We start from the raw sequence: 109148 nt of genomic DNA, 5'->3' as shown, positions 1-109148 counted from the left end.
CAGTTCCTCTTACATTTGACCTCATTAGCGTTTTAATGTCTTTTGTCTTTAGTGTATTTCTGTTCTTTAAATGTCTTGCTTCCAAACCGATCGCAAATAAAGTTGAGGTTAAATTTTCTCCCCCCTCTAATGAACATAACAGGGTTGGAAATTGGCACCCATCACCTGTTGTTTGATGGGTGAATTTGCTCAATTTACCCGTCACAGTGGCTGGAAAATAAAAGTAACGTCACAGAGTGATTTTAAAAACAACAAAATAGATTTTCCTGCCTCTCAGTCGAGGTTCACTTGAAGCTACATCAGCTTGAGTTAGCCTTTGAGGACATGGCTGTGATGGAAACTCTAGCCTCAAAATAATGAACTAAATGAAACTTTTATTCTGTTTTTGAGTGAGACAAATAGCATAAAAAGCATGTAAGGTGAATACTGTAAGCCTTGATTTGATAATATACATGTACATCATTAAATTGGTAAGGTCAGAAAAAGGAGTGACTGGTATATTTTTGAATCCACCTGTCACAGTGGCAGGTATGTGAACAAGTTATCTTCCAACCCTGGAACATAACCTTTATAACTGCATAGACTCAGCACAGAAGAATTCATGTTTGCATAATCGTGTTATCATCTAGATTGGAGTACTTCTCGTTTAATCAAAGATATCAAGATCTATTGAAACCCATCGTCACACATTTAAAACCTCACCTTAAAATGCACCTGATTGTCTTGGTTTCTGCTGGAAAAGTCTTACACTGGTGTTTTCTACAAGCAAACAGAAATAAATCATAATTAATACAAAAGTAAAGGAAGAATTTAGCGACTGTTTGCACACCAACGACCCTCACAGTCAGGTAAAGAAACCAGACACAGGTCAAGTAATCCAAAGCAAACAGAACGCTCTTTATTAAAAAACCTCAACATTAAGATCAGCAGTTAGTCAGACGGTATGTTCTGGCGCTCGGCCATCTACACTTCGTGCGTTTGGTATGCATGTGACATACGCGTGCTGGTGATGTCACAGGGTGGAATGAGACGCTTTACGTTTTCTCCTCTCGCAGACACTGCTGCACACTAACGCAGACACTCCCAGGCACTTTAGAGATGCACTCTCAGATGAGGTTAGTGCTTTTGTGACACCAAACAGTTTGTTTACAACCTTTTATCATTTGAGAACAATGAGCTAAGTGTGCAAAATATCACGTGTACGAAGCTCTGATTTAATGAATCAACTGGTTGTAAAACAAGGTACAACTAAAGGCTTAGTCTAAAGAAGTAAGTTTGGATTGAAGAGAAGAAACTGACCCACTTTGGACTCAACAGAAAGTGAAACTAAATGTACCGAGGGACCAGAGAGGAAGGAAAGTTTGGCCTGTTTGTCCCACTGCACTATTAAAACTGTGACAGATTCCTTTCCGTCAGTAATGAGGACAGAGCACTTTTTTGCTTGGAGGGCATCTGGCCATTCTACCCCCCAAGGACAGAGCAGGAGGGAAAATATAACATGTAAGAATAGCCCCGCTCATCCCCGCTCACTTTGTAATTATCAGACGTCCTCTGCAAAAAAAAAAAAAAAAAAAAAAGGTGATGAGACACATTACATCACATTTAAAGGTCAGATCGTTAATGTCAGCGGCGCTTCCTGTTACCTTGACTTATAATCTTTCCACTAAAAATGTCATTATCTGCCAATTCCACGGCGTCAGCTTATTGTGTAAGTGCCTGAGAGGGGCTGTGCGTGCACGAGCGTGTGTGTGTGTGTGTGTGTGTGTGTGTGTGTGTGTAGGTGTAGTCATGCATGTAAAACGCATGAACGTGTGCAGACCAGTGAGCAGAATGAGTTATAACAAAACGCTTTGTGCCGAGTTACACAACCCCTCTCGTATACTTACCTAACTGCTGAGCTAAACTTGGGAGGATTACATGGATGTGGTCCCATACTGGGAATGATGTGAATGAGGAGTGAGAGCGTAAGGAGGAGCTTAAGGGCGCATATATATGTCTGTGGCATACTTAACGTTAGTAATCAGTGAATGAAGGCTTTTCCCAGAAAGCGCAGCATTACTTAACTTCCTCTACTTACAGGCGCAGCTTAAGCTAAGTGCAATTAAAGGCTGCTACAGTTTATGTTCATATGAATTATGAATACCACTTTTTAGAGTCTGCAGCCATGCTAAGAGCGCTCAGAGGCTAAGCACGGTGGAGCTCATATCGGTGAATAATCAAGAGTTCAAAGAATACCGATCGTATGAAATCATTGCCGACCTCGTCATTGTTTAGTTTGTGTGTGCGTGTGTCGAGGTGTGAATGTCTGGTATGCAGCAGGAATGTAACAGTGAGAGTTTTGAGTGTTTGTATTTACGTAAATGGGTGTGTTGTGTTCCCCATGTTATACAGATGAATCACACCTCCTCCTGTTTGCCTGTAGCTGTACAGCCTCTTCTTGTGGTGTTTGACTCCTCAGTGTGTTGTTTATATTTTGTATCTCCATTAACTCTCTGTTGTGCCATCTTCTTTGGAGGCCGGTCTGCTTTGTATAAACTGCGGCCTTGAGCTCTGAAAGTTGAGCAGAGAGAGAGAGAGAGAGAGAGAGAGAGAGAGAGAGAGAGAGAGAGAGTGTAAGACTGAAACTGTAAATGTTTTAAAAGGCTTGAGCTTCACATTGACCAGAGCTCCTCTGTGTGTGTTGATTCAGCAGCCTGTCTTGGTTTTAGAACTTTTAGGACAGTTTTGATATTCCTCTTCGAACACCTTAGGCCTGGTTATCTTATATCACATTCCCATCATAAGGGGAACCAAGATCTATTATAAAAGAGTCACCTCTGCAACATTCAGATTGAAGGGGCGTAAATATCGCGGTTTGAAACGACAGTCTGAATTGGGCTTTTTACTTTTTGCAGCTCTAAATGATGAAAAAACTACAAAAAAACGTGAATACTAAACAAAGGAGTGATTATATTTGACAGACCTTTTTCAGTATTTTCTGTTTTCCCAGTAAAAGCTGTGCTGCAGGCTTTCAATATCTGTTACAGAACAATCCTGAATGATCGTACCACTTCTTCAGACTTTAGTTTCGGGGGGTTCATGTCACATCCCCGACCGACAGGAAGTAGAAATGATTGGGCGACTTTGCTCTCAGGTTTGTTGTTTCATCGCTTCATATCAAGCACATGAAGTTCTGCGTCACCATACGGAGCGTTTTTTTTTATCCAAATGTGCAGTTTCATGTCCGCTGGGCGTCAGATGACATCACTGCGGCTGGACGTGAGGGAGTTTATCAGAGGACGATTACATCATCCTGGAGCTGTGTGATTAACATCAATGAGCTTCTCTGCCATGACTGAGTTTGTAGGAAAAGCTGGAGGGATGAGGAACAGGGAGCAGGTGCAGGGCCTGGAGTAAAGATGAATCACTGAGCATATCTGCAAGAACATGACTCGAACATTTATATAATATCTGAGAGCGCGTGTGTGTGTGAGTACAAGGCCACTTATTATACATACATGTCCCATTACAGGAAGTGATGAAGGGACACAGTTCCTTCAGTTTGCTCCTCTGATTTTAAACTGGCTTTACTTTCACTTTCACTATTCAGCGGGCATGTTTCAGGAAAGTCCTGTGAGTTATTATTAGTCTTGGTGTGGTTTTCATTTGGTGTCATGATCACAGGAATACGTTAGTAAAAGCAAAACCACATTAGTGACAACCTCCTCAGAGGAATATTAATAAATCACCTTTCTTTTCTTTGAAATCTTTAATTTATTGTGATTTTGAGATAAATAAATCAAGGATGAGTGATTGGTTAAGCATACATTGTATCATCATTAATGAAGCCTTCACTAACAGCCATGCCGTGTGCGCTAATTCGCCCCTATTAACATCACAGATGCTTTTGAACTGAGCGCTGACAACGGTCTAAAGCCAAACAACATAAAGTAAATATTGATGTTTGCGAGGCTGGTACAAGTGATTTTTTTGCTAAAAAACTGCTTCAGATTCACTCACTTTGGACTTACTTTGTTGGCTCATTTGAGCAGAAAAGACCGAGAGCTGATTTAAGTTGAAGTTACATAACATGTATAATTTAAACCATGTTCAGTTTCACAGTGAATGTTGTCTCTTTGGCAATAAAAAAGGAATTTGTTCTTCAGTTTTCCACTTGATTCAAAATTGAGAACAGCTCTTCATTTCTTCTCAGGCCTGTGAGAGGATGTGGTGTATGTTTAATGTCTTTTTTATTAGTTTATTTCCCCCTGGGAAAGGACTTGAGTCTCATGTATTTGGACTGCGCTGCTCTCTGTGGTCCGGTGGAGGAGTTGGTTATGTAACGCTCCGAGAGGAGAGGCTGCAGTGAAAGGAGCCGGGCGGGGGGAGACGGGCTCTGACCTGCAGGTGCAGCCGCAGTGGGAGGAACGCCTGTTTTTGGCTGCCGGACGCTGAATACAAGTTTAGAAACGTAACCCAAACAAACATTAAATAAGCCATACATCACATGCAGAGAAGAGTGGAGAAAACAAGGATTAGTGAAAATAACACGGCCCATTGCTCAGAGAGATTTTGGGTCCGTTTGAGGAGATTTTAGCTAAACCCAGGAGGGTGGAGCAACTATTTTTGGATATGAAGTGTTGTGAAGACTGATTAGTTGAACAGAAATAACTTTTTAGGCCGTGTGTGGATTAATTACGATGTGAACCATTTTACCTGCTTGTAAAATAATATAAATCCTTAGCTCGTACTTGTGTCTTGTGACCCCCTTGAAAATAAATAATGTTGTGACGCATCGTCAAAGGTCTTATTGTGGACTGAGCTGTGAGCACTTTAACTGAAGAGGGATTATTTCTTCCTCTGTTGTTTCATTTGATGGACATTTGGTGGCCTGAGCAGCCAGGATTTATTAAAGAAATGTAGGAATGAGAGAAAGGCGAGACACAAACCATACATGCTGCATTAAGAGTGATTTTACTCTTCCAGATTGATTGATAAAGATTGATCTTTTTAATGTCTTTAATCATCAATCAATCCTTCAGATTAATTTTAGGACGAACTCCCAGGTTATGACTCTTCGCTTTGAGGCTCATTGGTGCAAAAATAAACATCTGAGTTGTTTCAGTTTCCAACTATAAAGTCAAAATTTGATAAATATTGATATTTGTAAGGTTATGTAATGAGAGGACTGAGTGTTCGTTGTGACTACAGCGGTTTGAGGTCATCGTTTGGATATGATCCAATCACAGTGAGGTCAACGAAAAATTTAGACACAAAGAAAACACAGTTCAAGCCAGAACACTGGGCGGATTGAAGATCTGTCATTTGTTCACTTTTGTGTAATGTTGACCGCACGTAATGGTTAAATCCGTGGTTAGTTTGTGAATCACTCCGTTACTAAAGTCAAACCAAACTTACATCATTTGATTTTTTTAAACTAATGGACCAAAACGGCTCCACTCCATACAAGACAAAATCTACATTCTGGTTTTGGCATGTAACTTCTTAAAAAAAAAACTGCAGTTCCTCGAGTGTCCACTTGAGGCTGGCTGCAGAACCAAGGAATCCCCATTAGAGTCCATGTTAAAATGCTCATTTTTAAAGCAGAAATAAACATGTTTAGCGCCTGCTTCAAAATCAGGTTTGGTCTTATTAGCTCATTTCTTTATTGGTAAACTGTACATCGGGTTGAATTTTTCTATAGTGTATCCACTCTGATTATACAAATGCTAAGAGTTATGCATAATTAGGGGCGTGGGTGGGTTGACTGACAGTTAGGTGTATCGTAGCTGTTTGTTTAAGCCTCCCTTAGCTCCGCATCTTTGACTGTTTCTAGATTGACAGGAAGTTAGATCCAATATGGTGAACGGCATCTTTGGGCTTCAAAATGCAGAAACCGATGATTGATGCCGATTTATCCATCCATCCATCCATTTTCTTCCACTTATCCGAGGTCGGGTCACGGTGGCAGCAGGCACAGTAAGTCAACCCAGACTTCCCTCTCTCCTCCCAGCAACGTTTTCCAGCTCCTCCTGGAGGACGCCATGGCGTTCGCAGTCTAGACAGGATATATAATCCCTCAAGCGAACTCTGTGTCTAACCCGGGGTCTCCTCCCAATTTATACATTCTGGTAAAAACACCAGTTATTACAGGGCTTTAAATGTGTCTGTTAACTTTTGATAGAGCGAGGCAACCATCTCTGCTTTTTAAAGGGTTTTTATGCTATGCTATGCTAAGCTAACATGTATTTGCAATCCTCTCATCTCACTTTTAGCAAGAAAGCTAATTAGGAATTTCCAAAGAAGAGAACATTTTCTTACGTTGGGCTCAACCAGTAAATAATGTCTAAAATCTGGACACCTTAAAAGCACGACTAAAACACAATGTACTTTATCTGTGCTCTGATGAGAGCAGTGGAGCCGGCATGAAACTGATCAAAGATTTGAGAGCAACACTTGACATTTAGAAAAGCTTACATAAACAAGCACTCAGCTTTGATGTTCCAGAGCAGGACCAATGAAAAGATCCAGGCTTATAAATTAGTCACCTCTGTCATCGTTCTTTTAAAGTGAGTGCTGGAGAAATGGAGCTTTTGTGTTTTAAATCAAAGTCGGTTATATAACACCCTGAGGGATGGATTTATTTCACAGTGACAAAAATATTTGTCCTGCACCACCAAAATGTGGGTTTGTTGCCTTGAATATCATCGAGTATGAAGGTAAGAGAACACAAAGGTTTTCTATCCTGCATATGATGAACTGAACTACCAAAGAATTTGACACAAATTCTACAAACTGATCCCAATCAGAGGCTTAAAAGTTAAAACATCAACATAATAACCCCCCCTCACTGTCATAAATATCTTCAGACTCTTTTCTAAATGTTGTTCCTCCTGCACATACAACTTTCCTGTGTCCATTTCCTGCAACAATCAGTCGATGGTAAACTAAAAACTTGTGTTGTAGTACTTGAAATCGCTCTTGGTCTCGAGGCGAATTTTTGAAGGTCTTGATCCCATCTTGGAATCAAAAGCATTTTGATTTGATTTAGATTTAATCAAGACCAGTCAAGGCCACCACTGAAAGGCTGTTTTTCCACATCATTACTCTGATCAGAAGGATAACGGCCCTTTCTGAAAGAAGGAATAACTTGTATTCATTTATATTATCCCACTGTTATGGCTGCAACCTTCCTGGTGTCAAAGTCTAACATGCCTGCTGCACACAAGATGAAGATTTTTCAGTGATATTTATGGTCTTGGTCTTGACTCGGTCTTGGAGCACTCTGGTTTCGAGTATGTCGTCATGACTACAACACTACTCAAAACATTGACTGATGATATTAATATGTATTAGAGAACAAATCCTTCCTTCAGCCGGATATTAAACTAACATGGTCTAGGAGCACATCTTCACCCTGAGGCAGCAAACTACACAAACACATGTTCTTTTGGTTTATAGAGAAAACAGAACAGCCTCCAAATAATACATTTTGACATACGTCTGTGTAAAGTTTCTCGTATAAAGTTAATTAAATTGGGGCGCTGGTGGCGCAGTGGTTGGTGCGCACGCCCCATGTGCAGCCCACTGTGGTCCTCCAGGCGGGCGGCCCGGGTTCAAGTCCAGCCTGTGGCTCCTTTCCCGCATGTCATTCCCCTCTCTCTCTCCTTGATTTCCGACTCTATCCACTCTCCTTTCTCTCTATTAAAGGCCCAAAAAGAAATCTTTGAATGAATATAGCTGCTGTCTCAGGGGGCGGCAGTATTGGGTCGGGAACCGGAGGGTCATGGTTTGAGTCCTGATACAGCCAAAGTATGGAATTAGGGTTGGTTGATGGAGAAATTGGATGCCTTGAGCAAGGCATTGAAATCCCAAATGCTTGCGGTGTCACTCCCATAGTCCCTCACATCTGTCCCTTCATGCATGTCTAAAGGTCCTGCTTGTGCTTTCAGGTCGACACAGATGAAGCTCTCCTTCATAATTCATGAGGGGAAAACTGGGGTCGGCAGCCCGGATCTGACCCTGACAGTATCGGTGTCTCTGACCTCGTCTTTTCTTCCGGTCGTGAAAACACATAAAACGCTCTCAGTTTTTGTCCCGAGCGCACGTGAAACCACACGACTCGTCTCATGTGGTGCTACAAAGAAAAGCATGTGCACTCACATTACTTACATCAGAGTTGCACATTCCTGCTGCAAACACGGTCCACAACGCTTGCAGAATAAGCCTTTTGTTTTCCATCTGTCATAATTTAAATCCCATGACGGGATGCAAAGGTCTCGGGGGGGGGGGGGGGGGGGGGGGGGGGGGGTCATCTCATTTCAAACGCACACGCCTCGTTTCAAATGATGATCACAGGGTCCGATGAGGCTCCGAATCCGAAGGGAAAACTTCTTCCAGGCCTCTGTGTGTTTTTGTTAGGCAAATGAGGTAGGAAAATCAGCCGTTATGTAATGGCAAAAAACTTTGGCCTAGTTTGCTGGATGTAGTATCAACAAAAAGAACCAGGTTAACCAGCCACGGTATTCAAAGCCGAAACCCAGAAACAAATGGAGCGGCGTGACTCACTCTGAAAACTCAACATCAGGATACGATTCATTTGAACACATATGAACAGGAAGAGTCTTTCTCTCCAGGCCTGTACAACTTCTCATCGTTATTGTCCTTTACGGTATGCATGAAAAACACCAATAATATGAAACCCTAATAAAATGCTTACATTTTCTATGAGCAGGTACGTATACCTTCCAACATGACTGAACTATAACACTGAATGTGGAGCAGTGATGCATTTTGTTTCCCTGTGTTAGTGATTTGCATAGTTGGGTTTGTTTATTTGAATAGCAAATCTTCATTGGCCGTCCATAACTATTATATAACTCCTCAAATAAATCTGACTGACACAAATTAGGCTACGCAAATGGTGAGCAGCTACACCGCCTGTCAGTCAGGTCAGCCATACCTCTTCTTCACCTCCTGTGCTGTGTGTGCTGATGACATGGTATTCAGAGTTATTTTGCATTTTTGAACCAGGCTGTTAACATGTTTATTTCTGCTGTCGCAACAGGTCATTTTAGGATGGGTGTGTATGTGACTTCCGGTGCTTCTGCAGCCAGCCTCAAGTGGACACTTGATGGACTGCAGATTCTTGCACTTCCGCCTATTCTTCAATTTTCTACACTGGAGGTTGCTGCTCGGTCACTTTGCACAATTCTGTTTGATCTTCGAGCCAATTTCCTTAAAACCAGGAGAGAAAGTCGATCATCTCTTCAATATTTTGAATTATTGATCGTGTTCTAAACTAAGGCCGCAGACATATTCTCTGGAGAAGCTTTATTGGACTCCTGATAACACTTGATAAAACAGGCGCTCACAATAGTTTTTCCAGCAGGGTACCTGCAGTTTGGACACAGGTGGCTTGAGCTTTTTGAAATGCTTTAGTTGATGTCATGTTTTTTTATGTAATCCTGAAAATCAAAGTCCCGGCTGCTCGTCTTTTTATTTGAAGGGGACAAAAGCCAATGATCAGCTTTCAACCCAGGATTACCCGAGCTCGGCAGCAGGGGTTGCCTGAGGTTTGAAATCCTTGCAGACAAAGTACAATACCTCTAGTTTGTATTTACATGGAGGAGGTAACTAGCGATCAGTTAGTAGCTTGTTGAACTATTTTCCTAAATGAGAGATTTTCTGTTTAGAAGAAGGAAAGGAAATGAGCTACAGCTGCCAAATAGCTATTTCAGTAGTAAATATACAGTATCTGTCTTTGAATGTAGTAGAGCAGACGTATGAAGTAAAATCAAGTGGATTCAAACGAGTTGTGTCACTCTGCCAGCACGTCTGGATGTGCCAGCTGTGGTAGATATGTAACACAGAGATTAATAATGCTGTAATGTGGAGCGTCTGTCCAAAACACAAAGCATGGGAGACGGTTTTAAAAAGTCACCAGCAGGTCATAGAGGACTGTGAGGCCGGGTCATTTATCAGGAAAATCTGCATTAGCACTATTTCCTCTCTGTGTGAGGTGAGACGACCTCCTTTGAGTCATGTTCACATACTAGATAAATGACTTGTTTCCGGACCATTAATCAGTTAAGTGTAACGACTCTGCGTTTGTGATTAGGTGCTGACTGGAGTGAGAATCTGCGGTCTCAGTGGAGAAATGTTGTTGCTTCTGCTGACCTCAGGAGAAGTTTGAGCTTCAGTCATTAGTTAGTTACATAACGCATTGCAAACTTATTAGGTTATGTTCAACAATGTACTGTATGTACAGAAAACACAAAAACCAGGTCTTTAATGATTAGAACAGCTGGATGTTGAGACGGACAAACCTGGCAATATTTGACTCACTGTATTATGTAAGTTTACCATGCACGCCGGTAGCATAGTGGATAGTGTGTGTGCCCCATGTACAGAGGCTGTCGTTCATCAAGTGAGCGGTCTGTGTTCGAATCCGACCTGTGGCTCCATCCCCACTCTCTCTCTCTCCCCCCAATTTCTGACTCTATCCACGGTCCTATCTCAAAATAAAGGCAAAAAAACAAAAAAAAATAAACCTTTAAGGAAGTCATACCTGCTACCTCAACAATAAAGAATTTACATATATAATAATATTGAATATATGACACACTGCCAGGTATGACCACAGTCAGACAGTTTCTACCACATACTGTCAGAGTAGATGAACACAGGTCGTTCTGCCGGATACTGTTTCATAGTGGTGCACTGGATCACAGAGCTGGTCTGTGACCTGCGGATTGATGGAAAATGTATCAACATGGTGTAAAATAAAGAGTGAACAGTCTCATTAAAAAGGAAGCAGTGTTTAAGTAGTAATCCAGACTTTCAAAATATATTTTTACCAAAGTTTTTTGCAGACTTTGACTGCGGCTTTTCTTTGTAGCTGTCGTTTCTTCTTAACAGTGGAGGGACAGCAGACCACTAGGGATGCATCGGTTCAACATCGGTATCGGCCATGTTGACAGACATCGGCACATCGGCTAATAATGTAGCAAAAACTGATGTCAGTAGCATGTGTTTATTTGTTGAGCCAATGCTGCCATCTAAAGTACACCTGACTACTGATTCAGAGAAAAGGTTTCATATCAGGCAAATTAAGTCCCCTGTTGAACAAACTCTGTCTTGCTTTTATTGTCAAACAAGAGAGAAAATGTTGGCATTGTCGGAGTCTTACACCTAAAGAAGTTGTAAAACAAACATCGGTATCGGTAATCAGCTAAATTGTTCGGTATCAGTATTGGCCCTGATTTTCCCAATTGGTGCAACTCTGCTATGAGTTATTGGCCAATCAGAATCAAGTAATTTAAATAGCTGTGTAATAATCAAATGAAATACCTTCAGATATTATGAATGGAAATGTACACATGATTTAAACCATCTTCTACCACTGTTAATACTTGATGTACTACATATTACTGTTGTTTTACAGTTATATGACCAAACAGGTTGTGAGCCGTGATGTTGCAGTTCTTGATCTATTAAGCCCGACTTTTCCTCATCTCCTGATTGCTTTTTGTTCTTTAATTTGCTGTTTAAGATCCTCATCTGCCTCTGACGTCATCCTGCTCGGCTGCCAGTCTTTCTCTTACATAAACCAACAGAGGAACTCAAATCCTTGTGAAAGACCAAAGCTCTTTAACTTCTTTCAATCCAGTTGCTGCATGACTGCCCTCCCCGCTCTTGACCTCGGGCGCTTTTCGTCACTTTCGGCCTCGAGGAGCCGCAGACAATGACTGTGAAGGCTTTCACTTCTACCCGACCTCCGGTGCTTTTGTTTTCTTTACATCTCTGCGATGTTCTCGTCCTTTCCATTGCTTTCTGACACCGCGTGCAAAGGCAGGATGAGACCGCGAGTGATGCTGCCCTCTCTCATGCAGGGGTTGCATAAGAGGCAAGTTTTTCCTCTTTCTCCAAACTCCGCCGGTCTGAATCTGGGTTAATGCTGCAGCAGCCTGAGAGGAGGAACAGAACATGTCTGATAAGAAGAGACGACATGTCCTTGGACACACACAGGGAACAAGTTACATGTCCCAATGTCATAACAGCAAGTGTTGTTATCCAGTTCTCAAAGTGACCTTGAAGGCATCACTTTTCACATCGACTAGAACGTTAAATGCAATTTTATCAGAGTTCTCCATCAATTGATTAAACCAAAAATAACAAAGACTTATCAAATGATGATAGGACAGCAAAGATAAACATCAAATAATGTAGAGAGAGAGTTGGGATAACATGCATGAAAAGGCCAGGGGACTAAGGCGGTAAGTTCAACTTTATTCATATATCATTTTTAAAAGACTTTGTCACAAAGTGTTTCACAAACTCAGAAATGAGAACGTACAAAAGCAAAAATACAGAAATAAGTCACAACATCAAGCCAACAAGGCATAGTAAGAATTAAATAAAAAGTCTTTCTGCACCTGCCTGTTCAGTTCAGTTACAGAATGTTTAATTGATAACCTAAAAAATCAGTAAATCAATAATGAATCCAATAATTATCTGCAGCCCTGAACAACTATTTCTATTTTCATCGTTTAATCTAACCTTGAAGCTCATAAAGCTCACAGCGTTACCCGCCTACATATTGTGTATGGTTGTCTTAAAGGTCAGCGTCCCTGAGCGCCTGCTGCTTCTCTAATTGAAACATATGCTCAGAGCACTTGTTGTGTGGGCTCCTGCTCATATTTACAGTATGTGATTTGCCGACTGCGAGACTGGAGAAGGCAGTGTTGGTTTCTTTCTATGTTTGATGGTTACGTCAGGCAAACAGAAATAAAAGAAAACAGCTTCATGAGAAACAACAGAATACAGTGAATAAACAGAGACATTCTGTTTTTGGAATCTTGTTAAAAACTGTTATGAAATCTTCCAACTGTGAATTTCTCTGTATGAAATTATCTCCTCAGTGCATCGTTCCTCTGGTCTAAAGCCAACAGGGGGTCTTTTAATGGAGGTTTTACATCAGGGGATTCCAGACTTAAACCTTCTTCACACTTAACTGGTGAGCAGCTTGTGTGAGCTCTAACAGCCTCATTTTTCACTCAGACTTTATACAGGATTTCTCCTGAGTATTTTTTCTTCATGAAGTCTGAGTGAGCTGAATATAATAAGCAGAATTCACCTTGAGCGTGTACAGCTCCAATATGTTTTCCTTTTTTTGCAAGTATGTTCCTCGCCACTCTTTTGTTGATTCTGTCAAACTACACATAGCATTGAATGATATTTTGTAGCTGTAGTTGTACCATTTGGTGCATCATGACAAGGACTTCGTCATAACCCAGAGAGAAGAAACTCCCCACTCGTTACTGTACATTTTAACCCCTTTTCCAACAATTGATCTGGTTCAGTTTGGTTCCCATTTATTGGCGTTTTCACTGTCAAAAGTTGGGAATGGAACCAAAATATCCAATCTGTACCATCCTACTTTATTCGCTACCCTTCTGTTGGGTTGCCAAGTGTACCGATCCGGCCCTAAAGGGGTGGAGCTAGCTACACTGAAGTCCATTTATTGGTCAAAAGAATGGTTCCTTCCAATGCTACAGTGACTGTGTTTTTTCTTGCCGCCTGCAGCCTTCTCTTAAACAAAGCTTGTCTTCTTGTGATAAGAAGCAAAGTGCCAAGAAGAAAGAACACCAAATGCTGGACGTCCTCCATTGTTGCCCTTTGTTTAGTGTGTTGGGTTCTTCTCCTTCGTCTAATTGATTAGCGGGCCTTACTGTGCAAAGCTGCTATGATGTCGCGTACGTAGTTTTTTGTTTTTGTTTTTTATCAGTTTGGCTTGGGAATCAAACTGCATTTGATGTTTTTACTGGAATAAAATTTGACTAAAACTGAGCCTCACATTGTTCAATTTTCAGCGGAACCCCCAAAACTGTCTCTTATTATGGAAATGTGCAGTAAATTGTGTTTGTGATGACGAGCTGCCACAGTCAGTGACATGTGGGAAGTGTCAGCTTCTCGGTCTGACTGAACTCTAACATTTTATGAGATGTGATTCACTTCCTCCAGACACATGATAGGATCTTGTGTCTAAGATCTTAACATCTCTTTCTCACTTCCTCTGTAATTGTGACATGACAGCAATATACCAAGTCAAACAATATCACTGCACTTTGGTGTGAGGGCAAAATGTACGTAGATTTTTTAAGGAAAGCCCCGAATTCAACCATGAAGAGGAAGTAACCAGCCAGCCAAGGTTATAGCCAATGTTTTCATTCAGCTGTAGAACCTTTTGAAGATTCTTTACAGTAATCCTACACATGCATACTGTGAACTGCTTTGTCAGAATCTGACCTGGTGTCGTAGGAGACAACCATTCAAGATATAAATCTAGATAAGGTACATTTTTAGCTAAGGGTCTGGTTTGCTCTTGTAAGTCAGACAGAGGCAAAGTAGGTTGAAATAAAGCAGAAATGTAATCTACTTTTTCAGAGTTTGGGAGTTGCATGCAAGAAAATGCAAATTCAAAGGGCAGACTGTTCCTTCTGCAGCACGGCAATGCATCAAGAGAGCCATAAAAGAGGAAATAAAACCACTTTGACTTTTTTATTGCTTCTCTTCCAAAGTTCTTCAGCCTGCAGTGTCATGGTCAGACCTAGATGCGGAGTGAAAGGGTCAACTGGAGCAAGAAAGGGCAGGTGCAAAGGAGGTAAAAGTTGGAGCCAGTTGGGGAGGGTTTATTCTGACAGAGGATTAGCAGCCTATAAAGTCTCCGAAGGGGGAACATCATCCAAAGGCAACTATAATACCGCTGTGTGCCAGATACCTCCATGTTACACAACAAGACCTCTTTCAGTGCCAGGAGGATCCCACTTTGAAAACAGCATGCCCTGACTGACAAGCTTGATCTCCAGTGTGCTACATAATGGAAACATGCCTCTCTAAAATATGTCTTTAAAAAGTAAAAATGTGTATATCATATAAAAGTCAAAAGTGTCATAAAGCATCCACAAAAATCTTACTGAAAACAAACCTTCATCAGAAAAACAAATTAAATACAGCTTTGAGTCAATTTCCAAAGACTGCGTGGGTATGGCCTATCCCTCTGATTGATATCTGCTTGACATCGTCCAAAACAAAGGCACATTTTACAAACAGCAAAGTGCTGCCTTAAACAGTCAACACGTACATGCAAACTTAAAGGCTTTATATGTGATTTTTCACACTTAAATGTAATAGAAATCAAGTATATCCTCTGAAAATAACTCTGTGAGTCATGACTGTCTACAATGGGTGTAACACCCGAGTCCCACTGTCTGTGATGTTTTCAGAGTTTTCTGAGTCCTATCTTCAGTTTGTTTACATCGCCGGGACGGCCGGCTGACTTCTCCCCTCGCGAATAAAAGTTGTTTAATTGAGGGACTAGAGAAAAGAAGAATAACATACTGTACTCACTGCTTAACTGTGTTTCTAGATCACGCTCATTTCAGGTAAATTTACATGCAGTGTGAAGATACGAGCATAATAAAGATCGCTAGCATTAGCATGCTAACACAACAATGCACCGCAAGTTGTTTTGGTTTCATGCTGGTGCTCAATCTGCTGGATCAAAAAATTGCATATAAAGCCTTTAAACAGTCAATACGTACATGCACAGTTAAGTCAAGATATGGTTACAGCTAGATTCGGCCATTTAATTGGACTACTGGCTTTGTCACAGTATAAAGGCACCTAGGGAGAATCGATTTATTGACTTAAGTATGTCAGACTCCTCTACGGTAGGCAGGATATTCCCTCTTTCGGCTAGTCACTATTGAACCCTCTTCAGGTCTACCTTGCCAACAAGTTGGCAAACTAGTTGTATGTCGAACGGTGAAAACAGAAAACTTACAAAAGGTTTTGTACATTAATACATAATCTAAGCTTTGATTTTGGTATGAATGTGATGCACGCTATCCCTCTAGCTTATGGTGATATCCAAAAGCAGACGACAACACAACTTCTGATACGATATGAGTTTATTCTTCTCCATCTCTGGGTTAAAGCCTGGTGCAGGGACTGTAGAGCACATGCAGAACACCTAGTCCGGTTGGGGCCCGACTTTTAGTTGGACCAACATGTGTATATGTATTGTAAAAGTCCTGCTTTAGGGTGCAGACGGGCTATCGGTTAAGTTGCACCCTGTATGGACGCTCTAGTCCTCAAGGCCCTGGTTCATATCTGAATCTATGGCTCCTTTTGCTGCATGTCATTTCCAACTCTCTCTGCCAGATTTCCAACTCTACCCACTTTCCTATCAAATAAAGGCATAAAAAGCTGCTAACTAAACCTCTAGCTTTAGCAGGATTAACAAAATGAATGGTCTTTTTCTTACTGCATGAGTGTGTGTGTTTAAGTCACTTCAATCACTCGCTGAATATTGACTGACAAAATGCCTCTCTGTCCATATCATAGTTAGCAGCAGCTAGCATAAACATGCAACATTAGCCAAGGTACTTCTTCTGTTACCAGAGCTATGAATGCAATGCTTAGTGATTGCTCTCTAGTTCTGGCTAGTGGTACAGCTACAATTTCCCCCTCTAATGCAAAACATCCACTGCTGAAAATAGATCCTCGAAAGGTCCAAATTTAACTCCAGCGCCCGAGAATAGAAACCTCCAGGACATGTAGTCAAATGACAATGTTTAGGCTGGATTTAAAGACATCAATAGCAGCGATGTGACCTATACCAATGATTATTTGGGGAAATAAATGCTGACTTTTTGTTGTAAATATCTTATTGTAAACAACCCTCAATATGAACCAATAGTTGGAAAGTTTAGAGAAACTTTATTGGAAATATTTCTCAATTGGGTTGAAAATAATTTCTAATACTTTTTAGATCTGCAAAGATATGATTAGAGGGCTCTTTAAAGGCTTTATATGTGATTTTTTGATCCAGCAGATGTCGCCCTTGAGCACCAGCATGAAACCAAAACAACTCGCGCTGCATTGTTGTGTTAGCATGCTAATGCTAGCGATCTTTATTGTGCTCGTATCTTCACACTGCATGTAAATTTACCTGAAATGAGCGTGATCTAGAAACACAGTTAAGCAGTGAGTACAGTATGTTATTCTTCTTTTCTCTAGTCCCTCAATTAAACAACTTTTGTTCGTGAGGGGAGGAATCAGCCGGCCGTCCGGGCGATGTAAACAAACTGAAGATAGGACTCTGAAAACATCACAGACAGTGGGACTCGGGTGTTACACCTATTGTAGACAGTCATGACTCACAGAGTTATTTTCAGAGGATATACTTGATATCTATTATATTTAAGTGTGAAAAATCACATATAAAGACTTTAAAGTCAAGAAAAATGAAAAAATTACCTAATCACTGTCTTTATCAGGGTTATCTTGTCTTGACCAGATAGAAGTTTTTTAATGCTGCTTTGTCTCTGTAGATCAACTATAAGGTGTTGATCAGACTGCCTACTCTAGATCATTGCAGATATGAAAGATTTTTTATAATTTATTTGTTGTGTAGCTTGTGTCACCTTTGCCTAGGTTTATATTTCCTTGTCATACTTCATGCCATCCTCTTCTGTCTGCTATTGGTGGACCTGCTGGTGCCACTCTGACGCACTCCAGATGCAGAAACTCAAGAGACTCAAAGATCACACGTGCTGCAGAATAACTTGATTGAATCCCTTTGTGCCAATCAGATCCCAATTTGTCCCGAAGTGAACACTGGCCAGAGCCACTCTGAAGGAGCCGGTTGGCATCTCAGCCCTGTCTCCTGCGCCACTCATGTTCCTTCTTATGTAACTGTCCCAGCCGAGTAATTGAATCATCTGTGTGCTGTGCGATATCGCGGGCCAACAGCTCTGACATGATTTCCAGCACTAAGTGCCGGCTAAGTGTTGGGTCATCTTTTCTGTAACCACTGTGAGTGAGTGATTATTCAATGTGTGGTGCTTCATCACCCACAATTAGTTTACAGACTGTGAAATGTCATCAGTAAGTCAAGGGTGTTTTTTTCCCTTACAAGGTCAGTGAAGGCTCAGTGTGGGTAAGCACATAAGAACAGCGTAAACAAAGCCTGTGGAAGATACAGCCTCTCTCATCGCTGCTTACAAAGTGATGGTTTCAGAGAACACGATTGGTCTTGGTTGGTAAATTTAACACAAAGACAATATGAAGGCTTCACCAGAAGTTTTGTAAAAGTATTCATGTTCTTTCCAGCAGAGGTTTAAGAAACACCCAGAGGCTTTACTGAAGTATAAGAAACAAAATCGCAATGTAGAAATTAGGGATGGGAATTGAAGGTGTTCACGATACGATATGATATGATCTGATATGCATTACATGGCCCAGGATAACAAAAATATCACGATCCAGTGATTCTGGAATTTATATTTTGCAATAAATTATATAACGGTGTATATCTCGTTAACTGACGAATACATAATGCCCCTAAAAAGGTTAAGGTCTGGGGCGCTGGTGGCGCAGTGGTTGGTATGGAGGCAGTGGTCCGCAAAACGGGCGGCCCAGGTTCGAATCTGGCCTGTGGCTCCTTTCCCGCACGTCGTTCCCTACTCTCTCTCTCCCAGATTTCTAGCTCTGTCCACTTTCCTATCTCTCCATTAAAGGTTCAAAAAACCCAAAATTAAATCTTAAAAATGAATACACATTTTAGTAAGTGAGAAGTCTGTGGAACTTCACATAGGCTTAATTTTTCTGTAGCAGAGATTTCCTCTAAATAACTAATAAGAGTTCCATAATTTAAGTTATCTCCAGAAAACATTTTCATGATGTAAAAAGTATTCAGCAGGTTAAAGAACCCCAAAAAGATTGTTGAAATGTGATGCCTTAAAGTATATTAACATATATGTGTGTTAATCTTGCTGTTAGTTTTTTTGATTTTCATGTTGACCCCATCTTACTCCCATCATAACTTTGCGTAGCTCCAGATTACCAGGGAAGTTAAACCAGCCCTTAAACACCTGTTTATTGGGTGTAATTTATGCCCACAAACCACTTTCAAGATGGCCAAAGTGAGAAGCTAAAGAGACATTTTTTAGCACAGAAAAGCTATGTTCTTCTGTTTTCATCATAATGCAATAATGATCACTAATAACAAAATTCTACTTAGATGGGCGCCGGTAGCCAAGTGGTTGGTGCGGAGGCTGTGGTCTTCCAAGCAGACGGAATAAAAACCTTAAAAAAAGAATAAATTCTTCTTAGAGAATCTTCGCCACAAACAAACCGGCATGTGCATCTTGGAGGATGAAGGACAGTTCAAATATTTTAATTAAAAGGCTTGTGGTTTATTATGCATGTGTGGCAGTTAAAATCGCTTCACTGGTCTGGTCTGAAAAATGTAGGTTTACAGGCTTGGGACTGACCTTTACATGGTGAACAAAGACTGGGTGGATCATTTCGTTTGCCTCTCTTTGAGATGCATTCACAAAGTCGAGGAGGAAGTGGAAGGAAAATGGGAACAGCTCTATGTGAATGCAAGTGGTATAGAGGTTAATCATGCACACAGTATTATGCAACGGCCTCACAATTGTCCGTCAGTGCTTGTTAAACATTCACAGAGGGCACTGGGTCATATGAGCCTGCAGGTGAGACGACTGGGGGAAAAATACAGACGTTCTTTATTATTCATGATTCATATACTTTACTGCACGTTTTCTCTCTCTCTGATCTTGTCGTTCTTTCTCTCGGAGGAATGTGATTGTTTTTGTGCCGAGAAGTGTTTAAGAAACGTCCTCCTCCTCACGTAATGTCCAGGGATTCCTCAGATAAGGCGGTTAGTTATTATTCTGAACAAATGCCAAGTCTGTGCAGGCGTCTTGAGGGCCCCCCCCCCCCCCCCCCCCCACGCCGTTTGTTTGGCCACTGAAGGAGGAATTTTCCACTTCGTCCATTCCCTGGAGAGAGCAGCTTTCTCCTTTTCTTGTTTTATAGACACAGGTGGAAGTGGTTCACAGCGGTGCGGTGTGACAGTGTGTCCAATGAGAAAATATTGATGCATCTGTGAGAGGGTGATAATCTGAGTTTGGATGGTTTGCTGTCTCATAAACTGTAAACTGCAGGCATCTAATCTGTGTCATCAGTGGCTCCCTGCTCTAACATGAAAGCATACTTTTGCATATTAACATGAAGACAATGCCGCTGTCAAGAGCCCCAGGGCAAAGTTTTTCATCACTGACGTCAAATCATTGTATTCCAATACCGCGCTGGGATTAACGACTGTGCTTAATTTAGCTGTGCATTCCTCCGCCCTGGCATTTACACCAATGGAAGCCTGTCAATGCCGTTCAAAAATAGATCACTGTCATCACTTTGTTTGAGTGACACCAAGCAACCACCAACCGGATCCTCCACCTCGTCCAACCGGCTTTGATGCCGCTGTGCAGACAAAAGTGAAGCATGTGGGAGAAAGTTCTGAGCGTGTTTCCACCCCTGAGAAAGAAGTAAATCCCAGCGTCCTGTACAGAGGAAGTGCGTAGATGAGACGCTGTTCACTTATTAAACTAAGTGGAGTGTGTGTTTGAGTGACACCAAACCATGACACAGGGCCCTAATCCTCTTAACCCTCGCACGGCCAATCTAAGTTTATCTGAACCTGAACTGAGTTAAACGAATCACTCCTCGAGAGTCAGAGTCCAGCTGGAACAGAAACAAACATTAGCTGTCCCTTAACAGACGAGGACAATGGTTGGAATATTGAATGTCATGTTTGTGAACATGTAGGACAAAGTGTTCCTACACGAACATTACATCATGCTATGGGGACGACTGCTGAAACCTCTGTGTCTGCTGCAAAGGGAACTGAACTGTATTCATTAAACGTTTATGACTTTAAATTCAGGCTTTTACTGTCACAAAGAGGAAATGATTCCTACAGCCAGGTGTAATGTTGAACAAACAGACAGAAAGGAACAAAAATCAGGATAAAATGCATATACTGCAGGGTGCATGTTTCGATCAGTTAGTAAAGCAGTCCTGATACATCGGCCTCTCTTCAGCTGACCTAATGAAGGCAAAAAGCTAGAAAAATTCTCTTTAAAAAGGTGCATACTGCACAAGGGGGCAACCTCTGGTGTTGACATTAAAGCCAAAGTTGATTTGAATAAACTGCAGTTCCACAAATGTCCAGTTGAGGCTTGCTGCAAAAGTGAGTTGACCCCCATTAGGTCTCATGTTAAAATCCTCATTTTCAGGGCACTGGCAGCCGAGCGGTTAGCGTTCAACGCCCCATGTAATGAGGCTTCAGTCCTCGAGAGCGGGTGGGCCCGGGTTCGAGTCTGACCTGTGGCAACTTTCCCGCATGTTGTTCCCACTCTCTGTCTCTCCCCTGTTTCTGACTCTATCCACTGACCTACAGTATCTCTAAAATAAAATGAAAACCAAAATCTGCAGAAAAAAAAGCAGAATTAAGTAGGTTTACAGCCTGATTCCTAAAATAGAGTTTCTTAGAGACACCACCACGTGTGTATGATTGCATTTTTTGTGTGTTTACTTGTTGATTAGTTAGCTTATTGTTAATATTCTCAAAATGTTCACGCGTCTGTCACTCATTATGTCGCTGAACAAACCGTCTATAATGACCACAAATCTACAAAAGCCATATGATGTCTCTAATTCTCTTATACAGAAACATCAACGTTATGAGGACTCCACCTTCCCCATGTTGGATTCTAATGACCAGACGACGCAGCAGAGCATGAGGAGGGATCCACAGGACGTGGTGCATGTAAACAACAGTAAGAGTTTGTCATCTCATTGATAACAACGTCACTGGTTACTTGAATGACAATCGTACCAGAGCTGTTAAAGTTACCGCTAATCCAATTCTGCATTTTACTACTGCTGTTAATTCAAATGAAATCCATTTATCTGTCAGACGGCGGGTGACCTTTAGTGTGAGGCAGCACAGGAAACACAGCGAGCTTTTAACAGTGTGACCGAAAGACTTTGGGATAAAGGAAGAAGGAAATCATTGAAAACATCTCTTTAGAATACAGTAGAATTAAATGAACTCAGCTGTTAAGACACTTGACCACTGAGGCCACATTTGTGCGACAACAATTTCAGCTTTAAACCTTTTTTGCCTTTCGTCGTTGGGTTTTGAGTCCCTGAAAACAGAAAGTCTTAAAATCAGGTTCCAGAGTGCAAACTTTTGAAAATAGCATCGTCTCCGTTGTCGTGTAAACTGGCAATATGCAGTTCCTCTGAAAACAGAGACATCTCGCACATGAGCATTAAGGTTCCAGTCAGTGGCCATGGGCGAGTAGCTGGACTACAACAACAATGGCGGACTCCCAGATTGTGTTTGTGCTGCTCCCTCCCAGTCGAGATTTTCTTGAAACTTACCAGCTTTTCAAGTAAGTTTTTATCCTTCCACACCGCTCTGTGGACGAGTGTGTGAGCATGTGTGTGTTGTTTCATTAGAAAGTCACACCGCCAACTAGAGGTCTGGCATGCACACTACAGCCTTTAACGTCATTTTAGTGGATGCGTGTGCACAGCGCTCGTTATCAAAACATTGTCGTCCGAACACGTTTGAAACTAAATACAATTCTCGTTCTCGTGTCAGCGTGGCCTTAGATACTTTTCAACGTGAGAGTCTTCCTCCCCTCCCCTCCCTGACCTTTATGATTTCAGCTCTTAGAAAAAGACAAAAGAAATAAAGTGCGGCTGCTGGTTCCTCCTGCTTCATTTATCCAGACCAGAGATCAAAGCATGCAGAGCAGGTCTGTGTTTTCACAGCCTGCTGATCCTCCGCTCTTTGAAGATAAAAGAGCACACTGAATCTTTTACAGGTACTTTGAAAGTCTCTCCTAACACAATGTAGCTACTTGATTTAACATCAGCGCCGTGTGTCCTGGTTTCAGTCTGGTTTAAGAGCACGCTGCAGTGTGTCTGTGTAAAAGACGAGTATCTACTGATGGGCTCATGTAACACGTCCTACATCCAAGGAGACTCCAAACATAGCCCGACTTCTGCAGGCTGCACGTTATCCAGCGATGTGAGCGGTGTGAAATACCACCGAGCGGTCACAGAGCGCTGCAGGCACCAAAGTGAACTTCAACGTGTGAAGATGTGAAATGTTTACCGGGACGCTCAGCAGCAGCTCTACGTCTGAAAAAGCTGATGTGTAAGTCCCGGCTTGATTTTTATTGGTCGGTTTCGGGAGAAGTGAGCACACTGCTTTTCCAAAAGTTATTTTGTTTTCATTACTAAAGCTTTGACTAAAACATAAAGTCATTTAACTCTTTTATTGGACGGATGAAATGATCTCCACCTGTGGAAAACGAAAGAGGGAGTAAAGACAAAGTCATCTTCTGAGGGATTTCATGTATCACAAAGGACGCATTGCAGACGCCAAACATCCGGTAAAAGCGTCTGCTCCTCATCGTCTTTTAGTTATCCTACCTTTCAAAATGATGCACAATGACAACTGCATTTTACGAAGGACTTCAAGCCAGGTGTAAGATTGATCTTGTAACTAACGCTGACGTTATCAGTGCATAAACTCAGAATAACAAACTCAGCAACGTCTGAACTAACATGATAAACGTCATAACCCCCGCACACTCACTTGTGTTGTTACAATTCACACAGCAGACGCTTTTATCCATCAGAGAGTAAGTACAACACTAATCCATTCATACACCGCCACCGAAGCAGCAGGAGCAACGCGGGGTTAAGTGTCTTGGCCAAGGACACGTCGGACATGTTGGGGATCGAACCCTCGACCTTCCAGGTTGACTGGCGGTGACTCTACCAGCTGAGCCCCGTGTTGTATTTTCTGATTACCTGCTGAATACAGACATGGACCCACACTCACTTCTTGCGAACGTGGATAAAGTCAGCGGGGGGGGAAATAGTCGTTTGTGTTCACATGAAGCTTACCCGGACAATTTCTGGGAATTACCAAGAGTGCAGTGTATTTGTGAAAGGGGTTAAACAGCTTACATACCGAAGAATTCTGCAAAGTCTTCAGGCTTCCTGTGTCCAAAGACTCGATTATCAACCCAGAGAATAAAGGCCTTTAAGAGACATTTATTGAACTGAAAATCTTCAAATATTTCACCGTCATGTCTACGAGAAACATCAAACTCTCCTGTGGTCAAACAAAGAGCCTGAATGTTTGAGCTCTGACTTTTAAATGAAACCTTGTGACATTTTAAGACAAACATTTCCTGAAATATTCCGTATTAAACACGAGCGGACGATTACTGCGCCCACGTGCCTGATAAAGACTTTTATAACCGTTTGATCACGAGAGCGGAGGCTCCATGAGCTGAATCATGGGAACCAGAGGCTCGATCACCAGTGCGGACTTGAACGCACTTCTTTGTGAATCATATGACGAGGAGGCGAGACACAGGAGAGGTTTACACTTCTACAACTCACATTCCTGGCCTCGTCTTTGCTTTCCCTCTCCGTCTACTGTATGCACACTTTTCCCACTCGTGTCTCTGCTCATGGGAAACGATCACAGACTGCATTCCAGCACAGAAAACACATGAGAGGAATTAAGCTAATATCCGTAGAGAGAGTTATGTAATGCTGCATGTACTCGGCACGCGCCGGCCCTCAAACCTTTATTTGGATATATTTGACTCTCAGTTAGCCCCATGAAGCCGATAAGACGACCGGCAGGAATGCTTAGTATCATTCAAGAGAATCAAATATAAACTGAATCTCCTTCCTTTTATTAATGTTGGTGTTTTTGAAGAGGGGAGTCTTTTAGTAACAGACTTGTTTAAAACACATTACATGATGTTATTTGAAGAGTTGGGTCCACAGCCTGCATTTCATGTTTCTGTATTGTTGGGGTTACCTTTAAAAAACGACGATAATATCACTTCAGTTTTGTATTAAGTCGTAAAAGACAGGTTAAATAAGAAGATCTGTAAACTCAAATCACCCCTTCCAGCTCATGAAATGATATCAATCCCTTGTAGTCTGATTTGGGATCGATCCATGTTAAAGAAGGGGCCTGAAACCTTGAAGTGTTTTTTTTTTTTGACTTGAGTCCCTCATTTATACTTATTAACCGATCATACGTGTAGACAGCCGGCTGCATCGTGAATCTAAATATTCACATACTTGCCTGTGTACAACGTGTGTTACTGGAGAATTCCTCTAGAGGGAGCACCACATAAATCAGACCTCATAAAACAACGTAGTAGAGATTGCGGTTCAAAACTTTCCACCATTGTTTGTTGCAGTGTAGCAAGCCGTTAAAATACAAAACTTTAATTTTAGTTTCGGAACAAGTGATCTGTGTTTCAAAGAAATGATTCCCGACATAAATCAAATAGAAGAAAAGATTTCACTTTTGATTTTCTCTTTCCATGAAGGAGGGAACAAGCGACGTCTCCAAAGTCGATGATGGTCCGATTTTCTGCCTGACCCAACAGCTGGGTTGTGGGTGTCAGCTGGATTATTCATCTTCTCTGTGCATAATTGGGATGAGCGGAGCCTCTGTGCTTCTGTGTTCTGGGCAGCAAGAATCCCGATACAAACCCATCATTCAGAAGAATAAAGAAACTCTGATTCCGGCTCCGGCCACAAGGCTCAGATGTCAGCTGTAGCGGGTACATGACGGGGGTCTGTGAGAAGAATGCAGCGGGGGATTAACAGGCTCATTTAATCTGACTCCATGAATGGATGAAGAGGAGGGAAGGGAGAGGGGTAAACAGGTCTATGCTCAGGGTGTGTGTGTGTGTGTGTGTGTGTGTGTTGTCACTGTAATAGAATCTGATCTTCCCGACAGCTTCAGGAAAATGGAAAATAGTTTGAGTTACAAACGTTCCCTACACGTTTTAAATGACAGGAAGCATTATTCAGTAGACAAAGGTGCATCAGTGACACAAACATAGCGTCTCTTCTCCTCTGAGACAGCAGAGAGCGAACGCAAACTGACTCATGCTTTACGTTTCTTACACACGGGCGCTACAGAGAGATTTTCTTTCAATGCAGAAAGACGCTGAAGACAAAATATAGAGCAAGACATTAAAAATGAACAGGAATTAAGTTCTGCATCCATTAAAACAAACAATAGAAAAGAAAGGACGGTCGGTATATTTAAAGCTGCCATGAAAAACTATATCTTCAAATATGTGCCTGATAAAAAAAAAAAAAGTAAATGTATGTATCACCCTGAAAATACTGTAATATGCTGTAAAAACAGTCTCCGTATGTAAAGTCCCATTTAAAATTATCTCTCAATAAAAGTCGAAGAAGTCACTTTAAAGGAGTGTTGTGTTTACTTAAGAAGCATGTCGACCTCTTGGGATCGTCGAGAAGTGCTTTCACACTTGCACAAAACTCCTCAAACTCCTGAAGTTTTCAGAGATAAGCTGCATGTGTGAACGCAAACAGAGACGTTTTTCACCCAGATTTTATCTGTGGTCTCTCCTATCAGCCTCATAGTATTTTTTCCACTTGAAGTCAGGGTAAGCTGGTGTGAGAATGCAGCAGGATATAATCAGGAGAATTCAGCTCGAGCTAATGGGAAGGGGGGGCGGGGGATAGGGATGACGTTTTCCCTGCGCTCAGTTGCTGATGCTTCCTTCCACATCTTTTTACGTCATGTCTTGCCTCAGGAGACCCCCCCCACCCCGTCCCCCCCGTCCCCCGTCAGACAGTGATAGTCTCTCGCTGTGAGGTAAATCTATGAACATCCAGATCAGGAGGATTTCAGGGGCAGTCCTCCTGAAATTCTCTAAAAATGTTCACGAGTGCTTATGGGGAAACGGTTTAAGAGAAGGTCACTCAGAGCCCACCAGGATCAAAATGACAGAAGGTGAAACAGTCCCTGTCCTGTCCCTGTTGAATTTCTATACATCAACATGCTTTCCTCGCCTTTAAGATGTGCTTTCAGCTTCACTGAATTCATCATCAGGAGCTTAACTTTTTACTCAGACCTTTTCTATTAAATACAATCAGTTCTATCCCATTGATGATCTTACCTCGAGATAATAAAAATGATTCATGCATCACCTCCGACTGTTTGTCTCTGGACGACTGAATGAAGTCTATACTGAAGCGGTCCTGTTCCAGCTGCTTGTTTTTAAGTCAGCAACAACAGCTGGATGAGCAGGGACACAAACATGCTGAAATCAGGACAAAAAACACACTCAGACATCAAACTTTAAGAGATTAAAAGCTCAGGATGGTACTGCCTGTACGGAGGGAACTGGCACAGTCTGTACTGATGCTGCAGAATTTTTAATCTCCCTGCTGCACGGAAAATGTTAAACTAAAAAAAAAAAAAAAAAGATCCACCCTGCAGGTTATCGTTTCTATCACGTCCGTCTTAGGTGGAGACTTCAGGGGCCCGTGCGTGTTATTAGGAATACCGACTGTGCCCTCGGGGCCCGGAGAAATATTTTGATGTCACGAGTGTTTCCCTGCAGAGACTTCAGTGAGCGGAGCGATTCCCAGCAGCACCGTGGGCAATTTGGGGCTTCACCTCCTGCAGATGTTGCTCTCTCTTTGGCTCGGACTCAAGTGTGTCTGGCTAATTATAGCAGCCCGCCGGCCGGGACGGCTTCAGACATCTGGTGTTATGTGCACTGTTACTCCTCGGTTTGTGACGGACTCCCGCAGGACAAAGTTCACTATGAGACGACACCTTGTTTTTGTTATTTTATCTGCGCTCTGTGCTGGGTTGTAACGAGGCAGAAGGTCACACAGCTTTAATTGCAGATTCATTGATGGAGGATGAAAAACATTTAGTCGCTGAGCTGTCAACAATTATACGAGTCAAGTGATCACTTATTTAAAGGAACACTGCACCGATAGAGCAGCTCTGGTTCCCAAAGTAAGAACCATTGTAGTAAACCATTGGTTTTTTAATGGAAAGGATTTTCAGACCAACTCAGGAAACTCTTAAAGACTTTTGTTGAAACATTTATAAAGAGAATAATGCAGCAAACAAAATGAGCACCATTAGTAAGCGGGGCGGGTGGGAGCCAAATGTTTACTGGAAACTGTAAAATGTTTGAAAAAAGTTAAAGAAAATATGGAGAATATTTTCCACTAGTTTAACAGAATGAGAGAAACCTCAACACACTGCCAGTAGCTTCAGAGTCTTCTACCAATCACTGGTTAGTTATGGAGACTGACGTGATGATGACATGACTTGGTCTTTAGTGCTCTTTAAAGGCTTTATATGTGATTTTTTGATCCAGCAGATGTCGCCCTTGAGCACCAGCATGAAACCAAAACAACTCGCGGTGCATTGTTGTGTTAGCATGCTAATGCTAGCGATCTTTATTATGCTCGTATCTTCACACTGCATGTAAATTTACCTGAAATGAGCGTGATCTAGAAACACAGTTAAGCAATGAGTACAGTATGTTATTCTTCTTTTCTCTAGTCCCTCAATTAAACAACTTTTATTCGCAAGGGGAGGAGTCAGTCAGCCGTCCCGGCGATGTAAACAAACTGAAGATAGGACTCTGAAAACTCTGAAAACATCACAGACAGTGGGACTCGGTGTTACACCCATTGTAGACAGTCATGACTCACAGAGTTATTTTCAGAGGATATATTTGATTTCTATTATATTTAAGAGTTAAAAATAAAGCGTTTAATATCTGCAGGGTGAGACCTAACCTAACCCGATCTACTGAATACAATTCAACACAAAAGTTAACCTCTGTTAGGACTTTAGTTGGGAAAGGGCCTCACACTGTGCTTCTTACTGGTGTTGCATGTCTGGTGTTTCTTTTTTTGCAATGCAAATCCAGCAGCATCTTTAGCAGCTTATTCAAAGTCAGGAACAAAGGTTTTTATATAAAATAAATACATGCAGGCATTAGAACGTGTCTCATTGTTACCCTATTGTGAATTTTCCTTATGAATAAAGTATTTCAGATTCTATTAGTAAACAGGGTGGATACACATTGATGTCTCTCTTTCAGCAGCCACGCACTATATCCAGAATTCTGCTGCTCGTCTTCTCACACGTGTGACCACATCACCCTGTTCTTTATAATCTCCACTGGCTCTCCATCCCCGAGCGTATCCACTTCTTATTATCACATTCAAAGTTCTCCAAAACCTGGCTCCCCGCTAATTGTCTGAGCTCAAACATCGGCACACTCCCACCTACACTTTCAGGCCTTGCAGAGCAAACCTCCCCTTTCCCTGCAGGACTAACCATGAGTCCTGGGGGGACAGCACGCTCCCACCCTCTGGAACTCACTCCCAAAAAACATCAGACTCACCCCTCACTCTCCACCTTCAAGAAATCCCTAAAAGCTGACCTCCTCAACAACAGGATTTCTTCTTTGTATTATATTCATTGTTTTCTTTGTTAAGCGTCTTTGAGTATTCAGAGGTTATTAATCAAGTGAGAAGTGGGCTCATTTTCTAAGATTTCATTTAATTGGAAATTTTTATGTAGCTAGTTGAGTCTCATCTCCCTGCTGGTCATTAGTTAGTATGCAGGTTTAAGACACTTCTGCGTTGACTTCACTTTTGAAATGCTTCTTCCATCCATTATGTGTACCAAGCTCATAGAAAGTGAGTACTTGGGACATTTTTTTTGCAGAAATTGAGAATCTAAGTTATAAAATCAATGATGCATTCAAAAACGTGGAGTTCTGAGACATATTGGTTGAAAACATCTCCATCCTCGACCCCCACAACTGTCCCCGAAACGTGTTTAAAGGATTAAATCAGAAAAAAAGAAAACTGCTTCAATTAGCCACTCTTAATCTGATCTCTCTCTGAGGAGCCCCCTGTGTAGATCAAAAAGTGTTCCTGCATCATTAAGCTCTGGACAGCTTGTTTCTCTGTAGCTTCGGTTTGAACAACACCCACAGGTAGGCCGAGAAACAAACGACCTATTATGAGCACTGGTGGCAGATCAGCGTGTTCTGTCCTGGACCTCCTCCCTCTAACCTGGCCTGATGTCAAGCTGCTGGTGCTCAGCCCCCCGCCTCCGTCTGCCTCCTCACATCTACTTCACAATTACAGCCTGTCTGATGGAGTGCTAATCATCATCAGGACCCGCTCCTGTGTTTCTGCTGTAGCTCTGAATCCGCCAGGCTTCTGCTGATGGGGCAAATGTGCCGACAGGGCATAAAAAAAAAGGAAACAAATTGAGGAATTAATTTACCCGGGACATTTGGGCCACTTGAAGGTCAAGCATTTAAGCGTGTGTTTTTTTTTTTGAATTTACAAGGTTTTTGATTTTGCAGAGCATGTTTCTCCAAAAGGAAATTGGCCAATCGTTGGAGCTATTTAACATTATTATACAATAATATTCAGATTTGCTGATATTTTAGTCATTTTTAAGATTGTAGTTATTTTGTTCTAGGAAGGTATGTGATTAAGTTTGATCACATTAGCTTTCTTATTTGGAATAATTCAGTATTATGTAATAACTTTGGTGAGAACCTGGAGAACAACTTTCTCATTGCAGTACGATGTGCACTCTCCAGTGATTGGACACGATCACATCCCAGTCAAGTTGTCAGCTCACCTGAGGGTGGCAAACATCAAGGTGAGGCTTAATTAATTAAATCATTTATATGATTATATTATATAATAATTTAACACAAACCATGAGTCATTGGCTCCACCACTCATTTTCATAATGTTTGCATGCTGAGTGTGGATGTTTGAAGTATTTCAATAAAATGTATATATTTCTCATTAATTAAAGGAGCAATATGTAACTCTGACACCTAGTGTTTAAAATTGGTACTGCAGTCCAAATTCAAAACATTATAGAGAGCTGTCTCCCCCCGCCCCCTCCTCTCTAGAGTCGATGCTCACGCAGGTTGCTGAAGCTTCAGTGTTTAGCCAGCTCTGCATCGATCTGTAAACCTTCCTGCGCTTTAACCTCTTTCCATTTAACAAAAAAAAAAAAAAGGAGCATCTCCAATATTGATCCTAGTTTGAGCACGTTTCTGCTCGTGGAGCTTATTACAAACATGCAGAGGCTTTTTAGGTCGGGTACAATCACTTCTATCTGAACCACTTCTCTTGACTGCTTCCATCGCTGCAACACCTGTTGGTCTCACCTGATAACTGGTCTCATATCTGGCAAACCGAGGGGCTTCCAAAACGGCCGTGTGAGGGTGCCTTAAAATGTGGCGCCAAATCCAGACCATCCAGGACCGGAATCTCAACTTAGAAGGAGGACATACTGACTGAAGGAGGACATATTGACTGCTTTTTAGACAGAGAAGCTAGCTCTTCACCATAGCATGTTTCCTTAATGTCTGATGATACATTAAGGTCATTTTATCGCCTTTATTTATTATAAGTCTTACATATTGCTCCTTAAAGTCCTTTTCCCGTACAGTGGTACTTGGTGGCCTTTAAGTGTAGTAAAAAGTACTCCGATCCTTTACTTCAACCTAACCAGAAATGAAACCGTCTTGTTTCATGCGCGTGAGTTTTTACGACCAAAGAAAACAAACCATACAATCAAGATGATTATATCAATTAAATTATTTTAAATGCCTGTCAAAGTGTCACCCTGTCGGATTCCAAAGAAGAAATGCAGCAGGTGGAAAAAAAAGTTGTTCAGAAGAAGCCAGAAGACATTTCTCTGTGGGGAGTGTTTTTCATTTGAAGGTGAAGGTATGTCCTTTTTGTTTTGCATATTGACCGGGATAATGCGTAACCAGCACAAGCATGTGGAAGATAGAAGGCTGCCTGTGGCTAGCACTACTGACGTTAACCCCTCAAGGCAAACCATTTTGACATTGTTTAACCCCCTGTTTACCCTTGTTTAATACAATGTGTTGAATTATGAATGTTTTTTGTGTTTTTTTTATCTTTATGATTAAACAGAATTTAAATTTGTATTTAACCGACTTTGAAATAAGTCTCTACTTACATCCATTACAAGCAAAGCTCCTTAATGAAAAATGTTATTCAAAGTATTATCAGAAAAATTCCTGTTAAGTGCTTTATCTTTATTGTATAGCTCCATTCATTATGTAAAATGTGTTTATTTGTACATGACTACAATTAAAAGACATTTAAGTACAATGAATATACAGGGGTTAGAAAACAAAAGTTTTCCCAGCTCAGCTCCAACAGGCAAAAATATACAGCGTTAAAAATATTTAGTGCCTCTATTTTATTTAAGCCTGAAGCTCATTGAAAAAAGTGTAATCTAATGCAGGTTTGTGTGAATGTTGAAACTGTGGTATCAAGGTTGGAAATGTTGGCCTTATTAGCATGATTTATAAAAATCACTGCAGTGATAAGACAAATCAGTAATTCAGTTTGATGGATATTTTTCCAATCGTAGTTTGAACAAAATTTGTTTTGTATGTTGTCATGTCCCAACATGTAAGTCAATAAAGTTTATTGTACAAATATTACCCTTATAGCATGGTCCCAAGTGTTTTTCCATCGTTTGTCCTCTGTGCTGTAAACTGAATTTTTCCACAAGAGTTCAAAGGCAGAATAAAGGAAACAAAACACGTGTGATAACATACCTCATACCTACTCGAGGTATCCCTGGTGTTTTTATTGGTGGTATTTCACAGGTTAGACCGGAATCGCAATAAAACGTGAGAACAAGGGGAGGACATCTGTTGAATCATTGCCAAAGCTAGCTGAGTAATCCACAATACAACCTCTGTTGATGATCACAAACATACGCTTATCACTAAGTAATTATTGCTTCACTTTGGGGGAAAAAACACTTCAGTGCAACATATCAGCTAAAGAACAAAACATTTTGATCCACTTGTACTGCAAACACTCATGACTAACACAATATTCCAGGCCCTGTAGGTTGTGAAATCCAAACACAAAAGCTGATGAATTTAGTCCTGCTGAGTAATGAACACGAAGACTCGCATGTGCAGGAGATGTATCTCCAAGATTAGATTTATTTTAGCCTCCTGACTCGTACACTGGTCGCATGTCGTTTACTCATGGTGTGGATTTCTCCGAACTAAAAGACAGACCTGACGCTGGAAGGTGAGCCTAGGTGAGAGAACCTGGTGAGTCATGAAGCCGGGACAGTGTGTCATGTGCTAAGGCTATTAGAGAAGGATCTGGTCTCCTTAAATAACCTGGATTTACGCCTGCCATTGAGACTAAAAGACACACGAAAGGCTGTTTAGGGGGCAGAAGAGAGCATGGACAGAAGGCATTTGTATGAGCTGACTGAGAGGTTGACTCAGAGTCGTAGTGCGAAGACATCTTGCGTTGAGTTGTGTGCTGTGTTAAGACGCTGACTCAGTCTGCAAGGTGTGAAACCATGGACTGTGAAACGTCTTGGTATATGATCCATCTCCTGAATGACAATCTCCTGCACACACACTGACCTGGCTGAACTCAAGGGTCCATTTGAGAGTTTTCCTTATATTGGTTGCAATTTGGTAAAAGACATCGGACCTGCAATTCCTTAAATGGCCACTCGAAGCTGCCTCCAAAAACAAATCAGTCCCTTTGTTAGAAGGCTTAACTTTACAGCAGAAATAAACATTCACAGTTTGGTGCAGGAACACCTTTTGTCCCTTAAGCATATTCTACCATTTATTAAAACTATGAAAGGGTTGACATTTTAAAGAGCATGTTCTTTCAAATTCTTAGTGAGGATTAAAGTTGTGCAAAATTAAAGGTACTAGTCCACTTTGAGTGAAATTTGGTTTGCACAGTGAATCCACACATTGAATTTAAGACCAATATTCACTCTCTTATGTTTCCAGTCTTCAAGGTTTGTTTATTGGTTAGGTACATTTGTTGTGCAGACAGGAGAGTCAGCATTCCAAAGATACATACAGCATAGCAATACAAATGAAAGGTTAAAAAGACCAGACAGAATTCATAAGAACAAACATCGTCAATTACATCAGGTCAAGTCCTTACACAGACACAAGTTCAGAATATCCTGGCATGGTAAAAGTGCATCATCTTGTGCTGGCTTTGTTAGTTAGTGCTAAAGCTGCAGGTACAAAAGTGTTTCTGTAGCGTTTTGTTCTCCCATTTGGGAGCAACAAACCGACAACCGGGGTAGAGAAGCTGAAACTCCCCATTTAAAGGCCGAAAACAGTCATGGAGACTAGAGCCTACCTTACGCTGTTGCTGTAAAGAATTAAGATCTTGTCACCACTAACACTAGAGAAGATATATAGAGATTTATACTGCGTAAAATTAGATTCTTAATCTCAATGAGGTTTCCCTGGTTAAATAAATTCTAATATAATGAATCATAGATAGTCATGGATCTATAGTGCCAGATAAAAAAAAACCCTAAATAATAGAGAGTAAAGGATCATTATGACATCAGGGTCTTGTTCTAAACCATGAGGAATGTAATATTTCCTCATTTCAGCAAACAAGGCTCAGGTGAAACGGATTATGTTCTCATTAGAGCCTAAAGTCTGAATCAAACCTCAAACTGTGACCTTACAAACCCTCTGAGATCTTGTGTGGTTTCCAAAGAGTTTGTGACCGGGAGCTAGCGTTCGAAGAAACCAGCAGGAGTAGCAGCTACTCCTCCGCTCACCTTTTTGGGTTCTGTCATGATGAAGCCTGGCCGGGAAAATTCCAAGTGAAATTGCAGTGAAACATTTTGCTCTTGGCATTCAAAGATGAAACTCACTCTGAAAATTTCAGGATGTTTTCAGGAGTTTTGTGTATATGTGAATAGTGCTGTAATTTGCCTTTTGTTGTAAAGTGGCCGACAAGGGAAACTGACCTCTACAGCCGAAATGACTCACATTATAGGAAAGAGGTGTGAAATTCAGAAACCATATTAATTCAAAGGAAATCAAGTCAGTCAGAAACCAAATGAATTAAAAGGAAATACATAATTCCAAAACAAATGCAACGACCAGAACATGATGGTCGTCACATGAACAAGTGAAAGAAACGGGCCGCAAAAAGTGGAAACCGCCATATTAACATCAAACATGCTGCAAACAGATGAACAATTTAAAGTCACGATGATAATATGCAGTTGTTTTAGCGTCTAGTTCCATTGCAGCTCTTTTCAGATGTTGCATTTGTTTTGGAATTTGGCATTTACTTTTGAACTGGTATCATTTCTGAAGTCGTATTGGCCATTATGCCCTCGTTGGACAGCGTATGATTAGCAAAGATAGAAAATATTCCAACTTTTCAAATATAACGGTTTTCTGCCACCCTCTGTTTTCCACTTAGTTGATTTTATATTTGTGCATTTGTCAGAGAAAAAAAATGTAAAGACATCCACCTGGGGTCTGGTAAAATATGATTGGAATTTTTTTAAATATTTGTGGACCCCTTGCATAATAGTGGAAAAAAGTATTACTTCAGCCTTATTAACATAATTACAGCAGAGTGACGGACAAGCTGGCATCCCCTGTAGCTCAGTGATGTGGGTCAGCTGACAGGAGCATGCAACACACACAAATGCATTATTCAGTGTTGTGTAACAAAGCTTACATAACTCTCACTTAAACAGAAGCATCCCCCTTCAACCCATGTTACACACTGTGCATTTATTTGCATCAGTGACACAGATGCAGGACTTAATCCCAACAGCTGGATTGACCAGATAAAAGCCGTGACCTCAAGACAAATTCTGAGAAAAAAGCTCTCTATGTTACATGTCAATCTCTCAGCTGGGGGCTGACCACAGGACGTCACTTTTACAGAAAAAAACAAATCAGAGAGCTGTGACAACATTTGTGCTGTCTGCTGGCCAAAAAGCCTCAAGGTGGATTACACATTTGATTTGATGAGGGATCACTTCCTGTGATCTCATCAGTCCTATGACGTCTGGCAAAGGCTGGGCTCATCCTCTACAGTCAGCTTTATTGGGATTTACAAGGTCTCTGTCTCCCCTTTACCCACGCGTCTGCTGAGATTGTATCCTGAATTTGACACAAAACCCTCAAACAGAACCATAATCAAACACCTTTTAAACCCAACCCTTCAAAATAAGATGTAAATGCTTTTTTGAAGACTTCTCTGCAGCTCCAGATATACAGTTTAGCTTACAATATCCCCATAGCAGGAGGCTGAGCAGGTTACAGCAGTGTATTGGCGAGAGGTGGGGAACACTTGGGAGTGTTCACCAGTCAATTACAGGGCTGACGTATAGAGAACGAGAGCAATTTATAGACGACAATTAACCTAATGAGCATGTTGTTGGACCGTGGGAGGAAGCCAGACTACCTGGAGAAACTCAACACATGTACGAGGAGAACTTGTTAACTCCACTGCAAAATTTTGGCTGGGGATTCAAAGCAGGAACCTTCTCGCTCACCATTGCACCACTTTCTTTATTCCAACTAATCCTAACACAGTTTCAGCTTATTAAAATTTTTCAGATGCTTTCTTGCACAAGTGGCCTATATGGCTAAATATTTGATGAATTCAGTCTCACTCCAATATAATGTTTTAAAAGGGGCTCTATTACTGCATACAATGAAGTTTCTGGCATCAGCAAGTAATCCAATGGATGCAGTCACAGTTATGATGAAATAGTGGAAAAGAACAACATAAGAGTCCAAAGCAGCTTCATTACATTCACGTCTTGCTTGTGGTAAATGTTCCTGATTATTACCTGCTGCGTTCAAACATCAGCTTAAATAGTACCAAGGAGATGACTGGAAACGTTTTGTAAAATGTGGGGTTTGAAAAATGTGGTTGTTTGCGTTCAGACATGCAGCTCATCCCGTGTTGTTTGTGCAAATGTGAAAAGGGCTGGACGCATAAAAAAATGGGAAAAAAACGTGTTCAAAGTTTGAGTTTAGATATAAATGTTTATGTTGATTATTACTGGCTGTCAAATGAGATACAGGTAATGGTATAACATTGTTTGTCATCCATTCTCTGTTTTTTTTTTAGAAAGAAAACACCTTTTTAGAAAGGATTTAACCCTAAGGCAGGCCAGAAAACAATTCTAGAAAGTGTGCATTCATAGAGATGAGCAGTAATCAGATCTTATTCATATAGATTTAGACTACACCAGTATTGAATGGATACTTGGTGTGGGCCAGTTTGAAAGTACAAGTATAATATATAGTCTGGTGTAAAGGTTTATGTTCATATTGCACTGTCACCACAAACTCTTTGGGCTTGGTTTCTTATTCTGTATTTCCTCCATGTTGTACAGAACATCACATCATTGTCCTCTGTGGTAGCTTCAACCCCCCCAAATCATGAAACAGCAATCTACATTAAAGTAAAACAAATTTTTTGGAAGAACATTTTGTTCATTGAGCTATTTTAAGAACCAGCCCAGGGGCTGAAATATGATGATCTGATTGTTCAAGTCTGATAAATTATTTTAAGCTTTGCCTGATCTGTTCCCTTTATGTCGCTTTTGTTATTGTGCAGATATGTTCAAACAGCAAAACAGACTCCGTCAGGATTTAAGGACATGGTTGGAATAGGATTATCCGCAGAGATCACATTATGATAAGGAGACAGTGGGGAATAGATAACACAGCATGTTCTTATTTAAAGACTAAACAGAGCAGCTCTTGTTTTAATATCAAACTTTCTTTTAATGTCTGATGCAGAAATTGGAGTCTGGCCTAAACAGCCGGTGTTTGTGTCCAAACACAGATTCAGATGGTCAGTTCTGGGCTTTTCGTCAGTATGCAAATCACGTCAGCTGGCCAATTGTTCAGCGTCACGACCACCAAACAAAGCTCAAATTCATCATGCGCGTCTGCTGATGGAGCAGGCAACGACAGACCGCCAAGGCAAAGTCTGCTCCTCTATGGGACGTATTGTTGTACGCCAATGCAGTCTGAGTCATCCACCGTGAGCGCCCTCCTCGTGGAGGCTCCAGAGCTTGCCAACACCCACCAACAACGGCTGTCCACTTGGTTATAAAATCCCTCCTACATAGAAACAGTCTGTCGGTGGCTGTTTTTTAAACTACTATGGACTGTGTTGATTGATGGATTCTTTAATCCTGTATAATCAATTTGAAGAAATGTTCTTCATAAAAATCTGCACGTTCTTCCTTCAGAACATTTTTAAATAACACAAATAACAGGCTAACTTTTGTGTTTAGCTGTAGTATATAGAGCTTTTTATGTCGTTTCATGAAAGTGGGGAGTCATTTTGAAATGATGTGATTAAAACATAAAGGATATTTCATCCTGTATATCATTTTGGACTTCTGAAGTTGAGGACTTTTTCTCTTCACCTCTTTTTGTAAAATGTTCAGCAGGAGGAAGGGCTTCAGACTATTTCGAACTATATTCCAATCTTCTTTGCACTTTTTCTTAATTATCCAATACACCATGGTTTGCTATTCATGTGTTTACTGCATACACATTTATTTCCCCCTTTTTAACCCCTTTAAAAAAAAAAAAACACCCTCCAAATAATGATCACACGTTAGCTAACAGTTTGTATCCTCAAGATCATTCAATCATTTAAAACATTACCTTTATTTTTCTTTGTTTCAGCTCTTCACTCAGTGTTTGGATGTTTCATTTTCTTTTTTATTCCCTCTTTCCTTTCTTTCTGTACCTAAAGTGAGATGAAATCATAAAAAAGTGCTGAAATATTTTTTATATTGCTTGTTATATTCTACATTTATTAACCTTTCATATTTTATTATTTGATATTTTCTACTGCTATAGTCACTGTCCGTTGGGATAAAGGAAGAATTTCAACCACAAACAACATATTAAAAGAGAAAACGTTATATCCGGCAGCCATCTTTGGTATCCTACTGCCCCCTGCTGGGTGAACCCGTGCATGCAACTACCAGAATGACTAAAATACGTCACATCCGCCTGGGGAGCGTCCACTTTAACACACAGCCGGTGAGAGAGAAGGTGAGTTTTCTGCATCGGCGTCCATCCAACTTTATTTCTATAATTTTTAAAGTTTATTCCTGAAAATAAATAATCTTTGAGCTCAGAGTTCTTCAAAGATGGCGGTTTTTGTTGACGGAGTTGTAGTTTTACAGGTTTTAAATTAGTCTCGAGCAGATGTTGGTGTTGAACTACTCTTAGCTAACGTGTTGGTGTTTTTTTTATTTTTTTTATCACTGCTAATATTTATTATGTTTTATTTACAGATTTACAAGAGAAGACGTGGAAAAAGTCAAGGAACAAGAAAGGTAAATATAATTTTTGTGTTTTTTAAACCCTCGTGTAGTGGATATGTGACGTGTATGGATGTGCATGCACTAAATGACGAACACTAGGGTTACATGTGTGATCGTGCAGACCTTCCAGCGAGGCTCAGCCTGCAGTGGCTCTGATCTTTCCTTCAGTGTCTGCTAGAGAGACGTGAGGCCGTTTGAGGCCCTGCTGTGTGCTCCTCATGGCAGGGTTATAGGTAAACCTCCGACAAAACACACAAGAAGGTCACTGTAAGAGTCCAGGTATTATTAGTAGTGAATAGTCATTGAGCTCACCTTTTTATTCTGAGTTCACTCCTCATGATGCATTAAGTGTTAGAGGTTACTTTGTGTATGAACAAGAAGTCTTACTGTGAAATTCTCTTTTACAGGATGCAGCTGAAGGATGGTGTGTCTCCGCTCAGAGCTCCTGACTGACATCTGATGCTGCTCAGTGACTTCAGGTCAGTATTTGTGATATAAAGACAAAACTTAGTGTTCAGAACAAACTGAACTTTTAAAGATGCTAAGATAAAATGTCTCTGACTCGTCTCCTGTCGTTAAACTGCTTAAACAAAAGTCTAAAAGCAGTTTTAGTTGAAGGTTGTCATTACATTTGATCGACACTTTTCTGAACCTCTCAAAGTTCAAGGTGCATCGTTAACGAGGTCTGAAGCTTTGCAGGGAGAGGAACACTTTGTTTAGAATTCAACAGTATAAAGAGTTAGAGCTCTACTCAGATACTGTTGTTACATGAGTACTGTAATCATCGTGCAGACCTTCCAGCGAGGCTCAGCCTGCAGTGGCTCTGATCTTTCCTGTAGTGTCTGCTAGAGAGACGTGAGGCCGTTTGAGGCCCTGCTGTGTGCTCCTCATGGCAGGGTTATAGGTAAACCTCCGACAAAACACAACGTTAGTCACTGAGAGTCCAGTTAGTACTCGTAGAGGATCATCTTTGAGCTCACCTTTATTCTAAATTCACCTCGAGGTGACGCTTTTGAACCTTTCCATGTGCCAGAAAGTCATGACGGAGTGTTCACTGCTGCACAAGATTATGTTCAAGGGTTGTTTTTTTTGTGTGCACTACTGCTGCAACATCGACTTGATTTAAGAATCACAACATACAGAGCAAGGCTTACGTAATCACATGAGATTACATGTGAAAATATGTTTAAAATGTTGAAATATGACTTTAAGCAAAAGCAAGAAACTTAAATACTAAATGAATGACCTCAGTTATAAATGTTTTAGTTTTTTTTTTCTCATTTTCATGTGTTTAGACTTAAACTGGCCTTTCTTTTGAACTTAGCACTTAATAAAATCACTACTTCAGTATTTAAAAAAACAGATATAAAGACATAATTTGGTCAGATGTTCAGAATGACTTTGCCGTGTTACTTTCTCTACTGCACTCCTCATGATGCATTAAGTGTTAGAGGTTATTTTGTGTATGAAAGAAAAAGTCTTATTGTGAAATTCTCCTTTACAGGATGCAGATGAAGGATGGTGTGTCTCTGCTCAGAGCTCCTGACTGACATCTGATGCTCCTCAATGACTTCAGGTCAGTATTTGTGATATAAAGGAGAGGAACACTTTGTTTAGACTGCAACAACATAAAGAGTTAGAGCTGTACTCGGATACTGTTGTTACATGAGTACTGTAATCATCGTGCAGACCTTCCAGCGAGGCTCAGCCTGCAGTGGCTCTGATCTTTCCTGTAGTGTCTGCTAGAGAGACGTGAGGCCGTTTGAGGCCCTGCTGTGTGCTCCTCATGGCAGGGTTATAGGTAAACCTCCGACAAAACACAACGTTAGTCACTGAGAGTGCAGTTAGTACTCGTAGAGGATCATCTTTGAGCTCACCTTTATTCTGAGTTCATTGACTCACTGCACTCCTCATGATGCATTAAGTGTTAGAGGTTACTTTGTCTATGAAAGAAAAAGTCTTATTGTGAAATTCTCTTTTACAGGATGCAGATGAAGGATGGTGTGTCTCCGCTCAGAGCTCCTGACTGACATCTGAGGCTCCTCAATGACTTCAGGTCAGTATTTGTGATATAAAGACAAAACTTAGTGTTCAGAACAAACTGAACTTTTAAAGATGGTAAGATAAAATGTCTCTGACTCGTCTCCTGTCGTTAAACTGCTTAAACAAAAGTCTAAAAGCAGTTTTAGTTGAAGCTCAGCATTACATTTGATCGATACTTTTCTGAAGCTTTGCAGGGAGAGGAACACTTCGTTTAGACTGCAATGATATAAAGAGTTACAGCTCTACTCGGATACTGTTGTTACATGAGTACTTTAATCATCGTGCAGACCTTCCAGCGAGGCTCAGCCTGCAGTGGCTCTGATCTTTCCTGTAGTGTCTGCTAGAGAGACGTGAGGCCGTTTGAGGCCCTGCTGTGTGCTCCTCATGGCAGGGTTATAGGTAAACCTCCGACATTTCCATTTTGGTTGCAGCAAAGCAAGCGAGATGAGTAGATGATTGAAGTTGTACTCCTCCAGCGTCCTCCATTATCTTATTGAAATGAGAACATGTTTTGTTTTCCAGGAGTGATTAATTCATCTCTGTGATCAGCGGCTGCAGACGTCGGGCATGTTGAACGTCTCTCTGGAGGTAAGATCATTTGAACTCTTCACTGTTTTTAGTAAAGCTAGATTCAAAGAAATGATTTGGTATAAAAATGAACTGCATGTATATACAGTCCAGCTCAGTGAGGTATGAGCTGATGTGTCCTTGTAATGAAGATAAATGCACCTGAGAATGCACTAAGAATTGATGAATCCTGTTTTTGTTCTCCACAGACTTCCTGCCAGCCCCAAAAAGACTTGGTGTGTCCGTAACCGTGACGACTGATGTTAACTGTGATCTTCAACCAGACCAGCAACCAGACTTTGACCCAGGTGAAGAAACAATAAGACTAACTGTAGTGGTGTTTGTTTTTTTTTCCGTTTTTTTTAAAGAATGAAATGTGTAAAATAATTTCCTTCTTTCTCTGCAGATTTTTCCTGCGAGTCAAGGAACCGGCTCGTCTGCTGTTTGGCTGTCTGACAGTCAGATCATGTGGTTTTGTGTCATTGGCACACTTTTGGAAAAGGTGACTCATGTAATGTGTATTTATAAGTAATAACAGAATGACGCAATGTGGAAATAAACATCTGAAACAAACCTGCTGTAGTTTGGGCTTTATTAGTGTCTGCATGATAAACTGTGTTCAGGTAATACAGCTCAGTGTTGTGATGGATCATGTTGTGTATTTGTCACATGCTCATACAGATGTGCAGTGAACTGTACTGGTGTTTGATTTGTGAGAGAACAAGAAGTGAATTCACTGTGCAGCTGGTCTCGCATCCCTCAGTAAACTGTCTGTCCCTTTGTGGAGCATGATTTGCATTAACTCCAAAATGATTTAAATAAACCTCAACCTGATTTTAATGACTGTCAACCAAAATAACCGATGTTCTTGTCCTGATCGAGTAGATAAACGGTGTCATGTTCCTCTTGGGATAAATCTATTAAGTTGTTTTTACAAAAGTAGCATGATCAGTGGACTTAAGAAAAAGGTTGTTGCATGAAACCTTTACCTCCCCCATATTTGTTGAAACCCAAATCTGTAAACACCATTATGCTCGCTTTTCAAGTCTTAACTCGTAATACAGAAATCCCTCTCCACCCTTCTTGTTTTTATTTATTAGATTATGTCGGCATCAGTCTTTTCCAAATGAACTTAAAACACATTCTGTTTGTTCTGAAACCAATGAGTCTGTAATAGTGATCAAATTCCAGGTGAGGGAGAAACTGCGCTCGTCTGTTTTGTAAGTCAGGATGTTTTATCATGAGAAAATAACATTTAATTTTGACGTACAGTTAAAATTATTTTAATAAAACTAATTACAAAGCAGTTCCTCCATCAATTCATCTTGTATCCTCAACATGTTTGTAGACATTTAAATATTTGTAATAAACCGGGTAGATTTCTAATATGTTCCCGGTACTTCTAATACTTTTAATACAGCCGATATTTTATTCTTCACTTTTATTATTAAAGTGTAGGCGATTCAAATTTGGTATTCTGTTTTGAACTGTTTACCTGAAGCGGATGTGACGTCATTACTTTCGGTATCGTCTCAACTAAACAAACGTCATGACGTGACATTACAAAGAGTGAGCTCCAACAGAGTAAGTAACAAACCCGAGTGACTAAAACAAACATTTACTTCTTCTTTTTGTTTCCTTTATGCTCTGAGTTTTTTTTGTTGTTGAAAAAACGAATGTTTAACCGGAAATAAGAACGAGTGAAGTCATGACCAGACTCACCTGTTCTTTCAGTTCTACATTTGTATTTCTCCATCTCTTATCACTGCTAAAAAAAAAAAACCTTAGCCTTTACGTTTCCAGGGAAACTCTGAGAGTAAAGAAGTGAAAAGAATGAGTCTAGTTTGACCTGAAAGCTCTTAACTTTCAGTTTCGATGGAACAGTTTGAAGTTTCATGTTGGTCCTGGTGTCCAAGTAGAACATCGAAAAACGAGTCACTATGATGTCAAAGATGACTGTATTATTGTTTCTGATGTATTAGTTATACACTACTTTATTGCACTGTACTACTTTATTTTATTTTCCGCAAGTTTGAGCTCATTTTAAAAAAAAGCTGTTTATATTTCTGTTTGTGAAATATTCATAATTTAATTTATGTAGGTCTTTCAAACAGGGTTAAAAAGTGATCTACACATGGAATTAAAATGCCAAAATGAAGGAGAAGTGTGAGGAAGACTGTGATTAAAAATGTAAAAATGATATAGTCAGGGGCTAAGAGAGAGGGGTCAAGGGGTCCCTCCTTTTTTTTCTGCGTTTTGAACCATTTCTAATCAAAGACAGAATGTGTTTTATTTCTCGATCAGTTTGAGGAAACCTCAGTTGTTTCTTCTTGCAGTTGTTATCATGAACTCTTTGGTTGTTATCGCCCTCTACTGACCGACTGAAGGAACTGCAACAGTGTCAGTGTGTTATATTGTAAACTGAGGGTCTCTTAGGTCTTTTCTAAGACCCTATAAATTCAGCTACATCACACTTAAAAACTCACGGCTTGTGTATCATCCTATAAAATACCAAACACAACCTGTAGACCAACAAAAACGTTCAACAGACACAAAAAGTATACAACAGAAAAAAACACTACTGATGTTACTTTACACCATGCGTTAAGAAAAGAGAGGTTTTAGCCAACCCACTCCCATGCTCATGTGTTTTCCCATAATGCATCCCTGTTTCAGATCAGCCAATCAACACATCAATCATTAACATAATGGAGTAAAGAAGTCGTGCTTTTCTGTCCCACAGTTGCTGCTCCAGTGTGTCGGTGGTGAATCATCAACAATATCATGAGGTACCTGAACATTACCAACACATTTATAATTTCCCCCTTAGGTTAGACCAAATTCTAAATCATTGCTCCTGGCAGTCCAGAGCGAGCTGAGCCGGTGGAAGCACACACATTGAATAAAGTAAAAACCTATCAGCTCCGAGACGTACAGAACGTGCATCTGGTGGAATTTAGGCTTTAAGTGTCGTCCTTTTGTCGTGTTGTTTTCATCGTTTAGAAAATGTGTGATGGATGACTCCTCTTTAGAGACCGGTGGGTGACGTCACTGAGACTACGTCCAGTCGAGAGTTTGATCAGATTCATCATTCTGAAAGGTTTGTCTGCTGTTCCTCGTGTCATCCTGATGATGATTCCCTCTCCTTTTTTTTTTTTAATCCCCAGATGGATTTCCCCGTGGAGGCAACAGTACATTTGAATAGTTTCCCCGATAAAAACAAGGTGAGACAAATCCTCTGCTCAAATGGCTTCGAGTTGAAAGAGATGGGACGCGATCAGGTGCGCGTCAAGGGGTCGTTTCTGAAACTTAAAGCAGTGAAGGCCTCTTTGGAGCAATTTTTACAATCTAAACCAGACGTCGCTCCATCCTCACCCTCACGGGCTCTGAAGGTTTCCTCAGGAGCCATTCCCAAACACTACGCCAACGCTCATGGTACTACAGGCCGATCAGGATCCCCCAAAAAGTCTCCACATGCTTCTCCATCTTCACCCACAATTATGTCACCTTTTGCATCCGGATCCAATCGTCCGATCTCTCCAGAGCACAGGAATTCTTTTTCTCCAAGGCCGGACCGAGGTGGCTCGTTCAGGCCGGGAAAGGAATCCTTTCTGGTTGATGCTGATGTGTTTTTGTACGCAGAGCAGCTCAGGAAAAGAGATATTGACTGCATCCTGGAGGGCCATAATGTCAAAATGCAAGCCGAGGAAGATACTGAAGACAGCTGCACGATCACTTTGATGGGAAAGAGTGCAAGAATAGCTGTGGGGAAACTCCAGAGTCTCCTGGATGATCTCGGAAAATCACTGCGCACTCAGGAGGTTCCTCTGAGGGACCTGGATCACGAGGGCCGAGATCTTTTAGAGCGCATTCGGAAACATAAAAACATTTTTGATTCAGTGCTCGTGCGTGAGAAAAGTGACCGACTCCACCTCGTCGGAGGGTCTGGTGAGAGCTACAGCTTGAAGCAAAGGCTGCTGAGGAAATCGTCTGACCAGTCAGGACGCACCGGGAGGACGCTGGATAGAAACTCCAGAGGGAGAAGCAGCTCTTTGCCACCAATCAGTCGCAGGAACACAGAAATAGAAAGGGGTGCTAATGCTAATCAATCGCCTGCGGGTGCTGCGGGTTACTCTCCGTCAAAGTACCAGGATGATGAACAGAAACATGTCGGGACCGAGCGGGCAGCTGCTACTCGTTCTGGTTCAGGCAGATCTTCTTGGAGAAGAAGCCAATCAGAGTCCCGCAAAAAACCCAAGCCAGAGAAGACGAATGGACCGCTGCAAGAAAGAGCAAACAATCGAACTCCTGCTAAACTACCCAAGACACTCAAGCAGTTACTAACTGCAAAGACAGAAGATATAAAGCAGAAGTTTAAAAGTAGCTTGAGTATTAGAAAGAAAAAATGAGCCTGGACTTGACAGCACTGAGACCTTCTTTTTCTCTATTTTTGACCTTGATAATTTTTATTTGAAGTTTGAAATAACATTGCATATGAAACTTAAAGGCTTTATATGTGATTTTTTTGATCCAGCAGATGTCGCCCTTGAGCAGCAGCATGAAGCAAAAACAACTCGCGCTGCATTGTTGTGTTAGCATGCTAATGCTAGCGATCTTTATTATGCTCGTATCTTCACACTGCATGTAAATTTACCTGAAATGAGCGTGATCTGGAAACACAGTTAAGCAGTGAGTACAGTATGTTATTCTTCTTTTCTCTAGTCCCTCAATTAAACAACTTTTATTCGCGAGGGGAGAAGTCAGCCGGCCGTCCCGGCGATGTAAACAAACTGAAGATAGGACTCAGAAAACTCTGAAAACATCACAGACAGTGGGACTCGGGTGCTACACCCATTGTAGACAGTCATAACTCACAGAGTTATTTTCAGAGGATATACTTGATTTCTATTACATTTAAGTGTGAAAAATCACATATAAAGCCTTTAAGTTTGCATGTACGTGTTGACTGTTTAAGGCAGCACTTTGCTGTTTGTAAAATGTGCCTTTGTTTTGGACGATGTCAAGCAGATATCATCAGAGGGATAGGCCACACCCACGCAGTCTTTGGAAATTGACTCAAAGCTGTATTTAATTTGTTTTTCTGATGAAGGTTTGTTTTCAGTAAGATTTTTGTGGATGCTTTATGACACTTTTGCGTGATCTAGAAACACAGTTAAGCAGTGAGTACAGTATGTTATTCTTCTTTTCTCTAGTCCCTCAATTAAACAACTTTTATACACGAGGGGAGGAGTCAGCCGGCCGTCCTGGTGATGTAAACAAAGTGAAGATAGGACTCTGAAAACTCTGAAAACATCACAGACAGTGGGACTCGGGTGTTACTCCCATTGTAGACAGTCATGTTCTATTATATTATTATCTATATCTATCTAGTTATTTTCAGAGGATATACTTGATTTCTATTACATTTAAGTGTGAAACATCACATATAAAGCCTTTAACTTTGTTAGAAAGCTACAATCTTCTGTCCATTGTTACACTTTCTTTGTCAGCATGTCGGTTCATTATAAGTGCAGGAGATGGACAGAAGACTTCTTATAGATGACATAATTTAAAGTTAGTTTTGCAATTTGTGTTTAACTCTAACACACTAATGTCATACTCTGTGTCTTTATCCATTTTGTCACTGTTTTAACATTTTGTCAGTAGATTGAATTTTCAAATCCTCCATCACGGTTTCCTCAGGTCATGCTGATGTCCTAAAGCGGTCCACGGTCCACAGCCGGCCCCCCAAAGCTTCCCATCCGGCCCCCAGACTATGAATAACCTCGGGTGATTAAACAAAAAACATAAAATTAAAATCACAAGGCTGAAATACTTGTATGAGGTAAATTAGAGATTTTACATTTCTCCTCTGACACCAGCTTCTTCACATCAGGCTTGAAAGCTGTCAGGCTTATGAGCATACATATTTTAAAGTCCCGCCCCCACGGTGTCTAAGGTCGAAAGGCTCTATAGCACTGAGCCTCAGACGCCCAGATGTTTGATCAACAGTCCTAAACTTAATTAATTAATTCAGTATAATGTTCAGGAGAGGAAATGTGGAACATTTGTCACATTCAACATTTTGCAAATTTGGTTGCAAATGAATTTTCAAACATTTGGCTGATCAAATAATCGATTAAATGTATCTGTAGGTGTGATTATAGCTTTTCATTTTTGTGCCACAGACGAATCATTACTTTTATTCTTCAAAAAGCAAAGTGTTCAAATCAAGCAACAAAAATGTTTAAAAATGAAGCCAATAAAAAGGTGCAAAATCTTGCAGTTCTTCAAGGGTCTGCTTGAGGCTGGCTTCAAGAACCCCAGTAGTCACATACACACACCACATAAAAAAAGGAACGATAAGTGTTATCCATAGTTGGGCGCGTAGCTGACATGATTGACAGGTGGGTGCCATGCAACGGTTCGTCAAAAGGCTTAAAACCCGCCTCAGCTCCAGCTCTCAGTCTCTCGTTAGGTTGACTGAAAGTTAGGCTGAAACAGCATTTCCAACATGGTGGCTGCTGCCGACGAGCCTCCAGAGCCCCCTGCAGGAACAGATGAGTGACATCACTCAGGCTTCAAACATTCATATTTACAGTCTATGGTTCAAACTTAGATTACTTAGCAAAATATTAACACATTTATTTACAATTCTAGACTAACACAGTTGTATGTATTGTAATATTTAAAGTCTTTTCTGTAAATGTTAACATTATTCTGAATCTGTACTCTGGATTATCGCTTCTGGCTGCTAAATTATAACTTTTGTAAATATAAATAATTAGACACATTTCCATTAATATACAGTAATAATAAAAAAGGAATTACTTGAAGTATCTGTAGGTGTTTATTAAATGTTTAAATAAGTTGAATACCTCTCTCATGTACATGTGTTTATGCCATGATAACACTGAACATCCAGGGCTCCTGCGTGTCTGCGTCGTTACTCTATCACCTGAACGCAACATCTCAATGGAAACAGACGTGAGAGGAAGTGTGAAAAGGAAGTGAAACGGTCTCTGAAAGACAACTATACTCATGCTCAGAGAGGAAGTCTTCAAGGCGGGTGAGAATCTAAAAGCAGCTGTAGTTAGAAGAGGATATCTGGATATTTAGATATCGTCACAGGCTGTCAAGAAACAGGAGCTCAGCAGTAGGACGGTGTTGTGTAGTTCTCGTAGTTATTGCGTCAGTGTGATGGTAAAATGCCTCGGCTCTCTTTGTCTAATCAGTGCCTGAATCAAATCTGAAATACAGAGCCTTCAAACGGGGCAGCACCTACAGTGTGACTACAAGAATGACTCAGAGTCTTCAAATCTTCTATTTTCTGGAAAGATCTGGTGATAAATATCTCGTACTGTGCAGAGTGCGTGCGGGGTTCCCCTGATTGTTTTGGTCTGTTGCCAAGGAATCCAAAACACTTCACGATATCTGATTGTCTGGACGTACTCAGTCAGCCTTTTAGATTTTTTATCATCACATCACTCTTTCATAATTACATAAAGCTATTCATGTGTTGTGACCCGGTTAGTCCTGGAGCAGTGTGAGTGCAGGCCAGTGGGCAAATGGGGAGATGGGACCCTAGGGCTACTGTCTGTTTTTTTTATAGTGCTTAATACAATTCTAGTTGTGTAAACTGTAAACATGACAAAACATGGAAGCCTACAATTCATTTAGCAGACGCTTTTATCTGAAGGGACGAACATCAGAGAGTAAGTTCAACACAACCCCGTCAGCAACCCGTCAAATATAAAGGGAAAGCAGTAACAACAACCAGTGCAATAATTATCCAGCATTTTTTTTTATTGTGTTCTGGATGTGACTTTTATGTCAAGTAGCTAGCTGCAGATCCTCAAGAAAGACTCTGTTCATGAAGCAAACAATGTAGAGCTTAACTCAGAAAAAGCATCTGAGTCACGAGTCTGAGCTGTGTCACTGTGCCGCTGTTTGGAAACACAAAGAAAACACACCGATGAAACATGTTAAGAGAGTGCAAGTGCATGTTGAGCTTCACACAGTGCTGAGAGGTTAAAGGTTGAAATAATGATTCCCTCTGCTAATTCTAATAACTTTAATATCTGCTTCTACTTGGTCAGAGAAAGTGTTGAATCAACTTTGACAGTTTGTATAAATCGTAATTGTAGATATCGCAAAAAAAAAGAAAAGAAAAGAGAAACGCTGCCAGCTGTCAACAAAAATCAGCATGACTTGATGATTCTTGTAATAATTAAGAAAATAAGAGGACAGGTGCAATAAGGAAGACATGACAGAATGTTTTGTAGGTTTTGGTTGGCTGTAGGTAACTTTGGGAAAGTCCATTTGGGTGTTTGTCTTTATTTTGCTTTATTTATTCATTCAAATAAAATTAAGCTAACTCCCCAATAAGGACCCAAGACATGTTGGTCTTTGGCTTTTTTTTAATGCAAACTGTGAGACATTAGTGGAAAATGTCAGATGTTAGTCCACTGATGTGTTATTGAGAATCTGGGAGAATACAAACCTACTTAGTTGACTACTAACTGTAGGTAAATGGCTTCAATGTCATCAATGTTGAAAGTTGCACTTAAATAAAATGTGTTTATAATTTGGTTCTTCGACTAAAATGTAAAGAAACCAACCATGTTGTGTTAGCAAAACATTAGCCTCAGATGGCTAACCAAGTAGCCGTGACTGACTAGTTTGGCTGCCAACTAATGAAGTCCACAACATAAAAGTTATATTAAAACGGTTTCATGCTTCAACATTGATATTCAGGTAGGAGAAAAGAATCACAAAGCAAAGAAAAATGTTCATTTTTCAATGCTAGCTAATCTGTTACCGTTATGAAACTGTACAATCATTACCGTTATTTTTATTTTTTACTTTTGACCCTTTTATATAAAGTCCTACAACCCTTTACATACAACTTTATATTCTCTGATACCCCAGGACTGGTCTCTAGACTCTGGTAGCTACTTGTCAGGGACCAAAAACAAAGCAGAGAGATTAACTAGGCTGAAAAATTCTTGAAAAAGTTCCAGATTTTAAGAAAACAGTGATGTTGTGTTTGAGGGATTTACAAATCAACCATCTCTGGATTAGTCAGCTTCCTGTATCTCTGCACCTACACGTTCTTAACATGGCACAAACAATGGGGCTACCGCGAAACTTACGGGCTGTAATTTCCCAAAACACACAAATTAGTTTCTCAAGCTGCTGCTGGCTGTTCTACGAGTGGGAAACCTCTGATTTAAGGGGGAAAACCCTCAGGGACATGTTGTACTGCCAATGCCAAGTTAAAAAAAGGAAATGCCACGAACCTTCCCAAGAGAAAAAAGGCCATTTTCCACCCCAAAATTAGCAAAGATAAGTGCTCTTTTCTTGCAGTCTGTAAAACATGGGTGCATTTTTCTTGCACACAAATGATAAGGCTAAAAATAAAATCTGTAGAGTCTTGTGGAGCGTCACATACATGTTTGGAAATGAAGAGGTCTTGTGGCAGGAAGAAAGAGACAGAAGCTGATGCAGAAGTGGTGAGTTTGTAAAGATAGCCTCCTTCTATTTATACAGAGATGTGTGTGAGGGCTTAGGCTGACTGACAGGATGACGTGCTGTAGCTTGCAGACCGCAGCGCTCTGTCACTCGCTTAAACACACCCTAAAAAAAAAAAAGCTTACCACGCCCACTGCCTGCACTACCGGGCCCCAGTAGTCGACCATACTTCTCTCTCTTCTTCCTCCCTTGAGCTGCTTTTTGTTCCTTTTCCCTGTCTGTCTTATTTTTATTTTAAAGCTCGCTGAAGGCAGGCCAGGATGGCGGAGCTGGAGGGCCTGGAGTTCGGGAAGTCGGACTTCGTGCTCCTGGATGAGGTGACGATGGAGCAGTTTATGGAGAACCTGAAGTTGAGGTAAGGACTGAGCGACTGTTAGAGAAAGAGGAAGGGAGGGGAAGCAGCTGGATCTCAGAGATGCAATGAGGAACGCCTCATACAAACCTGATGCATGTCTCTTTTTGCAAGTCTTTGTTCATCCTGCCAAGAAAAGTTAAAAATTTGAGTCAAACTTGTACAGTTTAGGATTATTATTACACTTTAACTCTCTCTGATATTCATAAACTTACTTAAGTCTTGTATTGAATTACACATTTTACAATTTCTTGATGACTTCTTAAAGAAGGAGATATAATAAAGAAATAAAATTAACATAAAGAGGAAAAAGACAAATTGAAGTGTGAGTCACAACTACTGTTCCCGCTCTCTCACATTATTCAGAAATAAGCTTGTGGTTTATTTCATCATCAGCTCGCATCATACAAAGCACATTACCAATGACCACATTTTTGTCTCTTCCTATCTTTTTTCTCTCTGAGCCTGCCTCTATCACTCCTTCTCGGCCCATGCTGCCTCAGGATGTGGATGTTAACCAATGAAATGTTGGTGCCAATGTTGCCAAGTGCTTTCTCATTGGTGGTAAAAGTTTGGCGTCTCGAAATGATATAACAAAGAGAATGGTTTAGACTTGTCTTTGATACAAAGCACTCAAATAAAATGTATGCTTTTTATTTTAATGACACAGCTAGTCTCCACAAATCTCCCCAACTTTATCTTTTCTGGTTTTGTCTTGGCTACAGTGGTGATTCTAGTAAGTTGGGGGCCGTAGGCAAAAGTGAATTGGGGGGGCCCCTCCAACTACCATTATGTCTGCCAGTGTCCTGACGTATATGTTCTTTTTCACTCTCAGACGGATCATTTCTCTTAATTTTCCTTCAGTGACTTGTATTGACGAAGTATGGTCTTCTCAGGAATATTAGAGTGAGTGCTGCCAGATTGGGGCCCCATTAGAGAGGTTTCCTTCTGTCAATTCTATTGTTTCAGTTTTAAGTTTGTCAGCCCTTTGGGGACCCCTTACTGGACTGGGGCCCCAAGCTGTTGCCTGCCTTGCCTGTTGACCGGCAGCATCATTTAGTGTGTCATGCGTTTGTGTTTTATTTATCACTGAGTACAGATTCAGATTCAGAAGGGCGACTCTGTGTCACAGCCTACCGAGCCGTTGAAAGAAGCCAAGACAATAATAAGGGAACAAACAGTCACAGCAGCGTTCAGACGATTACCTCCACATGTCAGTTACAACAACTCAACAGCCAATGAGAAGCCAGAGCTAACAAATCTACAAATACATCAATGAATGGACCTCACAGGTATCCTAAGTGTATATAGTAGCAGTCCAAATCAGAAAGTGTTATCTGGCTCTTCTAACTTCCTCAGTGGTATCTTGTCTGTAATTCAAACTGTTGGACATCACAGTGTCAGGAGAGGCACCAAAATGTCAAAGAATATCATATAAGCTCCAGATTCAGAGGGAAGATTTTGCGCTTTTCGGCTGACGGGAGCGCAGCTAATGCCTCTAAATGAACATTTTTCACATTCTTGCCCTGTCTGGGAGTCTGTCTGTCATCACTTGTTGGCAAATAGTAGAAGTAGCTAGAGTTTCGACACACTGCTTGATCAGACTTGTTTGATTGCAGAACACATGCAAAGGATTTCTCTTGATGTGTGCCTTCTTCTTTATCATTTATTGTTTCTCATTTCAACTTTGAGTGTGTTTAGATGTTTTTGCTCTCACACAGTTTTCTTTACTTGTTAGTGTTGGATAATCAGATGAGTGATTTTCTTCTGTGTTGGCTTTCTATCATCTGGATTTCTCTGATAAATACGAGCAGATTTCTATGAGAATTTGTTGATTGAGAGGCGTTTTTCTGAGTTTTTCACCATTACTATAATCTAAAGTTTGAACTGTTAAACTAGCAGAGATCCAGACTTGATTCAAACAAGACATTGATTTAAGGGGTAGAGGTCGTCTGGTTTTACCAACAATTATTCAAGGCAGTAGAAAGTTTGTGCTCCCCGGGTTCTGTCCTGTTCTTAAAAGATGAAGTCTCCCATGGACTCGCACAACTGTGGTCTGATTGGTCAGTATATCACCAGGAAGGAGACTAGTCCGACTTCTCCATTTAAGTGGCACCAAAGACAACTCCCACTTAGAGCGCCCCTTACATGTGTTACTGGCAGTTCTAGTTCAACCCTACTGCACTATTACATTCAGAGATTATTTAGACTGTTAAGAAGGGGGGGGGGGGGGGGGGGAGGTTAATGACTCAGGTGCAGCTGTAATCACCTTGAGCTATAAGATCAGGCAGGGATTCGCCTGGATGTTGCTCACACAGAAATGCCCTTTACCCAACCTGAACTCAAAGCAGAACCAGCTTTCACTTCCCACATGACATCCCATCACTGAAACTAACGGTGCTTTTAGGTGATAGGTGAAGATATCAGTCTAAAACAAAGGTTGTGACTTTTTCATGGGCAAGCAAATCGCTCAGTTTCACTTAACTTGGGTAAAAAGTTCAATTTCTTGCTTGTAAGATTCCTCTCGAATATCTGATCTGGTAGTGGTCGCATGAAACCAAAACAAACTTATGTTTGGCAAAACCTCCGCACATACTGTAGCCTCCGCTCTCCTCCAGCGACACACCTCCAACCCCCCTCTCCTCACGTTCACATCGAGGAGTTATCAAATGGTGCTTCAAAAATTAAGCACCATTAAGCTCAAGCGGTGGACAAAATCGCCCTGGATTGTTGTGTTAGCAGGCTAATGTTATCTTGTAGCGTCACATTGCATTTAAATTTACACAGACTGATCGTGGTCTAGAAACATTTACATGACATCCAAATAAGCAGTGAGTATGTTCATCTTCTTTTCTCTAGTCCTTGACCTTGGCCATGTAAACACGATGTAAACACAGCCTGACAACAACACAGCCTGTGGGACTCGGGCTTCCATCAGGTCTGCCCCCTCTGTGGACTTTGTTAACCCTAAAACACTAACTAACAGTTTTACAACACCATCACTAAAGTCAGGTATATTTTACCCGATAGGCTATAATACTCCTGATAAAATATATTTCCCATCAAAATATATTAAAGTACAACAATACATGGAGAATTGAAGTACTCTTCGTTTATTTCCCCGTATACAGAGTCTCATAAAACGAAATAAAAGGTATCATGAGGGGACCATATAAAAAGTCTCTTAAATTAGTTAAAAATTAGGGGAAATTCCCCCCATAAAACATAGCTGGGAAATTGTTTTTCAGTCCACTTGTTCCTGGAACATGTGAGTCTTGTCTGGTGAAGGCTAAGTCTCTCACTGCATGACTGAAATTGAGGTAAATATTTTACCCACTATCACTAACGTCGGGTGAAAATCACACGAACAGGTGTCTGCTGGAAAAAACCAGAGATTGGAGCAGAGAAACACGCCTACCTTCAATGACGTCAAGGGGCAGCATGAAGCTACCCAAAGACCCTCGCAAATCAGACAGCAGCAACACTTAACCACAATCGTGGTCACTTAACCCAACGTTGGTTAAGTCCTGCCTCAAAAAGTATTTTTAAATGTTAGCATTTGAGTCCTGTGGCCCTGCTTTCAGGTTTTCTTTAGTATTATTTCTTTATTCTTATAAATGTTGTAAACTCCTGAATGTTGTTTCTTTAATGCAGCTGCTGTTGTTTTTAAATGTGCTTCATAAGAACGTTTGACTTGACGTGTAAAGCTTCACATGCAACATAGAAGATAGATATTACTTCATTTGGCTCCATTACCCCATATGATACGTCAATTTTGCACCTCCCATCCTCAATAAAGCCACAGTATGTTTCAAAAAGCGATGACACCCTTCAGACCACAAAGTTCTCATTTCCTGCTTTCAGAGTGCAGAAACTTGTGTCACTTCTTGTCAGCCAGAGACATAAAGGTGCATTTTTAACCGGGGGTGTTCTCATGGGTGATGTGAAAATGTCATGTAGAAGTGGGGTTCTTTCACTCTTTAAATACAGAAACGATTCTACAGTACATATAAAGATATATATTTACAGCATGTCTTCATTGCTATATAAATAAAGGATACCTGTTTGTGATGTTCTTCCACCAGGTTTGAGAAGGGACGTATCTACACCTACATTGGAGAAGTAGTCGTCTCTGTGAACCCGTACACTCAGATGGACATTTACGGTAAAGACACCATCGATGCATACCGGGGTCGGGAGCTGTATGAAAACCCTCCTCACCTGTACGCTGTGTCTGATGCTGCATACAAAGCCATGAAGAGACGAGCCAAAGACACCTGCATCGTCATATCAGGTCTCTTCCCTTTTTCACACTCTAACATATCCTCCATCCCGCTCAACATGTGAAAGGCTACTTTCCAAACTTTACATTAAAACCTGATTTAAACTTTAATCTATGGTTTGTGCACAAAGAGTCCAAATGGCTTTATGACACTAGACATGTGGCTAAAGGAAAGAAACATGCAAAACGTTTCCTTTTCTTATATATCTGAATTGCAATTGGAAGATTTGGCCAGAGGATGGCGCCAGAGGAAAAGCTATCATTGTAGATGAGTTGAATTATGTTCAATCCAAAAAGCAGAACACTTTAAATAACCAATTTAATTTTGGCTTTAAATTAACACAAGGGGGAGGGGTTACTGCCCTTTGTGATGTCATGAAGGGAAAACCTCCAAACGGCCTGTTTGATAACACATTTTCTGAAAAGTGGAGCAGGAAGAAGACGGAGAGGATGGACTTCACTTATTTTTGGGGGGTCTGTAGACGGACTAGGGACACATATAAGTGTTAGAAAAACATGGTGAATAATATGTGACCTTTAAGTGAAAGGTCATGTTATACTGCGAATACAAATCTGCATTTTAACAAAAAAAACGTGACATTTATTAAAGGCTTCAGGTGCTGTTGGCTCATTAGAAACAAAGAGTAATATGAACTACAGAGTTCCTGAGCTGCTCATCAGTGTGTTGTTTTGTGTTTCAGGGGAGAGCGGAGCAGGAAAAACAGAAGCTAGTAAATTTATCATGCAGTACATCGCTGCCATCACAAACCCAAGCCAGAGGGCGGAGGTTGAGAGGTGAGTGGACACCTTCTTTTTCACTCTGAGAGGATGCATCAAGTCAGTTATATAAACTCATCTGTAGATCCAGATGTTGTTTCAGTCTGAAATCAAAGACTGATGGATTATGTGATCAAAGAATATGATGTTACGTGAACTCCATTTCCACCTCTCTAATGGCCGCTTGTCACGTTTCCATTAATGATCGCCCTGATGTGATAAATCAAGCGTGAAGAACGTGCTGCTCAAGTCCAACTGTGTGCTGGAGGCCTTTGGGAACGCCAAGACGAATCGCAACGACAACTCCAGCCGCTTCGGCAAGTACATGGACATCAACTTCAACTTCAACGGCGATCCCACCGGAGGACACATCAACAACTACCTGCTGGAGAAGGTGAGGGAGACGGGGGGCAGGGTGGTGGAGAACCTACCGACACAGTGTTCCCAGCCCCTGTAGGAAAGTACAGGAACAAAGTTTAGCTCATTAGTCTTAAAATGACGTCTTTTCCTCCCGAACATGAATGTTTCATGAGGTGATGACAAAGAGGTGTGAGAGAACATCCATGAATAGACGTGTCGGTGAGGCCGGTGCTGCTCCTCCTTCATGCTCGTTAATGAACGGCCCACCTGGGGGAACCTAATGCTGCTGTATTTATCCACTCTGTTAAACTACCGTCTGGCACACAGAGCTGGTGTGAATGACGGAGCTGTGATTCATTTTGAGAGGGCAGCTCAAACAGGTGGTTATCAGTTTGATTTAAAGTTCAGACTACAACCCATAAAACCTACATATTCTACCTAAACATGTTAGGTATTACTAGCCGGGATTGTCTGTTTTTGACTGCATGATAAGACATTTTTTGTGCTGTTACTTATTCTATATCTGCTCTTCATTTCTGTACGACATTATATATAGGGGCATACTGGAGATATTTGGTTTGGTAATAAGGAAGGTTAAATCAATGAACCTGTCCAGTTTTAGATAAGCGTTAAGTAGGGAGTTTGATTTGGAGAAGTTGGAAAAGAATGATGGTTAAGGAGGCAGACATTCATAAAGACATGCTCTTGATAGATATATATATTATTTACTGAAGGGAAGTTCAGTTTTCTGAGCAGAGGAACAGATGCTTTATTATGGTTCAAGAATTTCCAGTGTATGAAGTTTATGAAGATAGCTCAGGGTCCGATGTTCACAGACATGTAAAGATTTTGTAAATCAGCTGTTGATTAAATGAATAACTTCACCTTCAGACTTTTCAAAGAGAGATGTGAGGAAGGTTAATGTTCAGGTTAGTTGCAAAAGAAAGTGGAAAAAGTAAGAAAAGACAGATCAGGATGATTTAAAAAAAAAAAAGATCTTCTTGGCTCTATTCAGACGGCCTGTTAAGGTGTGATATTTACGTCCCTGTGATGTCTTGCCTTCAGTGTGAATGTCACAGAAGCACACTGTGCTGCTGAAGCGATCCCCCTCTCTGGGCTGCGTTTGGAGGAAGTAACAGAGGCATTACAGGGGCGAGGCAGGATCAGTGACAGTGCTGTGTGTGTGCATGCCCTAGTGTTTGTGTGTGTGGAGCCCCTGCTGTTTCTCTACATGTTGGGCTTCCACAATGCCTTAACACAATGTGAATTCACACACTGGGGCACCAACATTACGCCTAATTAAGAATCAATATGAACAAAGACGGAATGACGACCAAGCTTAGTTACAGCGCTTTTGCAGAAACGCGCTCTGAGAAGGGCTGTGGAAAGCGTTGGTCATCATAGAACAGCTGTATGACAGGCTGTGTGTGTTGTTTGGATTTAATATGACGCTCTGCTCTCCTGTTCAAGTCCAGGGTGGTCCAGCAGCAAGACGGGGAGAGGAACTTCCACTCATTTTACCAGGTAAACTCCGACCTCTGAACCACCACTTCAGACGTGTCCACTGAGTGATATCACTACACTGGATCTAAACCTGAGTGTGTGTTATGTGCTCTGCAGTTGCTGCGTGGCGGCTCAGATGAGTTGTTGGAATCGCTTCACCTGCAGAATGATCCGGCTGTTTACACATATACAAGAGAGGGAGCTGTAACCACTGTGAGTTATGACACCAAACAACCTGCATTGTACACACACTTGAAGGCAATTCCTGATTTGTTTTTGACATTTGCACACTGTCCTTTTCTTGAAGACCTCCAACAATGATCGCTCGAGCCACAAAGCAGTGATGAGCGCGCTGGGTGTGATCGGCTTCTCAAAGGAGGAGATCAACTCCATTTATCAGATCCTGGCCTCCATTCTGCTGCTGGTGAGCGAAAGCATGGGTTGTTAAAAATCTAGAAAAAGAAAGAAATGAATAGAAAGTGTGGAAAGTATCATTTTTATGTATGGTTTGTATGGTTTGATCATGGCTCTGTTATGAAGTGCAGTTTTGTGTCTTTCAGGGTAATTTGCAGTTCGAGAGTGACGGTGAGATCGTTCAGATCGTGGGACTTGAGGCCGTCGAACACATCTCTGAATTGACCGAAACGGACTCGGAAAGCGTCAGCAAGAGCCTGCTGTACCGCACTGTGGCCACCGGGGGCGGCGAGGTCATCGAGAAGGGACACACGGAGCACGAGGCGAGCTTCGGACGAGACGCTTTCGTCAAGGTGCTGCTGCTTACCTTTTGTCTGTTTGCCAATCACACATCAAACTGAATTTCCTTTTGAAAAAATATCTACTCAGGATAAAGATTTAAGCTTCATACAGATGAGTAGTCGTACAGCTCTGCGCAGGGTAATAGTATTATGTAAACATCTTCTCAGTGACTTGTTTGCTTTGATCTCATTTACACACTTGTCACATCGTTTTTTATCGCTGGCTCACTCTCTTATTTCCTCGCTGCAGGCTCTATATGAGAGACTTTTTGGTTGGATCGTAGGCCGAATCAACAGTGTCATAGAAGTAAAGGACTACAACCCAGTGCTTCATGGGAAGAACACAGTCATTGGCGTGCTGGACATCTACGGCTTTGAGATCTTTGACAACAACAGGTGGGGGTCGCCGTGTTACAAACCTGCTGTATTCTTCTTTATGAACATGTAAAGGAATGAGTCACTGTTGGATGACGCTCGCTCATGTTCTCGCTCCTCTTGTCAGTTTCGAACAGTTCTGCATCAACTACTGCAACGAGAAGCTGCAGCAGCTCTTCATCGAGGTCATCCTCAGACAGGAACAAGACGAGTACCAGAGAGAGGGCATCACCTGGCAACATGTGAGAAACACACACACAAATGATTACACATGACTGTGAGAGATGCTGTAGTACATAAAAGTTTGGGCCCGACTGATATGGGATTTTGGGGGCCGATACTTTTATCTTTTATACTTTTAAATATTATTCTTCCTCTGTCTTTTAAAAAAAAGTTTCCCATAAAAAGTTATTTGAGGTTAAAACATCTGGTGCAGCTGTGACACAAAGCAGAAAGTTTGTTAGTGCAGTGATACTACTACACCCATACATGCTACATACAGGCTACATACATGCTACATACTGTACATGCTACATACATGCTACATACATGCTACATACTGTACATGCTACATACATGCTACATACAGGCTACATACTGTACATGCTACATACATGCTACATACAGGCTACATACTGTACATACTGTACATGCTACATACAGGCTACATACAGGCTACATACTGTACATGCTACATACATGCTACATACAGGCTACATACTGTACATACTGTACATGCTACATACATGCTACATACATGCTACATACAGGCTACATACTGTACATACTGTACATGCTACATACATGCTACATACATGCTACATACAGGCTACATACTGTACATGCTACATACATGCTACATACTGTACATACTGTACATGCTACATACATGCTACATACATGCTACATACAGGCTACATACTGTACATACTGTACATGCTACATACATGCTACATACATGCTACATACAGGCTACATACTGTACATACTGTACATGCTACATACATGCTACATACATGCTACATACAGGCTACATACTGTACATGCTACATACATGCTACATACATGCTACATACAGGCTACATACTGTACATACTGTACATGCTACATACATGCTACATACATGCTACATACATGCTACATACAGGCTACATACTGTACATACTGTACATGCTACATACATGCTACATACAGGCTACATACTGTACATACTGTACATGCTACATACATGCTACATACATGCTACATACAGGCTACATAATGTACATGCTACATACATGCTACATACTGTACATACTGTACATGCTACATACATGCTACATACATGCTACATACAGGCTACATACTGTACATACTGTACATGCTACATACATGCTACATACATGCTACATACATGCTACATACAGGCTACATATTGTACATACTGTACATACTGTACATGCTACATACAGGCTACATACTGTACATACTGTATATGCTACATACAGGCTACATACTGTACATACTGTACATGCTACATACATGCTACATACAGGCTACATACTGTACATACTGTACATGCTACATACATGCTACATACATGCTACATACAGGCTACATACTGTACATACTGTACATACTGTACATGCTACATACATGCTACATACTGTACATACTGTACATACTGTACATGCTACATACATGCTACATACATGCTACATACAGGCTACATACTGTACATACTGTACATGCTACATACATGCTACATACATGCTACATACATGCTACATACAGGCTACATATTGTACATACTGTACATACTGTACATGCTACATACAGGCTACATACTGTACATACTGTATATGCTACATACAGGCTACATACTGTACATACTGTACATGCTACATACATGCTACATACATGCTACATACAGGCTACATACTGTACATACTGTACATGCTACATACATGCTACATACATGCTACATACAGGCTACATATTGTACATACTGTACATACTGTACATGCTACATACAGGCTACATACTGTACATACTGTATATGCTACATACAGGCTACATACTGTACATACTGTACATGCTACATACATGCTACATACATGCTACATACAGGCTACATACTGTACATACTGTACATGCTACATACATGCTACATACATGCTACATACAGGCTACATACTGTACATACTGTACATGCTACATACATGCTACATACTGTACATACTGTACATACTGTACATGCTACATACATGCTACATACATGCTACATACTGTACATACTGTACATGCTACATACATGCTACATACATGCTACATACTGTACATACTGTACATGCTACATACATGCTACATACTGTACATACTGTACATTCTACATACTGTACATGCTACATACATGCTTCATACATGCTACATACATGCTACATACTGTACATGCTACATACATGCTACATAATGTACATGTTACATACATGCTACATACATGCTATATATGTGCTACATACATGCTATATATGTGCTACATACATGCTACATACTGTACATACTGTGAATGCTACATACTGTACATGCTATATATGTGCTACATACATGCTACATACTGTACATACTGTACATTCTACATACTGTACATGCTACATACATGCTACATACTGTACATGCTACATACATGCTACATAATGTACATGTTACATACATGCTACATACATGCTATATATGTGCTACATACATGCTATATATGTGCTACATACATGCTACATACTGTACATACTGTACATTCTACATACTGTACATGCTACATACATGCTTCATACATGCTACATACATGCTACATACTGTACATGCTACATACATGCTACATAATGTACATGTTACATACATGCTACATACATGCTATATATGTGCTACATACATGCTATATATGTGCTACATACATGCTACATACTGTACATGCTACATACTGTACATGCTACATACACACACTGAAACACTACGTGCATCTCTAATGTGGTCATGTTTCCTTCTTAATTTAAAGTATTTCATGTATTTAAATGTCTACTTGACTTTTTTGTTGTTGTTGTTGGGATTCTTTTTTTTTTTTTTTTACTTACGCTGAAAACAAACGGCCTCCGGGGAGGACGCATCTGAACCCAGAGGAGCATTAAATTATGTTTCTTTGAGTGGTGATGTAATTGGAGTTTAGCTGTGCTGGTTTTGGCTCTGATATTTTCTAGCAGAAAAAAAAAAAACATCCAGCCTTGTTACAAACTTTCTTGCACTAAAGCCTTACATAGAACATACTTCCAAACTAGAGTCTTAATCCATATTTGATCAGCACTGCTGCCTAGTTTAAGAGTTTGATCTGAGATCCCTGGTGCAGAAAGTAGAGGTTGAAACGCCTTTATGCAAATTCAGCACAGTTTATTTAAAGTGTGCTTCCAGCAGCAGATAATAGGATTCCCCACTTCACATGATCACAGCCACATGGTTTTCTTCTCCTTTACATTTTCCCCCATGTTCCCAAAATCCTTCAAACTCCGTCTTACTGTAAATTTAGGAAATACAAGGTGACATGTCGGACTTTGAGTAAGTAATGAATCGAATGGTTCATGTTAGCTAGCTAGTTTGATTCCAATTGATAAATGAGTAAATGAGAATGAATTGTACTAAAGGTGAGTAAAGCTTTTATACATTTCCTCCTCCTTGAACAACGTTTCTACCTGAGTCACATCAGAAAGATGTTCCTTAGCAATGATGTTCGCTTTTAACAAGAAAAACAACAACTCCCATGACCCCATGCTGCTTCACAACATCATCAAACTATGTCTTCTGATGTGTTTGAGATTCCCCTGGTGGCCGAAAAGTGTCATAACGTGCATTTGTCAATCTTAATATTTCTTCACAGATTGATTACTTCAACAACCAGATCATCGTGGATCTTGTGGAGCAGCCCCACAAAGGCATCATCTCCATTCTGGATGAAGCTTGCCTCTCCGTCGGTAAAGTCACCGACACAGTCTGCCTGGACAGCATGGACATCAAACTGGCCCAGCACCCCCACTACACCTCCCGCAAGGTGAGACCAGACCACAGCACCCACCACCAGGGTTCTTCTCTGCCTCTTATATAAAGAAAACCTTTTTTAAAACACAAAAACCTTTTTAAACTTTAAAAAGGGATCCCTAAAGTTGTGGTCATAACTTCCTTAACGCTGGTATCTGTGGAATCAGAAAAAACATGTAAGCAGGAAATCGGTGAAGTCTGAAGCACTGGGCTGTCGTCGCTGAAGAAACTTTCTGAGAAATATTTTATGCATAAAGTTCACAGAGCTGACATGAATTCCCTTGAAAAATAAATCAGTTCTAAACGGCTGGGACTCGACTGGAAAAGCCATTTAAAGGCTGTCAGATGTTTCCACACGAGTCACTTTTGAAACACAGCTGAGTTATGTGTTGTGATGATCACGACGGAGCCGTCCACGGTCAGGCCTCAGAATATTTTGAAGAACTCATTCACCTGTGTTCACCAACCTGTTCTCTCAGGTCGAACACCCTACACCTGCTGTCCGTCCCACACACACATTTTAAGACTCGTGATCTTTTGAGTCTTTTAAAAAGCAGCTAAAAGTGTCGATGTTTCGACAGCCCTACAGGTAATCACCACCGAGTCTACCTACTGATCTATGTTTTTCTGTGCCAATTATTGCTCCTGGTAAGAGAAGGATTTCAGAATGTCGGTCCATGAAGTACTTGTTTGTTCCTATTTTTATGTATGTTGTTATGTTGATGTAAAGCACTTTGTGACCGTTCTCTATGAAAAGAGCGATATAAATAAACTTAACTTTACTTACTTACCTACAAACAGGCGCCCAAAAATCTATGAGGTCATTACAGTGGCGGTTGTAGACCACTTTTACTGAGGGGGCCAAACGCGGGCCAGTTGTTTTGTCAGAGGGGAACATTAAACCCAGGTGAAAAATAGACAAAGATGATCGCTTTAAAAAATATATAACTATTATGCCAAATAATAGCACACATCATTAAATACCATGATTTATATTTGTTTCAGTAACAGTATTTAATGCTAGATTGTGAGTCCAGCTGTTGAGTCAAATACTGTGTATGTTCACTCCTTTTGGAGGGGTGGCCACGGGGGGGCCAAGCTCAGTGTTACAGGGACACTGGCCCCTGTTGGCCCCTGCCTAGAACCGCCCATGGGTCATACAACTAAAAAAAAAAAACTGTAGATCTCATGTTTTAGCATCAAATAGTTACTAAAGAGTCATACATTTGTTTGATTTTTAACCTTAAATGAACGGGAAATATAAAAGAGTGTTGTCTGTTGTCTGTGTTGTCATTTTTCCAACTTGCTGTATTAAAGGTTAAATGTTGTGTTGCAGTCAGTAGAGGGCAGAGTTTCTCAAAGTCCTCATAAGATTCTTTTCAGACAATCAGTTTATCTTGAATCTGTCCTCTGCACACTGTTGAAGTTTCTAACACACATTTAATGACAGAATAGTGTTGTGTGTTGTTTTTCACGGCTGGCTCTTCACTCGTCGTTGTCCTCTTCTCATTTTCAGCTCAGCCCAACAGACAAAACCATGGACTTCCAGAAACACTTCCGTATCCGCCACTATGCTGGAGACGTCACGTGAGTCGTTCACACATTTTTACGCTCTATTGAAAGCAGCAGGATGTTGTGCAGAGATGTTAGTGCAAGCTCTATAATCCACAGCAAGAGTTTTAAAGTTACAGAATAAAAGATCGAATGTCTCACGTTTACAATTGTGCAGTTCAGTGTCTAAACACACCGTGTACCAAATCAACACTCCCTTATTGATCAGGTGTGCGTTGCTCTGGTTTGCAGATGAAATAGAAAATGTGGTGACTAATTATTATGCCAGGTGTTCCATGAACACGTGAAGCACACGCCTTGTTAACGTTGTACATTCCACTCATGGAAAAGCGTGAATATCGTCCTCAGCTGCGAACTGTGCATCAAACACATTCATTAATCTGCACAGGCAGCCATATGGACACCATCGTGTTTGACACATGTGGCATTATGGAGGCAGGGAGAGCAAACAACCTCATCTGCGTCGATGTAATTCCCGCCTGTGTAGATGTATAAATTCATAGAATCACACAACACAACATGTGCCATATCGCAGCTTTGATGAGTGACATTTGATTTCTTATACCTCATTTCCTGGTGCTATCTGGTACATACATTCACTGCACATGGAAGAATTGTATTTAGTTTGATGTGTTGCAATAAATCCCGAACAGAAAATGTACTTTAAAGGTCACATATTATTCAAAATACACTTCACCATGTTTTTCTAACTCTAATATGTGTCTCTAGTCTGTCTACAAACCCCCCCAATGATGAGAAAAGTCCATCCTCTCCGTCTTTTCCCTGCTCCACTTTTCAGAAAATGTGTTCCCAAACAGGCCGTTTGGAGATTTTCCCTTTGTGACATCACAAAGGGCAGTAACCCCTCCCCCAGGTGGGTGTCACTCCCACAGCTAGGTGTTTGTTCTGCCCTCTGAGTCTGCCTTCTAACCGTCAACAATCGGGCATGAAAACCTGAAAGCCTGAGCCACCCAAGCCCTTCCAGAGAGGGGGCGTGGTCAGATACAGCTCATTTACATATTTAAAGGCACAGACACAGAAACAGCCTGTTCTGAGCAGGGCTGAAATGGAGGGGTTTATAGATATGATCAAATACAGGATCAGAGTGGATTTAGAACAAGAAACTTCACAGACATGTTTTGGGGAGCTCTGAGACTTATTTAAACTAGTTGAAAAGGAGAATATGTGACCTTTAAGAAACAAAATGTGATTGTTTTCATAGGGGAGATATAATGATTTTAGATTAGCATAAGTTAGCTCAAATGGTTCCAGAAACAGCAGGAAACAATGTTGCATTCGTATGTTTAAGCTTTAAATGTTTTTTTAAATGTGTCTCAAGATTCTTTTAGTATTTTTTTTTGCAAGTAGTCTCAGCACAGTCTGATATGAGTGAGTAAATATTGTTGATGAGCAAAATGGTCCTTAGAGTCAAACTCAAAAGATTTGAAACCATTTTCTGAGGTCAATCATATCATATATAAGATTTCACACTATAAAATGTCCTTTTTTTCTATCAGGGCTTTTTATTTGATTCTAAAAGTACATTAATTGTCATCGATGTGAGTGCCTGTTTGGTTTATGATTCTCAGAGTAAAGATGAGTTCGCTCAGTTTGCTCGTCCTTCGCTGCTCCACTTCCCTAATGTGTTCACTGGATTTAAACGTCACAGTGGGCAGATGAGGCCCCCGGCCAGCAGTCACCCGTCATGGCTTCAGTTCCAGAAGATCCCCCCCCCCACCCTGCTCACGTGTACCGCCCTCAATCTAGAGAGGGGAAGGATGTTAATATGTCAAGGGAATGCAGCCAGCTGATGAAACTGTTTTGGCTCTGTCAGATGAAGCGGCAGCAGTAATCAAACAGAAACAGAGGAGGGTTTATTGAGTTTCTGTGACTCGGGGAAATCCAGGCTAACACGATGTTAAACACAGACCAAAACACAGATTCATTTGATCCTTCTCTGAAGCTAACAGACAACCAGTGCACTGTTTTCTCACTAACCGCCCTGCCCTCCTCAACACTCAGGGGTGGAGGAAGTATTCAGATATTTTACTGAAGTAAGGTACAAAAAACACGCTGATTTAAAATACTCTAATACAAGCAAAAGTCATGCACAGGAATTATACTCTGATAAAAGTATGTGAGTTTGATCAGGAAATGTACTTTAAGGAGCAAAAATTAATGGAAATTGTGCAGAAAAATACCTCGGAGTGAATGTTGCTTTTTATTTTATTATTAGAAGATTATTATTGATGCCTTCAGTTGGATCAATCTGCTGATTATTCTATTTTAACAATCTGTCGGGCCCGTTTTCTACAATAAAATAACTAAGGGTGCATCTGAGATTAAAGGGGGTGCAGCTTGACCAGCAACAGCAATGAAAAACAGCGTATAGGTGCTGTGGATCCATCACCTGGTCCCCACTGAACAGACAGGACACGTGCACACGTCATGACCATCAGATCATAGATGTAATGAACACTGTCATTATTTCTTTTGCATCCATTCAATTGCAGGTGCAGAAATTTAAAATGAGGGTACCATACATCATGTTGCACCCTCGTAGAACCGGGACTGCAATATATATATTTTTTATTTGGACTGAATAGTGATGAATTCACGATATTATAACCCAAACCAAAAAACAAAAGTGACACCTCCAAGTGTAATTTTTTAAAGATTTCTGTTGCCCGATTAGTGATCGATATGTAATTGTAGACAGACATCGGTATGATTTGATTCAAATACGTAAGCGTCTTCAAAAAAGAGGCTGAAGCCAACACAGCTGCAGTGATTCATTCATTTTCCACCAATAAATGGACAGGGGTTTATTGAGAAATAATTGCAATAGAGTGGTATTGAAAAGTTAGTCAGAATATTGTTTATAGTCTTTTAAATGTAGCTGGTTTCTCTGGGCAACGGGAAATTACTGCACAGTTTGGTTATCAGTGATTTATAAGGGTCGAAGTCAAAGTTCTCGCCTTCCAGCGCTTACTTACTTTATTACAATAAAGTGACATGTTGAATGTCACTAGTGGACATTTAAACCCTCCTCAGACATTTTACACACCACACCACTCATTAGTTTTGCAGAAATGAATCAACAGATGACTTAGCGAGGGGCTGTGGGTTGCAGCAGTACGCTGCACCTCTGGCGGCGCGAACACGGCGGCTGGATAAGAGCATGTGTGGCAGACCTGCAGAGGTACTGACAGATGGCCGTGCGTGTCTCTGTCACCCTACCTCAGCTCGTCTCTGAGCCTCGTCTGGGTCTCTCCAGCTGAGCTGTCAGACTTCGTACATTACTTCCTGCTGACACTGACCCCCCCCCATCACCCCCACCCCCCCTTCCCCTGTCACATCCCACCTCATCTGAGTCAATCCTCACTCTGGCTAAATATACCCTCGCCTCACCGAGCTGCCACTATCACAAGCTTTGACCTACTTCGCTCCCTCCACCTCCTCCCTTTTTTCTTCATCTCTTTCCTCATCCTTTTTTTGTTTTTCCTTTCTTTTGTTCTGCAACCCTCACCTGGTTTTCTTTGTCATCCACTTTTTAATTCCCCGTTGCATTGTTCAGCTTGCACATGCAGCACTTTGAGCAGCCGTAAGATACATCATACTCCCTTACTGCACAACTTTCTACTGCAGGATGTGGTTGTCGCCCGGCTCTCTCACAGTGTGTGTTTTCCCTTTAACCTCGCACAACACAGCCCTGTCCTTGCACCAGCCTTCACCTTCATACTTAAATATACTTTCCTCTTCATCATCCCCCCTTGTCTCTGGAGAGCTGCTGTCGTTATCTCTGCATGTCCTCTCCCGTCCCAGCACTCTCCTGTCCTGTCCTGTCCTTGTGAATGACTGTTGTTGCTTGTTATTGTGTGTTCTGACCGCTCTTCTATTTCCATTTCACACTCCGTGTCTTTCCTCGCCGAGCTTTTCCGGGGATCTGGCCAGGTGGGTTTTTTTTTTTTTTTTTTCAATGCCCGAGAGCCATAGGGACACATCTGTCAAAGCCGGCCTCCGCTTTCTTTGCCTCCAGATGTGACAGCCGGGACAAAAACAGGGCCATGCAGACGACATGTGACACGCTGCATGTTTGTGGTTTTGTTTGTGTTTGTGAGTTTGTTGGAGAGGGAGGCGTGCAGGGAGAATATTCAGAGGAGAAGTCTCTGTGGGAGTAGAGTCTGAGCTACTGCAGTGGTGGAAAGTGACTCTGTATATTTGGCCAAGGTTTTTAAGCTGCCGTTTTTACTTTTAACTTTATACTTCTCTAGATTTTTTTGGGGACATTTTTGTCCTTGTGGAAAGAAAAGCTTAAGAGCGACAGGAAATGTTGGGAGGAGAGAGTTGGGGATGATATGCAGCAAAGGGCCGAGGTCGGAGTCGAACCTACGGATGCTGCTAAGAGTAGTACAGCCTCTGTACACGGGACGTGCAACATATCTGGCGTCCCTATAGTCTAGATTTCATGTTACCATTTATATCTCTATCAAAAAGTGATTTCCAATTTAAACTTCACACATGGTTTGCTATTGCATCAGCATTAAATATTGGCTTCTGTACAAATAGTTAGTGTTGGCTACTAAGTCGTGTCATGCTAAATGCTCTGAATGTTAAAAGTTAAACTAGACGCCATGAGAACTGGATGTTTGACAGGTGGGGGAATTCCAGGGTAACTCACAATGCAAGACAGAAATCTGTATTTGAGCACCAGATTCTTTTTAAATGAAAATATTGATATTTTGCTCCAGAGATTTCATGATCAATCAGGAGAGTCAGGATGAGAATGGATATTTTGTAGACCCCTCTTCGTCTCCTTATAATGAAACTAGTTTACTAGCCAATCATAAAATAGACTAAGATGTTTTTGTGACTTTGTTTCACGATTAAAGGCAAGTTAGCGCCTGTAGGAGGTCAAAAATAACTTTAATAATTCTGATTTAAAGCTGATTTTTGACCAAACTCCCAACACTTTGAGTTTTCTGTGGTCTGTGAGTGCTGGTCTCCTAGATAATAAATCTCTGTCATGAACTAACTCTATTTAAAGTAGTCCAGAACCTTTACCAGCCATGACAGCAAAGACTGCATCTGCATTTCTGTATCAGCGTTATCTCTAATAATGTAACACATCCATTAGCCTTCTCAGTGTCCCTCATGCTGCACAGTGAGGACTTTTACTTTTGACGTTCCGAGGACATTTCACCTGATAATTCCTGAATATTTAGTCGGATTTTGAATTGCATTTTATTAAGCGAAGCATCCACAGTGTGCAGGTTGATATTACATTATGAGGGAGTCAGTAGAGGTTTATTTGAGGCAACACTTACACCGCAGCAGGCTCTTTACCCCGGAGCTGGACGGCTTATGTAACGGAGCCTCGCAGAGCGCCCGTGACCTCCCACTGATGCCTCTCTGAAAACCAAACCCAGCCAATTTGAATAAATGCAGACCGCTCCGTTTTGTAGACATTTTCATTTCCCCAAAACGTGAGCCGTGGGGGGAACTGGACCGTGTTCCTAATTTGTAAGTGGACTAAGTGGTGTGACTGTTGTTCCTGATCCTCGAGCCTGAGGACTTTGAATCACTCGGGGAAGACAATGGAGTCAGTTACAGAAATGTTAGTGACCCTTGCAGCCATTTAAACTCTGTTACTCTCTGACTTTGGTGTTTTTTTTAAACATCCCTGACAATCCTTTCTACTCCCAGTGCTACTATTGTCATCCCTTTGCTCTTGATCGCCCTCACTTTCTCCCTCTCTGTTACAGATATTCCGTTGAGGGGTTCTTGGACAAAAACAAGGACATGCTTTTCCAGGATTTCAAGCGTCTCATGTACAACAGGTGCCACTCACAGTCTCTCAACAGCATGATAGCTTTGACCGTTAAACAACTGGGTGAAGTGTAAAAAAAAAGAATCTTCTTTCACCCTGTTTGCATTTTTCTCTTTTCATGCTCGCCTACTTAATAATTCCCTTTCATTGCTCTTTTTCGCTCGCTCGCTCCTCTCTCTGTTGAAGTGCCAACCCGGTCCTGAAGGAGATGTGGCCAGATGGTCAGCTGAGCATCACCGAGGTCACCAAGAGGCCTCTGACCGCCGCCACCCTCTTCAAGAACTCCATCGTGGCCCTCGTCGACAAACTGGCCTGCAAGGTTTGCCAATTCAGTTTGAGTTCGACTTCCTCTTCCTGTCTCTTTAACCTTTGTAGGAAGTTGTTAAGTGCAAAGTGGCGCCAGGTAAAACAGATTCTGGCTTCTGCTAATGATGGGTTTAAGCTTCTCTACAGGCGTCCAGCAGGGACATGTATAAGTACCGGTGTGTCCTTTCTTGTATAGCAGATATTGTGGGGTTGCTTGTCCTCATCCTGTCGGCCTTGTAAAGCTGGGTGGGTGATGAGAAGGGAAGGTGATGGCGGACCACAAAATGTGCTGCTCACCTCTCCTGGCCTCATCTCACTGTCTGAAGTCTGACATTTCCTGCTGTTATTTTTGGACGGCCTGCTGTCAGGTTGCTGTAACATCTCCTCTCGGTGTGGCTGAGGTAAAGTTAAAGGAACCCCCCCACCCCACCCCCCCTGGCATTTCCCCCCCCCTTCATGTCACGTTGAAAGAGCGGATGTCTGACACACCTGTGCCCAGTCTGCCCCCCCCCATCATCTGCTCCCAGGCCCCCCTCTACCTGACTCCTTTTTTTAATGTCCGCTGAGCTGAGTTGAAATTGGGGGCACACATGCACATGCATCATTGATATGATGAACGACAGCGTGGGCTATGAACTCAGGAAAATGCTAACTCAGTTCCTTCTTGTTCATCTTTCATGAGAAGAGAGTGAAATACAGGGCAGAAACAAGTGTCTCCTATAGGAAAGAGGAGATCGGGTCCCTCAGAGATCCCTGTCAAGGCTCAGACCAGGGGCGTGTCCAGACTTTTTGGACTGGGGGGGGTTGTGATGTGCACACAAACAAATACATAAATAATTTACCCTTTTCTAACCTCATCAATAATATCTACTTCATAACACAAGATAACGGCAACATTAGCTTCTTTTTTTAATGACACAAAAAGAAGATTTATGTTCAAATTTGAAGAACTTAAATATGTGCATGCAAACTCCTGCACACTGTGAACCTTGCAATGTTTTGGTCCCTCCACATTGCCAGTTAGTTCATTGCTAGTAAGACAGAGGGCATCATTTTCTTATGCACCTGTCTCATGAAACAGACAGGTGCAAGAAGAACACAGTTAGCTTTTTAGTCACGCATTTTTAAGGTGTTTTGAGAGTGAAGCGATGTAAACTTTTGTTATTGTACAGGTGTAGTAGCTGGTGGGTGAGCAGCAGGAGTGCTAGTTAGTCCATTTCTTAGTTTTGAAATGTTGTTGTCTTTGTGTTTGGCCAGAGTCTACCTCAGTGCATATGGAGGAATCAGTCTAAAGAGCCTTAATATTCCCCCAGTCAGTCACTTAATATATCCCTTCATGACAAATATCACCTTATCAAACATTACCAACACTGCTGATCAATTCCTTTCACCTGTGGTATCATCTAAACCCCTCCTTCCTCCTTGTTTCAGCAAGTTTTTATCTACAATTTAAAGTACAAAGACAAATAAATGTACTTGATTGACATGTAAAGAAAACTATAAAAGACTCCCTCTGACAGGGCTTTGGGGATGGCACCTGGGGTGGCCACTCAGATTTCTAGAGGGGGCCCATGCCACCCCTGGCCATCCATCTGGACACGCCCCTGGTTCGGACGTCCAGCAGTTATTTTACATTTGAGGATTTTGTGGTGTTAAAAAATGAAAACATGCTGTTAAATGTGCAGTGAATAAGTAGACGTGGGCTCAGGCTCAGCTGCTCACTGTAGAGATATTAAGGTCAGTAGACTCAGTTGGCCCCGTTCTGCAGCTCGTCTCAAAGGGTAGTGTAGATTATTTACTTGCACAGTGATGAACACAGCAGTGATTCAAATCATGATGGAAAAAATGCAAAAAAAATGAATGAATACGAATTTGTGCAGGGGAGAAAACAAGAGTGTTATAAAATATATTATCCCCAATATACAAACCCTAAGTTGGAATTGTGCAACACTCAGTTACTGATATGGTAGTAGGATTACAGTCAGTGAAGGTTCAGAGCATCCATTCTTAATCTTAATCTGTTCTGCCTATTTAATACAAATTTCTGCTGTAAGTTCATTCACATGCAGGTGACAGTGATGATGTTCTTAAGGTCAGCATTCCTTCTGATCTCTCACTCAGCCCAACAGGAATGAACTGTTCTCTGTTGTGTCTTCCCTCTCAGGAGCCGTACTATGTGCGATGCATAAAGCCCAACGAGATGAAGTCCCCCGTGCTGTTCGACGACGCCCGCTGCCAGCACCAGGTGGCCTACCTCGGCTTGATGGAGAACGTGATGGTGCGCAGGGCGGGCTTCGCCTACAGGCAGCCTTACCTCCGCTTCCTGCAGCGGTGAGAGAACATGATGTGCTTTATGGAGCAAGACTTGTTCAGTGTTTCCCCTTTTCTCTGTGAGGAAGTGGAGGAGAAAGTGTCTTTGTACTAGGAGTTCAGTGGTAACACCTGGAGTGTGAAATATACCAAACTATCGCTGAACTCCTTCAGGTGTCATGATGACATTTGACTCAAAACTACATTTTAAAAGTCAACATGATACTTTTTAAAAACCAGTTTCAAAGTTTGCTTAAAAGTGTACAACAGTGATGCATCAGTTTCTCCTTTAAACCTTTAAAGAACAGAGAGACAAGAAACTTGATGCTTTTTTTCTTTTAGAGTTAATTTCATTTGGTTTCTTTTAGTTGTTTTCAGGGATGGTTGAGCGAAAAATACCGAATTCTAAAAGTGTGCTATTTTGATAAAATGATGCTGCAGAGTTCTCCTGGTTCAAAGCCCCCCTAAGTGGGTCAAAACTCTGGGTACTAAACTTTCTGTAATGAACCTCGATAGCTGATTTATTCAAACATCTGCCTGCAAACCTCGACATCCTTAACATGATTATAAAACAGATATTTACAGTTTTCTTTTTTATCACTTACGCCATGTGCTGATTGTCACCTGTACGCTGATGGAGACTGTACGCTCCTGGAAAAAAACAATGTGGGTGACTCATTCTGCGTCATGGTGGCAGTATGAGTCATATGGTACAGAAGACCTCTGATCTATAACACAAGCAGGTTGTCATCTCTGTGTTTCTCTATTGGCTTCTGTAAACTACAATCAAACCCCTCCAGAGTTTTCGGTTTTTAAAGGAAACATGCAAAGTTTGAGTTCTTCACATGGCAACTTTATTAATCATCACTATGTACCCCAGTTTGTTGTGTAGGATGTATTTTCTCTTACGATTGTCAGACAAATAACTTCAACGTTAAAAATAGCTGCGGTGCCCTTTAAATGGAAGTAACAAGAGTCATTCCACTTTTACATCCACAGACAGAAATACTCGCCCTTTTCACGGCGCAAATCTGCAACAACACATTAAAGAACCTCTGTTGTCATTTCTCCTTAAGGGGGCACTCACACTAGACTCAGTTGCATGCTGGGGCACGGTGTGGATTGCCAAGTGCAGGGATGGGCAACATTCATTTAATTCTCACTGCCAGAGGGCCAAATTGTAGGGTACAAAAAAACGATTGCAGTCAATTATGTCTCAAATTTAACTCAACATATACCAGTGATCAAATGTTTTTCATGGACATATTTCTGGTTGTCATGATTTCATGGCAGATTTTGTCATGTTTTGATATGTAAAAATTGACCTGAGGGCCACGCGGCACCCCTGGCCTAGTGTGAGTGTAGCCTAAGACATTCATATTGACTCCACAACGGCGTAATATAGGTGTCCCAATCTGTGAATTCACAGTGTGTTACAGATTTGCAAAATGGCAAGAGAGAGAGCACAGCACAACGGGAGCTTTACATACACACACACCAGTCAGACATGCACACACACAGCGCTGTTCTCCCCCCTGTAACGCCTCTGTTTGTTCCACCCGAGGCGGCACAGAGGGAGGCGGATCACTTTGAATATTGATCCTGAAGAGCACCCTTATATAAATATACCCTCTTATAGTTTAATACCAGATTTCTTCTTCTCTTCCTGAACAATCCGCAGATACAAGATGACATGCGAGTACACCTGGCCAAACCACCTGATGGCCACGGACAGAGAGGCCGTCGAGGCCATCGTCACCCAGCACGGTTTCCAGGGCGACGTGGAGTACGGACACACCAAGCTGTTCGTGCGGACGCCACGCTCCCTCTACACCCTGGAGCAGGAGCGAGCCACCCTCATCCCCATCCTGGTGCTTTTCCTGCAGAAGGTCAGACACGTCAGGATGAGTGTGACTGTAATGTCGAAGGTTCTTTCTTGTGCGTTTAGTATTCCTCCACAGCCTCAGCATGATTTCAGAAATCTTAAATGTCAGATCTCAAAGGCTGTTTTCTGGAAGTCGTGCGTGGATTTTGATAAGAGTGCATTGATCTTGACAGTCTGATTAATCGACACAGAGACCTAATTGAGCTCGGATCATGTGATCCCGGTTAATCATGAATAACATTATCGTCTCCCGTTACAGACTCGGGCCTCTGGGTTTCAAAGAGGAGATTGCAGTTTGCCTCAGTCTCATGAATATGTGGCTCCTGGTTATGTTTGACTGAAATTCATCTGCCTGCTTGAATTCTAATTTCCTGTAACAATAATTGAGATAATTAATGAGATCCAGAGCACAGTCACATTAAAGTCAATTACCTCCCCTTGCTCAATGAAACACCCCTCTCCCTCCTCTTCCTCCTGACCTACTTTGATGACTCTGCGGAGAAGTCTGAGTCTAGAACTGGAAGGAAGTTTGTCTGCAGCTCGTCAGGACTCTCTCTCTCTCTTTCTTTAACACGTCTCTCTTTCCCTCAAACCCTCAAGGTGTGGCGGGGGGCTTTAGGTCGCATGAGGTGCAGAAGGATGAGGGCCATCTATGCCATCATGGGCTGCTACAAGCGCTACAAGGTGAAGGCCCACTTCTGGGAGGTGGAGCGGAGGTTTGCTAATGTGCGAACCATGGCCGACTACGGGAAGAGCGTGAACTGGCCGACCCCGCCTGCAGCTCTGTCCCAGTTTCACAACATCACAGTCATGCTGCATCGCAGGTCAGAACCCAGGAAGGGAAACTCATAATGACACAATGAAAATAACCAGCTAAAATGTTTTTTTTTCTTGTTTTTTTTATGTTAAATCCTCAACCATGCTCACAGTTGTACTAACTGACTCAGAGTTTAAGTTGTTTACGGACTGAATGTTAACACTGATGCCAATTTATGATCTACAAAAACAAACCATCAATGTGAAGATGGATTATTTATACATAGTTGTTTTTTTTATGCATGGTTCTGTAGCATAGGGGGGAAAAACAGCCTGGTTCTGTCCATTCACAGCATTTCTTGGAGCTGACTTCAATGACTATTCCATGAAAACACTTTAAATAGTTTTTACTGATTGTGGTGAAACTGGATCACATGTTGTGGAGAAAAAAATCGACTTTTCTGTCTTTATGTCATGTGGCTGATGTGCTGAAGTTGAACTGTAACTGCTATTTATAAGATAGCTCAGTTAGCCGTGCAGCTCACTTTTAGCTTTAAGCAGTAAAACCAAAGAGTACAGTTAAAAACCAGGTTACACTGTTACAGGGGGTTCTGTCCCATTTTGGGCTCCTGTTAACTCAGGACTGAATCTCTGGGTTGGGGCGCTGACTGATGCCGACCGCCTTCTTCCTCCTCTCCTGCGTCATGTCTCTCATGCACTTAATTCTACACTCTGTTTCTGTTTCTAAGGAGTCATGCTTAGTGGTTCTGTAACATTGTTTCCTGTCATTAGAAAGGCCAGTTACACATTTTTTTTTCATCCATTTTCTGTAACGTAGAAAACTTGAATTGTGCAGAAAGACAACGGGAGAGGAAATACTGAAAAAAAAGAAAAGAAGTTAATGTTTCTCTGCATCTCTGGAACGCTGGAAGAGTTGAGCTCGACTTTGATTCGTAGTACATCACACCTTTCATTCAGTGACAGGTGTCAGGCTTCTGTTTGAAGCTTTGTGTTTCTAAGATTCTATCCAGACGACTTAAAGCTGGATGCCTTGTCACTTCTGAACACAACACAAGTCTTCTTACTGCGCCTCTTGACGGAGCCTCGCCCAGCTGTTTCCCCCTCTTTACTCCAAACCCCTTAATGTGGATTTATTTAATCACACAGACATTGAAGTGATATTTATCTTCTAATCCTCCAGATCGGCATTAAAACAGTTAAAATAAATCTCAGCATTTGAGTAATAACTTCAATGTGTTACTCCGGGTGAGCGAGAGCGAGAGAGATCTTTTTTGATCAACATGAATATGTTTTGGCACTTCAGATAAAACCTCTTTTTTTTTTTTTTTCTTCCATCCCTCACAGACTTCAAGCTTTTTTTTTTTTTTTCCCTCCCACTGCATTGTTTTCCTTTGCACCTTTGATGTATGGCTCCACCCACGTGACATGCTGTCTTGTTCCCATCCCCTTGTTGTCAGGTGGTGGGCGAGGCAGATCGTGAAGAACATCCCTCCGTCTGACACGCTGGAGGTGCGAGCCAAAGTGGCGGCTCTGACTGCTCTGAGCGGAGAGAGGAAAGACTGGGGAGTCAGCAGAGCCTGGGAGAGGGACTACCTCGCCAATGTAAGAACCACATACGATCACGATCAGGTGTGTCAACCTGTGGTTAGGTTGACTGAAAGTTAGGCCGAGACAGCATTTCCAGCATGGCGGCTGCTGCTGATGAGCCTCCAGAGCCCGCTGCAGTGACAGACAGGTGACATCACTCAGGCTTCAAACATTAATATTCAAATTCAAATGCAGCACAAAAGAGCAGGGATAGTTGGTAAGAATCTTTACTTAAGACTCAGCTTGTAAAGGACAAACAGGTAGGTAAAGTTCAGTTCTTTGGCGTGGAACCATCAGAGTCTTTTGATTGGACTGGAGGCTTCGGCTTGGGGGTCCGAACTGTGAGATACACAAGTGATGAAGGGGTAGGTAAATGTTCACAGAATACACGCAGACGGCGACACAGTGAGAGTCTCTGATCAACAGAGGAGGAAACAGGTGAACTCACTCTGCAGCATTGTTTGTTAAGAGTCAGCACGCGGCCAGAGGAAGAGGCAGACAGGAACAAGTGACACTGGGGCAGACTTCAAGGTCAGGGACAGACGGCTGAGATGATTTTAAGGATCATAACAATGCATGCAGGGTCAGAAAGAGGGACTCAGTAACAGAGTGAGGGCTGGAGAGTCGAGCATTTGATGTCAAAGAACGGTCTTGAAATGTGCGAGTGAGCAGGAGAGGTTTTCCTACTGGCTTGATTGCAGACGAGAGGCAGCTGTGTCCGCAGGTGAGCGGGGTTGAGCTTGATGAGGTGGGAGTGATCGGCAGACAGAGTGAAGCGGAGGCAGGCTGAGTGGAAAATGACTTGAGTGGGGGGTTCAGGTGAGCGGAGGAGTAGAAATGTGACAGTTGTGAATATGGAAGTGTTTGTTAGATTCATTTTGATTCAGGAGAAACAGGTTTCAAATGAAATGGTTTTTGACTGGTGAATAAATCTTGTTATATCAGCGCATATGTGAGTGAAATTAGGCGATACCGACAGTCACTTGATACGCTGATATCGGACGATGTTATCAGGCTTTAATAAATTGTTGTCATCCAATGATAATGTGTTTTTATGAACTTTCTAACTTACTATCTGAGGACCTCATTGACCGTGTCCTGTTCTTTGACACACTCCACTCAACAACAAAATGTTTTTTTTTTTTCCTTTTACAGAGATGAGTGAAAAAGTCCACTCACTTCACTGGCAGAATAATTCCTTTTAGATTCATCTCAACACTTGAATACCCAGCAGTGTTTCTGATCACAGGAATCGTCTGTTGTTGGGGATGTTTGTGGCGCATGTGACGAGAGCTCGCAGTAAACAGCGTGACTGAAAGAGGACAGCGCTCATGAACACAGCCCTTCCTTAATGAATCCCACAGTCGGCTCATTTAGCAGCTAATCCGAGGGTGTTTGCTCGCTCGAGGCTCTTGAGAGACGCCTTCGGGGGGGGGGTGGGGGGGGGGGGGGGGGGTGAGCATGACCACCACAGAGTCCTGAGTCACTCCTCTCGTTAGCCCGTCAGACGGCCCGTGACTCGCCGCCCTCCTCCAGGGCTCCAGCTTCACATGATTGTATTTAAATCCTACAAAGACCTATAGTTAAATGCACTCAGTCAGCCTGAATCGTGACTCGTGTGTGTGTGTGTGTGTGTGTGTGTGTGTGTGTGTGTGTGTGTGTGTGTGTGTGTGTGTGTGTGTGTGTGTGTGTGTGTGTGTGTGTGTGTGTGTGTGTGTGTGTGTGTGTGTGTGTGTGTGTGTGTGTGTGTGTGTGTGTGTGTGTGTGTGTGTGTGTGTCTGACGTGTCCGAGTACCAATTAGTGTAAATCATGTATTCTCGTAAAAAAAAACCTTCAACAGATTAAAGATTAAAGGGTCAACAAGTTGACTTCAATATTTCAGATTAAAGCTCGTCTTACAAATCAGAGCAGGGAAGTTGTTGGCATGGCAACCCTTCAGGACAAGAAGCTGTGAGCTGGAAAAGATGATCATAATTTATTTTTTTTTTAAATCAAGTTTTCACTTGATTTTTCAGGCGGCTGGGAGCGATAATCGTATACGTGTGATTTTTTAAAAAACATCTAACTTGATGAATAATGAAAACTGTCTTTGCAATCGCGTGCAACTTACGTCCTACAGCGTTATTATGATATATTACCCTCAGTTCAGAATCATTAGAAAAGGAGCTTAATGTAGAGGAGAAGTGTGATTTCATTACTTATTCTTCTTCATGTGTGCTCAGAGGAGCACAACAGGAAGTCACCAGGCTCATCCATAGATCCCTCTGAACATGGACCCAAATAAGCTTCACATCAACAATCTTCTAATAAGACTTTAACCCTTTTCACACATACTGAAATCTCCTGAAAAACTCTGGAGACTTGGCTACCCGGAGGTTCTTTAGGCTGTGTGTGAACACAAACAGATGCATTTTTCACGCGGTCTTTACCCGGAGTTTCTCCAGCCAGACCCCTCGTAGTTTATCCACAGAAAATCTGAGTGAGCAGCATATACTCTGGAGATTTCAATTTGAGCCAATAGAAAGAGAATGACGTTTATATAGTGACTGTCTAAAGTGTCTGCACGCGACCTCTACGATCTCCGTGCTCTAATTAAACGTCTGCATTCTGTTTTCTGTTGGTCAGTATGTTGTTCTCCTCTCTTTTGTGGATGTTGTCATCCCATTGGATTACACATAGCATTGATATAAAGGCAAATATTCTCATTATAACGTCGTTAGCGGACTCTGTTGCTTCAGCCGCTACTTCCACGTTGTTTATTTACATCACGTCTTACCTCAGCAAATCCCCCGAGCCCCCCTCCCCTCTGACAGGGAAAGTCCCCCGCTGTGAGGAGCATATGTGAACGACTAGGTCGGGAGAATCTCCAGAGAAGTCCTCCTGTAAATATCTAGATATTATCCGGAGTGCTTAAGTGAAAAAGGCTTTTGTTAACATTTTTGGTTAAAGGAATTAGCTCCCATACGACCAAAAGAGCATCAGTGAGGCTGTAAACCTGTGTTGGGGCAAACTTCTTGGTGTTTTATCCAACACACTTTTAGCAAATGCAAAAGTTCTTGGGAGAAATGGTCACATAAAAAGTTTGAGATTTTCCTCTTAGCGGGCCCCCCCACCACTGTATTTCTAATCAGGCAGTTTAGCTCCAGTATCAGGCCACCCTCACCCTCATCCTTCTCCGACAGCATGTCAAACTCTGTGTCTGCTAACTGCACCCCGAGGCCCTGAGCTTTCATCTCCTTCTTATAGAGATAAAGCAACAAAACGAAGAAGAAGAGGTCACCCAGAGTTACACTCCTAAACCGTCTGAAATGTAACTGCATGATGATGATGATAACATCAGCCGGCTTCTCACAATAACACGACTCTTTCAACTCTGCAGGTGCGAGACAGCCCTGAGACCAGCCCGGGCTTCGTCCGTATTTCCAAGGAGCTGAGGAACAAAGACGAGTACTCTCAGGTCCTCTTCTCGGGCTTCTGCAGAAAGGTACAGTTTGTGTGGGAGGAGAACGAGATGATCAGAAATGAATGTTTTGTACGAGGAGTTTCCTTTCTTTTGCTGTTCCCTTGCAGCTCTGGGATATTTTTCTCTCCTTCTTCTGTGTTCTCTGTTCCACCCCCTCGCACTCCTCTTTCATGTTTTCATGTTTCCAGCGGTGAACACGGCCCTCTCAGACAGAAATATGAAGAATACAAATCTCAGAGGATTAATCATGAAAGGCATTGAACTCCTTAACCCTACAGATTGTCCTCTTCTTTTCTGCCACTGAAAAGACTCGGCTGAATTATTATTTTTGCCTCATGCTGAACTTGCTCTTATCGTCTCCCTTGGGGATCACAGTGGCCATATTTTCCTTATCAGGGATTGTGGAGCGAGGGATTCCACTAAAACTCTTGGTGCAGCTTTTAAGCCAAAGTATGCCTGGAGATATGCAGGCTTTGATAAAGGCAATGAAACCATCTCCGACTCTGACAAACCCACCGGAGCTTTTATCTTGAGTCTGAAGTTCTCTTTTTATTTCCTGCTTTGTGAATGTTTCTTGTTTGCAGCTCCACAAGGAAAACCTAGAGAAAACAGCAACAACTAAAAAGAAAAATAGAAAATGTGCAAATGTGGAGCTTTATCCTCTCTCTCTCTCTCTCTCTCTCTCTCTCTCTCTCTCTCTCTCTCTGCTCTCTCAGGTGAATAGATTCAACAAAAGCACAGACCGAGGCCTGCTCGTCACAGACAAGTACGTCTACAAATTGGAGCCAAAGAAACAGAACAAGGTTTTGAAGAGGCTTCCTTTGGACGCTGTAAGTACTCACATGGGAGAGAGCGTTCATGCACAGACGCACCACCACACTCCACCCCGAACCCTTAAAGCTACAGAGCCGCGCACACATCCAGATAAAGACACGCAGAGCAGGCCTTTTTAAAATAGATTTTAATTGAACTTAATTGTGTTCTTCTGTAGTTTTTGAATAAACAAAGTAAACACTGAAAAAGTTGCATAAAGCTGCGCTGTGGCTCACCATGGCTGTTTCAGTTTCCTCAGTTTCCCCGACAGAAGGGTACCATAAAAGTAGGACGGTACGGATCCTTTATTTTGGTACCATTCCCAACTTTTGACGGTGGAAACGCAAATAAATGGGTACCGTACTGAATCAAACTGAACCGGACCGCTTGGTGGAAACAGGGCTTACCTTTCTTGGAAGGACTTGGGGTACTTAACTCACAAATTGACCAGAAAAGCTTTGCTCTAAATTTCATTTCTCTAAGAATTTTTCAGGTGGTTAAAATTCCCTAACTGCCCCCCTTCAAGTACTTTAGTCCGGGTATAAGGATTGGGGTTGCACGTGCGTTGTTTGCTCTTGTGTTAATCCATGATTGGTCCACTATACCTAATTCTGCTGCAGTGAAACACAGATATAAGTTCCTGAGAACTGTTCTAATTAGGGTGAATATTGCTACATGCCTCCATGATTCAGGCTTTTGCAAAACTAGACGCACAAGTTACAGTTATGTGCACGCAGGTCACCATGTGGTGGACTCTGAAGCTTCAGTGTTTATCCAGCTCTGCATCGGTCTGTAAACCTTTCTGCGTTCTAACCTCTCTCCATTTTTCAAAAGCATCTCCAATATTGATCCTAGTTTGAGCACGTTTCTGTGGAGCTTATTAGAAACGTGCAGAGGCTTTTTAGGTCGGGTACAATCACTTCTATCTGAGCCACTTCTCTTACCCGCTTCGGTCGCTGGAACACCTTTTGACCTGATAACTGCTCTCATGTCTGACAAACTGAAGGGCAAGGGGTAAAATGGCCAAGTGGGGGTGCCTTAAAACAGACCATTCAGCATGTTTCCTTAATGTCCGATGATACAGTAAAGTAATTTTATGATTTAATACAGTAGATATCTTATGTTAGGAACCCTTAAATGTATTATTATTAAAAATAAATTACCACAACAGTCATTTTACCAATGGTTCTGGGGTTTTTCCCAATTTGGGGGAAGTTTGAAGTAAAAAAAAAAAACTGAAAACCAGACAAAACAAAAGACTTGACAGCTCAGGTGTAAGAACAGCAGACAGATTACTGTAGAGCTGGTGAGGGAAGGTGGGAACAAGTGAAGGTGTTAATATCAGAAGACAGGAACAGAGTTAATGGGGATAGGACAGGAGGGAGAGGCTGGATCTTAAATGTCGGGAACGCAGGAAAAAACGAAGAAACAAAGAAAATGAGAGAATGACAAAACAACCAACTTGACAAAGATCCTCCAGAGCTTGTTTTATTTTATTCTCTGTGACAGGGTAACTAAAAATCTCCATTAGCATTACACTTCACTGGACTTGTAAAAGGTTGGTGGATTCCCTCTTTAACTCTAAACAAAGTCTCGACCCCAAAATAAACCGTTACATAATGAACCTCAATCTGACACATAAAAAAAAAGAAGAGCTCAGACACACGCTGTGCAGCACCAAACAGCAGCTCTACTCCCTAATAGCTACCAGGAATGTGGGTCAGACCTGGTACTCTATCCCAGCTGTCATCTGTTTACACACACACACACACACACTCACAGACACACTCACAGACACACAGGTCTGCGTCACTTTTGACCCGGGTCACTGCCATCCATCAATCAAAAAGAGAAGTACTGAAGCAGTATGAAGACTCACAGGGACAGAACACCGTCTCCTTTTGACTCAAAGAGCTCCTGACCTGTTTTGTCAGGATCTGAGAGGATGTCAGGCAGTGTGTATGTTTGTGTGTGTTTGTGTGTGTGTTGGTCAGGTGTGTGTTTGCGTGTGTTTGTCAGGTGTTAGGCTTGATGTGCAGACAGCTCTGTTTAATCTGACTCTTTCTGTGACCCTTGAAATAATAACTTGATCTCACAGATTGATGGATTTCTGCATGACACAGGATCTTCATGATGGAAGAACTTGATTTAAGATTCACTTCTCGCTGAGGCCGTTGAGCAAACAGTTCATATTTGTTGACATTTGACGTATATGCTGAGTCATTGCTGTCATGGGTTTGACACCAACAATGAGCCCCTGCCCCTTCAGTAAGGGCAAAATAATCTTCCAAACAGGATTTATTCGGTTTAGTTATTCTTTTTTTAAATATGAAATAAACCCAGAATAGTTTTAATCCCTCATTGAACACAGAAAAAACGGTCTTGTCTTGAACTGTGGTGGGTTTTTCAAAGACTGCGCCCCATGAAGTGCTCGTCTTATTGTTCTTTTTCTCGATGGCGTGGCATTTGCCGTCATTCCCGTCATATCGGAGGCTTCAGCTTTGACATTTTGATGTCACCGTCTATTCTTGACTTCATCAGGTGTTGCGCTGGTTACAGGTTTGCTCTTAAGTGTATGTAGACATGTGCACAAGGACGGACGATAACAACCTGACAGAGAGTGAGTCAGCACCGCTGGACACCCAGCAGAGGTTTTAGAGAGAGTGAGAGAGAGAGAGAGAGAGAGAGAGAGAGAGAGAGAGAGAGAGAAAGAGAGAGAGAGAGAGAGAGAAAGAGAGAGAGCGCTGAAACATGCCAGAGGGTTAAAAACCATCATTATGCGGCAGCGGAGCGGCTAAAGATAGCTGATGCCATTAAGCTCTGCTGCTCACACGGAGGGGAATGAGTCTTATCCAGGTCAGAAACTGAGAATAAAACACTAAAGAAAGCAACGCTGCTTTTTCTCCTCTCAGTGTGTCAAACGGAGTCTCTCCGGCCATCAGTCTGACCGCCAGCACAGATGTCTGAAACTTCACTCAGGTTAAAGCCTGACGGAGCGAGGTGACCAATCACCAGAGCCGTACAGAAGTGAAGGTTTTAACACCTGACCTCATGTTTAAAGAGCTTAAAAACAAAAACATGCAAACTAACAGAACTCAGTGAATGAACAAAAGAGTTCTCTGATGATTTATAAATAATGTGAGGTTTCTAGGTTCAGGAAGTGGTTTGATCCGCCTGTCGAAGTGTCCTCGTGTGTGTGTGTGTGTGTGTGTGTGTGTGTGTGTGTGTGTGTGTGTGTGTGTGTGTGTGTGTGTGTGTGTGTGTGTTAGAACCCGATGAGTGTGCGCCATCATTCTTTGAAAGTGTGTTAATGGGGTCAGTGGTCATGTGAAGCAGCATGAGTGCTCTAAAGACTAGAAAAGTGTTTTACAACGGGAGTCCATGTACCACTTACATGACTCACATAATGAGCACTTCCTGTGGTGGCAGTAAAAATGAGCTGCGCTGAAAACGTTACTCTGATAAAGGTTATGTTACACGCTGGTCTACGTTAAGAGGTAACTAAGACTGGGAGGCTGCGGTCTGTCAGACACGCTCACAGTTTACCACTAACAGGAAGTAACAGCGTTGAAAAAGAACAATCTGCAGCTTAAGTTGATTAACTTTCTGAATTTGGGTCAAATCTGAATGAATTTGGGAATGTTTTGTTCCCGCCTGCACAGACTCGGCACTGGCTGAGTTTGCTGCTGTTGTCGTTATTCCTGCTGAGATGGAAGAGACTCTTTGGACAGACGAGACATCACTTATCAGAATCAGATTTTTTGACAGATCTAGGTTTACACACACAAGATGGAGAAGAAACTTAGTTAGCTGCGCTCTTATTGTTAGGAGGCTTAAACTGAAAAAGACAGAACAAAAACATGAAATCCTTACTGAACAGAATATGTACAAAAGGTTTATTTAACATGCTGTGACGTGGCAGGAAGATGCAATTTGACAGTAAGTAGAAATATCTTACAGTTTATAATCAAGTTAAAAAAAGAGTAAAAATCTGGTGTCCATAAAGTCAACATGTGTGATTTTATTATTGGTAGTAAAGAGAGTCTTGTAGGTCAGTGTTCAGTAAGAAAGATGAGACCATTTGAAGAATACAAATGTAAAGAAAAACAGAATGAGTGACATTTATCAAAAAAGAAAGATAATAGGTTTTTAGTTTAAGCTTCTCAAATATACGGAGTGCTGATAGCTTGTAGTCATGGTTGCAGCAGTAATGGGTTTGAATTGACCTCTGCCCTTTGCTGGATGCCCCCCCCCTCCCCCCACACTCTCTCCTCCCAACATTTCCTGTCTCTCTTCAGCGGTCCTATCCAATAGAGGCCGATATTAAAAATGTTCAGCTGTTTGTTTTCCAAAAAGAGCAGCTCAGAGATTTCACCTCGCACTATGAGTTAGTCTAAGCTGCTCTTTTTTTTTTTTTTATAGATAAAATTAAACAGTTTCTATAAACAAGATGACTGATTATGAAAACAGTCGTTAACTGAGGGTCTGAAAGCTTCATTTTTTAATATGGATTAGACCACGTGTCCTTCTACACAAACAGATCCGCTGATGTTACGAAACAAAAACTTTTTATTTTTAAGGATTAATTCTCATTAATTTTATTAAAAAAATAAATCTCCAAATCTAGTGATGTATCTGTCGATGACATTCATTTAATACACTGAATCCCTGACCTCTGCGTGACGACCTCTGCAGTGTGTCCCGGTTGCCGTGGGAACAGGTTGTGCCAGAATGTGGCCTTGACATTGTTGCACGTTGTCGTCCCTGCTGGATTAACCTGAGAGTACCGATGGGATGTAAGAGGCTTAGCCCACGTTGTCTCCCATTCCCTCTCTAAAATAATGTGACACACCTCACTTTCTCTCTGTGTGTGTGTGTGTGTGTGTGTGTGTGTGTGTGTGTGTTTATCGCTCGCACACACGATGATAAAAGTCAAGTACAAAATCAAACCACTTCAAGTCTTGTTAGCAAATGATATTGTATAATTTTTTGTTTGTAATTACTAAACATTGCAGGTTAACTCCTGCACACTGTCTGCACTCGCTGTGTTTATTGTACAAATACATCTGCACTGTATTTGTACAATAAACACGTATAATTTAAGAATGCTGTCTATTGATTGGGGGGCACCTACCCATTAACAGGCATAAAAAATGACTTTAAAGACATTATTAATCTTGAGGTTTTGTTTACTTTTTGTTTCATAACATGCAAACAACTCCTCACAGGAGCTTAAAGTATATGTTGATGTAAAACAGTTTTTACTTATATTATTATTATACTTATATTATTGTATGTTTTGTAATGCTCTTTTTCTTTTCTTAGTTACATTTTTGGACCATTTGTGCCTTTATTAGATAAGACAGTTGAAGAGAATGAGGAAACGTTTGGTGGAGAGAGTTATGGGCGACGTGCTGAGGTCAGATTTGAACCCACGGTCTCTGAAATGAGGAGTATTGCCTCTTTACAGGCGGCCTAACCGCTAGTCCATCCGTCACCCCATAATGCTCTTTTACCTGAAATGCAAATATCTGAATACCTTCTGCAGCATTACTGGCAGTAACTCTGTGCATTATTCCAACTGGGTCACACCTCATGACTCTCCCTTCAGCTGCAGCACACGTGCAGCGCGGCCAGAGTTTCCCTCACCCTACATACTGCGAGCAGAAATAATCCGCTGACTTCATTCATCTTTTGATCCCGGTTATACTGTGCTGCACTTGATTCAATTCACAGGTGTTATACGTTCACCTGATAATCCCTGACATTTTTAAACAAATGAAGTTGTGACATTAAATATCTCGATCATCGGGCTGTGAATAATCGGCTCTTCTACATTTAAACTGGACGTCCCATGTGCAAGTTCTGCAATCACAATTCAGTTAGCATAGACACAGTCAGAACCTGAAGCTGATGTTACTCTGATGAAAGCTCTGGTATTTGCTGCACTCGTTGGTGCTACTGATGGTTTGGTGTCAGTATTCCCATCACGAGTGGAGTCCATCACTTACTGTTAAATTCCAGCAGATGTGTGATAGGTCCGTCTGCGAGCTGATCTCTATGTGTGTGCTTCCACTGACTCCTGGAAAAGAAACACATCTGATGTTCAGTATCAGCAAGAGGCATGTTTGGACCTTTTTACTTAAATATTCCACAACTGCAACCGAGCTTCACCGCCCTTATGATCAAAATTATACTTTTACAATTCACCAAACTGTCAACAGACGAGGCAAAAGCACCATTTGTGAATAAAAACAAAGCTGTTGACAGGTACAGCAAGGTATAACAGAGGGGTAACAGTTGCATCTTGAAGTGGCTGTGTTAAAGCCGCTAAAGAAAGGTCCAACTAACGGGAGTGTGGGGTAAGATCTATATCCAGGTGACGTACAAAAGCAAACAGAGCCATCAGCCGCAATGATTTACAATCAGCGACTGTTGAAAGACAGCAGGATCAAATTTGATTGACAGGAAACAGTTCCTACACATGAACTGGGCATCAGCAAAGCGATATGAAAGATAAACTGCTTTGTCCACAGGGGGGCGCCAAATCGAGCAGAAAGGTCCTCAAAGGAGCTTTAAGTATTTATAGTGAATGTAGGCCTATTTGTTGTGGGGGAAAACCCAATGGTTTGTAATTGTTGTAATGGATGCGACCAGCATTCAATGTTCCTTATCACCAAGTCAAATCGTCCCAAACTGGTTTCTTGTGTCAGTCGCTGAACAATGGAAGCCTGCTCCTGTTTGAGAGCCATTTTCGCTTTCCTCCCCATTTCTGTTCTTATTCAATACACGACAAAACAAGCTGCAACTTGCAAGGTGTACCTGACAAAGTGACCAGTGAGTGAATGAAAGTTACAAAAAAAGTAGCTTTCAGATATCTAAAAACTCTTTACAGAAAAGTAAACTCATGTTGTTATTTTGTTCCACTGCTTTTGGAGACGACACAGACCCTGCACCAACAACTCACAAGAGTATATTCACAACAAAAAAAGCAACCTCTTTATAAAATATTATAGTTTATATAAATACATTTCACATTTACCCTTCCTTTAAACTGTGCTGTTTTTCTTCTCTGGTGGAGAAACACAAGAGATCTTGAAATATAAGAAGCTGCAATCCTCTTATTCCTCCTTTAAACGGAGCGTAGATTACTGTAATAGAGATCAGGGGATGTAGAAGGATAATGTACAGCGAGCAGGTTGTTATAGAGGAAAGAACCCGCACCAAGACAACCAATCAACAGAGCACAGCAGTGTAGTTAAAAACATGTTAAAATAAATGAATTCAATATTTGTTTGCAGGCATCAGAGTTACCGTTTATTTCTACACTTGAATGTCAAGTGTAGAAATATCAATTATCACTTTTTAAGGGTTGGTGTTGTGTCGGGTTGGTATCTGACTTTTTCTCTCCTTCTCTTCAGTTCACAGGACTGAGTGTGACCAGCGGGGTTGACCAGATGGTGGCGCTACACACGTCCGCTCAGGATGACGTGCTGCTGTGTCTGCAGCGAGGGCAGCTGTGCCCCAACCAGGACCGAGTGGGGGAGCTGGTGGGAGCCATCGTGGACCACTTCACACGGTCAGTCCCTCATGACGACTCTTTGTCACCATGAAAACATCCGCTGATTATCTGCTGTAAAGCTTCTGCAGCCTTTAAAATGATCAGTGTGAGACGTTATCTTCAGGGGCAGCAGACATGGCACACTTGGATTCATGATCTCTTGTAGCCTTTTCACACATGCACCAAACTATTGAAAATATCCCACATTTTCAGGGTGAGCTTTGAGCATGATCTTCAAAGTTTTTATCAGGGCCGGCTCTCCTTTCAGCTAGCTGTCCGGTTGAACCTGTGTGTGAACGCAGCGCAGAAAGAAATTCAATGTGAGCGAGTGTGTGGGGTGATGATGGACTGATAATGAAGCTGCTTCATACTCTTTCTGTTAGCCAGCATGTTTTTACACAGTAGATGATAAACCTGTGAGAAACTAGCAGAGTTGTTCTGAAAAGAAAAGGCCCAAGTTTAGCTTTCTCATAGTGCTTTCACACATGCAGAAAACTCCTGATATTTCCAAGAGGAGCTGTTTGTGTGAATGCAAACAGCCAGATTTTTCACTCTGACTTTACCCAAAGTTTCTCCTAGCAGACCTCTAGTACTGTTTCTGCATGAAGTCTGATTATTGTCTCACAGCTTCCTGGGTCTCATGAATTACTTTTTAAATATGTGCAGACAAGTTTATGTTTTTTTCTGATGCTATTAATACAGCTTTTTAATCGACTTCACTGTTTATTTTGGTTTATTAGTCAAGAAAAAGCTAAGATATTGCAACTTCCTGTAAAGAAACAGGTCAGAAAGGAAACACTGTTTGTCCCTGTTCCCACTTTTCAGACATTTCTGATCTGATTTTAATCTTCTTAAACTAACAAAGTGTGCCACGTTACTCCTAAATCCCGTAATTTTAGAGCTTTCAAAATCTAAAACTGTGGACCGCCGTCTATGTAATCTCTCATAAAAAGAACCTCCCAACCCAAATTGTTTACTTGCTTATTTCCTGCAGTTCCTGGAAGACTTTGGAATTGTGATTATAGTTGATGACCCCTTATAGTCTCTCAACAAATGGGGCAAATAGCCTGATGCTGCTGTTTGACATATTTTCAGACACAAAAACATTTACAAAGTTTCTTATTTCTAGAAACACCTTTTTGAGCTCTTTGACCAGGAAGGTATAGACAGCACACCACTTACAGTTTGCTAATTAAAATACAACTAAACACACACAACCCAGAGAGAGATTAAAGATTAAATCCAGCTCCAATAAGGCAATTAGACCTCTCAGTAACACCTTTAACAGGGCCTTGAATTAAAAAGTACACTGTAAAAAAAGGGCTGTGAAATCCACAATAATTAACTGTGTTACTGCCCTCTTTTTAACTGTGAATATGTTTACGGTATGGTACCGTGTTATAGGTCTGAAAACACAGTAATAAACACAATGCTGCAGAAATCACAGTAAAAATCACTCAGCTGTAAATAATTACAGAAACCATTATGCTACTGTAGGAATTCACAGTAATAACTATAATACTGTAAAAAATGCAGTAACCATTACAGTACTTTAAGGAATCACAGTAAACGGTATAGTACTGTAGAAATATTTATCTAAACTATTAATTTCAGCATTTTGTTCACTGATTCACTGCTCTATGTGGTCACCTTTCAATAACAAACGTATATCTTTTTAAGTTACACTCACAGAGTCTCCCAGTTTGAAAATCTCTGCCAGTAATCCGTTGCTTTAATGGACATGCGACACATTTTCTTTCATCAGTCGCTATCTCTGTTTTCTTAAAAAAAGCATATTCCTCTCAGATCATAACTTCTCCCCTTCATTTTCAAAACCTTTTAGAAGCTGAAAGGGATTCAGGGAACATGATGTGTTTTTTAAAATCAAGAGAAGAAGAACAAAGGGCGCTGGGTTACCTCTGTCAGTAGAGCAGGCACCGCATGTGCAGAAGCAAACAGCTTCACCTCATGCTGTTGGGTGCAACTCTCTACCTTCATTTCGTCCTTCACATTTCTTTTCTCTCTAAAGCGTGGCGCTTACAGACTGCCATTTGTAGGCAAAATACTTACCGTATTTTCCGCACTATAAGGCGCACCGGATTATAAGGCGCACCTTCAATGAATGGCCTATTTTAGAACTGTTTTCATATATAGGGCGCACCGGATTATAAGGCGCATGGAATAGAAGATACTGCAGTCAAACGTTTGACTGGGGTTGCGTTATGCATCCACTAGATGGAAAAAGGGAATGTCAACAAAACAGTCAGATAAAGTCAAACTTTATTAAGCGTTCTGACAACTCCGTTCACTCCCATGGTAATGTTGTTCAAACGTTAATGTGCATATTCACAATATCTCCCAGCCTTGTTCAGTTGTAAACACGTAAAAGAAACACAGTCTGATACCGCTAATTCAAACGTTAGTGCGTAACTCAACATTGTTCAGTTACGTATAACACGTAAAGCTCACTTTTTCAGTTCATTCCCCGTCCACGAATCCCTCGAATTCTTCTTCTTCAGTGTCCGAATTGAACAGTTGGGCGAGTACGGCATCCAACATGCCCGGCTCCCTCTCATTGTCATTATCCGAGTCAGTGTCGCTGAGCGCCGTGTACAACCAGTATGGATCAACCAATTAACCAATTGATCCATATATAAGGCGCTCCGGATTATAAGGCGCACTGTCGTTTTTTGAGAAAATTAAAGGCTTATAGTGCGCCTTATAGTGCGGAAAATACGGTACGTCCCTGTTGCGCCTGACGTGCAAATGTGAAACAGGCGGGAAATGCTGTAGTGAAATTGTTAACAGTAACAGAGGTGTAATGGGGACAACGACCCGACAATGTGTAACGTTGGAGCCAGCGAGACGGAACAGTGTCTCGTGTGTGTGCATGTCTGAGTGTGTGTGTGTGTGAATGTGAAGCTCCTGTTTGTGCTCATACACATGCCTGTCGTTCTTATGTCATGTGAATTCACACACTGGGACATCAATATTTCACCCTTACGGATGCAATGTCTTAGCAGAAAGGCGTACTGACGGAGGAGCCTCAGTCTGTGAGTGTCTGCTGTCTCACCTAGTAACGACCAAAAAGCACCAAACGCTAATCTCATCTCAACAAAAAAAAAGATAAATAGAAAAATAATTGCTGCATTTCCTTCAGCCTCATCATTTTTTTGTTTCTCTGAGATGAGACGTCATTTCATTGGGACAAAACACAGCAAGCAGCTCATTTTCTCTCGGTGCAGATCTTTTCACAGAGAGGAGAAATTAATGAGAGCCCTCAGCTGGTGAAGTGATTGTTCACAGAGAAGACACGCACGCAGCCTTTTGGGTCAACTGAATAAACACAAACGCTCCTTCCCCCGGCTCAAACGTAGTCTATTAATGCAGAATAACAATTACACCAATGGTACTCCTGGCATTTATCAGTGTCATAGTTGTCTGCGTCTGCAGCCCGCTCTGAATAAACCCGCCGTGAAATGAATCAGTCACACTGACATTTATCACATTTATCACTCCTGACCCGATTTGTCGTTTCTGTTTATAAATCTGATTCACATCAACCCACATCCATCTCTGCCAGGCTTTCATTTGAATGGCACTACCAGCAAGTTTTCACACACAACAGACTGTTGTGGATGTGTCGGTGGGCGTGTGTGTGTGTGTCTGTGTGTGTGTGTATAAGTGTGGGTGTGTGTTGTTGTAAGTACGCCCCACTGAGACAGCACCCAGTCAGCTGGGATTGGTCTTTCAAAAATCTTTAATCCTCCAAATCCTGCCAGGAGCACAGGGAGTGACGTGGAAAAATACAAAATACAAACAAACACACAGAGGAGGAAATCCTCCGAGCTGCTGCACCGGGTCCATATGAATGTTCATGAAGGTTCGTTCATTTTAAACAAAGTCTGCTGGTGTTTTTGAAGTTTCAGCCTCGCAGTAGATGAACATACTTTGTGGTGACAAACAAAACCATCTGCCTTTGTTTATTTGTGACTCTTTTAGCTCAAGGCCCGTCTCCCACGAGTCCATATTAGCTAGCCGAACTGAATTCATCAGTGTTTGTTTTTATCGTTCAAAATGGAAATAAAATACACAAAAAAACACATTTAAGAGTACGTATTAACACTGTAAAACATAGTGTCTAAAAACACATAATGAGTACGTATGAACACTGTAAAACATAGTGTCTAAAAACACATACAGAGCATATATGAACACTGTAAAACATAGTGTCTAAAACACATAGAAATCACATATGAACACTGTAAAACATAGTGTCTAAAAACACATAGAAATCACATATGAACACTGTAAAACATAGTGTCTAAAACACATAGAAATCACATATGAACGCTGTAAAACATAGTGTCTAAAACACAAAAAGAGTACGTATGAACACTGTAAAACATAGTGTCTAAAAACACATAGAAAGCACATATGAACGCTGTAAAACATAGTGTCTAAAACACATAAAGAGTACGTATGAACACTGTAAAACATAGTGTCTAAAACACATAAAGAGTACGTATGAACACTGTAAAACATAGTGTCTAAAAACACATAGAAAAGCACATATGAACACTGTAAAATATAGTGCCTTAAAATACAAATACATACAACAATAATAAACAGGGACCCTGTGAAATACCTAAAAAGACTGTTATAGTAGTCTGTAAGCCGTAAACTTACTGTTTATAAACCGCACTACAAAAGCAGGAACTATCCCTTTAAGCAAAGATTAAATCATTATTACTAATATAAGTTTTATATTGTTATGTTTGTTTTATTTTATGTTTCTGCAAATAAATAAATTGTGAGCCTTATTTACAGTCATCAGCCAGTTTGAAGTTTCAGTGGGATCTCTGTTGTCATGGAGATAAAACATCACATGTCTGAGTTTGTTTTCGCTCTCTGGAGGCCGTGCAGACGGCAGCAGCATCAGTGTGTGTGTTCCCACTTTTAAGAGTCCTTCTGTGTGTGTTCAGCTTGCTCATCCCAGATCCCCGGTGAGGCTTTTGTGGGTTTTACGAGTCTTAGACTTTTGGTCTGAATTTTTGGTCCTTTAGGTGGGGGGGTGTGGGGGGGGGGTATCTCAGTTACTGGGGTCCCTGCAGCAGCTGTGCGGCTCTGCTAGGGGGTGCAGCGAGCGCCACGGAGGATTTCGACCATCAGGGGAGTCGGTTTCAGCTCTCCGCCTGTCTTTGTGCCACCATCTGCAGTGAATGGAGGGGGGGGTCGCGACCTCAACCAGGCTACTCATGAGACAAAGTCAGGGGCGAGCCCAAGTGTGTGTGAGCATGTGTGTGAGGGGGGAGAGGAGCATGACAACACACACACACACACACACACACACACACACACACACACACACACACACACACACACACACACACACACACACACACACACACACACACACACTCCTCTTGTGTTTCCTTCTGTCAGGAAGTGAGACGATGAGAGTCACGCGCATGTCATTTTTGTTTATGAGGTCTGAAGAATGGTCAGAGGAGGAAACAGTGAATGGAGCGATTGTAATTCCTGCCTCTTTTTTTTTCATCTCTGTAGTTCAAACACGGGAGCGACGATCAGTGTGTGCTTACAGCTGAGAGAGTAGTGTGAGTCTTGTTTTGAAAGTGGGTCAGTGAAGGCAGCGTTAGACGCACAAGGTAGAAATCATGACTTCAAAGGCGCTCCGTGTTTGGCGGCGTTGGATGGCAAAGACAAGCTGTCTGGTCTCCTGTCGTGTCATATCCATCTCTGGTTCCCTCAATGAAGCTCGCTCGTCTTCATCATGAACGAACCTCCTCATCCCTCTCTCTCTCTCTCGCTCTCTCTCTCGCCTGCTTTCTCTTCCTGTCACCTGGACATGAGCTGTCAGTATGAATGAGTTGTGTGTGTGTGTGTGTGTGTGTGTGTGTGTGTGTGTGTGTGTTGGTATGTTTACTGAGATGGAGGCTGTGTGTGTTTGGAGTGGGGGGTGCTTGACTGACTCGTGCACCATCTGCTGGGACAGCTGGGGGAGTATGAGTGGGCTAAAGGAAGGATTTAGGGAATGATCTGCTCCGGCCTTAAAAGATTGAGGAGATTTCTGTACTTAAAAGGTAATTTAGGGATTTTAATTTATTACTCATCATCAACTCTAACTAGAATAAAAGTTTCTAAAGCATCTGTGATTCTTTAAATTATATGAATGTATTCCTCTTGTGTAACAGAAACTAATGCCACAGTTGTTTTTTTTTCTGTAGATGCATTGAACAGAAAATCAAAAAACAACGTACTCTTGATTTACCTTTGTAGCGTGAGGGTCCGATGTGAGGGGGATGGATCACTCTAGTTAAGAGAAACAGAAGGATGGAGACGGATAACTTTCATCCACATTGTTCTGCTACACAACAACCACAACACTTCCTCGTTACTCATCACATGTCCCCGTCGTTAGCCAATCAGAGGTTGGGACGATTAAACTCAAAGCAAACATTATGACAAACACAGATTTGGTAGATTCAATATCATTTGGTCACAGTTACTCGGTGCGACTGCAAACATTAAAACATGTAAATATATCAATATTAACTTTGTAAACTCAAATATGTAAATAGTTCACTGTATAAATATTAACTTATTTTTAAATTTAAAGGCTTTATATGCCATTTTTTGATCCAGCAGATGTCGCCCTTGAGCACCAGCATGAAACCAAAACAACTCGCGCTGCATTGTTGTGTTAGCATGCTAATGCTAGCGATCTTTATTATACTCGTATCTTCACACTGCATGTAAATTTACCTGAAATGAGCGTGATCTAGAAACACAGTTAAGCAGTGAGTACAGCATGTTATTCTTCTTTTCTCTAGTCCCTCAATTAAACAACTTTTATACACGAGGGGAGGAGTCAGCCGGCCGTCCCGGCGATGTAAACAAAGTGAAGATAGGACTCTGAAAACATCACAGACAGTGGGACTCGGGTGTTACACCCATTGTAGACAGTCAAGACTCACAGAGTTATTTTCAGAGGAGATACTTGATTTCTATTTAAGTGTGAAAAATCACATATTAAGCCTTTAAACTTTCACTTTTGAATCTTACACCATTTTGACTTCTATGGTCCATAATATGTTGTCTGTTAAACTTCTGTTTCACTGATTATTGTATTCAACAAAATATCCGTCAGTCATCATTCCTGTTGGTGCTGAAACCAAAACTTTTTATGACACAATTTGTTGAGCCGAGCATTTTTACACTGAACGATTGTAAAAATGTTTTGTGTGGTGCAAAGTGATCTCTAAGTGTATGAGTGAATAGTTTACAACGCTCGAGCCGATGGTCAGATTGTTAAATCAGGACGGTGCATTGACAATCTTCAACAAAGTTTCCTTTGATTTCCACATTTAGGAGTTGAAGTCAGATCTGCAGTATGTGTATTTCATGTGTCTCATACGCACGGCTTAAAACCAAACAACCTTAAAAACGCTCTCAATCTCACATGAACACACACGGCATCAAACACAAGCTAGCTTGCAAGCTAAATCGAAACACATGTTCCCTGGAAGCTGGACATATCATTAGAAAAACAGAATAAGCTTGAACACACACAGACTTTAAAAGCGTCCGAGTTCTTCTTCCACTTCTGCAGTTGTTTCTGATTCATATTTCTCCTTCTATTCTGGGAAGAGGAAAGTCATATTTTTCATCTTCCTTCTTGTTTGTTTTCATTTACTCCTCCAGCATCTCTCCTTCTCCGGCGTCTTCTCCTCTTTTCTAAATCAGCACTTTCACTTATGAATATGGAAAGACCGGGGACGGCGTTGCAGTAATAGCAAATCTTCTGGGTCACCCCTCCCTTCACCGTGTAGCAGGAAAAAAAACAGGAGATAAAACAAGGATGTGATTTCATTAACATCAAAGCATATAAGTGAGTAAGTCTTGTGATGTGTCAGTAATGACCTACAGACACACACTGAGCTGTCTCCTCATGTCCAAGGACTTGTTGACTTTTTCTAGGTTGACCTCGTTAGGCGTCAACAGTTTGAAATTCGTCCCTCTCTATTCTAAATTCACTTTTTAGGTCGTGAAAGGCGTCACACCAAGCCTGAAATATCCTCCTCTGTCTCTTTGCCTCCCCCCCTTTTTTTTCTTTTTTTTTCCTCTCCTCCCTCAGTGGCTGTCCTCAATGTGTTCGTCTCTCGGTCGGTGCTGCCGTCGAAGCAACAGGAGACTCGGCTTCTGCTCTGAACTCTCCTCCATCACTTTGTTCCCCCTCTGCTCTCTCTCTTACCCTCGTTTTGTCTCTTCTTTTCTGCTCTTACTCTGCTCTAGTTTTAGTGCTGGGGCAGGTTTGATCATATGTAACATGCAACAGCTGTTAATCTAGGAGGATGTAAATGATGTATATGAACACTGACCTACTTCTTCCTCAGGTCATATGGAGCTGACACACCATGTGCTTCAGCGATTTAGCCACGTTCAGCCTGTTGATTAAAAGCTCGTTATGTTCTATAAAGTGTAATTGATTGACAGCCGTCAGCTGTAAATAATTAAGTCTCCACATGAAAGTACATTTTTATTTCCACACATTCATTTCCAGGAAGTATAGCTCTAAGAAAGGTTGGCGGCAATTTGTTACTGGTGTTTTTTCTGTGTCGGTCTTCCATGTTTTTTTTTTTTTCCTGGTATGAACTTGTCGTGAGTCACTAGTTTTCATTAAGGTCACATAATTAGGTCAGACGTGTAAAAATAGGAAAGTTTCAAGACATTTTATATCCAATAAGTGTTAATGGTAAGTGGAGTTACTTGATGCAATGAATTCCTCAGTGTCTGGGAAACTGTGTTCTTCCATTAGAGCTGGAAGTGCCTACGTGTACCATGATGCATTGTGTGTAAGCAACCCTCTTGACTTGCATTTCCTCAGAAGAATACTCTGAAAGTATCCTATACAGCTTAGTATTTGAGTCGTGCATATCATCATCTGCACTTATATTTTGGGATGACACCATTTCTTTTTTTGTAGTTCTACTTGCTAGCTAATTTAAAGACTACAAATCCAAAGTGAAACAGCCTGAAGTCGGTCCAGGTCACCAACTAGGTCAGTGTTAGATTTTGCAGCTTTGGGATCTGACATCCCCTAAAGACACAGGAAACGTCAGCAACAACTTTTGGGCTTTTTCACACTAAACACGCTGAGCTCCTGGCTGCCCTGCTTCTGGTTCTGGCTGTGCACGTCCTCAAATGGTGAAAGCTGCGAGGTCACAAGATGCAGTACGCACATGAACGGTTAGAGGCGGTGTGGAGTCAAAGGGGATGTGACGGGGTCAACACAGCAGCAAGGGCAGACAGTTTTGAGGACAAGCTGATCGACATTTACACAAAACTAGTTCAGAACCTTTTCACAGGAGAAAAATATTTGCGAAACAGAGTGGGGGAGGTGCTGAAAATGTGTTCTGTCCACAGGTCATCAGTCGCCGAGGCTGGCTGTTTATTTTGTTAGTCACATACAGAATATACATAATAGAAACCTCCTGGAGTGTCGCCATGTCTGTTGTTTACGTCCCACACATCAGGTACAGTAGATCTTCCTCGTGGCGTCTCTTCAACTCAAATCCAATTTTTAGCCACCACCCCCCCCCTCAGGTGTGTCATCAGTACTGACCCTGCTTCTCCTCCTACCAACCACGCCTACCGCTAAAGACACTGAAGTGAATCCTCCTAACGCATTATCATAACACATGTATAGAAGTTTTAAGGTTTGTTTTGTTATTATTGTGTCACAGATACATTTATATACCCAGCCCACATGGGATTACCTGACACCATAAATTAGAAGGTTCCAGGATCAGAGTGCACGAGGTAAACTATATTCATTGTCAAGAAACCAAAAGAGAAAGCAAAAGCAAGTCAAACTAATTCAACAGAATATCATGTCTTCTTTTCCAGGCTTTTGAAACAAAATTAGCAAACTTAACCACAACAAACTTTAACAGCCATTCCAGTTTTTGCAAATCTGTCCGCCCAAGTATTTCAGGATTTTGACGAGCTACTTCATGAAACAACAAATCTCTTAAATCATCAGATTTTGTACGATGCAAAAGAAAATGGGACTCAGTTTCAACTTCGTCCAAGTCACACATCCGCAGCCACAGCCTGGCAGAGAGGATCATGTCTGACCCTGTGTGTGTGTGTGTGTGTGTGGAGAAGTCGAACCTCTTCATGCACTTTGTTCTGCTTCATTATGATGATAGTTGTGAAATGGAAATCGTTTTCTAGGTAACAGAGATTTCACAGAGAGCTTTGGGGCAGAATATCTGCTTCAGAGGAGGTGTAGTGAATATGATGTGGAGGATTAACGGAGGTGATGGGCTGGTTGGGAAACATCAAACATGTAACGACCAACTCAGTGACAGTAAACACCACATGATGTTTTTTTTCCCCGGCGAGCTCATTCCTGCTCATTCACATCAAAGAGCGATTGACTGTGGAGGAGCAGGAAGACGTCCTGTCTGCGCCTCTGGTTGTTAAATCTCGGGGACTTTCTGTTTCGAGCTTCTCAAAGCCTCCTGGACACGCTCACAGAGCCCGCTATACTGACCTCGAAAAACCAGCATCAAAAGGCCTCTTTGTGGTTTTCAAACAGTGCACACGTGCTGCCTCTAACTCGACCTCAGAGTGCAACAAATGGATTTCTCAACCACTTTCACAACACTCACCGTAGTGTTTAACACTGCACAGGAATTCCTGAGGAGGAGATGAAAAGTTTTCCACTTTAAAAAGCACATGTTTGTCACTCAGCTGAAGATGTTTGGATGGATCTCTCTACATCTGCCTGACCAACGGCCCGCTTTGAGGTGGAACCGATGTCACGGCTGCATTAAAAACCCCCTGATAGTGTCCAACCTTCTCCTATCATTTATAATCGATTGGCTCCCTCGCCGCTTTCGCTGATTTGCCCTCACCTCAGAAACATGTCGGTGGTCATGAATAACACAGTCCATCACATTTCACGCTGCAAGACTGAAGCATTCTCAACTTCCATCATTTCTATAAATCACCCTTCATGCGTTAGCGCTGCCGTGTTTCCAGAATGACTCATTCTTTTCCCAGAATGCCCCCCTGAGGAGACTCAAGACGCAGGGTGCAGCAGGTTGTGATAGGCCTGCTGTTTCCGATGACGTAGATGGTAATTGGAATGGAGGGAAATCGGTGAATGATCAGCACTATGACACAACAAGACATGCAGGTTGCCCCCGCTTCAGCCCACATTGAAGCCCCCCCTGCTGCTACGGACCGCAGATGCTGCCGCTGGGCGAGCAATGGTTACAGAGTGTAGGATGTGTTAATTGAGATTGAAAGGGGAAATGGCAGCGATGTGTTGACAGGTCGGTTTGGAGGGAAAGAAGTCGAGATTTAAGGATGAAGGGTTTCGGCTCTGTTGGATAGAAATCAGCAGACGCGTGTGAGACAGCTCCTCTTGTCAGATTATTTTAATTTAGTTTGAAACATTTTTATGTTCATTTTTTCTCGTCTCAGTTTCATGTGAAGCTGGAAACTGTCTCGTAATTGCCCCTTCAAGTTACAGTAAGGCTAGTCATCCACCCCGGTTAGCTTAGCGTAGCATGAAGAAACAGCTGGCCTGGCTCTGTCCAAAGGTAACTAAACCTCTCGCTAAGACTCACTCATAAACACTTTATATCTCTTTCGTTTAATCCGTACAAAATCTGATTTAAAAGGGTTTTATGCTGAAATATTTTCCTGCACGGAGAACCTGCTCCGTGCCAAGAAATAGTCCAGCACGAGACCAGCGGTAAACCCACCAGTTGGCAGTTTTTAACGCTGTTTTTGTACAAAATAAACACACAAAATAAAATGTATTCATCAAAGAGATTTAGAGGTGCTGGTTGGTGGAGTTTAGTTTGGTTTGATAGTGTAGCAGCTTCCAGGGGTTTAACAGGTTCACAGGATATACATAGTCTCTCTTTCTCTCCGGTCTTCTAAAAGGCAAAAATAAAAAAGTAAACGAGGCTATCTAACGGGTTATTGCGGTTGTAACTGACTTAAACTACTCGGTTAAATCAGGAAACAGTTGTGGTTGAGGTTAAAGGGATTGTCATGCTGAGGCAGGATGAAAACCCTGGTGTCATACACACCCAAACAACCACCCTAACCTCCTCCGTCAGAGGTTTGGCTGCTCTTATCAGGGTCATTCTACTTCCACTCTAGTTCCAGAAATACTGGGGTAGTTTGTCATGAAGATTTGAAGAAGGAAAGCTGCTTCTTGTATCTTCATCTCTGAAAAATGAAAACAAACTTTTGGTTATTTCACATCTCTATAGAATACAATGACTCTTGTTCATTGCCCTTATTTTTTTTTTTAAACATATTTGTCTGTTTTTTAAATTGTTGCTCAGCCTCTGCAGCCCTCAGCTCTCCTCTTCCTCTAGCAGCACATTTTCTGCACCACAGGCCCTCACAGCCTCTCATCTTCCGTCCTCAGGCTCAGCCAGAGGCTTCTCCCAAACACGCTCTGCCGGTGTCGGCTTTCTCTTGTGGTATAGCCGACACGATGAGATCAGTTATCGCAAACAAATCCAAACCCTGGAGGAGGTCAGTGGGTTTGTGTGTCGGGGTTTTTGCTTCTGCCACAGCAGGTCCGGACAGCTGGTTTGGGGGGAGTTCAGGAAGGCTGACGAAGGGGCCGAGCGGGGGGAAAATGGAGCAAGGCCACACCTGTTGGAGCGACTTGTGATGAGCTGAGACAGATTTGGAAACATGACTCGAGTTTAATACCCTTAAGATGAGGAAAAGAGAACGATGTGACTTACATTTTGAGTGTGAAATACATTTTGTGTTTTGAAAATTGGAGCTTCAGCCTCCTCTTATCACTCTCACACCTCGTTTGTCTTCTTCAGAAAATCATCAAAAATGTGAGGTTTGGTTATTTATCACCAAGAACTTGTCAAGAAACTCGTCTTTTTCTCACTCTTGAGTGTGCATGTTGTCAGATTCGTTTCTTATTTTGTGTTTCTTGTTGAAGGAAATGCAAAGCAGGAAGTGTTAAAGCGACAGAGGGGCCGCATTTACTTTGATTTAGCACCAGATGTGATGGATTCTGCCCCAAATGCGTGTGCTGTTTTTTTTTATCAAGTGGACGCAGCAGGCTGGAGATGCCTGCGAGATCTCTCCTTAATGCATATGTATGTAAGAGAGGATGGTTTGAATAATAGGAGGAGACGTGTGGACAGAGGATGATTATGTATTCTGCAGGATTTACTGAGATCATGCTGTTTTAGACTGTTTCACTTAAGAAAAGGAAGCATGAAAAAAAGGCAGTATTTAAATGAAGTCCATTTATGAGCGACTTAGAGAGAGGAGCCAGTGTTCAGGTTCTGTCTGCAGTTTTAGATTTGGTGGGAAATTAAATTCACCATCTTCCTTAAAGCTTCTGGGAGGATTGATGTCTCTGTACGAGCTTTGAATGCATAAAAGACCATCCGCATTGAAATTGATTATTTCTATAAAGTTAATAAAAATCTCTGAAACCTCTATCAGGGGGTTAGTGTCAGACAAAGGGACAACTGCATGGTGCAAGATCAGCATTTAAAAAAATATATATATTTTCAACAGCAAATAGCAAATGACTGTTAAAATGTTTCATATGTACTGGACAAGATCCGTAAAGAGAAAGGAGGTGTGTGTGTGTGTGTGTGTGTGTGTGTGTGTGTGTGTGTGTGTGTGTGTGTGTGTGTGTGTGTGTGTGTGTGTGTGTGTGTGTGTGTGTGTGTGTGTGTGTGTGTCCATAGGGGGCGCCAAAATCAACGTATGTCAAAAATTCCTCACATCAGCTATAAGTACTTTACAATCATGTGACAATTAAAAAAACAAGTACTGTTCATTTCTGTAGTACCTGTGCCTTACAGCTTGTCCTAACAGAGCACAAGTGTCAGATACCGCAAAGCGTCGTGCAGCATCGGACCCTCACTGTCCCCGCTGCACCCCTTATAATTCACTTCTATGCTCTGTAGAAGTTTCCCACTGAAAACAGTATGGCATGTGGTGCTTTTATTTTGAAGGTGCGAAAATGGAAGTACGGTGCCTCGTATGGACGAGCCTTTGGTGGCGATGAACCAGCAAATGTCTTTCCTTCAGTGTTGACATTCAAAGCACTTTAATCTGATGTATGGATATCATTAATGGACCAATCTCCAGACTTCGTTCACCGAGCTAACAAGCTCTGGTGAGCGACGAAACAGACAGGGAATCCAGGAAAGACTTCCTGTCTTACACTCCCAGCGCCTTGTCGATCTTCCTGGTTCCTCATACATGTCTTCCTAAGTGACAAAGACAAATCCAGAGACATTGTGTCAGGATGTGTTGCTACTAGGCTGTTAAGACACTCCAATAGGAAACAATGGAATCAAGCTTATGTTGTCGATAAAGTTGCAGAAAATCAAAGATGGATAGAGACGGGGAGACAAAGAGGGACAACAACAACAACGACAACAGATAACACTGACCCGTTGGAGGAACCCGACCCCTAGGTTTGGAACCATTTGACTAAGCGGCACTTTAAAACTAGCTCCACTGACCATCAATCCATCTTTTAAGAGTGCAAAATGTATTCAGCTGTAGAAAAGGTACATTTACTTCTATCAGGTAGACTTCAGATGATGACCTAGACTTGAAATAAAGTACTTAAAGTGTCAGCTCTAAATCTCAGATTTTGCTGTCTCTATCTACTAAACCAGATTGCCAGCACTGTTGCATAACAGATAAAGGATTATGTAATCTGCATAAATTAAATTCACCTTTTTTAACAGTGAGACTTCCTCTGCTCTGATTTTCAGCCATGTTTTTGAAGAGGAGCAGTCAGTCTGTGGAGAACAGGACACTGACACTTACTTTAGGGTTGTTGTTGCCAAAGTCGGCAGACAGTTGCCAGGTTGGCTTATATACACGAGCCAGCCCTGCTTATCAGTCATATTATCGGCATTCAAAGGCGTCCACAAATAGCTGTTCAGCAAATATTGCTCTGCATCTGCTTTCAGAAAGCCTTCTCATCGGGTTCAAACAAAGTGCAAACGAGCCAATCTGAGGAGAAACAACGTCACAAGCAGAAGTATCAAACGCGTTCTCCTGGGAGTCAGGCTGTGACGTAGATGGATCGGTGTGAGGTTCTTTGTATGCACGCCACACAGACACAGACACAGACGTGTATTTGGTGGAGAAGTGGGGGTCACTGCGGCCGGGCTAAAGCTGCAGGATCTCAAAGGGCCACTTCACAGTGGATCATCTTCAGCTGACGGTGCAGTGAGCGTCCTGCCGAGCAAGCAAAGTCACACTTCGTGGTCCGAGCTGTCAGCAGAGCAATCGTATGTGTGACGCCAAAACGCCTTCACCACGGATGCTACTGTGAAGTGTGAAGAGAGCAATGACAAACTGTCAAAGAAACGAGACAAATACTCATTTTGTCTTTGAGAATCTGTGGAAACATTAAAGATGTGTTGCGGTTTTTAAAAACTGGGGGGGAGTTTGTGCAGAAGAGTATGTTTTGAACCTGGTCTAATGTTTTGAACCTGTGAACCACATGTGGTTGGGATCATACAGGATGGTAGGTACATGGAGTGAAAACACAAAGATAAATTGATGAGTAATTAAACAGAAAAGAACACGGTGTCTTTTTCAAAATATGAGGTGTGATTTTAACAAGGTATTTGTGGGCAATTTTGCTGCCCGATGAAACAAAATAGTTTCACTTTGGCAGTACTGAAGAAAAAACTTTTCTTAAAACTTTGGCTCACCAACTTCTCTCTTGGGAAAAGTCAGCTAATACCCCCACCTCTCTGTAGCTGAAAGAAAATATCAACTATAGAGACCAGATTGTTTTATGTTTGGGCTTAAGACTTGTTTACTTCACCCGTAGAGTTTAGCCATTTAATATGAAGCCTATTGGCTGCAAGCGCCAACCTATGGTGTTGGAAAAACAAAGCCAAAAGTGTAAAAAAACTGCAGTTCCTCGAGTGTCCACTTGAGGCTGTCTCCAGAAGCCAAAAGTCCCGTCTTAAAATATTAATTTTTACAGTATAAAGAAAAATGTTCTTGCGTGAATATCCTGGTACAAAAAAAAAGAAGTTGTATCTCTTTGTTTACAAGTTTCTGAATTTCTAATAATTGCATTGTTGTTCAATTCAATTTGGGATGTTCCTAGGAGGCTAATTTCCAATTTGAGCACAATTCATTTAACACAGCTGAAACGATGTCAGATTGGTTTGAGGAGTATGCTAACGTAAGCAGAGCTAGCAAGGTCAGCCGTCAGTCCTCCCTGCAGGTTAACGTCCACATGCCTGAGCTGACTGTGGTTCTGCATTGCGTCGGCCAATAAATCAGTTCAACCTGACACAGCCTGCACAAACAACTTTATCATCATTTTCAAAATACAAGTTAAAAATACTGCCAAACCGCGCTGTGCTACAAGATGCTATATATCTGTGCTCGTTACCATCTGACAGTAGAGCTGGAAGAGCAGGTCCATTAAAAAGAGCTACAGCAAGTCTATAGCTACAGCACCGTGTAGTGGCGGGAGGCTGCATTACAGCTTAGACACAACATTCCTATAATCAATATCTATTTGTATTAATGGATTAAAAAGAGTTGGACTACACTCACTATTCTGATATGTCATCCATCAGTGCATCGATTTCAATGATTTTAATGACATATACTAAAACCATAACAAATTCTCATGTGGATTGGACCCTGGTGTTGGTTTGGGATTAGAGGTGACACGTTTTATCGGTTGTGGGAATAACTGTTTAGAATTCAAAACCTCACAGGCAAAGTAAAACAAAAATGTGTGTTTGTTTTTTTCTCTTTCAGAATCAGAAAGGTCCCGTTTCCTGTGAAGGTTTGTCCTTCAGCCGTGCAGGTCCACATGCGAGGAAAACCAAAGAGCGTCACGGTGGAAACCAAACCGGGCCAGGCCAACTCCGATTTCAAGAAGGCTCGAGATGGTTTCATCCTCTTCGTCCCGGCTAACTAACGACTAAAACCACCAACAGCAGTCTGACCCGAGGACCTGAACTGAGCTGCATTTATACAAGAATGTAAATCTATTAATGCAAGACAAAGCTTTTGAAGTTAGCTGTACATTAACATGAAGTGTTTCGATATATTTCTCAAAGGTTTTAAAAGTGTTAACAGAAACAGAGTTTCTGGAAGAGTCTGCTTTCTTCATCCTGAGCTTCAGGAAGACATTTTGCACTGGACATTTAAACTTATCTTCATTTTTGGAGGCAAATTTTGAGAAATGAAAATGTTTATTATGTTTGTGTTGAGACTCAAGGCGAAGTACCTTAAAGTATGAAAGATATGATGCTGTTTCTAAATTTGCTGTAGCTGCAAAAAAAATAGTTAAAGGAGCAATATGTAACTCTGACACCTAGTGTTTAAAATATGAACTGCAGCCACAATTCAAAAGACGTGAGAGAGCTGTCTCCTCCCGCCCCCTCCTCGTTAGAGTCGATGTGCGTGCAGGTTGCCATGTTGAAGACACTGAACCTTCAGTGTTTAGCCGGCTCTGCATCGGACTTGAAACCTTTCTAACCTCTCTCCATTTTTAAAAAGCATTTTCAGTATTAATCCTAATTTGAGCACGTTTCTGCTCGTGGAGTTTATTAGAAACACTTTTTAGGTCTTTCTGAACCAGTTCCCTTGCCCGCTTTCGTCGCTGCAACACCCGTTGGTTTGACCTGATAACTGGTCTCATATCTGGCAAACCGAGGGGCGTCCAAAACAGACATGTGGGGATGCCGCCTACTTCTCTGGTCAAAACAAAAACTGTACAGAACATTCAGGAGCTGAATCTAAAGTTAGAAGGAGGACATACTGTCTGCTGCTTTGTTGTCAGAGAAGCCAGCACTTCAACACAGCATGTTTCCTTAACGTCTGATCAGATAGTGAGGTCAGTTTAGGATTTTATGTAGTAGTTAAATGGGACAAAAACAAATACATGCACTTTTTGTATTACATATTGTACATCACAATGCATGCTCACAACCGAGATATATTTTTGTACTTTGAATCTTCTTTTTTGTGCTTTGTCTTCAAAAAAAAATGGGAGACTGGGAATTATGTCTGAAGTAATGAGAAGTGGAAAAAAGAAAGACCACAGTCGGAGAAAATAAATTATTCAAGATTTACTGAAGCGAGTTCTCTTTGTGTTAATTTCCCCCCCAATGCTTCCACACATGAACAGGCAGCATGCTCTAATGTGTCTCTAGATAAGTCTGTATTATACAGTGATTTAAATAAGTTCTCCTCACATGTGCTTTGAAGGGTGACATGAAAATGTGATGAAATAAATCAGGAATCCTCAGCGGGTTCTTCAGAGACAAATTCCTGATCAAATACAGTGAATCTACAGTATCAGTGTCAGTCCTGGTGTTTGTGCTGACGCTCCTCCACTCTACAGGAAGTCACACACACATATATACACACACACACACACACACACACACACACACACACACACACACACACTGTAAGGACCTTCAATCAAACTGTCTTGTGAACAGGAGCTCTCCGGACTCTGTGACGCAAGAGCTGTTTCCTCTCCGGTCCCTTTGGTGTCCTGCAGATCAGATCAGCTGGTTTGATAAACACACACTGACTCTGCAGGCTGCATTTTTACAGGATTTCTGACGACTGGGCTTTAAAAACTTTCTACATAAAGATCTTCAGTGCATATCAAAGATGTTTTTTGAGTCAATAATAGCTTAATAAATACATTTTCTCAAACCTTAATGTGCGGAAATAACCTACTGATTTTGTTTAAATGCCTTATTTTCAATAGAGAAAGAGAGAGATATTTCTTTATTGTCTTCTTCCTGGAGCTTTTTTTTTTTTACAAATGAACAAATCAATTTAACTGATGATGGTTCTTTCTAATCTTCTCGCGGGATATGCTAGTGGCGGCTAATTTAGCCTTTAGCTTTTAGCATCAAGCAGAAATAAAGGAGCAACAGAGATTTGCTAAACTCACATCTTTCAAACCCTTACACCTCCATAGATGATTTTTAGCTGTCACATCTAGATCGGCAACTCGTGACATCACTTGAGGCAATTAATCTGATTTCACACACCTCGGATACACACCAGATAGATAGATAGAAAACATGCTAAAATAATAGCATGGTAGGACATTTACAGCAACAATGTTGGTGCAGGCTAGGTCCCCCAAACACCTGTGAACAAATGTTCCATGAGTGTGCAAAAAATTTGATTCAAACAGACGTTATTAGATTCAAATGCTGCTCACATTTTGCTTTTTCTATTTCTGGCTATTTCAGTTTGGACTACACTCGTCATATCAGACTAAACAGTTGAGTCTGGGAGCTTAGTTCTGTTGTCCGCTGCCAGTTTTCATCCCTCTCTCCCCTCGGTGACC

The 109148-nt window shown here is 41.5% G+C and overlaps 2 protein-coding genes, 3 long non-coding RNA genes and 4 other non-coding genes across 10 annotated transcripts; 7 read left to right on the top strand and 2 right to left on the bottom strand.

Annotated features, from left to right (window-relative positions):
- The first annotated feature begins 38692 nt into the window (after positions 1-38692).
- Positions 38693-42187, top strand: LOC109975816 (uncharacterized). Of its 2 annotated transcripts, XR_002277173.3 has the most exons (8): positions 38715-38729; positions 38975-39016; positions 39412-39483; positions 40509-40580; positions 40989-41060; positions 41570-41635; positions 41824-41922; positions 42021-42187. It is a non-coding gene; the product is annotated as an uncharacterized lncRNA (long non-coding RNA). The 2 variants fall into 2 exon arrangements; XR_010664710.1 differs by lacking the exon at positions 39412-39483 and having other exon boundaries at positions 38693-38729.
- Positions 39120-39254, top strand: LOC114918045 (small nucleolar RNA SNORA9). Its single transcript, XR_003806681.2, has one exon. It is a non-coding gene; the product is annotated as a small nucleolar RNA SNORA9 (small nucleolar RNA).
- LOC114920685 (small nucleolar RNA SNORA9) lies at positions 39791-39925 on the top strand. The gene has a single exon (XR_003809019.2). It is a non-coding gene; the product is annotated as a small nucleolar RNA SNORA9 (small nucleolar RNA).
- Positions 40688-40822, top strand: LOC114920688 (small nucleolar RNA SNORA9). The gene has a single exon (XR_003806680.1). It is a non-coding gene; the product is annotated as a small nucleolar RNA SNORA9 (small nucleolar RNA).
- Positions 41329-41463, top strand: LOC114918043 (small nucleolar RNA SNORA9). The gene has a single exon (XR_003806679.1). It is a non-coding gene; the product is annotated as a small nucleolar RNA SNORA9 (small nucleolar RNA).
- Positions 42188-43139: 952 nt separating the features above from the next.
- si:dkey-154b15.1 (uncharacterized) lies at positions 43140-48489 on the top strand. The gene is made up of 3 exons (XM_029278976.2): positions 43140-43198; positions 44358-44403; positions 44782-48489. Exon 3 carries the CDS (start codon positions 44782-44784, stop codon positions 46021-46023), a length of 1242 nt encoding a protein of 413 aa, XP_029134809.2. The 5' UTR covers positions 43140-43198; positions 44358-44403; the 3' UTR covers positions 46024-48489.
- Positions 48490-49399: 910 nt separating this feature from the next.
- On the bottom strand, positions 49400-51414 carry LOC114918041 (uncharacterized). The gene is made up of 2 exons (XR_003806675.2): positions 51274-51414; positions 49400-49560 (listed from the first exon to the last, which is right to left on the bottom strand). It is a non-coding gene; the product is annotated as an uncharacterized lncRNA (long non-coding RNA).
- Positions 51365-107906, top strand: myo1g (myosin IG). Its single transcript, XM_020642305.3, has 22 exons — positions 51365-51503; positions 55586-55794; positions 56484-56577; positions 56788-56953; positions 58390-58443; positions 58540-58635; positions 58730-58846; positions 58983-59189; positions 59428-59573; positions 59680-59794; positions 63454-63624; positions 65128-65198; positions 70949-71023; positions 71200-71332; positions 73484-73650; positions 75311-75518; positions 76115-76338; positions 77749-77893; positions 81259-81363; positions 82059-82172; positions 89577-89734; positions 106580-107906. Exons 1-22 carry the CDS (start codon positions 51409-51411, stop codon positions 106740-106742), a joined length of 3033 nt encoding a protein of 1010 aa, XP_020497961.2. The 5' UTR covers positions 51365-51408; the 3' UTR covers positions 106743-107906.
- On the bottom strand, positions 78090-78552 carry LOC114920680 (uncharacterized). Its single transcript, XR_003809010.2, has 2 exons — positions 78327-78552; positions 78090-78217 (listed from the first exon to the last, which is right to left on the bottom strand). It is a non-coding gene; the product is annotated as an uncharacterized lncRNA (long non-coding RNA).
- Positions 107907-109148: the final 1242 nt, after the last annotated feature.

This window comes from Labrus bergylta, chromosome 19 (assembly GCF_963930695.1).
Source record: "Labrus bergylta chromosome 19, fLabBer1.1, whole genome shotgun sequence".
Lineage (NCBI taxonomy): Eukaryota > Metazoa > Chordata > Actinopteri > Labriformes > Labridae > Labrus > Labrus bergylta.
This window is presented reverse-complemented; position numbering and strand designations above follow the sequence as displayed.

Excerpts from the sequence above, each read along its gene's own strand:
- myo1g (XM_020642305.3), top strand. The coding sequence starts at position 51,409 with ATGGCGGAGCTGGAGGGCCTGGAGTTCGGGAAGTCGGACTTCGTGCTC. Across the intron at positions 55,795-56,483 it reads CACCTGCATCGTCATATCAG|GGGAGAGCGGAGCAGGAAAA; the intron begins GTCTCTTCCCTT and ends TTTGTGTTTCAG. Across the intron at positions 58,444-58,539 it reads ACTTCCACTCATTTTACCAG|TTGCTGCGTGGCGGCTCAGA; the intron begins GTAAACTCCGAC and ends TGTGCTCTGCAG.
- si:dkey-154b15.1 (XM_029278976.2), top strand. The coding sequence starts at position 44,782 with ATGGATTTCCCCGTGGAGGCAACAGTACATTTGAATAGTTTCCCCGAT.